We start from the raw sequence: 141,519 nt of genomic DNA, 5'->3' as shown, positions 1-141,519 counted from the left end.
TGATTTACTTTTAATAAATTCAAAAGTTCAATCAAGAACAAGAGGAGTAAAACTCAACTCACAATGAATAATTCATCAAATTAAAAAAAAAAAAACTTCTTAAAATGAGGCAACAAAGAGTATTTAAACCAAAACCTAATTAAAACCCTAGCTAATAAAGCTCCATCTTCCAAAAACACCCCTGAGTGAATAGTAAAACTCAAATTTAAAAAAAAAAAAAAAACTGGGCTAAAAAAAAAAATCAAGAACAAGAGGAATAAAACTCAACTCACAATGAATAATTCATCAAATTAAAAAAAAAAAAAAACTTCTTAAAATGAGACAACAAAGAGTATTTAAACTAAAACCTAATTAAAACCCTAGCTTAAATAAAACCCCATCTTCCAAAAACACCCCTGAGTAAATAGTGCCGCGGTTACAGTACAACGCTACAGTAACTCGGCTACAGTATTTTTGAAACCTTAGTTCACTATAGTACTTTTTGAAACTCTAATTCAAAGAAATAATAAATTTTTCGACATGCCCTTGAATAGGTGCCCCCCTTAAGTCCTTCTCATAATAAATCTAATTATTCTAAACTAATAAAATAAGTCCTTTAAATGAGTTAAACAAGATAAAAGCCTTCAAGTGTCAAAAACCTTTAAGTCATGTTGTTGCCCTCTTTCATAGCTTGTATAAAATGAATCAAATCTGGATCTTTATCCTTCAAGCACATCTTGAATGTTGGGCTCTTGCTAGACTCGTCCCAAGTGGATTGCATTGCCTCATTGATCTTATTGATCTTCTTGGCTCTTGATCTTGTAATTGACCCATCTGGAACTTCCAAAAGATCTTTAAGACTAGGCCCACTTTGGTTCCCATCATTTCCCCTCTCCTCAAAAGGATTCGATCTCAAATCTCCACCTAGATCAAAAGGAAAAATGTTAGTAATATTGAAAATAACATAAACATGATACATACCTGAAAGATCTATTTCATATGCATTATCATTAATTTGTTCAAGAATTTGAAAAAATCCATCCAAGCTACTCCCGTCGTCAACATGTAAAGGCATTAAATCTAAAGGAGTAAATGAATCAAGTCTATAAACAATTTCATAAGGTAAGGTGAAAATTTAGTAATAGCATGAACACTCCAATTATATGTAAACTTAATGAATGACAAACAATACTCCCACAAATGTTCATGAAACACATCTAAAGTCTTCCTCACCCCAAAATGATCACTCCAATTATATGCAAGCTCAATGAAAGGCAAATGATACTCCCGCAAACGTTCATACAACAAGTCAATGAATGACAAATAATACTCTCACAAACGTTCATGCAACACGGCTAAAATCTTATTTACACCAAAATGATTCCTCAAACCAAATCCATGCACAAACAACTCATGCATAAGACTAGTAGGCTCACAAAGTCTATTCTCTTTAAACAAATATCAATCTAGTCTATAGAACTGACCAAACGATGCTTTTTTACGTACTCCATACACACTAGCCAAGCTATCATTATTAATATACAATTTCTTATCATATTTAACTCTCAATAACTTTACATCTAAAATGATGACAATGACAAGGACATACATTCTTGCTAAGGCATCAATCACAAAATTTTCCTTACCTTGTGTGTACTTGATTATATGAGAAAAGGTCTCAATGAATTGCACTCACTTGGCATGCATTCTATTCAACTTACATTGTCCATTTAAGTGTGTCAATGACTCATTTTCTTTAAAGAAATATTAGTTAGGAATTATCGCACCTGGCACAAAATCAATGTAGTGCTTTATCTCCCTAATAGATGGTAATCCACTAAACACACCACTAGGAAACACGACCTCATATTCCTGCAATAAATAGACAACAATACTAGGCAAAAATACGTCAAGTTCGTTAGTATTAAGATTCGCCTTAGCATAAAAACTCAATTTTCTCTTTATTTTTCTCCCACTTTCTTCACTCTCTCATTTCTTTCCACTCTCTTTTTCTTTTTCTGTCTCTTTTTTCCTTTCATTCTCTTTTTTCTTTTCACTCTCTATTTTTCTGTCACTCTCTTTTTCTTTATCTTTTTTTGAACTCTCGGCCTCATAATTATTTTCCAACTCGTTCTTTTTTTCCTTGAGGTCTCAGCCTCAATCTCACATTCACTCTTACTTTTTAGCTCAATCTCATTCTCACTCTTGCTTTTTAGTTCAATCTCTTTTTCACTTTTTCTTTTTTGATCACTCTCATTCTCACTCTTTCTTTTTTTTATCACTCCCATTTTCACTTCTTTTTTTAGCAACCTCACTTTTCAGTTTCAGTTGTTCCCCATGGACCTGTGTTGGAGTTAAAGGAACAAGTTTGATTGTTTTTCCATCATTTTCAAAACTGTACATGTTCCTTAACCCATCATGGATCACCTTTCTATCATACTTCTACAGCTTCCCCAACAAAATATGGCTAGCATACATAGGCCCTACATCACAAAGCACCATATCTTGGTATTTCCCAATTAAAAAAGAAACTAGCATTTGCTTATTTACCCTAACATTCCCACAATCACTGCAACTTGTATGGTTTAGGGTGTTTCAAGGTAGGTAAATTCAATTTCTCAACTAAAGTAGTGCTAGCCAAATTAATACAACTCACTCAAACTGCTGTTGCATGGCTTGCAACACAAATGATGAGTTATCTACCATCCCCTTTGGTGATGAGTCACTCTTATGAGACATTGTAATGTGCTGTACAAAAAGAATGTTAGTGGAAAATCTCACACACTCCCTTACGTGTTTACACTCAAATAATGACACTCCACTCGTGTTTCACTCTTAATTGACTTTTTATCCGATAATAGTCTCACACTTTCTTGCATTTTACCTCAAAAGTTCTCCCACTCAAGTTCTTTAAGATCTATTTGAACTCAATCAAGACAATGCAACATTGTTTTATCCCAACTAGTAATTAAGTCCAATAAACAATAACAAAAAACGATGAAGTAATAAAATGAGACGAAACTCAAGAAATTTATACGAGGGAAAAAGTAATTATAAAACAAGATACCAACTTGAAAGATGTATTCAGCCCCTTTGATGATAAAATTCAATCAACAAATGTTTTTCTTTCTTTTTGTTGTAACTATGTAGCAACCTTTGAACATGCTAACTTTTTTTTTCTTCTTCTTTTTTTTTTTTTTTTTCAAATTTTTTTTTTCTTTTCATTTCCTTTCTTTTATTTTATTTTATTTTCTCTAATTCAATCACAAACAACAATATTCAATTGTGAAAATCAAGTAATTGAATTCAAGCACACAAGAATTGACAATGAAATAGAAGAGAATCAATAGAACGACACTCTAAGCAATTGACAAACTTAGAAATACAAGAAACTCTAAAATTTTGAAACCTTAGATACTGCAAATTTCAGCCAAACAAAAAATCCTAAGAATTTCATCAGCTTACTTTTTGTTTTTTTTTTCCAACCTTATAACAATGAAGTCCTAGAATTAAATTTAAAGATGCAAGAATTAAAAGATAGAATAAGACTTGATTGGAACCTTGCTCTGAATACAAAATGATATGAACCCGCGGGAATGGAATCCCTTGAACCCATAATCAATTTGAAAACTCACCCAAGAAAGTCAAAATCAAGTCAATGGATGGTGAATTTAAACCCGATAGAAATTTGTTTCAAGAACCTAGATTATATTAAAATCCAGACCCGTTGAAGAACCTGTCTCAAGAACCCATATTACAAGGAGGAACGCCACAAAGATTGTGATTTACTTTTGATAAGTTCAAAAGTTTAATCAAGAACAAGATAAGTAAAACTCAACTCACAATGAATAAATTCATCAAATTTAAAAAAAAAAAAAAACTTCTTAAAATGAGGCAACAAAGAGTATTTAAACTAAAACCTAATTAAAATCCTAGCCTAAATAAAACCCCATCTTCCAAAAACATCCTTGAGTGAATAGTGTCGCGGCTACAGTACAGCGCTACAGTACTTTTGAAACCCTAGTTCGCTACAGTATTTCTTGAAATCCTAATTCAACAAAATAATAAATTTTCTAATATGCCCTTGAATAGGTGTCCCTTAAGTCCTTCTCATAATAAATCTAATTATTCTAAACTAATAAAATAAGTCATTTCAATGAGTTAAACAAGTTGAAAGTCTTCAAGTGTCTAAAGCCTTTAAGTCATGTTGTTGCCCTCTTCTATAGCTTGTATCAAATGAATCAAATCTGGATCTTCATCCTTCAAGCTCATCTTGAATGTTGGGCTCTTGTTAGACTCGTCCCAAGTGGATTGCATCGCCTCATTGATTTTTTTGGTTTTTGATCTTGTGATTAACCCATATGGAACTTATAAAAGATCTTTAAGACTAGGCCCACTTTGTATGTACTTGAGAGAGTTGTATGTACTTGAGGCTTTGCCCGTTTCATACCATCGTTGTTCGATGAAAATGAAAGTAAAAAATATGCATAAGATTTAGATGCTCTGGCGATTTGTTTTTTCAATAAGCTAGTAAAATTCAGCTAACGTATTCGCTCGGGACAATTAAGAGCTTTTGATCTACAAGAAAGTACAACTAAAAAGGAATTTCTGACTTCAGCAATTGGCTTAGAGATAGACTGACACGAAATGTAGGTTTGAAATGCTAGTCAAGATAGGCTACACGCCTACACAGATGGCACAACAAGCCGTCATTTCCATCTACTTCAAGCTACATTATTTCACAAAGATTCGTTAAAGTAGTTGAACTCCAAAACTAACTTCTAGTTCACCGAAGTTCCCTCACTTCTGTTACTTGGCCTCCTCTATCTATAAATTCCCAAATCCTTCTCTCACACAAACATCAAAGTCCCAAAACCCAAGCTTTTTGGTTCTTTCTCAACACCTTAATTGTCTCGTTTCTCTAACTCCTACCCCCAAGCTCAAGTTAGAAATTTCATATGGAGCTCCTTATGCCCTGTTCACGCATTGTTTTGATAATGGCCATGGTGGTGGTCTTGATTATTCCTGTTCATGGCCAGATTAGTACCCCATGCAACGCTTCCATCATTTCTAGCTTCACCCCTTGCATGAACTTATTAACAAATAGCACTGCAAATGGTACCTCACCAAGTGCAGACTGCTGCAATTCCCTCAAGTCCCTCACAAGTGGTGGACTGGACTGTCTGTGCCTCATTGTAACTGGAAGCGTTCCCTTCCAAATACCCATCAATCGGTCCTTGGCCATCTCTCTCCCTCGTGCTTGTAATATGCCAGGCATTCCCGTCCAATGCAAAGGTAGAACATTTGAAGAAAATATCATCAGGAATTTAATTAGGTGGATTTTATGATATTCTTTTGATGAACCTTTTGAGATACTAATGCAAGCTTTTTGTACCATTTGCAGCCTCTGCTGCACCTATTCCTGCTCCAGGTACTTATCTACTTCCAACTATCACTGGTTCTGCTTATTGTTAATGGCGTTTTTGTATGCCACACTTCAGAGGCCATAGCTAGTCAATATAGCACTTCACTGAATGTTGATTCTCTTCTTATTTTCTAGTTTTGCTTCTAGCACTAACATGTTTCAAAATGATTGGCAGGTCCCTTCTCACTAGGGCCAACCCTGTCCCCCGGCCTCTCACCAACTCCTAGTCCTAAAGGTACTAAGCAAAATTATTAGTCACAGTTGCACATACACAATGCCTTTTAGCTTTGGTGCCAATGATGCTGATGTTAATGTCGAATAATTTGTTTTCTTGGGCAGCTTCTTCTGTCCCGGAACCCATATCACCTACTCGGGCACCAGAATCCGACACAACACCCCTCACTCCACTAGCTCCAACAGTGGATTCCGAAGCTCCAACTGCAACTACGGGAAGCCGCCCGGTTCTGACCCCGTCAGCTGCCATTCCCTCTTACAGTCTCTCACCATCCTTCCTTCTACTTGTGTTAGGAATATTTATTTGAGCAACTGTTTTAGCCTGTTGTCTTTCCAGTCTGTATGTATGCTTTTGATTTGGCATTGTTGACGAGTACTCTTTCGAGGGCATGACTATTATTTGGGCTCCTTCAGATCATCGAGAGCCACATAGGATGATTATATTTTATGGGAGAATGAATTCTTTGTAAAAACGCATACATCAGTGGAAATAAATATTTTATTATTCTACTTCAGAAAACATGTCTTCATTTTTTACCGAGAGGAGTTCGATGGCTGATATGGGAATATAAGACAGAAGTTGCTGAGATTTTCTCTAGAGTAGGACAAGTCTCGGAAACCATATGAACTGTTTCAATTGGTTCCAATTCACCCCTGCAGCCCAATACAGGCATATGCTTCTGATGCAAAACTTGATATTTAAAAATTAAAATATCAATGGCTACTGAACCAATGTTGTGATTCTTTTCCACCATGATTCCTAGAGAAACATGACCAGATAAGAAGAATATAGAAAAAGGCAGCATGGAAATGATGTGGATTTTCAGTGCCCAACACAACACAAAAAAAAAAAAAAAATTCACTTCCTTCGAACTTCCTTCCCATATTTGTTTTAACAAATCGTGAATTTGAATATTTTTCATGAAAATGAAGTTTTAACAAATCGAATCATCTAATATCATCAGTCTTGTTCAGTTGAATTCTTTCAAGGATGCTGCATGCACCCCCGAAAACTTGAAACCTGAACACTGAATTGCTTTATTAAAGCATGAAGAAATGGGAAACCAGGGAAAAAAAGACACGAAAATAAGAGGAGAGCAAACAAGGTGTAACGCATATGCCTCAGACCATTTCTTTTCTTTGCTGGCTCATACTGAACGTAAAGCTATAAAACAAATCACACTTCATGAATTGTGGGAAGTACCATGAGAACTGAATAATGGCATTGCAAAATGTCTCGCTTGAAGAAAGAGATCGACAAAAGAGTTGCATTAATTATCCAGTCGCAATACCACTATCAAACACTACGCATCCAAGTTTATGGAGAAATTTAAAACACCCAACAACAAGGAGGAAAAAAATAACGACCAAGTAAAGGATTTAAGCTGAAGCCACATCAGCATCCTTGACGGTTTCACGCCAGGCATACTCCCTTGCTCCATCCTTGTCAACAATTTTGATGACAAAATTCGGCGGTGCCACGACCAGCCTGGATCTTATCTCGATAATGCACTTATCAACCAAGTCAATTGCTTCTTCTACTGACATGCGGCTGTGGTAGTGTCTGTCCATTGTGGAGAGTGAAAAATAGGACCCATAACCAAATGCACCCTTGTCGACTTTGTGTAGTGTAGCAATATAATCAATGTAGTAAAGAGATGGGCCTGTCTCCTTATCGTAGCCAGCCAGAAGGATATTCACAGAGTATGGGTTCTGAAAAAACAAATTTCACAAGTATATCGTCATTTAGAATCTCAACCACCTAATGATGCTCATTAGATGTGTATATGACCGCATGTGGCAACAGAAGCATCTCAGATTAAAATAATGAAAATAAGTTCATCCATACTAAGCATAGATTTAGCCACGAGTAGGGCTACGTTTACCCAGAAGTCATAGCCCTTTTTAAAAATCAGTTCAATCTTCATATGAAACGTGTTACCTAGGAGGAAACAAAGAGATAATCTTCTCTAGAATAGCCAAATATAGAGGAAATTCAAAGCAAAGCCTAAGTGCTCTTAGACAGCAGCTGCCAAAGTCTGTTCTCATAAGAGGGTAAACTTTAAACCTCTACTAACATTCTAGCATAGCCCTTAGTTACCACAAACTAAACCTTCATACTGGAAAAATTAAAAAACTACTAAAAACAATACTGAAATCCCAATTTGAACTAATGTTGCTCCTACCACCGACATATTTTCCCTATACTGTATTATAAGCATTAAGTTCCTTATGAAAAGGAACGACCGGAACTTTGAAGACCTTGATTCAGAACTCTTAATCGAGCTGATGGCAGTACCGCTCTCTAGATGATCTTAAAAGTTTCTCTTTCAATACCTTATTTCTCCAGGTTAGAGTAATAGACTTCAATGAACTTATTATCATGACTTCCTTGTATCTATCTCCTAGTTCCTAATCAGGTGCATTCTCTCATATACGTCCCGTGTACCTAGGCTATGCCTATTTTTTATATTAATAAAAAAATAACTATAAAAGAAAAGCTCCTAATGCAAACTCCAACTCGTAATGTCAAACAGTGCAGTTCAGCACCTTATTATCTTCACCATAAAACTAGATCCCACATGTCTTATTTTATACCCTAAACTATCACACAAATGAGTGCTCCGTAAAAGAAAATGGCAATAATCTTCCTGATAGAGGCAATTCTCCACATTATAGATCATAATTAGCCTAACCTCTCTTAAGAATAGTGAAATGAGAAGGAAAAAAATCAGATAACACAAGGGGTTTGATCTTGGGTCAAATTTTAAAAATTATGATGAGAGGGGTTTTTTTTATAAGTAATAACAAGGCAAAATTGATAATCAAAACCTCTATTCATAGAAGAATCCTCAATTTGACTTTAATTTCGTTATGATTATCCAATGCAAAACACCACACGAGAGACATAACACAAGAAACGAGTTAGATTTTGCACAAATAACTAAGCACGAACAACCAGTTTCACAACTCATCTAGAAAGTAAATATTTTCTTCCATAAAAATTTTACTTTTGCCTCATTTAGCACAAACCCTTATCAATCATTGTAACATATGGGTCCTAAACTAGGATTTAGAATTAAGATTATTATCATTATTATTTTTAGTAATGTTCTTATTTTTTTTAAGAACTATTTTGAGATAGTGATTTTTTTTTTTTTTTTGTGGGATTCTTCCACCCTTCACGCCCATATGCCTCTCAGTGTTTGTTTCCTACTTGGAGTAGTTTCCTAATTTGTAGACAAATTCAAGCTTCAAAACCCTAGCCTAAATCTTCTCTTTTTATTCACATTATTCCTCCCTCACGCCAACAACAACCAGGGCTAGAACCCAGTAAAGTCAAAGTTTGCTATTCAGAAAACCAGCCCTCACAGCCCCACCATGACCTTCCTCACAGCCACTAAGCAACCACCTCACCGGAAACCACCACAGAGCACACCGACGGTAAGCCCTCCTTCCTCCACCGCGTGCATTGACCCATAAACCCCTCTGTCATTTTTTATTCTCTCCACCATGAATAATAAAAACACCCATGTGTTGTTGCTCAGCCCACCGTCGACCACAGAGGATGTTGGACCACCACTGGGTAACCCAGACACTGCCGGCCAGCCAAATCTCATCGGATCCCCACTATCCCGGTAAGCCCACCTCAGAATCCCTCCATTCTTTTTCTTCCATCCCGATTCTCAGTCTAACAGACCACAAAATCTCTCTCTCTCTCAGAAAGTTGTGCCGCTGTCGACCTCGACTCACCACCACTGTCGCATTCAGCCTCCTCTCTTGGTGAGTTTGTCGCAAGGTCCTTCCCTCTCTCATGAGCTCCCTGTTTCTCAGCCTTCGGCTCCTCTAGGGATGCCTATTCCTCTGAAATACAAAGTGGGCCTTGGGCCTTAAGCCCATTCGGCCAGGAGCCTTGTGAATCTTTAAGGGCTGATTTACCGCATGGGCCTTGTCATATGCTGGGCTCTATTTTGATGCTTTTCAGAAACTAGTATATTATTTAAGTGGACTGGTTCTTCATGTGGGCAGAAACTGTTTTAGTGATTTTAAATTAGACCAAACTTTTATTTGAACCTATAAGTAACCCCTGAACTTATTTTCCAGAAAATGTTAAGGTGAAACTTATATCGCTGGGTATTAAATATGGTTAGTCTATAGCATTCGTAAACCTATTTTATGAAATTATTATTTACATTGTTATTTTATAGAATAGATAAAATATATATTTCTCACTAAAGTGTATTTAAATGATTAAACATGATATTATTGTTTTAATAGCTATATAATATTAGTATTTATTGAATTCAGTATGCAGATGAATATTTTATTAGATTAAGGCCTCGTTTGTTTTCACAGTTTATCTCAACTCATCTCATCTAATCATTACAACTTTCCCAAATTTTCACACAAAATATAATAAACAATTTAACTTTTTCAAATCCCAAATCAAAAATAATATTGAAAAAATATATTCTAACAATCTTTTATTTAACTTTCAACTTTCATCTCATCTCATCTCAAAAAACAAACGAGGCTTTCAAATTCATGATATATATTCAATTGGTAAGAACGCTATGACACGTTTTCTAGAAAAGTAGTAACATCTAGTAGTAACGCGCTACGAAGTGAGAACCAGGACGCAGCGCTAAGAGGTAAGTAGCATGATCATAATTATATGTGTGCAGTAATTATTCTGACCGTGCATGAAAAATATTATGTTTACCCACACTACGCTAAGAGCCAATTCAATGTGAGGCCCCTTTTCACGAATCTCAATGAATTACGATGATATGTTTGTGATGCTATGCTGGTATGGATTGTTAGATGGATGAGATGTTATGAAAATTACATGTATGCCATGTAATGTTCATGTAATATTCAGGTCATGTATGCCATGTAATGTTCACGTAATGTTTAGACCATGTTATGCCATGCCTATGTTATGCCATGTGGTGTAAGACTCATATTAATATGCCATGTATAATGTTATGCCATGCACAAGAGTATGCCATGCCAGGTAAATTCATGAAGTCAAACATGTTCTCATGCATTACGAAAGTTAGTAAGAAAACACATGAATGTCGAGTAAACTTTAAAATTGGTTTTATGTTATGGGTGGATGTGTAAGCCACGGGCTCAAGCGTGGTCCACCACATGAAAGATATGATGTTTTGAGGTAACAAGGACCCAAGTGTGCTTCACCACAGGTTATAATATGCGGTGCCACGGACTCAAACATGGTTCACCATATGTTAAGTGATAATACGGACCCAAGCGTGTGTATCACTACATGATATGATACAATACATGGTGCCACGGACTCAAGCGTGGTTCACCATATGTTAAGTAATAAAACAAAACCAAGCGTGTATCACTACATGATATGATACGTTACACGGTGCCACGGACCCAAGTGTGGTTCACCTCATGTCATGATATGTATATGCAGTCAACGGCAACTGGACCAATTCACACATGTAATGATGGCCACTAAATAAGTAAAAGACAAGATGAACAATTTATGTATGATTGATAGGAAATGCATGGAGTCAGTCACTCTTGCGTCATGTTACATGAAATTCCACGATTTTGTTAATTCCACATATGTTACGATACATTAAAGTTTTTACTTATAAAAGAAAACATTAAAGTTTTATTAATCAAGCCTAATGTTAACCCAAGTTAAGTTTACATTATGATGTGCTATTACTGAGTCTTCAACTCATTTCTTTTTCTGTCTTTATGTTTTAATGTCCTAGATGTTGATTGCGAGGACGCAAAGCTGGAGAGCCAGGAGTAGATTAGTTCAAAGACTTAGACTGGAATAAGTGTTATTTCCACAAGGACTTAGTTTATGATTAAAATATTTGAATAAGTGATCACCATATAGAACTAGTTTATGCCTTTTTCATTATGTTTTCAGCTTTAAGTTATCAAAGACTTTTATGTTAAGTTAGTTTGAACATTCAATAAATGAGGTATTTTCATGACTTCAAATTTCTTTACCGGGCAATATGTTATGAATGTACGTAATATTACTTACCTACGGGAATGGGTGTTACAATCATACCTTCCAATAAACCAAGAACCGACTTGAATCCCAACCCTAGGCAAGATTTAACCCCTAAACACATGCATATCATTTGACATAAACTAAGACAACCTAAGAATTAAGCGAAAAATAAATAAAAGAAACAACGCATATACCTTGCGCAAGGCGGTGGCGAGCTCGCCTCGGGTGAAGTTAGCTGCAGCGGCGGTGGTCAAAGGAATCCCATTTCGGAACTGATACAGAGCCACGTTCTTCTGTATGTACTCCGTGAATTGAACTCTGAAAGAAGAGTTTAAAAAAGAAAACAAAAAAGTTGAAACAAAAAAAACGAAATTTTCTTAATTATTTATCGATCAGATATTGCAGAAATGGAAGCGAGACCTGTCGCCGGGCTCGCCGCTGGCGGCGATGAGTTTATGAGAGTCAAGGACCATGATCTTATCCTCGTTGGACTTGTGCACCAGTATGCTGTGAACCGCCGACGTATCCGCTACCACGACGGCGAACCCTTCGCCCACCAGGCCGAAAACGCACTCCATTCTTCTTATCGATCCGGATCTACCCTCTTCCAATCTATTTCTCACTTCCTTTCCTCGGTTTCTGTCTCCGACTCTCTCGCTCTCTTTCCCTAGCTTTGGTATACAGAAGCACCTTGAGGAACAAGTTTTGGAGGGGATTGTTGGGATTTCGTTGGATGATAAGGGTACTTTAGTAACTGATGATCATGCGCTGGCCGGTTTGGGTTATTTGGGCTTGTAGAATGGGCCTCGACTGTTGAGCCTCACTCACTAACAGTAACGGTCCTATTAAATCTCGGCCTAGAATCTTTTTATTTTGCAGGTTTAGGTTATGTGGGCTGGTAGGATGGGCCTCTACTGTTGAGCCTCACTAATTGATACCTGATAAATGTTAGTGATATATGAGATCTTAAATTATTTGAAAAGAATAAATTCTTACTCTTTATAATAGTTTTGACCATGCTCTATTATATATTAATCATATAGGCCCGATATGGCTTGGGCTTCCCTTAAGGTCCCGTTTGTATTTGAAAAATGTTTAATCTCATCTTATTATTATAATTTTTTCAAATTCTTACACAAAATATAATAAACAATTTAAAATTTTCAAATCTCAATTTAACTTTTTCAAATCCCAAAACAATAATAATATTAAAAAATAATATTATAACAATATTTTTTTCAACTTTTATCTTTTATATAAAACCATCTCATCTCTGAATCCAAACCAACCTAAGACATTATAACAAAAATGTTTTCTAATTAGAATGGATGCTAAATCGGGAAGTTTGGAAGGGTTGATCTTCAAAGTACAGAATTTTGCTGTCTGGAATGTTAATGTCTTAAGTTTTCTGAGGTTTGAGAGAATTGGTTGTGACTCTGTTTTGATTTAACAGCTTGGTAGTCATAATAGCAATAGCATCCTCTCCAATCTCCATTCCACTTGAAATGAACTCTATAGTCTGTATTCACCTAATGTAAAGCATACAATATTTTTGTCATTTCACTATGTTCCTTGCAGGCAAGCTCAATTACTCAGTAGTAGATAGCAAAGACCTCTGTTGGGATAGGTAAAGCTGAACATGGATGGGAGTTTTCCATGTCACAAATAATGGGTGGGGTACTAACACAGAGCTGAGGTAAAGGTTGTCCTTGATGGTTTGAATCCAGGCATTAGCTTAAACTGGTATTGTGTGGGATCTTGAGTCTGATTCTCATGTGGTTTTGAATTGGTTTAAAGGATTTTGGTGGTGTTCATTTAGAAGTGCTTGGGGTATGGAATGATATTCTTGCCAAGTGTTCTGAGCTTAAATGTCTGTTTTTGCCATGTATGTAGGGAGGGGAATCATATTGCTGATTGTTTGGTTTAAAACAAACTGCAAGGCCCTGAACTTTCTGAAGATTAAATGAAAAGAAAACCAGGATCCTAAAAAAAATATTCATTTCCCCCAAAAAATAGCAGCACATTCATAAAGTGCAATGATAAGCAACTGAGGAGGCAGAGAGTAGCAGGATCAATCCCTCGCCATGGTCTGCACTGCATAGACAAAACTGATGTGCTTTTACCTTGTTTAAAGAATATGCAGCCCACGTTGCCTGCCCTTCCCACTAACCTAAGGCTAAAGCTACTACCACAGAAAGTCAATCTCTATAATTGAAAAATATGCTATGCATCCACTTAGGCCCCATTAAGCTTCGAGAATATAGGATATGATGAGTTCTAATGCTCATAATTTAGTTCCATAGACATGAATTACTGAGTCAGAGAGTCATCATATTGAATCTGCAAGATATTAGATATAGAGGGGAACACCAATCTGTGCAAAAGGAAAAGCCTCTAAATTATGACTTTTCAATTTAACTGTCAGAACTGTAAGAGGCCTGTTCTGCTTTTAAGTTTGTTAATCGAGCTCACTGGAAAAAGTAGGATAAGAAAACTACTCTTTTCAGTTAAAACATTAGCTGAAAAAATGAAAAGCTTCAGGCTTCCATCATAAACTCCAAATTGATGTCATTGATTACTTCGGTGCTGAATACTTATTATCAAATCCCTACCTCCTCTTCTTTTGGATTGAAACATAAAGAAGCTGTACTCAAATGATTGTGTTTACCTGCATTTGGTCTTCCTTTCAGTCCATTGCATTTGTTTTCTCCTTTTTACTTGTTTATTTTTCTTCTGCACACACACACAAAGGAAACATACATCTTACAAAGCAAACCTCATCTACCCATTTGGAGCTGCTTGATTAGAGAGTTCATCCTTGCAAAGATGGAGGGAGATCTTTTCATATTTAAATATTGAGAGATTACTAATAAACTAGTTGCCTCACCAATTAAAACAGGAACATTACACAGTCATTATGCAGAACTGCAAATGTTTGGACATGCCTTTCTTTTCTTTTGCCTTTAAGATGCCATAAAACACTTCTTTTTCTTCTTTTTTTCCAACTTTGTTATCACTCAAACTTGTATTCTACAGGCATATTAGGATCATTTACATTAAGACAGATTCTGTGAAAGCGATGTCATCCAAAGTTCATGAATCATATAGAGGCTGTTCTTTTCCGGTTTGTGCACACGCTTCAGGGGGTGACCCTGCGAAGTGGTTCCCGTCTGCAAGGCTGCAACTGGGGACCCGTGACAGCATATTCAAAAAAAGCTAGAGAAATGCACAAATGCCATTCTCTACCAACTGCTAAGCATGTTCTTCATTGAGAAAGTGAAACTGCCGAAACCTGTTTTTGAAAAGTGTAGTGCTCGGTTCACAAAGAGAATTTACAAAAGTAAGTTTCCAAACTTATGCAGCTAGATACGACACGTTAGATCTACCTTATAATAAAAAGAGCTTCACAATTTGATATACCGCATCAAGCCATTGTCCTCTTTTGAATCGTTTGAACTACCCTTTCAAATTGCTTCCCAGTTCTTTTGTTCCCGACTTAGTATGTCTTTCTTTTCTCCCCTTTCTCTAATGTAAAAGATAATAAAAATGAGATTTGCATCTCTTTTATTCTTCCACTACCTCAAAACATCAATGGAGGATCTTACATGTACAAGTTCTGCTGCAGTAGGGCTTCACGTTTATTGCTATCATCACGCTAAATTCGTACGATAATTTGGTTACCATGCGCCACTCCAGTATCTCTACAACTTCGCCAGTACTAAGCATATAGGATCTTTGACATTCATCATAGATATTACAGGAAAAAGCAGTACGATGACCATAGCTTTGCATTGCAGGAATGTTATCTGGATAGTGCACATTTAGGTGATGCCCGTCTTTCCCTATCCCAGATATGAAGTAGAATTTACTCAAATATCTCGAAAGAATCAGCAAATGACATTTGAGGTAGGGAAAGCTAAGGAATTGTAAAGAAAATAATTGGGATCAGATCAGAACCCTTTTCAGTCCATGATTATGATTCTATGCTATCATCAACGCCCACGCCATGCGTGTAGAATCCTCAATGATGAACAAGAATAAAAGTAAAAACAAGCTTTTGTATCTTCAAAAGTAACAAACCTCGCCTACACAAAAAGTATAAAACCTAGGAAAAAAAATATATCAAAGGACTCTCCAACATTCATCATACTATTGTCAGGATACTGATTGGCTAGAGGTTTCTTTTTCCATATGGGATTTAATCCAAATTATATATAAAGACAGTTCAAGTATAGACTTGTAGCTGATTCTAAATATTAGGTATCTCGTTTGTTTTCACAGTTCATTTAAACTCATCTCATCTCATCTAATTATTACAATTTTTCTAAATTCTCATATAAAATAAAATTCAATTTTTTCAAATTTCAAAATAAAAATAATATTATAAAAATATATTCTAACAATATTTTATTCAATTTTTTAATTTTAATCTTTAACTTATCTCATTTCATCATTAAAAACAAACGATTAATTAACAAAAGAATGTTCGTTCTTTGAAGCTCTCAGATCCATGCAACTGCCCGGAATGGAATAAGAGAAGTAGGTACAGTAGAGAAATTCATAGGTTTTAGGGGTTCCTTTGAAGAGGATGATATCATCGAGATTCAACAGCGTCCAAATCGACAATAAGTTTATCACCACTTGTCTGCAGCAGACCCAATGGCGGAAAAAATACAGTAAAGTTAAGGGGGGGAAGAAAACTTGGAATCCACAAACGCCAAAATGCATAAAATGCATCCCATGCTCCTATGTGCTGACATGCAGGGAGAGGGCAGAGGCAGTCCGCATGCATTAACATATAGAGCAGAGTACTGCGGCACGTCCCAACATACTACAGTTTTTGAGGGTATAAACTAGTCCTGTTTCCAGTTATGTTGCCCCCTTGTTTGAAAAATATATCGACCATATTGTATTTACTGCTACGCTGTTTTGTGGGTATCTTAATTAATTATAGGAGTCTAATTTGGAGCCAACTGCAAAAGATGTTGAGTTTAGACAACTTTCTCAAAGAGCATTCTCCAAAACCATATCGTTTCCGATACAGCCAAAGCTATGAGTCTGTCTTGTGCTTTTCTGGTTTGTCATTGGCCTCGGCGTGAAAAGAAAAGCAAACAGCAGTGGAGATGGGAGACTATCAAGAACAAGATCTTTTTTCAGTAGAATCATTAACAATACAGAGAGCAAGAGGCTTCAGATTTCTATACTCAACTTCTTCCTTTTCTTTTCTTTACATTTTTCACATTACTTTCACAATGAGTATCCACCAAATCTTTCTTTACTTTTCTTAGCATTTAAAGTTAGTACACAGGATTATTTTGACTATCTTTCACCTCCATTCAGTCATCTATATATTTCCTGAACAAATTAAAAAATCACGAATAGAAAAAAATTGTCATCTCCCACATGGCACTTCTGTATACGTTGAGTTCATCCTGCAAAGCCAAAAAGTTTGACCATAAGAACATGCATAACATATTTTAGTTCAAGTATAGAAGTAAGCAGACATATAGTACCTGATCACTATATATAGGATTATACCCGTGCCCGACTCTGAGATGCCAGAAGGAGGGTGCTTGTTAATCAGGAAACAGAAATAATGCATCATACTGATACTGTTACGTTGTTAGCTAACGCTTATGATGTTTGAAGGTATATTGTGTTGGTGACAAAATTACAGAATCAACTCCTGCTAAGAGAAAGTAAAGGTAAAATTAGACAAAGAAACTGTGTACTTCAGCAAAACCAAGAAAAGTGAGAGAGAAAAAAAAAGGAGGGGGAGACCAACCTCTTTTGGTACGTGGGCAACGGAATGTCTCCATCACCCTTCAAGGATGAATTTCTTCAAAGTTATTCCCGCCTGCAACTGGGGACCAAATGTTAAATCAGAATGGGAACAACCAAGAGATCTACCACTACACAAAATTTTTAAAAAGATAAGGGAAAGAGAATGTAAATATTAAACCCTTTCAGATTATGCAAAGTGCACGTTCTGGGAAATAGGCATGATTCAGATCCAGGTGGGGGATATTGTACAAAGTATATCCTCCAGGCTTATTATAGAATGGCTTGCAGGAGGCTGGGAGCTACTGTCATTAATAAGACTTGCATACCGAGCCATTTTAGTACTTCCAGCCACCCAGGATGCACTAAGGGGAAATATAAATGAGAGAGAGAGTGTGAGAGAGAGAGAGAGAGAGAGAACTGAAAGAGGGGTATCCCCCTGAGTTCTCAGGATGCAAATCATAATTGATATGCAGAAAAACTTGTAATTCTTTAAATGGTTATTGGCCATGGTAGTCTCTCAGTCATGGGCAGCTTACATAATGTAAAAAAGGAAGACCAGGTACATTCCAACGCCTTATGTCTAGTTTTAAAACATGTAGAATGGTGCAGAGAGAGCATACTCAAGTGCAGACTAACGTGGATCGCAATTATTCTTCTTTCGTTTAGAAAAAGTTGAGTTCAGTATATCCATGCGAATACGGCAGAAGCTCCTCCACTTCAATCTTGGAACTGGAACAGCTCATGCTTTTCCTCAAACGGCTATGGCTTGATTCAACCTCAGCCCAAAATAGGCCATAAACGGGTCTATGATCTGAAAATCTAGATTCGCCCCGGACATAGGATGATTGCTGGAGACCTTCTCCATACCACAAAATTCTATCACACCTTCATACAAAAAATTATTAAAATCAGCACCACTTCCAGAACAAATAAAAATACCACTACAAGTTTTTGAATTAACGAATGTCCCATCGTGAAGGGTCCAGTACCCCACATCCTATGACAATCTACAATTCATAGATGAAAGATTTTTTTTTTAATTTATTCTTCATATCTCCCCTCCATATTGCTTTGGGCTATCATTTCACACATACTTCTTTTCCCATAAGGTTGAAGAAGTCATCTTACCAAGCAGGCGTTCTGCGTTTCTCCTTTGGATGCATATCGTCCCCTGCATATCTGTCTGAATTAGTTGAATACTTGTAAGTTGGTGGAAAATAAATCCTCCCCTCATTCCACCCCACAAAAACACGACCATGTCTCTGCTCTCTTCGTAACTGCCAAGAGAACCGTCAACAATTTAGATTGGATTCTTCTTCGTATAAGCAAAAACAATAAAACAATAAGTCATTTTGGAACTGAGAATGAAACAGACAGAAGCACTCTGGAAGAGAAACATGCCTGGTCATTCTCCAACAATGCCCTCCAGTTTTGCATCTCAACAAGCGCTTTGGCAGAGCGGTAAGAGAGAGCAATACGATAATTCAAATCCCCAAGCCAAATAACTCGACTGGATAAGGAGAAAAGAAGAAGAAGAAAGATACATAATTATAATACTGAAGACAAAACGTAGTTGAGCTATGATAATTATAAAAGATTGTGAGCTATGATAATTCCATATTGCTTTCCCTACTAGCCTGCATTTTCTCTTAACCCACTACAATTTCCGTTCACAAAAAGTTAATAGCCCTATTTAATCGATGATCGATAAGCAAGGGTCTTACTCATGCTCGAGGATAGTTTCGGGGGATTTCCCATCTCCAGAGCCATGAACGCGGGGAAACCTTGTCTTCCTAAGGATTTCCATGACATCAGAGTTCCTTCTTAGCTCGTCACCCTCCTTCTGCCCTGAGGTCAAATGGCTACAGACGAAGCAAAATGTTGTTTGGTGTAAAGACATGCTGACTGAAATTGATCCCTGCAAATACAACAATAATGCGTGTCATTTTCAGTTAATAGTATCCACAAAAACTCAAAGAACAAGCAGATGCATATGGTAACTGCCACAATTAACTAATGCTATACCTTATTTCCGAGGTAACCCATCAATCCTCGGCCAACGCAAGAAACTTTCATGTTCCGAACGGAATCCCTCAATCCACTTCTTACCCATATTGTGAGAAATATGCCGACCATCTGTTTGCTTGCAACCAAACAGTACCTCGAACGCCCTGGCATTCTATATCCATCTTCGCAAGATTGAAATCCGCCATAGGCCATTGGTGAATGCAACACAGTACTTGGGGAGTCCCCTGGCCCATTGTCATCATCTGATGAACCCCATCTGGAATAGTCACTTGGCCTGGAATAGTCGCTTGGTCTGGAATAGTCACTTGGCCGGGAATAGTCACTCGGCCGGTGACCCCATCTGAAATTGGGATCAAAATCACTTTGCCGGTGGCCAAATATTACTCTATCACAAACACTAAATCGACGATCAAGTCTTGGTTGTGGGATTGAAGGTTCACTGTCCATTCTCCAGCTGTGGGTTGTCTGGAAGGATCGACGATGGAAGAAAGATGAGTTCTTCTGCCTAGTAGACCCCTCAAAATCTGCATTTATTTCTACCATTGGTTCTGGAATGGGTGATGGTGTATAGCATCCACCAACCCCACTGGTCCCAGGAAGATTGTTCAGAGTCTTTCGAACGAGAGCCAGCCATTTTTTGGCAGGACCGTTGTCTTCTGCACCCAGAACATTACCGGCATTTAATGGAACAATTTCTTGAAATCTGAGAGGCAAGGAATAGAATGGGGGCATCCGTTAGTAATGGGTTGATTTCAGACTTCTCATCAAGCAAAACCATGGAAATATAAGCTACCCAAAGCATACCCAAGAACATAAATGTCAGCAGGTGCCGAGGCATGAAGCCAGTCATCCAGATTCAAATTACTGGGTGGGGATCTTCCAGCCACATTCCATGTAGCAACGAATATGCTGCCCCCAAGTAAAAAAGAGAAAAGCTCTCATAGTCAGTACAATAACATCCAATAAGATCGAAAAGAAGAAGACGAAAATGAAGGAAAACAATACCTATAGTTCTGCACGTCTATGATTCGGGGGTGGTCAAGATTCATTCTTCCTCGCCGGCCCTGCTCCGTGTTCCGGCAAAATTTTTCTGCGCATCGGAGAGAGGGGAAAAAGGAGAGATAAGGAAAAATAACATCTTGGGATATATTCTTAGTAAATGAAGTCTCAAATTGTGTTCTAATTATACTCAACCAGTTTTGCTTTTTTTGATTGTGCATGGCTCCCTCTCTGAGAAGCTAGTCCTGTATTCCGTATCACCTCCTGAAATAGGAATCATTGTTAATGCATCAGCTATCCCACTTCAAAACAAATTGGATACGAACTCGATCAAGAGAGTTAATGCTTTGTTAATGCATCATTGTTAATTCGGTATTAATGCTGCAAAAACAAACTCGATCAAGAGAGTTGATTCTTTGTTTGGTTGCCGAGAAAACTTGGAGACAGGATTAGAGAATTTGGAACTTTGAAATCATTGATTACTTGTGATGCGGGAGACAGAAGCCCCTACCCAATTGAGACTAGTTTGAATATTTGGCTAAGTTCTCGAGATCGTAGAATTTTGAAAACCATGACAACATTAACAACGATAAAACTCAAGGTACATATATATATTAATATGTTCCTTCTTCAGCTTTCTTGGCAACCAACCAGCAGGCGATAAATTAGGTAATAGATTCTTTATTGGGGGAGGACAAAGCATATTCTTTTCTAGCATTGAGGGAGTAATTCCCAAAGTCCTAAAAGTTGACATCAAAAAGGAGGAACCCAGAGAGAACAAAGACACCCACCACCGCAATTAACATCATCTGCCTGAAAATCCTCCGTCTTGCTCTTGATATTGAACCACTTCCTGACCATTTTCTTTGACCATGAGAGCTTCACCAAACAAGAAACAAAAAATCGGTAAACATCATCCAATAATAAATAAATAAATAAAGGAAACCGGAAACAAAAGCTTATAATTCTTCCACAAACAAATGTCTTTTCTAGCAGAAGAAAGTGAAAAACCTTGCTTTTCTTGGGATTTTCATCTCTCATTGTTTCACTACCACTTCATACAGCTCTCCTGGTATTCTCAGATAATTCTGGATATCTGGGATTTAGCAGAGATTTTCCTTACCCAGCTCCCGGGTTTTCAATATATCGAGCTTTGGAACAAGAACAAAATAAGCGTTAAAATGGGTTTTATGGCTTCCTTCTTCTCGCACTATTAAATGCACTATATGAAAGGGTGGGCAAAGAAGCAAAAGCAGAAGAACTACGAAACCGTAACGACTGGAAAGAGAGTGAACAAGGGACGATGCTTTAATGCGTGGAAGTGAGATGAGATTCCGAAGCAGAACAAGACAATGTGGCAGGGAGAGAAAGAGAAAGAAAGTGTAAGAGAGAGAAGGCTAGACTGAGCTTCTCTTTCTCTCTCTCCTTGAACAAAGGGCCTCGGTCTCAGTAACAACAGCAAAGTATCGAATTTGAACGGAATAAAGTGCAGGGGAGAGACAGAGATCAGAGAGAGATCAGTCTCAGGAACTTTTTTATTATTATTTTCGAATTATTTTTGTTTAGTATGTTAATTTTACTCCAAAGCACAAGACATGCCAAAGCATGAAGGGGGGGGCAACGGGCAGTTGTTTAGGCTTTTAACTCCCGTACATAAAATGACTCGGGCAGCTGGACAAAGACTGCCCTTGGTCAGCAAAGTGGAGGTAAGGATGGGATCTGTAGCAGACCCTATTGCTTTGTGCCTGTCCTTCCCGTTTTTAGTCTTCCTTTCAAAGTAAAAAAGCAGTTTAAAGAAGGGGAAAAAAAAGATAAAGGGAATGTATGTATGCGTTGTAGAATCAATATTGTACTGCTTCTTCTGTTCTCTATTTTGTTTTTTCTTCCTATTTTTATTTTTGTTTCTTCTTCCCTTGGACAAAGAATGTCTGCAACAGAATAAAATGGCGATTATTTTGTTCTTTAGGAGTCTACATTTCTTAATCTTTATATCTTTCCATCTTTACCAAATTTGGTACCGTGGAGCAATGAGCATGTTACTTGATCTACACAACGATCATTCGTGGAAGAATAATTATTATTCACCATCTCACACCTTATATTCTATAAAAAATATCATCGTATCTTATAAAAAATATCTCACGTCTTATAAAAAAGTTATAGATATGAGATGTGAAAGTAAATAATTACTGATGTACAATAAATCCTTGATGGGATGGTATAAAATGTGGGGAATGTTCTAAAGCAACTTTGAAGTTTATTTTTTTTATTTTTTGGGTTCATCTAAGCTTGTGGCTTTTGAAACAATGGTCGGTGTCTCGATTTCTAGACATTGGATGTTCTTTGGATTCAAGCAAGGAATTCAATCACTACTAATTTTAGATGAATTAGTTTTGAGTTTTTTGCATTAGGAGCTTTGACACTTAAAGTTTTTTTTGGCTCGAGGATAGTACTTGGTCACACAAAGCATATGCTGCCGCGCCGCCTGCAGCCCATCCTGGCTCCTTCTCCTCCTACTCCTTGGGCTCTCAACAAAACTTGGCTCCCTAGTAAACAACCATATTAAAGACATGAAAAGCTTGTGGGTTAAGGTCCCCAAGCTTTGAAGGCTGAATTGACCACTTTTAAATACATAAATAGATGAGGAATGGATCCAAGTGGACGGACGGACGTTTATATTTGGAGTTTTGCTAGTCCTCATGATTGTTGTGCCTTTCAAGCCATCGATTAGGGCAAACTTTTTCTATGTTTAATGAAAGACAAGAAATATATATATATTGAGCTGACGGCGGTGCAGTCCAAGTTGGGGTACCACAAAACAAAACAAAAGGCGTTAAATCAAGATATATTCACATTATAAATGGAAATCCTTCACGCCTTCATATATCAGACCCCACTAACCAAGTCTACATGACTATATTCTATGTGGGGTAGTGTTTAGAGAGAGAGAGAGAGAGAGAGAGAGAGAGATGGTCCCAGTTAGAGATGATTGAGGTTTCTCTTTGCTTATAGCTCTTTTGATTTCTCCTTGTAATGATTATTTAAAAAAAATAAAGAGAAAATCCCAGTGTCCATTATAATATGGTGTCTGGTGTTCCTTTTCCCTTTTGACAAAGAAGCCTAAAATTCTCTAGAATTCAGCTCCAAGCTGACTCTTGAAAAATACCACTAGGTGCATGGACATCCCATGTAGCACATGTACATTGAGATGAGTTTTGATAATAAGAGTTGGTCTGGATATTTAAAATATCTCAAATGAGTCCTGCTACAGCCCCCGCTCCCTCTCCCGCTCTCGGTCCCGCTCAATGTAAAATGTAGTGTTTTTTTATTTTATTTTTTTATACATGTATTTTTTAACACTATAAAATATTTTTAAAAAAAATAAAAAAAATTATAATATCATTAAAAAACACTTACTTAATCATTAAGTAAAAAATATATATATTAAAAAAATAATTTTACACTGAGCGGGATCAAGAGCGGGACCGAGAGTGGTGAGAGTAGCATTATTCATCTCAAATTATCTATAAATATCAGTTAAATGGTTTGAATCTTTCATGAATGATCTTTGAAATAACAAACTCACTCATTGATTTTTATTAAACATATATATATATATATGAGGGTTGCTAGAGACACAAAGACATTCCACAAAAGGATCTCACACGCTGATAGTGTGTCGCGTCTCCCCTCTCTCTCTCTCTCTCTCTCTCTCTCTCTCTCTCTCTCTCTCTCTCTCTCTCTCTCTCTCTCTCTCCCCTCCTCCTCCTTTCCCTCTCTCTTTCTCCCCCTTTTCCCTCCTCGTTGGTGTTGTCTGCCCTCCCAGGGTGGTTCCCCGATCAATCACCACAGACGGCCAAATGACAAGTCATTGACTCAAATCCTGCCACCCCAGCCACCTAGCGGCGCCCGGTTGACCACGCACACAGTGTGCGAAAATGTGGTCTCAGGCCACCAACGTGCACCGCGAGCTGCTGTGAGCTCCACGCAGGCTGTGCCATTTGGACCGTCAGTGTCTTCTGCCCACCCTGAGGTGGTCCCTAACCACCATGGTTGGCTCAGAGAGAGGGCACGTGGAGAGGGCAGAGGTGGCGGCACGGGGGGGAGGGGAGAAAGAAAGAGAAAAAAAAATAGGTGGAGACGTGACACATAGCTAGTGTACCACATCAATGTGTGAGATCTCTTTGTGGAATTTCTTTGTATCTATAGTGTTTTCTTATATATATTATAATAATATATATAATATAATATAATTTATTTATTTATTTATAATATGGAGGTTCTCCGTGGGAATTGGGGGCTTCCGAACTCTATAGGATAAAAGTTAAGATTATGGGAGACCGATTCAAATGCTTTTTTTACCTTTGTCATATTTTCTGTATATGCACAGTGAGTGGACTTCCATCTTCTTCATATCAAGGCTATCAAATCAGCATCAAATGACTTGCTTCATGAAAATGTTTGGTGACAATATGCTTTAAGTTTCCTTTTGGGTGAGTTTAAGAACAACATGGTCACGTTTTTGCTTCATCTAATGTGGGTCTTTGGGATGAATAATTTCAAGCAATAAGGAAAAAAAGTGAATGATTGTACCAAAAACTAAAGAGCATTAATGGCCATTATTGGTATATCTGCACATCTAAAGGGCACAAGAATTGGCCCTACAACTTGAAATATACTTCTTTTTCTTCCCCTCCTTTCACAATCAGCTTGATGCAGCATTTCATGGATGATATATTTGGGGAACCAGTTTGTTTGGATTCAAATGATAAAATGATGAAAAAAGAAGTTTGGATACGCATTTCTCGAAGAGTTATTCTATTCTCAAATCGGTATATGAAACACATCATCTGCATCACTTAAATGATTAGATTTGATTTGTGAAACTCAAATTTTAAGATATATTTTTCAAATCAAATTATGTCATGTATACAGTTTATTGGGTGTGCTATACACTCCAACTTGAAAATATAATTTTTCTTGTGGTTGAAGAGAGGCAAGAGAGTTTTTTTTTTTTTCCCCCTCAATTAATCTGGTTTGGCTGTGTGCATATAAATATAAATAAACAAGTCCAAGTGATGGGAAAATATTAATGGAAGAACAATTAAAATCTAATAAATAATTAATTTTTTAAATATATATTATTGAATAATAAAGACAAAATCTTGTGGAGAAGGAAAGTTCTTGCAAAATCAAAGGATATTGATGGGTCCATTTAAGTATTAATGAATTAGACATCAGAATTATACAAAAGCCACCTTGATAATTTTTATAATCATATATATATATATATATATATATATATTTTCCACAGAACAGTGCTAGTTGTCTGTTGTCCAATCTCAAAGTGGGTATCAAAGGGAACACCGGGTTCATGTATTCAGCGAATACATAATTAATTTTGGAATGATACTATTTTAACGTAAGAGAGAAAAATAGATAGGCCAGGTATCCAAATCTAGTACCGATCATCTGTCTTGCTAGTTGACTATGAGGCTCCACTCAATTAATAAAAAATCAGGATCATATCTCTTAGGATTTTCTTTAAAATCTTAATTACGACGTCTTGGATTAGGAAGAGATGGGCGCCAATATTATTTATTAAGATGAATAATGTTAAATACAGTCTTAATATATATTCAACTCATTTAAAAAAATGTATTTTTTTTACGTGAATTTCAGATATATCCATTTTATCAAAGAGAATGAGGTACCAAGGATTTTGATAAAAAGAACTTTATCCCAAGTGCTGTTCTCTACATTTATTTCCTCAAAATGATCATCATCTGGATTTATTATCTTTTATATATATATATATAAAAGATCCAAAACGGCTGTAACGTTCAAAACTGGATGAGATTGAGAGGTAGCTTAAGGTCAAGGAGCATGAATGAGGAGGATCTCTCACAAGAGAAGATAAGAAGATACACGAGATTGATTGAGAAGGTGAAGAACATAAAAAGAACTCCCAAGAAGATTTGGTTGCTGCTTTTACTTTTTGTTCCCCAAAACAGCTTCCTTTGGCTGAATCTAAACTGGGCGCATTGGCTAAGCTAAACCAGTTTTACGAGGCAGTCAAAGGGAACATCAAGCATTCTTTCTTTCTTTCTTTCTGGCTTTGAGAGAGACCCCATAATTGTTTCTTTTTCTTTACTGAAGTTTGTTTGTTTGTTTTTTTTTAAACCCATTTCAAAGGCATGGTTTTTGGGGGGTCCTTTGGTTTTCAAAATGCGACAAAGCTTTCCTCACTTGTCACTGTCTTTAGCAGCTACCTCATGAGTAAAGTAGATTATATATATATATATATATATATATATTTATATGTATTGTAATGTAAATCATGTATTGATGTAGACCTATCTCACTGCATGTACAAATACATCTGCTTATGATCATATCTTCCCAGATTGAAGGGATTATGTCTTCTTGATCTGTTGTATTTATTTATCCATCTTTTGTCTTTTGTTTTTGTTTTTCCTGATCTTCTTCTCTTGCATGCCCAGGACAAACCCTTAACTGAGACACCACAGAAAGATTTCGTATTTGAATGCTCTCTTGTCTCAATGACATGAGTAGTTCAAGATAAACATACATACTTATTTACGGAAACATACGCTTTTTTTTTTAAAAAAAAAAAAATAGAGTCTATTATTAAAAAAAATAATTTTTTTTGTATATTTTAAATTTATTCATTTTTTAAAATGAAGTGTACGGATCTTACATACCCTGTAATTACAAATATCATTCCTATGTATCATGGGTCCCAATAATTCACCACCAATGAGCAAGTCACACAAATTACAAAGGGTAGACATGCTTGTGTGTGATGATGACAATGTATATATATATATATAGGTTAATTTAGCCATGATGATGGTTTTGTAATTGAGCATGCCACCTTAGGGATCTCAAAGCCGAAGATGAAAAAGGTGGCTATAATTAGCAAAAATATGTCGTACTAATTGATGTTGTTTTCATGCTTGCTCCTAAATGAAAAAATACAAGGGAATTCTCATGATCATAGATGTCCCATTTTTATCTCCTCGGCATGTGAGATATCTAATGTTGCTATCATTGTAAATAATACCATGATCATGTTGGACCATTGATGCCCATATTTTCTTTCAAAAGAGTTTAACAATATGGCATCTATCATTAAAGTTATACGTACTTATTGAGTACTACTACTCGTAGCACTCACATTCTACAACATAATATTATTAAAAATTAGTTTTTATGCACCTAATTTTAATGACATGAGATTTTATAACATAATAAGAATATCATGCCATCTATACTATAAAAATACCTAATAATTCTTCATTTCATTGTCCATTCTTTTTTTCGATAAGTGATCTAGGGTACAGAGAAACTCAACTACTATTGATTGATTGTGATAATGGAGTATTCTGATAATACTCCATTACTATTTATTATTTTATCATTATTTTTTATTATATTTTATTACTATTCACTATTATTCAATATTTTATCATTACTTTTTCATTACTATTCACAGAATATTTAAGATCACCTCATTACCCAAACGCGAGCAATTACATGGGAATCAGCATAATAACTTGAGAATTTAATTTGTAAGGACCACACTATTTAATGAGGAATGGAAGAAAATAAGGTTTTGACCCTTATAATATGCTCTTTTTTTTAATTGAGAATTGAATTTCATGGAAAATGACTTTTTCGAGACAAAAAAAAAAAAAAAATGGTCTAGAAAAAGAAGTCTGCCATAGTGCTTAATTTTCAAAAATTGTGTTTGGTTATTGAACCAAATTCAACTCATCCTAACTTATCTCAAACTAATTATTAATGATATTTATTATTTTTTTAACTTTCTATAAAAAATTTAAACTCTTATTAACTTATTTCATACATTTTAACTTAAAAAGTTAAATTCATTTTATCTTAAAAAAATTAAACACATCTCAAAAAGATTCACAAAATATTATTATTTACAATTCAATTTAACTCATCTTAATATCCAAATGTAGTAATCTCTCTGTCGGTACATAAATCAAGAGCACAACAAAAGCTTCTTATCCAGCAAGTATGGTTGACTTCCTGTTTGGATAGCTCATGAAAGTCGATGAACCTGCTGGATGGATAGAAATGGAGGAATGTTAAGCCCAGAAAAGGCCGCCCACCATTCATTTCAAAGGGATTTTTATGGAGGCACGATATGATATCAGCTTCCATAATATTGCCTTTTTTTTCAAGTCATGAGGTGTTTTATCTGTTTTAGTGTCTTGTCCTCCATGACAGCTCCAGCTTTGGCATTAAGTATGGGTGGGCGGCCTAAGGTGAAGATAAACATGGAGGTTTTACTTTGTAACCAACCTGTCTCAAACTGAAAGTTTTGTGGCCCATTGTATTTTTTATTAAGCCTCTGTTTTGTAATCAGGATATCTTAATTATTTTGATGCATGGGTTTGGCCTTTCTTGATTTTAATGTAATCCATAGGTGTCTTGCTATAACCACGATTTTCCTTTGCTACAAGTGAGGGTTATCAATAAAATTAAATACCGTCATCTTCTTAAAATAAAAATAAAAACCAATATGTCTCAAAAACTTTGTCACTATCAAATTCTCTGCACAGACAACTGGTGCAGTTGCTACACATCCCATATAATCTCAGTTTCATACACCCCCATTGTAATTTTGGAGGCTGAATTGGTGCATTTTTTAAGATGTTGGTGTCACAATCATACACTGATGGCTTATAAATTTGGTGCACTCAAAGAGTACTATTGCTCATGGAATTTGGCTTGTTCTAGCAGAAAATGTGCATTCATGTGCAGGAAACTTTGATAAAACACAAACTGAAAGGATTTACACTGAAATAATAAAATTAGAACCATTTATTTAAAAAATTTATTAAATATTTTTAAATATTTCACTTTATAAATCCATTGTAAGGTAGCCAGGCCGCCTTCTATATTGGACCATGTTGTTTTAGTGGTTTTCAATTTTAGTGGGTTGGGCTCAACTGTGGCTTTTTTCCTTTGCTTCCGAAACGACTCGTCGAACAGTTCTTCCCGGTTTCGATCACCCACCCTCTTTCTCCTCCCAAAAGAGGTCGCTAGATGCAAGGCCGATGAACTTGAGTGAGTTGCCCGGTTTCGACTTTCGAGGAGCACCGTATCTTTGAAAGAATTACGTATCATTATGATAAAATGATAATAGTCTAATCTTTTTTTAATTTTTTATGTTACAATATTTTAAATTGAGAATATTTTTATAAAAAAAAAAAAATCTATTCCTAATCCGGTTTCCAGATCACACACCACATGAATCTGATCTGCAGTACCTAAACGAAGGTTTCGTTTGGTTTTAAAAATTTTCTCAACTCATCTTAACTCATCATTACAATTTTTTTAAATCTCAACATAAAATATAATAAACAATTCAATTTTTTCAAATCCCAAAATAATAATAATATTAAAAAATAATATTCTAACAATATTTTATCATCTCAACTCAACTCAACTCAACTCATTTCAACATCCAAACACAACCAAAATCTCTCCCTCGTGAATGCCTCTGGCCCTCTACCTCCCTCTGAATCTGAATCCCTCCACCCCCGTCAGAAATGAAAAAATTTGATTTAGTGAATGAGTAATGTTATATATAATCGTGAAGTGTGTAAACGTCGTATAGTTATTTTTAAAAAGAGTAAAATTTACTATAAAAAAATTAATTTTTTATATATAGATTTCGTATTTATTCATTTTTATTTAAAATGATTACGCAACGCTTGTATACTCACAACTATAACTATCATTTCTCGTTAAAATAATATCATGGTCTAATAGTATATTTTTCTTATTGGAAAACAATTTGCATCTTTTTCTTTATTCTCAAATTTTCATTAAATTGATTGTTGTTCAGGATAGCAGCTCTATATCTAATATATTTCCTTGCTTCCTAATGATCTCTCTCTCTTTGAATTACAAGGAAGATAGCATTCTCATTGAATTAGTCAAAGTTAAAGGACAATTTTGATGAATGTAAGATAAATTTAACTTTTAATTATTCCGTTCACATAAATCTTCACATTGGAATAACTATTTTTTCATTATATAATAATAAAATAATATTAGATAAATTTAATTTTAGTTATTCACATTAAATCTCCACATTAGATTATACATTTATTCATTATATGGTAATGAATAATTAATAATTTCAAAAATATTTAATTTTTTAAATTATTAATTTTTTAAATTTTATCATATTTTACTATTCTACTTATTATATGTTAATTAATAATCATATTCTTATTAAATTAATATTCCAATTAATATATTAATTAATTGTGATAAAATATGTGATAGAAAGTAAGGGAGAGATAAATAATTAATAAAATATGTATTTGATGTATGTACAGTAACCTTCAAATTTGGAAAAACTTTTGAAAGTCACTGTAGTTAAATTTTAAATATTTAGAATTTGACTAATCCAATGTGAACATATTTTACTCTTTAATAGCTAAATACTCATTGGATTTAGCTTTTAGCTAATCCACACCATCATTGGATTAGCTAAAGTTAAAGTATATTTTTGATGAATACAAGATAAATTTAGCATTTAGCTATTACATTCACATAAATTTCTACATTGGAATAACCATTTTTTCATTATATGATAATAAAATAATATAAGATAAATTTAACTTTGACTATTCACATCAAATCTTCAAATTGGATTATCCATTTATTCATTATATAGTAATGAGTAATTAATAATTTTGAAAATTTTTTAATTTTTTTAATTATGAATTTATTTTATTTTATCATATTTTACTATTCATAATATTATATATTAATTAGTAATTGTATTCTAATTATATTTTTTCAATTGTCATTTAAAATGGAGAGAGAAATAATTGATATTAAAAGGAGAGAGAAATAAATAATATAAAAAGAATTTGATGAATGAATAGTGTGTTCCAAATTTGGAAATTAGTTTGGATATTACTGTAGCTATTTGGAATATAGCTAATTCAATGTGAGCAATTTAATGACCTAATAACTCAATTCTCATTGGATTTAACTTTTAGCTAATCCAATGAGAATTAGTATTGGACTCATCAAATTAGTCTAATATTTAAATTTTGATGAATTTGACTTTAAAATTACTGTATTGGATTCACCATATACACAAATCTTAAACTTTGAGCTACAAGATTTTTATCTTTATCTTCAAATTTGAAGATCTACTGTTCATAACTATCCAAATTATTTTATACTTATTTGAATGACATTGGCGGCTGGACCACTTTAAATGAATGTATTGAGACTGGCTAAACATTGTCGTTTTCATACATGAAGCTAAAGACAAAACCAAATAGAAAATTGTGCGTTATACTGTTGCTCAAATCACATGAATTCTTATAAAAAAAATCACATGGATTCGTAGTTTTTCAAACAATTTTCTTTATAAACTTAATATTTTTCTACATCTCAAATAAATATATTAAGTCTAAATATGAATAAAAATTATAATATTATAAAAAAATTATGCATTAAAATTTGTATATATGATTGTTAGGTAGAAGAAGAGTTGGCAAAATGTATTTATTGGATAATTAGGTTAAGGAAAAAAAATTAATTGGAAAATAATAATTTAAGTATTAAATTAAATTATTAATTAACATATGGTTAGTTTAATTGTAAAATATGAAAGAAAAAATTAAAAATATTATTATTAAAAAAATAATATTATGTTATTATTTTGATGAATCTAATAATTAATTTAATATAGAATTATAGATATGGAAGTTTTAAATTTATGAAAAATATATACTTTTTACCAAATTTTAAAAATAAATTTCATAAAATTAATGCCAATGCTAAGTTAAACTATTTCCGGCATGTCCTTTTGTAATTGGCGCTCGAACTGTAGAAAGGTTAATTAATGAGGCGGTAATTTTAAGCTGACTTGTCTGACGTATGTTTCATTTATATCATCATCATTATCATCATAGTTTTCTATTTCAATGGAAGTAAAGCAGATATTATTGCCTCTATTCCGAGCATCGGAGTCTCTTACAAACGCCAAGCGGCTGTTAGCTAGCGTGCGCTATGGGCCTACTCGACCAGCTGTGGGACGACACAATCGCCGGTCCGCGGCCGGATGAAGGTCTCGGGAAGCTCCGGAAGCACTCTGCGTTTTCCTTCCGATCTGGATCCGGCAAGGGTATTCAGTGTTTTGCTATTCTTAGCCGGCGGCGTAATTTAGTGGAGGCTATATCGTCATCTTCCTTCCGTCCTAATAACGAACTAAACCAAAGTCATCGAAATGAATATAATTCTAATCGATTATCAGGAACTTATATGCTTTGAATTTGACTTTGCCAAAATTTAAAAAAAAAAAAAAAAAAAAAAAAGCAGATATTATTGAATCATAGAGGAACAATTACAAACTCAGCCGCCCGGGAATATATACAAACACAAACATCAACAGGGATTGAACATTTGTGGCTTGTAGAGACTCAAAATTGTGAAATCCACAAAACCCAAGATCGACAAAACAACCTCCCACCCTCCAACAAAATTTACATTCTTTAATAAAATGAAGACAATGAAAAACTATGGAGTAGCTTCGCGAGAGAAAACTTATGTGAGTTGAACATGGACGAGAGTTGAACGCGGTGAGTCGGTTGTGAGCAGATAAAGAAGCTCTGATCGATTCTCATCGATCGGTCATTCTCGTCAACAATCCCAAACTGTGGCAAACATGAAGGCTAGCGGAGGAAGAATGTGGGAGGGGGGGGAGGAATCCGAAATCCACCCACATCAGACTAATTTGGGGTATTTAGTGTCTCTAAACTAAAACACATGAGTTTTAAAAATAAAATAAAAGCCACATCACCGGCTTCGTGTGGTATATGTGGAAATAAGGTAGATGAGTAGAACTATTCTTTTATGAAATTTTTATTTTTATCTCTAGTTTAAAATAAAATTGTGCAAACGGTTGTATGTGGATCAATCTTATGAGAATATTAGTAGAATTCTAATAATTAATAGTAAAATGTCTTAGGATGTATAAGTCATACCTATTCATTTTAAGAAAAAGTGAGATCCACCATTAAAAAATAATTTTTTTCATGTTTGTCTTCATTTTTTCAGGAGTTTTGCGCATCCTAAAATTGCACAAATCATTTTTCAATAATTATTTTTGCTTTTTTTTGTTCAAATTCAATACCTTATACTAACAACCATTTTTGGCATTTTAGTTTAGATTGGAGTCCTTAAGAATCTCAGTTAGACAATTAACAAAAGTTCTGTAAAATTTTTATTTGAGAAAATTCAAAATTTTGTTAACAAAGTTATTAATTCAGTTAAATATGATTGTCAGTGTTAATCAGAAAAAATTCAAAAATATGCGTTTTTGTCACTCTGTACTGAAAAGATATTATAAATTCGTAATTAAAATAAGAAAAGGACTAAAAATCTATAGTAAAAGTATTGGTATTAGACTCATCAAATGAGTGTCATTTTCAAAATTTTTAAAATTTGTGTTTAAAATCACTACATTAGATTCAACATACACTATAAAATATTCAACTTTGTGTTACAGTACATTTAAGTTTATTTCTAAATTTGAAAATTAATTATTTACTCTATAACTATTATTTTATTTACTTAAATTATTATCTCTCATAAGTTATAATATATTTAAGTTGAAAAATAATAATTTAAATATCAAATTAAATTATTAATTAACATATAATTAATATAATTATAAAATATAAAAAAATTAAAAATATTATTATTAAAACAATAATATTATATTATTATTTTAACTAATTACTAGTTATAGTTACAGAGATTTTAAATTTATGAAATATTTTTCATCAAATTTATCTCTCGTGATGAAACCAATGCATAAAAACTAATGCCAATGCTTAGGGTCTTGACTGGCCGCCAGTTGGGGCAAACTGCACCAGTTCTATATATGGTCTACGCTTCCATAACAGTCACAGCAATCTCTCTCTCCCCAGTATCGTCATCTGCCTCCTACATCGTTAAATTGACAAAGTTTGCTAACCCATCCGAGAAAAATCAATTTCCTGTTCAAAGGTAAATCTCTCTCTGTCTCAATTTTCCTTCTTTGATACTTTTCTTTCCGTTTGTTAAAGTTATAACGGGGTCCTCGCCGAATTGTCCATTTAGATCAAGACCCAACAATGGAGAATTGGGGGTGGGGGTGGGGGTTAGCTTGTTGCATTATGGAGAAACGTATAAATTTTTAGTGGAAACAATGGTTCTGTGGTAGCTTTGTTTTTCTCATTGATCAAATGGTTATCTTTTGTGCATTATAGATAGTTTTATATAGTCATGCAAATTAGCATGCAAATGGGTCGTTGGATTTTCCAGTCACCTAGAGAGAAGGGGGGGAGAATAAATTTAATTAAGTAAAAAGGCTTTTTATTTGCTCAGATTTCGAAGATATGGTAGTAGGAGAGCCTATAATGGTTTTAGAGGAAGTGACTCGGTTTCATATTTTTTGCAGTAGACATCAGAAAGATCCCAGCTTTATTGTCAACGGTATGCACAATAAAGTTCAATTTAGAGTACTTGGATTTTATCCATTTCTATTGGTTTCCATTTTTTTTTTTTTTTGATAAAACATATTGCATTCATTACTAACGGCATTACAACTTTGACATGAAACATACATAACAAGCTAACTTCCACATTAATAGTTCCCCAATACACAACTGTGACTGACATAGTCTAGTCCCATGCTGCAAACCTCTGCAGACCACCGTTTGAGAGACAGCACAACTCTGTCCAAGACAGAGTTTACAAATCCCATACTCTGTCTAAGACGAAGTAGAGGACACACTCTATAGACAAAAATCTAAGAGACACACTCTATGGACGAAAGTCCAAGAGACTATGTGTTTTTTGTTTTTATTTTTCTAAAACAAAAAGACATAACAGAAATTAAAGATACATGAGAAAAAACTAATTACATCTTGGAAAGACATAGAACGGCATTTTCAACCTTGGAGGAAAAAAAGACAAACAAAGTGATTGTGATGGCGCGTGAGAGCCACGCGCCACCCTGGGAGTATGGCGGTTAGTTAGGTCTGAAGTAACCGATGGCCCTGGACCCAAAAAAGCCGCACGTGGCGGCAAAAGAGCACCCATGGCGGTGGCGCATGGATTTCACGCGCCCACTTTGGACTGCACTTGTGGCTCACACGCAGCGCCGTTCGGCGAAATTCTTTACCCGTCTGAAGGATCGGTTCCTTGGTAAACCTGCGGTAGGACATGTGGTGGTCGCCGGATGCCGAAGAGCAGCAGATTGGCCTTCCGCCATACTTAGCCCTAAAAAAACAACTAAAAAAAGAAAAGGAAAGAAAAAAACTAGAGAGGAGATGGTGGAGGGTGGTCCCTCCTCCCTCCTCCTATTGGTTTGTTTGTGCGCAATTTTTTTTTCTTATAAATAATTTTGTGCGTAATTACTTGCTGTTATACCCTTTCATTTTGTTGTCCGTAGTCTTTTTTATAAAGGTTTTATAATGGCTTGTTTGAGAGGTTTTGGGCTTAGTTTTGGCCATCAGAAGAGAAAATCAACGATACAAGGGTGTAGAACATCATTTTTAAGACTTGTATGGAAATAACTGCAGTCATGAAGCAAACAGAAAATTGTTCAGCATGGCAAAACCATGAAGTTTTTCATTTATAAAAAACATGATTTGGATCTGAACAGAAGGCATTGGCATGCATCTGAACCAATGGGAACGCTAATATATCTAAATCTACTGTTAGCAAAAGTAATTCATGGTGGTGTGAAATGCCTCTAAAAGCATTCACAGGCTTTGATTTCTTTCTCATTTTCTAATTTCATTGGGCCAAAGTTTCATGCATGCAGTTATTTATCTTCTTACTTCATTGCACATTTCTGTGTTTTTTTTTTTTTGCCTGCTCCTGAGCATACATTTATTGCTCTAAATCAAGTTACTTTGATCCTTCTCGGAGCGTGGAACTCTTTTGCTTCTTCTGTTTAAGCTTTCCGTTGTTGATTTTGATGTAAAGTCGATCATTTTTCTTCTTCAGGATAAATTCTATCTACCATGAAGAGGGCAATGTCATGGAAGGAGCAGGTTGATGTTATATCATCAGATGATTCTTCTTCCTCAGACTCAGAGATAGAAGTCAATGATGGGTGTGATCAAAATCTGCCAGTCAACCAGTGGTGCGATGGCAAGCAGCCAGACAATGATGAGAGTGATGGCAAGCAGCCAATGAATAACGTGGCATTAGCTCAACTTTCCAAAGAAATAACACCTGAAGGTATTGACTCACTTGGGATTAAGGCCTTGTCTTACTTTTGTTATAAAAAAAGAAAAAGAAAAAGAAATCCATGTGGCACTGCTTTGCCTTTACTCTATAGGATCGTCCTTATCCATCTATGTTTAAATGTCGGCAATTATAATCACCTAGTGGTACAATGCAGTGTGTTCCATTAAATGTGCTGGACGAGCAGTTTCAGCATGACTGCCTCAATTGATTAATACTAATTACTAACAAGTTTTGCTTGTCCATCAATGGCACAAGAGTATGAAAATCAAATCTAGCTCTCAATTCTGTAATATATGAGTCACTTGATTTGGGACAAATGTATAGATTTTTAACTTTGCCAACATTATCTCTAACTTTCCCACTCCCCCAACATTCAGATGTTGCTTTCCTTGTGAAAAAGCTGATTCTCCTCCTTACCTTTCTTCATGTTGGATGCATAACATTTCACTTCTAGATCATTTTGATATTCTGCAAGTTGCATCAAGCAAAAGGAAAATATTTTATACTAGATTCTTCTATGTTGACTAAGATGAAAAGAATCGTGTTTGTTTGAGTTTTGCTTGCACTTCGCTGACAGTCATGCTAATATGGGTCTCAGCAGGTAGGAACCTCTTAGAAACTTTCTTTGGCTCGTAAGTTACTGTGGATCCCATTTTTGACATTGCCATTTAAATTAATTTGTACAGCTTTCTATTTTATTCTACCTTTGGTTGCCTTATTAATTCTTAATGATGATCTCATTTTCAAAAGTGCCTTCTCTTTTATGGGCATACCTTTTATTCTGCAGATGCATTAGTCAGAAGGGCAGAAATGTATCAGGTGTACATGAAGCAAATTCCAATTCCAACACACCGTGGTTCTGTCATTCCATTTAATACATGGATGGGATTAGGCAAATCCATTAAGCAGTTATATGGTCAGCCCTTGCACTACCTCACCAATAGTCTCCTAAGACAGTGGGACCAACTGAGGATTGGCAGTGAGGATGAAAATAAGCCTTTGGATACTATAATTCACCCTTGTAAAGCTGAGGCTGCCATCTGGCTTATGGAAGAAGTCCATCGGTGCACCTCATCACATCTTCATCTAGCCAAAATCTGGCATTTTGACCCAATGCACCATACTTTTGTTGATAACATTTTCCCACAATTATGAACCACATATTGAAAGGCCAGCAGGCCCTAGAGTTTTCACCTGCCATGTGCTGGTTCTGTAAAATGTCATTTAGGTTCCTCAGATTTGTTCAGGATCTGTATCTCCTTAGTATGAAGATTAAGAAAACATTCTCTCTTCCTTTCCAATGCATGTAATCGTTTACTCTTGGCATAAACTGTCATTGGAAAGAATCAAGAATGAATGATATCGCTTTTATTCTTGGGGCATTTATCTTATCAAATTATTTTCTCTTGGATTTGAAGCCTTGAATGCAACTGCTCATTCTTCGTGCAATATGTAATCAAATTGACATATAGAGTTTGATGATAAAAATCTACATAAGCAGCGGGTTTCAGAAGGGGAAGTATTCGAGGGTGGACAAGCAAAACTAGTCAATTGAGGGTGGTAGAGAATCTAGGACCAGTTTTTAACTCTAGCCTTCTTGGAGTATTCGAGGGTGGTAGAGAATCTTAAGGGCTGATTTGGATTCAGAAATGGTTTTAGCTGAAGGTGAAAATTGAAAAAAAATACTATTAGAATATTATTTTTTAATATTATTATTATTTTAGAATTTAAAAAAATTAAATTGCTTATTATATTTTATGTAATAATTTAAAAAAATTGTAATAATGAGATGAAATATTTTTTAAATCCAAACAGAGCCTAAATGTAACGGATTGCCCAAGTTTTGTCATTATTTCTTCCAGTAGTATGATACAAAGAAAGTAGCAAATCTAAAAATCCCACTCCTAGTTTCTCATTCTTAGAGCATGTTTGGAATTGAGTTTGAAAGTTTAAAAAGTGCGTTTAACTATTTAAAAACTCTTTTAAGGAAAAAATAATATGTTTGATAAATTTATAAAAAGTGTTTTAATCACCTAAAAAAACTGAAAATCTACTTTTTTTAAGAAGCACAAAATTGAAGTTTTTATAGAAAAGTTCCTGCAGATAATTATATATTTTTAAAAAATCAATGCAACTAACTTTAAAAGTGTTTTAGATACATGTTTATCAAATAATAAACAGCTTTTGAACTATAGAGCTTATTATTTAAGTTATAAGCTATAAGCCCTAAAACTATAAGTTATATTTCCTACCACAATGCCAAACATGCCCTTAATACAATCCCAGCCTGCGAAGTTTGGGTTCATGCAAGTCTGATGCGCAAGCTCAGCGTTGAACTACTTTTGCCGGTCAAGGGATGGAGCATTGAATTTCCTTTCCAGTTTTCTAGTCAAGGCATAGTTCCTTGCAGTCTACCTTATTGCAGGAGGGAACTGGAAGGGAAGCCTGGTGGTATGATTTCAGACCATACTGCATTAGTTTTTATCAGAGAGCGCCTTGGATATGGCTCTAATGGTTTTTGGGGAGGTTCTGCAGCACCCACCAAAGAGAGACGCCCCGGCCTCCTGCCACTTAACTATGTACGCGACAAAATCTTCATCTACGTCCCCACTTGATTCCTGCGAAAAGAGAACATAAAAATTCAGATCTTCGAGGGAATACTAAACATTGTCAGAACCTACCATCTATGGAACTCAAGGTGAGTTTTGGACGAATGTAGCAGGCAGCGATTGATGTCCATGAAGGACTGGCATGAACTAATTATTTCAAACTATATGAACTGGATCCTTGCAGCACAGAGCGTTAGTGTAAAGTAGGAAACTCACCACCCATTGCTTGTTCTGAGCATCGTACATCTCACCACTGTTGGGATATATCAGTACTGGTTTACTTGTTATCTGCCAATTGAAAACATCAATTCAAAATTTTCTAATTTTGAGCAGGGTAAGTGCGAAATGCATCAGTAGTATCCTTCTACTTCATTTGACAGCTCATTTGAAGAGGAATTATATTAGCTGTGATAAATATGCTAAAGAATGATTGGTCCAACTATGTAATACATCGAATAAATTCACTGGACATCAAGGTGAGGATTGCCGGTATATACGATGTACTGCACCTATCCAATTCTATTACAAGTCACAGGACATAATGATTACTTGCGTGTAGGACAATAACAAAGAAATAAAACAATCTCAGGCGAGCACAGCACCTGAAGTTTTAAACACGCAGCTAAAGAATCTTTCTTAAGAGGTATGTAACAGTGCAAATTACAAAAACTTGAAATCACATGAATTCAACTTAAGGAATGTTGATTAGTGAATTGTTAGGGGCACCTAACCAAACTCCTCCACTAGTTCGAGAGAAAAAATTCAGATTTAGAACCCACCTTAGTATTTAATCTTATAAATAAGCATCATCCCAGAAAAAATATACCTTCCGTATAGATGCAACTAGTCCATGGATGAATCTAGGAGGGGTACAGTTGACTCCAACAGCAACAACTTTCTTGCATGAATCTGCAATGGAGGCACACTCTGCAATAGGATCTCCACTAACAACATTAATTCCATCCTTTGAATTGAAAGAGAACCATGCTGGAATTTCTATGCCTTCTTCCTCAAGAAGCGCAGCATATGCCTGCATGAAATAAGAGAAAATCAATGAATATGGCTCAGCCAGAGCCAGAGGCCACACTGAAAGTGTTGTCATCAAATATCAGAAGGCATAGTATCAAACCAACAAGATAAATTTTTCCATATTAAAGGAGTAAAAATATATTTAATGTACACTACGGTTCTGGCTTCTGACCATTGCCCAGACCTTTTTTCTGGATTGACAAGTTTTGATACCAAATGAGATGACTCTAGCTGAACCCCTGAAGGGAATTGACATCAGGTGGAACAATTTCTTTTTTTTTTATTCGCACCGGGTGTCTAGGTGCAGTATCCTGACTAATCCCGGGGGTGCATAGGCCATTGGCAAGGAGTTTCCCGCAAGTGCACAACAGGTGGAACAATTCAAGATGCCTGTGGGCTGTGTACCATGTTTTACACGTAAAAGGTCACTTAAAAAATCCGCTTTTCACGTCGTTTTTAATGAAAACTAGATATGCCTTGCACATGATACAGTTCAATAATTAACTTGACATGTTTCTAATTATCGCTCGAGCATGTAGGCACTTTGTTAAATAATTAGAGAAACAAAACTAAGCTGCATGAATTAAAGATGTAAAAATAAATTTGGAATTAAAAATGGAAGAACGTAACCAGGTTACCTTTAGCGTCTCCTGATATTCACTTAAGAGTACAACTAAATATATATCCCCATACATATCATATTCTCCTTTCAGATCAACATAATAACCACTAAATGACTTGATAAGGAGCTAGATAACTAATTAATGGATGTTGACGAGATGGCACTTGCATGAGAACCTCCTGCGGAACTACAAGATAAATAAGATGGTGCTAACACGTGTCAGAAAGTATAGTTGTACATTGTCAGCATGATACCTTCGCTTCTAGCTTATTTGGAATCGTTTCAAATGCAATTAAATCAGCCCCTGAGTTGGCTAGAATCTGAACCCTTCTCCTGTGAAAATCCTTTAACGTTTCTAAAGTAATTGTATCACCATAGATTCCACTGTGAAGAGGAAAAAAAAAACATAAAAAGGCATGTTGATAAATCATAATAAAAAATCATACTATCTAAGCCAAACTGGCAAAAAAAAAAGGAAAAAAACAAAGACCACAATCCAATGCCAACAAGCCTGGCCACGCTAGACATTATAGTTTCTTTGAGAACAAACTCTCCCCAAAATTAAGACAGGCATAACCATGACCAATTGACCACTTTGCGAAAGATAAATGTCCAATTTTCCATGGTGTGTCACATATGAAGGTTTCACAACGATCTTAAATTCAATCCTATACTTCAAGCCAAGCATTCGAATAACAAATGGCATGCATGCATCAGTCAAGTACAAAGTATAATATGCATGCATCCATAAGCTGCATGCTTTGACAAGCAATGAAGAATTAGAGATGAAAGTAAAAATATCAATACCAATGAAAACCAGGTTTAGAAATTATTCCATGGACACCATGTTCACACACCTATACTCAGAACCATCAGCTAAATAAGCTCCATAGCTTCCCACAGAAGCTACAACTAAAATTGGACGTCTTGATTTCTTTACATTTTCCATGATGCCCCAAGATTCCTTTGCGCACTGATCATAGTAAATTTCCCGTGCCTCACATGCAATCTCTACACTTTTCCTAAGCAAAGCTTCTGCTTCTTCTCTAGAAAAGCCTTTAGCCTCAAATCCCTGAATGGTGGCCTGTGTCAAATAGAAGCAACGTAAATTCTATTAACAATTAAAATTTCCAAAGGTGAAAACAGAGGATAATAGGTGGGTATCAAAAACTACCTGATAAGATGCTGTTAATATAATGTTTGCACCAGCATCAAGGTAATCTAGGTGAACCTATTCAACAAAACAAAAATATTCAAAAGAAATGTCATAGTCAGTTGTTTTTTTCCTTTTTTAGTTTAAATTGTAAAATAATAGAGACATTAAGGCTTGTGATGGTGGAAAAGGAAAGCTAAGAAGTAAGAACAAATATATGACGATAATAATGTTTTCCAAAGGCCTACTTCTAGTACAAGAGCTTTTTTTTTTTTTTTTATCAATAAACAAAAATTTTCACTAGGAGCACAAGAGCATTTTAGATCAGTTATTTAACAATTAGTCCAATAATTGATCAGAACACACAGTTACTTTGGCAGTTTAGCCTTTCTCGTTGAAGGGTTATTTTGCCAATAGGACAATAACCTTACAAGAGTCAGGTGAAAGAAGTTGAAAACGAGGCAAGCATCTAAATTTCAACTATCTTTCAAACTCAATTTGAATGATTGCAATTAGATTTGCCGATGGCCTGATGCGTGATTAATTTAGAATAATTTGATATTGACATCTCTATAACTATCCGTTTTTCTCTCTTGTATGCAACAAGCCACCTTGTGCCAAGCCCCGGTTTTTTATTTTAAAATGACTTATATTGCATGAAAGAGACTTGTGAGAATCCAACAAAGGACCACGAATACCCAGTCTTGGACAGAAAACCTGTACGCATACATCTATTACATATGCATGTATATGTATTTGTTTTCCACTGGGAATATGCTTGATTGTCCTATTAATATGAGATACCTGACACAGCTCTGCATTCTTCACTGAAGAACACTGTCTTCATAAGGCTTTACCTGTGAAGATACTCTTCACTAAGTAGAGCTCACGCGGACGATTCTAGATTTGTGTGAATCCCATTAAAATTTGAGGGTCAAATACAGTTTCACTCTTTAAATTATCAAGCTGCATCTAAACTGTCAAAATTGATATACTACACCCATGAACTTTAAAAACATGATAAATAGCATCATGTTCAAACATGACCGTTAAGATAGATTTACAATGGAAAAAGCTCATTGCAATCAAAACAACAACAAAAATACAGTGGAGGAAAATCTCACATATTAAAGGGATTTACTTTGAAATTTTGAATATCGCAAAATGAGAAGCAAAACTTATAAATGCTATAAAACCATTTGCTCCAACCAAAAATAGAGTTATAAATGTCAACAGAAGGAAAATATGCGAAAACTTCCTTAATTTCTCATCGAGCGTTTATAGTATTTATACAAGAATAAAAGGAATAATATTGTTACAATAACTTGAGAGAATAATAACAGAATTGTCTACTGTGCTATTCTAGAAGGAATATCATGTGTCTGCTGTAAATGGCGTGAACCACTACTCTGCCTCTCTGATATAGTTGACGTGCAGTGCATGCTCGTCTGCTGTTTGTTGGAATGCTCCAGTGTCGAGTCAGTTATGCTAATAATAAAAAAGCACTCTTTTTCTTCTGATAGATGAAGGGATATTATGACTTTGCTCACGTTTTCTTAAAAAAAATCTATATGTTTTTAGTATCTAAAACAGGAAACCATTTTATGGTACCTCCTGTCCCTTCATTTTTTACTCGTATTTTGTTGACTCAAAACGAAAAACAAAGACAGAGATATAAAGAGATTACCCTTCTGACAAGGTGAGGAGAATCGATAAGGCATTTGGCGCTCCAGAGAGGGTCGTTAAGGTCGGCCCCATGTCGTTCGAGTTCCGTAGCAAAGCCTCCATCAATGACAACGTATCCACCGCACTCGCGAATGAAACCGGACATAAACGAAGACGTCTCCTCCGCACATCCTAAATCCATGTCTTCTAAACCAAAAAGGTTTCGGCGAGATCTCACGGCGCCCGGGGGGAGAAGGCGGTGAGTTTCGTGGCGACTGGCGAGTTCACTTCCTACGGTTCTTTAAAAACTAAAAACAAAGAAATTTATAGAGGGAAGGCAATATTCTTGTTGAATTAATTTGTACGTCAGCCGGAAACTCAGCACACTCAACGCATTGAATTAATTTTTATTTCTGTCTATTTTTCATAATTATATATATAAAAAACAAGATAAATAAACAGAAAATAATTCTCTGTAATTTATGTAAAATTAAGGTTAGATTGAAATATTGAGTTGAAATAAAATAAGTTAAAATGAAAATTAAAAATTGAATAAGATATTATTATAATATTATTTTTTAATATTATTATTATTTAAAAATTTAAAAATATTAAAATATTTATTATATTTTATATATAAATTTTAAAAAATTATAATAATTAAAAGAGATGAAACGAATTAAATTGAGATGAATCCAAACGAAAAACTTATTTTGTTATCGTATTTTCCTATCTTTTGTAACGATAATTAAGGAAAAAACTGTTGAAATTTCTCATGAACCTGATTAACTATAGCGTCCACGTTTCTTATTTATTTATTTATTTTCTTTTTTCCCTTCTTTCCAACCTAAACAGTTTTATTTTCTATTTCTATTCTTTATTTTCTTTTTCTTTTTTTGGCCTTTTGTTTAATTTGTTGTCTGCCTCCTTTGTTTTCAAAAAATTTTTTAACTCATCTTATCTAATTATTACATATTTTTTAAATTTTTATATAAAATAAAATAAAAATTCAACTTTTTCAAATTTTAAAATAAAAATAATATTAAAAATATATATTCTAACAATATTTTATTTAATTTTTAACTTTAATTTCAAAAAATCTTATCTTATTTATGAAAATAAACGAGATTTTAGACTCTTACCTTAGCTTCTTTAAGATTTATCTACTTTAGGAATAAATCATGCTACAAATACATATGATTTTCACGAAGAAAACACATACCAACCATAAAAAAATTACTATTCATATCATTTATTCTTTGGATATCTATCTCTTATTCATGTGCTCTAAACTTCAGAGAACAACATTTTCGAGATAGATGAGGAAGTAGATATATATAGGTAAAGAAAATGACAGACAGTAATGGTGACACGAGGCCATCACTTCCAAGAGAGAGACAGAAATTCATTGGGGAAAATGAATAGAAGCCATCTGGGAGCCTGAGGATGAATTAGGATTGCCTAGCAAGCAACTTGTGCAAAGTCAAGATAAGAAAAAGGTGCAAAGTGATGATGATGATGATGATGGCGGCCAAGAAACATGGAAATACGATAAGGTTGGGTTGCCTGCCGGCTGTCACTACAATTATATGAAGGATAAGATTGAAACAGACAAGAGTGCCATCACTTGCACCTCACTTGTTATTTTATAGCACGTTTGAGGTCGGGTCTTTTGATTTTTTATATCTGAATTTTGAGTCTTTATATTTATTTGTAACTTCCTAGATGTCTGGTTATAATTATGATTTTTTTTCGTTAAAAATAAAGACTATCAATAAAATTAAAATATTATTTTTTTATTAAAATAATAATAATAATAATTTATTTATGTTTTAAGAATGCATGCTGTCCAACTTGGAATTTTTATATTAATTTCTTTCTGCCATATTACTCACAAAATTCAATCTCGATGTTGTTGATACTTAGAAATATGATCTGTTCAATCGTCACAACAGGCGATGTTTAGGATATCATCAATCTCTAAGAAATTATAAGGTTGGAGAAGCAAAAAGACAACTCTTATAGTTGTTTCGGAGAAATATATGTTACCTAGGTTTGTAAGAAAGAGTTCCCACTTAAAGATCGTCAATTCTATTTTATGTTAAAAATTAAATAATTTTCAAGCTCGTTTACTGAAAATCTCACCACAATATTGATATGAAAACCATCTGCATCAACTAACAAAAAAAAAAAACATATATTTACATGTTTTTATTTATTTTTAACTGTAATGAATCCTATAACAAGTCGCTACACAACCATTTGTAAGTAACAGAATTAGGGGTGGCAATATGTGACACGACCCGTTAACTCAATACGAACACGACACGATAAAAGCGGGTTAGGGTTTAGCCTTAAAGGGTTCGGGTCAAAACGGGTTGACCCGTTAAGACACGATTGCTTAACGGGTCACTAACGAGTCAACCCATTATGACCCGTTAAGGAATTTAAATTTACCTTTATACCCTTAGACCTAAAGGGCAAGGAGGACGCTCCACTTCCTTCTTCAAGTTCTAAATTTATTTAAATTTGTGTTTTTAATTTTTTATTATATTTGGGATTGTAACATTAATATATTTATATTGTATGTTTTGTTTATTATATTTGAAATGTAATTTTAATAATGAATATTATTATAAATTGTGTGGATCATATTTGTTTGGATTGTAATTTTAGACTTGTAGTTAGTTTTTCATTTTTTATAGATATTATTTATATTTATATATTTATATAAAATCAATTAAGTCAAACGGATTGTGTCGTGTCGTATCGTGTTTGTTCAACTCATTAACGTAAACGGGTTAAAACGGAACGGGTCGTATCGTGTCGCATCGTGTCAATTTATTTTTTATTCATTAACGGGTCATAACGGGTCGTGTCGTGTCAACCCGTTATCTTACCGTGTCGTGTTCGGGTTTAAAATTTTGACACGAAATCCTTAACGGGTCGTGTTCGTGTCGACCCATTAAGTGTAAGTACATACCTTGACACGACACGAACACGACCCGTTAACACGATTTGACACCCCTAAACAGAACTATATTTTATAGGAAAACATATGGACATGTTAACCCATATCTAATAAAGGTTGGGCTATTATAAATATGGTTAAAGATTGGGGCATGACACGATATCCTGTACAGCACATTCCCCACTATTAACAACAAAAACTGGGAGAGATGCTGCATGTCTCTCACTTCCTTCCTACCAAAATGGTCAGACTAGAAATCCACTTCTCGAAAATATTTGGAGAATAGGAATTTTGCAGTTATAAAGGAATTATATAAAAATAATATTATAAATTGATATAATTTTATGTAATTCATCAAATTTATTTTATAATATGATAAATCACATAAAATCACATTAATTTATAAGATTATTTTTATATAATCACTTTATGACTAAAATATTTATCTTTAGAGAAACTTACATAACAAAAGACACAGAATAGAAAATGCGATCTTAAAAGCTTATCTTGTTGAGGATATGCGTGGAGAGTTTGGTGCCAATTATCGTCAGATGGCATCCACTTTAGATATTCTCCTACCTGAACTTTCAGATGGCTAATGAAAACACGCATTATTACCTTATTAATTGTAAGAATGTACAGCGGAATACCTCAAACACAATTTATATAATTGATCCACAAGTCTATCCAGCTTGAATAAATAATCTAGTAAGTCTCAAGCGTTTTTTATTGATAGCGAAGTGTACTATGTAGAATAAACTATAATAACATTTAATACACCCATAATATAGATACTCTTTTGAGAGAGAATAAAAATATAAAGAGTTTCTGTATTTTTATTTTTTTTTATTTTAGAATTGTAAGGGAACCAAAAGGTTGTCAAATCTGATTTGGTAGACACTAGACATTACATAGGGTTTCTCCACTGAGAAAAATGGATCTCACTTTTTTAAAAAAAAAAAAAAAAAAAAAAAAAACTCTTATTTTTGTAGTAGAACCCACATTTTTTATAAAGGATTTACGCATAATTTTTCTATTTAAAATCTGTATATTACATTACTCTATAAATTGAAGAAGTTCCTCACAACTTTCGGAACACGACTCCACCGTGAAACAACATGTTTATGGTAACTATACCTCCTAAGGACTCGGCCGAACAAGGCCCATGACTCCATTAGCTGCAAGTGGCCCACGACACAACACTTACAAAACCAACATACCCAACAAAAATATACGGAGGGAAAATTAACACATGCAAAAAAATGTGACCATCAGATCTTGTGGAGGGTTGAGATTCACTGGGGCATTTTAGACACATAACAATTAGAAAAATCAGACTTTTTTTCAAAGAAGAGTACGTTGCCTTGGTTTTATTAATAAATTTTCATACTATGATAGATGAATTCCTTCTATAAGAGAGCTTGGGTTATAATTAGAAATCTCACGATCAACCTCTTAAGAAAACTACGTGAAAATTATGGAAAATGATAGGGTTACTACCCTCTTACTACTCATTTACTACTTTTTTTATATTTTATTTTTTTTATAATTTTTTATTTTACTTAATAGTTAAGGAAGTGATAATTAGTAAATTTATATATTTTTTTAATTTTTTCCTTAATGATTAAGGATGTTAAAAAAATACTTAAAATAAAATAATAAAAAAATAAAAATACTACAAATAGTAGATAGGTAGTAGATAGGTAGTAAGCCTATCACTACCCGAAAATTATTAATCATTAAACAAACCCTTCATGAATAAAAGAAAACTATATATATAAATATATATATATTAAAAAAAAAAACAATACCAATACTTGAGATTGGAGATACCTGCACAATTTAGAGTAAGGAGACAATAAATATAGGTTCCGTTTAGATAGTAAAAGTGTTTTATCTCATATTATTTTATTTTATCATTATAATTTTTTTAAATTATGACACAAAATATAATAAACAATTCAACATTTTTAAATCATAAAATAATAATAATATTAAAAAATAATATTTTATTTAATTTTTAAATTTCTTATAAAATTATCTCATTTCATCTCACTATCCAAACCGCACGTTATTGTATTGGCGAGCATACTAAAAAAAACAAGATTATCTTGCACCAAGGTATCATCTCCTATAAAAGTGATTGACTCCAAAGAATGAGTAGTTTTTAAGATGCAAAAGATCATCTCAAATAGCAAAATAGTGCCAAGAGGGTTGTGAATCAAAATTAAATGTGCTTAATGAGATGGTTAAGTTGTGCAAGGGGGTATTGCTCTAGTTTCTAAATGTGCTTACTTCCAGTGAACATGATTCTGTAAGACTGATGGACATTTATTTCATGAAAGCTCTATTATTCTCGGTGTCATGACTATAATGTCACGTTTTCATTAATCATTCTTTTGAGACTACTCCTAGAGTTTGTAAAATCAAAACAGTCTCATATGAAATAAAAAAATAAATAGAGTTTTTTTGGGAAATAAATAAATATATGAAGTATGTATAAAAATAAAAAAATATATATACAGATAATAATAAATATTATAGGATACACTTCATATGTTTATTTGAATATCACGTAAGACTCTCAAATTCAAACAAAAATTTAAATGAGTTATTTTTAACTAAATTAAACATACCTCAAATTACAACTACATGACCAGTTTAATCATGGTGCAGAGGTTATCTGGCCCTGATCTCTCTTTGCAATTGGATTTAAAAATGATAATAAACTTTGAAAATATATGGCATCCTTCCCTTTTGACAGGAAAAAAAGAAAAAGAAAAAGAAAATATATACCGTTTCTCCGATCACCAAGGCTCCGAATTCATGCATATTTTAGGACTCGAATACCTACTCATTGTGATTATAAAAAAGGAAGTCAGACGGCAACACATTTTTATTTCTTTCAAGAAAGATCCATTGAGAAACATAACATCGAGTCATGACAGAGAAAAACAAAAACCTTGGCAAACCCCAGAAGAAAGAACATTAATTATCAAGCCAAAAAATAAAATAAAATAAAATAAAATAACCCGGAAGAAACGTTTCTAACACTCACTGCAAAACATATGATCTAAAAAAACAAAAAAGCCGCCTATCAATGTAGTATCTACAGTCTACATGCTCTGGACTTTCTTTTTGGTGATTTAAGTTGCAAATGCTTGTCTCAATTATTTTATAATTTTGTTTTTTTAAATTTAAAAAATTTGTAACGATTAAATAAAAAAAATAAAAAGTATTTACACTTCAGTAATATTTAAAAAAAATATTTAAAAAAATTTTAACCCTCAATTTCTCCCTCAATCAATTATTTTCAATTAATATCTTTTTCAACTTATTGCTCGAATTAGATGGTCCGATCCGATATAGAAAAAGTATATATATATATAATATTAAATGTTCTTGTATTATTCATATTAAAAATTCTTTCATTATTCATCATTCTACATCTCATATATTATAAAAAATATCTCTATATTTTATGAAAAATATATTCATACTCTATGAAAAAATTTAAAATATAGAATATAAGAATAAATAATAGTTGATACATAATATTTATTTATTTAAAAATCTTATATAATGTATATTCAATATTATAAAATTCGTATATGTATCTATCATTCCTTTCATCTGATTTAATCGTGTAATTACTGCAAGAGAGGTGTGAGGTGGGTGTGTCACGTGACACTTGCCTTAGCTCTCACTTCAGCCAATTGGCCCCAGTACATGGTAAAATCTGGAAGAGTGGGAAACTTCAATGGTACTAATTTTTAGAGCAAACCCATTAACATCTTGATTGTTCTGTACCATACATGCAAGGGGGACATAAATGCTCATTCAAAAAATTACGTGCCTGCATCATAACCCTACACGTGTCCTGATAACTCATTAATGGATGCTGGTCCCTAGGTGGGTTCTAGCTAAGGGGATTGATAACTTTGATGTGAAGGGTACAATTAAAAGAAAACAATCTTTGATGTGATTGGCCAACAAACCCACGTAAAAATGTCTACCCCCAAATGACAGTTTGTGTCTGAGAAAATGGAAATAAAATCTGATCACTTGGGTTAAAATCCATGCTATGAATTGAGTGATGTGGTTTTAGCCAATCATATGTGATTGCATGGTAGTACCCATTGCCATTGATGGACCTCAAACGTAGCTTATATAACCTTCTTTTCAAAAGCTTCGCGCGCCAAAACCACCACGTAGTTTTTTTAAGGTACCGCACACCTAGTTAACTTTGTCATTACGTCACTGACATGAAAAATGTAACGTTAGGTGCTATTTAATACATTGGAACAAATTCATTACTGCCTAAAGTATTGCACGAGATATTTATTGTCCACAGTGCCCTTGCAACACAAATTTGGGAGTGAACATATTTATAATGAGCCAAAAAATTAAGTTAAAAAATAAAATAAAAGCAATCATCATAGCATTTTAACTGATACGACTTATCTTCAGTGATCTTATATTCTGATGACATTTGTCTCTCTCTCTTTAAAGATATCCAAAAGGAGATTTTATGGGCGTGATCATAGGCATGCTTTGCCTCATTTATCGTTGCCAAAATCTAGAATTCAACACTTTGGTAACGGTTTTAGCAAATCTGGTGACTTCCGTTTTGGATAATAGAAAGCTGCTATTTGATTGTATTTGTTGTTTCAAAACTTCACTTTGTAATGTTTGGTTTCGTAATTATCATTTTTGGAAGTTAATTGTACGTCATTGGATATCAAACTCATTACACGTAACTGGCCAGCTATGAAAGCTAAGAAATTTCCAATATTAGCAACTGGTTTAAGACGCAATCTTAGAAAATTAATAAAGATTCAATTTAATGGTCCCAAGATCAGCTGCAAGCGGTGGATTTAGCCGATGACATGCCCATTAAAGCTCCAAGATATCAACTTTTCATGCAGTGTGAGAATTTCATTGTTGCCTAATTTAGATTTGGAAGTCTCAACACTACCGCATTATCATATACAGGCTGACTTGAATTGAACGGAAGAAAAGATGGGTTTTTTTTTAGATGGCCGAATATGAAGGGGGTTGTTAGGGAGAAGGAAAAAAGTGTCGAGATTCAGAGCAGACAGAAGAAAGACAGGGGGTCAACACTGTAGGTTACTTTTGTAAAAGACTATAAAACTAAAACTAATGTGAACTATATGCTACACAAAAAGACATACTGAGCTGTGGGAGTGTGTTTTGTGTTTGTGTGTGGAGTGGGGAATTTCGCGGTGGTGGGGTCGGGGTTATCCCCACAAGAAAATGTACTCCCACTCTCGCCTTCCCGCTTCTTCTTGAATCTCGTCTGCTAAAAAGTCAGAGAGATAGAGAGAGAAAGAAGGAGAGTGAAAGAAAGTAGAGAGAGAGAGAGAGAGAGAGAGAAGGGGAGGAATGCGAAAGAGCTTCTTCTCCGGACATGGACACCCCAGAGAAGAACCAGATCGGGACACCCATATCTAAATTCGAGGTGAGATGCAGTGACCCATTTGGTTTATGTTTCTGGTTATTTGAGTGGTTTGTGTAATTGGGTTTTGTTTTTTTTCATGGTGATGACAAGCTTGTGCATTTTCGAGAAGGTTGATCTGGTTTCTGTATTTGGTTCGTCTGATTGGGTTGGTCTTTGATTTTGCTGGTGGGGTTAGGAATTTTGTTTGTTGAATTGGGTGTTTTTCTTTTACTTTGGAGTTGATGAATTAGATATTGTTGTTTCGACAGTTAATTATTAACCCTTTTTTAAGAATATGGTTTTTGGAAAAAAATGTTTTGAATTTTGTTTTACCCGGCTTAGATCTCCAAGTTCAGTTCAGTTTCTGCAATTCTAGTGGTTATTTGCCTGATTTCTGGTTTCTGGGTTATATATTATATACACTAACCAAAAAAAATTAGTTTTTTGTATATACAGTGAACATCTGCATTGTGCTATAGTTGATGCAGTCTTCTTCTTCTGCAAGTTTCTTGAAAGATGATTTACTTGTTATTTTTTGGGGGAGATAAGTTGTTAATATTTGTTTATAACAAAATCCCCCCCTTTATATTATATGTAATGTTTATCTGGTGTATTTAGGTTAAAAAAATGAGCTGTTTTGGTTCTTTTTAATTCTCTCTCCCCTAAAAAATAAAAAATCTTTCGGTGCTCTGCAGTTCTGCTTAAGCCATCGACAGAACTTCCTCATGTTTTTGTTGCAGAATTCATGGAAACTCCTCTAATTTGGATTAAATCTTAATCTTTATGACCCCGATTTATTGTTAGCGTTAATTTTCCCTAATAGTTGACTACTCGTTGGTTTTGTACAATATTTTGATCTCCATCGGCAAGCTTTGTTTGATATAGAAAGTTGATGTATTTGTTTCTTTTTCTGACACTTCTTTTACCTTCAGATGGGACAGTTTCTGATGTTTGTACGAAGTTTGATTTACATAAAAAAAAAATATTTTCTAGTAATAATAATGGACGGTTGAGGATATTTGAATGTCTATTTAAAAATGTAATTGATTGTCTTTCTATGCTTACCTCGTTTTCATGCTGAAGTTTTCCTTTTCACTGCATGCAGGATTCCCCTGTCTTCAACTATATCAACAGTCTTTCTCCTATCAAGCCAGTGAAGTCCATTCATATTACTCAGACGTTCAACCCACTTAATTTTGCATCTCTTCCATCTGTTTTCACTTCACCCCATGTCAATTCTCACAAGGAATCTAGGTTCCTGAAAAGGTAAGAGTTTTTCTTACATCTTTCACATTCCATCTGCATTTGCACTTTATTCAGCAATTTCTTTATTTTAAAAATTCTTTTTTTTTTTCCAGGAAAACCTGTTTAGATGGATCTAAACCTGAGTTTTCTTCTGGAAATGGGAATAAAATCTGTACAAATGAAGGAATCGGTATGGATGGGGCTCAGTTGTTTGTTAACTCAGCTGAGCTACAGGAAACCTTTGATCCAGAGGTTTCACTTGGAGAAAATTCTGTTCAGGCGTCTACTGAACATTCAAAGTTTGTGATTGAGCTTCCTTGTACTTTAAAGTATGATTGTGGTAGTCCTGACTGTGACCCACCACCTCTTTGTGGCACCGAGACAGGCTGTGTGTCGGATTTGGTTGGCAAGTCGGCATTACTTGTTCAAAATGATCAAGAGGCCTCCAAAAAGGTTTCGTCTGAAGATGAAATGCATCTATCTGAGATGTGCCGAACTGGCCAAAAGATAGAAGGGATGGAAGGTGATTGGGAGAGTTTGATTTCTGATGTCAGTGATCTATTGATCTTTACTTCTCCTACTGACTCGGAAGCTTTTAAGGAGCTGATTGAGAAATCAATGGATCCCATGACAAGATTTTCCACTTCTCTTATGTCACAACTCCAGCAAATTGACATCAATGATGAGCAGATGCAAATTGTTGATCCAACTGGTTCTGGCAAACAGCATGAAATCAACAATCCTTCTGCTGAAACTGGAGAAGCCAGCGAGCTTCAGGAAATAGAGCAGACTAAGGATGCCACAGCTGATAATTTGAATAAGGGTATGTCTAGCAATACAAGTGAGCAAATGAATAGTGGGGTGGCAACATGCATTCCATATGCTTCTAAGGTAAATGACACGAGTAGGATCAATTGCCAACTTCTGCAGCATTAGTTGCATGGCTGCAAAACTTATTTCTACCCTAAATTTGGATATAAATATGTGTATGCATTATTTCCTCAACTTTACCTTCCATGCTGAAAATCGACAGTTTTTGTAGCATAAGTGATATACACAACGTATTTAGTTTACAAAACAATAATTTATGTGGTTTACTTAACCATCTGCCCACACATAGTTCTCCAGAATGGTGAAATTTTGAATTCTGTCTGCTATAGCTTTTAAGAATTTGATTTTATTTTCATTTTTATTTGGATAAGTACAATTACATAACTTCCGTACATTAAATCTACAGTTTTGCTGCACATGCAATTATTAAGTGCTGTGCTAAATTGGTAACCTATTTACATAAATGTAAACTAGGTTTCTCCACATATTGATCCCTTTGTAATTCTATACATTATTTTTCATAACATACATATTTGTTGTCTTTGTATAGGCTGTCTCTAATTTGTACCGTGGTATGCGAAGGCGCTGCCTTGATTTTGAGATGGTGGGAGCTCATAGGAAGAACTTAGGTGACGCTTCGAATCTTAGTTCTTCTATGCTATTGCAATCTGATGAGAAGATTGCCTGTTATGATAAGCAGCTGGTCCCAATTAAACCTAGTGGGGATTCCTCTCGGTGCATTCTACCTGGAATTGGTTTGCACTTAAATGCTCTTGCAACAAATTCAAAGGATCACAAAAATGTAAAGCATGAAAGTTTGTCCTCTGGAAAACAATTGTATCTACCCAGCTCAACTGCTTCCCTTAACTCCCCTACAAACAGTCAAGAACCTCTTCGTATATCCTTGACTTCAGTCTCTTCTTCTGAGAGAGACACAGAACTTGCTGAAAATGGGATTTCTCATGTAGAAGATGTGTCTCAGGGATCAGCATATTTAGTTAGTGATGAGTTTAATCAGAATAGCCCCAAAAAGAAGAGGTATGCCCAACTATTTACATATTATTCATTCTCGTTTCATATCTTATTTCATAGATTTTTCTTTTCTACTTTTTTGGTTTCTTTGTCACCTGACAATTTTGGATTGGATTTGCAGGCGCAGGTTGGAACATGCTGGAGAAAGTGAGTCCTGCAAGCGTTGCAACTGTAAGAAATCAAAGTGTTTGAAACTGTAAGTTTTAACATTTCTTTCATACATAAGTCAAACCTCGAGCTTAGGATTTACCATGCCTGATTATCAGTTTTTAACTGAAGTAGATTTTCATTTTGAAGCCCAGGTTTGTGTTAGGTTGACTAATCTTGTTTGCTCTATGAGTGTCAAGGTGAGAGTTATTGTCTAAAATTATCTTCTTCTTTGTTTTTATTGTCTTAAATTATCATATTTCAACATAGACAAGCCCTTGGTGGTGGTATGATTTACACTTAAAACCTAAAACACAGTGTGCCTGGACCTTTGAGGGGCTTCAAGTAATGGCCTTAACATATTCTCATATGGCCAGCTTCAAAATTGGCCTACAAAGGCCACAGGTGATCACCAGAAGGGCATGCTATGGTTACAAGAGCTTGATAGAGGGTTTAGTGGGTGTAAAATCGAAAGAAAAGAAGTATTGCTTCTATTTTTCTATTATCAATAAATTTCCACTTACCTAAAAAAAAAAGATAGAAAAGAAAGGAGTTGAGTATGAGGCCAACTGATGGAGACAAATGATTCTTTTTCACGAGTATTTCCCAACTAACCAACATGTCATGGGAGTATTTACTTGTAACTGTGTCCATAACTTTTCCAAAAAAAAGAAAGGCCTCCATGAAAGTATCTGGAATCAAAGGAGCCAGTTAGCTTGTGGACCAAAATGGTTTTTTTCTCATTCTCGCCTCTATTTGGGCGGGGAGGAGGGGGCAGTGGAAGAGGGGGGAATTATGGGGAAGCTGATGGCCAACCCACCTACCCATGAAGCAAGCCTTCAAAAACTAGAGTTGTTTACCGTTTGCATATTTTTTTCTTCACCGTATTTCAAGATACTGTACTATACTTTAATCTCATAAGGTGAGTAATATTTCTGTCTTGGCATCTGCTACCCTACTTTTCCTCAAGTCCTTGTAGTTGTTTCCTCTCACTTTTTTTTTTTTTTTCCCCCGTTTCCAGTGCATTGCTTATATATTGCATTAGTGGTAATGGATATGTGTCATAAAGGTTTGGGTTGTAACTTATAGTGGCCTTTTCATTTTAGTACTTTCATGCTTATTATTTTGCTCCATACTTTTTCCATTCAGTTACTGTGAATGCTTTGCTGCTGGTGTTTACTGCATAGAGCCATGTTCATGTCAAGAATGCTTCAACAAGCCTATTCATGAAGACACCGTTCTTGCAACTCGTAAACAGATCGAGTCCCGCAATCCTCTAGCGTTTGCTCCAAAAGTGATTAGGAGCTCTGAATCTGTAACCGAAATTGGGGTTAGATAATAAGACTGGCTTTACTCTTTACTTGACAAGAAAGTTGGAGTGCAATTAAACCTGATTTGTTTATTTTTCTTGCAGGATGAATCCAGCAAAACCCCTGCTTCGGCACGACATAAAAGGGGATGCAACTGCAAGAAATCAAATTGCCTCAAGAAATACTGTGAATGCTATCAGGTTTTCCCCTCAGTAGTCAGCAGAGTCTGTGCTTATACTTTCCTTATATAATCTAATTCAGAAATGTTGGTGTTCTTTTGAAGGGTGGAGTTGGATGCTCCATTGGCTGCAGATGTGAAGGGTGCAAGAATGCGTTTGGTAGAAAGGATGGTGAGTCTGTACCCTGAATCCTGGTGCATATTGCTGCTGAAACCATCAAGTTATCCCTTTTCCTTTATTTATTTTATTTATCTTTTCTATCAGTGTTCCATCAAAATGCTGTAATTGTCTTGCTGATGTTGTCTGAACTTTATACGTCAATGTTCTTAGTATTTTTTTTTTTTAATGCAGAGTCTGCTCCAATGGGTGTAGAAGCTGACCAAGAAGAAGAAACAGATGCATGTGAAAATAGCGTCATGGACAAGGCTTTACAGAAATCAGACAATCAGAACAATGAAGAGCAGAATCCAGCTTCAACTCTTCCTACAACTCCATTACGGCTTAGCAGGTTCAATTTTCAAACTTTTTTGTTGGCTAATGATGTTCACATGCAATTTAATGGATTTTTAAATAGTAATTTTATGTGCCAGACCGGCGCTTCCACTTCCGTTTTCTTCAAATTGCAAACCGCCAAGATCTTCATTTCTTACTGTGGGGTCTTCTTCTGGATTATATACCAGCCAAAAATTTGGAAAGCCAAATATTCTCCGATCCCTACCCAAGTTTGAGAGGCATTCCAAAACGGTCCCTGAAGATGAAATGCCAGAGATTCTGCGTGGCAACACCTCTCCTAATACTGGCATCAAGTCTGCTTCTCCTAATAGAAAGAGGGTCTCTCCCCCTCATAGTGGTTTTGGGTCATCTCCTAGTCGCCGGAGTGGCCGGAAGCTAATATTACAATCAATTCCTTCGTTTCCTTCTCTCACTCCCAAGCACTAAATTGTTTAATTCCGTATAAAATTCAAATTATATTGTTCCAATCTTTTTTTTTTTTTCTGTTGAAATATATCTTTGTCAAGTTCATGTCCCATCTTAGCCCGCCTTGCTTACCTGTGTAATAATGTAATCTTGACCTCATAACGCATACTATTGTAAAATATGTTATTGTAGTTCATTGCTTTTCTTTTTCGAAGTTTGACCCGGTAGGTTCTGTAAAAAATAAAGCTACATACGGCGCTCTCATTCCATCATGCAAAATGTGACACTTTTATCATTCTTGGATCATTTTTTTTTTTATTTTTCTAGAAGAAATTTCAAAACTATGTAAAAATTTCCTTCTATAAATGCTTCTATCACCATCTTTATGAGATCTTATGAGCATTGCTTGATTTGGGTATGTGCCTGTCTAAAAGTTGAGTAGTTGCTCATGCTGGAATTGCCCTTCAAGTCTTGTAGAGGATGGCGTGGATTAGTGGAGCATGTTGGAGGGCACCTTTACATTTGAAATGGGTTGAAGGAATACGAACTGGACTTTAGCTGGTTTCCGTTCATAGGACTCGGATCTTCTGACTCTTGCAAGTACTTGAAACCAAAGCCGACTGACTAAGCTAAGCCCCAAAACGTAGTAAACTAAAACGAGACGAAGTGAGGTAAGAGCCAAAAGGCCCAAGACATAACAAAAGAGGGAAATCAAAACTTGGAAGTGTGAGCATAAAACCAAGGAGTGGTGCTATTCTGTGGCATGCATGTGTCCACTTTCTATTCTGTCTAATGTAAATTGTATTTTTTTTCGAATATGTTTAAATATATTTTTAAAAAAATATAAATACACTAATAGTCACTTCTTTAACTATTAAAAAAAATTAAATGCATGAGCGGTCAAAATGAGGGGACAAATTAAGAAGGCGTGGTACTATTATTCAAAACCAAGAGATGCCAATGTTGTACAAAATATGTTTAGTTTAGAGACTTTAGAGATGTCTTGTTGCTTGTTCTAAATGGCGTTCTTTAGCAAAGGCTAGGATTTTGAAGCCTATGAAAGCTTAAAGTCGATCATAGATCCACCCAATGCTTAATACGTCTCATTAAACTAGGCATTCTCAAGTCTCAACCTCATTAATTTTCATGCAAATTCTCGAACAATTCTTGCAAGTAATGTACCTTTGCCAAAACCTCGCACCACTAATCCCTGCAGCCATGTGGAATAAAGTTACTAAACAACCTGTACATGATGTGGGTGGTGAGATATGGAGAGCCATGGCTTTTTCTTTTCAGCTTGGCAGTTTATGGGGCAAAACATATTACCATTTTAATTCTTCACTTTTTTACTTTGTGGCAGAAAACCCAGCAAAATCTATGATGGTGTTATTAACTTTTCAATACCTTTCACTGTAACAAGGTGGTGGCATAGCTGGCTAAGACATTAAAAACCAAAATACACTGTGAATTCTCTCTCTTGGGTCGAATCCAAGCTCTCTCTCTTTTTTTTTTTTTAAGAGGACGGTATCTCAATTTTATTGATTATCCTCGCTTATGGTAGAAGAATACCATGATAACAAACATGACATTTAAGATTTACTGATATTAAAAAAAAACCATCTCAGGCATCAAAATCAACTTAAATAAAACAACCTATACAATAAGCTAAACAAATAAACCAATGAATTAAATAACAAGGATAAAACAAGTCTAAACATGCCCTAATCTAAGCAAACCTCTCTCTCTCTCTCCCCATTACTTTTTGTAATATGAAGATAAATAATGGTTGTTGGGAGGTAGATATAATTAGTTTCCGAATAAGTGTGAATGAAGGGAGCTAGGTAGATATGGGGCTAGCTAAGGTTTTATACCACATTCACTCACATATGGCTCTCATCCATCAATCTCTTCCCATTCAATTACTTTATAAAGATGCCACCCAAAAAAAAAAATACTTTATGAAGTGAGAGTGAGAGATCACATCATATGGGTTCGTGATTTACAGCTCTAGTACCGTCTTCAAAGCAATAAGGTTTTGGTGGGTAGTATATATCATCAAATCATCGCAAGTACTTGGTATAAAAGACAAAAAAAAGGTCGATAAAATTTACCGCAAAGCTAGGGTTTTGCTTTGTCGTCTTTGATATGGAGGGCTAAGCGACTTCAAACCATTAACAATACTGTTTCTGTAATGCAAAACCAGATTCCATGAGGATGATCAATAGGTGGATTGCCTTTTAAGAATAAAGTTTTCACGGGTTATTGTCCAAACTTGAGAGTATCAAGTGGGACAGACATAGAGATAGATACATGAAATAGATCTTATAGTATTTATTGCTATTTAATGACGTTGCTTGAAATATTTATACAAAAAACAATAAATATTGTAGGGTTTACTTTATATATTTATCGCTCTCATTTGAGAGGATCTTCTTCTACATTTCAATAGAGTTTTGCCATGATTCCTTTGAACTAGCGGCGTTAATGATAATAAGCGTGTTGTGGATTTACATTAAATTTAGGATGAAAACTAATTGACAGCAATGATTAATATACCTAAACAATTACTGAAATTCACGTAATTCCTTGTTACTCTGGCAACTCATGAGTAGGCCAGGAAGCAACTATATATAACACAACCCTGATGATCTTGGTCAGCCTTTGTTAATACAACCTAACCCATCAAATGATGCTATAGATGCTTCTAACATTGCTCATGATTAACAAATTCTCCCATTTCTTTTCAAGATAACAACATGATCTCTATGATTATTATCTACAGTTCTCTCGACTGATCTCCCCCTTTTAGTTTCATACATTCCCCCTTGACAAAATCTGCTTACCACACCAATAAAAAAATAAAATAAAATAAAAGAAAACGATATATACCTACAAAATCTAAATGTAGGATGTTGATGATACATTTTTTAGGTGAGGAAAAAACAGATGATCAGTACTAGATCATATTTCCTTCTCACTCCCACCAATCCACCATTTCCTCCAGCAACTTAAATTGCATATTTAATCATGATTTTTGAATTCTGTTACGTACAGTCACTTTTATGTATTCTTTATACACTCCACTGATATGATTGGCCAAATGAATTATTTTATATTAAAAAAAATAATGCAGTCAATCATATTAATAGAGTACATAATGAATATATAAAAGCGATTGCACATAAAATTTTTGTATATGTATATATATATATTCAGTTATTGTATCACCCACAAACCTTAGGTTGAGCCATGGTGGTCCATGACCGGCTGGCATATATGCATGGACACACTATGCATGTTTATGCTGACGGCCATTCACATTCATATATATATATATAAAATCAATTTGTAGACTTGCTTATTAATACACCCCACATGTTATTAAAATGAAAACTGATCTTATACAAGTTTGTATTAAATAAATGGTAGTTTTGCAAAAGCTAAAATTTATTTTTAATAAAGTGGCATTCTTGTATTGGTTAATTGTTTAAAAGTAATGTGAGATACAATCATGAGTTGTGCAAGTACTGTGTATTCATTTTGAAAAATAGTAGAGTTTTTTATTAAAAAATTAATTTTTTTTTCATATAAATCTTATTTTTATTTTAAATTATGCGACGTTTACGTACTTTATAATTATAAATATTATTTCTCATAATTTAATAATTATAAAAGAATTATAGAAATCATTTCTCATTATTTAATAATTATAAAAGAATTGCAGGTATATCATAATTACCGTGTTAAGTGCATGGGACCTATAATGCTTTTTAACTTTTTAAAAAAACTCCATGTGCGCACAGATCATTATATAAGCTGCGACCAACAGGATCATGTGATGTTTCTAAGCCAAAATAAAAGACAACTCTAAATAAATAACCAAAGTATTAATAGGACAATTAAGAACAATAATTATCATTAAATTGTTTTATGAATTATCGCTAAAGGTACTTTACAATGGTGATTTTGCTGTACGTAGCCGCTAAAAGGTGGTGATCAAAAGGTGATTCATACAACATTATTCCACTCTTTCCTCAAGATAATATATATATATATATATATATAATATGTGTGTGCGCTGATGTAATTAATTAGATTCTAAAATTGAATAATGATCTTTTGTGCTATTTCCAATAGGAAAACTAACATATTTATGGATGTGTTCTAAATCATTTAATTTCAAGCCATGTGATTAGAAAATAAAATTTCTCGAAATTATGACAAATCTTGATAAGTTATCACATAAATCATGTGATTAAGATGTCACCAAGTTGAGACAAACTATGTAGCATAAAAATACCAATATGCACGACTATACAATATGAATGTGTTGCGTTGATAACGTATAGAGGTTGAATTGCATGCGGCTGATCATTTTCTTAAAAAATTAAGATATATATATATATATATATATATGAGTAATGATATAATTATAAGATTCGTATATTTATATTTAAAAATATTAGAACAATCACTAAAAAATTAAATATTTTTATAATAATTTTTTTAAAAGAAGTACGAGAGCTTTCCGCAAGACTCACTTTTTCTTTTTAAAATCACCAAACTCTACGCTCGAAGTAACGACAAGAAGACAGCAAAACACCAATAGAATACGACTGTTTACTAAATAAATCCCATGTAGTTAGTTAGAACGTATCGCTCAACAACGATATCAACAGCAAAGGAAGTCTTTATCTTTAAGATTTTTTGAGCGCATACGCATACTCAAAATACATATAATTATGTCCTCTATTCTAAATTTCGAAAAAAATAATTAAATATTTCGTCGTACCTTTTTTGTTTTTCAGTCCGTCCTCCTTTACAGCTGATGAGGCGTTAAACAGTGAGTGCCAAATCTCTTAATATAATGCAAAGGACCCATTCGGGAGAGAGAGAGAGAATGGGGTCAGAAGAATGATAGGCAGCAGTAGTTCTGGTATTTCAGCTGCTGGCCAAAAGCCCATCGTCAGTTTCCATTCTTCTCGTGTGTACTGGATCGAAGTGGGTTCATAAATAACAATTTTTTTACAGAGTTGGTTGCTGCCCTCTTTTTGAAGTTTGTGATTTTGTGTTCCTTGGGATGGTAGCTCTGCTTGCTGCATCCGATACTCATAACCCATCACTGGATTTCAGACATTTGGTAAGTTGACGATGATACTATCACACTAAAGTTCATAAAGGTTTAGTTTTTGGTTTCTTTTTTTTGTATGCAGTTTTGAGACCCATCTGTTCATAATTACTACCCTTACGTTCTTTTGAATGGTAGTTTCGCTTGCTGGCCATGCATATATTATGACTAGAAAGCGTTGGAAAGGCGTATATTACATCTTTATCGAAAACCGTTTGTATGTATGTGCTTCTTTTAAGTTCTGGATTCACTTGGTCACGAGTTCTCCCTCTCTGTCTCTCTCTCTATCGTATCGATCCCTCAATGTACCTTTATATGACAGTGCTTGCTGATTTTGGTGATGCTTTTAACTGAGTTGTGGCGGATAGTGTCATGCATTCCTGGTGTTCGTGTTTTTGGTTCCAGCATTTCCGTGACAATTTACTTAATTACTTCATGATGTTCTAAAATTTATTTTATCTTTTTTCCTCGTGGTCCTGTCCTGTGGATCGGTTAATTTGGAAGTTTGAAGGCTATTGAAGCAAGGAGTAGCACGAACTTAAGTGAAGATGTATTTTTCTAAGGAGTTTTAATCGTTTATATTGAAGATGCTAATTATGTGAACTTTCTAGGATTTTGAAGATCAAACTCCAATTTACTTACATTGATATTTTCCATTGTTGATCTTGGTGTTTAGGTGCTAGCAGTGAGAAATATAGAGCCGTAACCGTCATCTGGAATATAATTGGGCGGTGCGATATATTAATTTGATATTCTAGCCTGGATCCGTTACTTAATACTGGTATAAGCGCCAGGCTTTTTCCAAGTCAAAATCAGTTGTGCTGTTGTTCCTTGCTGGTGTCATGGCAACCTCATTACATTCTGAGTCCAGACGCTTATACTCTTGGTGGTGGGACAGCCACATTAGCCCGAAGAATTCCAAATGGCTTCAAGAAAATCTTACAGGTGTTAATTTTTCTCGGAGAATTAATTTCCTATCACTGTGGTCTCACAATTTTGTTTCTTGCTCATATATGCTCTTTTACATGTATCATTGATGGTGTTTGATTCCTATTAATTACTACTGGTTACTGCTCTAGGGCCTGAAATCAACTTAAAGAGGGCGTATTAGACTCTAGTAAATATAAGGACCTCACTTTAGTCTGGAATCTTTCAACTGAGTGTGTCCCCAAACTGAAACCATATGATGAGCATTGCGGGATCCTCGTTGAACAATTCTTTATGAGAACATACTGCCTTCAATTTGTTGCAATTTTGGCAAGATATTTTACTTCTGTTTGTATGTTCTTATATATTGCCATTTCATTTTTGTTGCTTTCCTCATAACCTCGTCACCAGTTGAAACCAACTCAGATGGCTGTGCATCTATGTTCCTGAATTTGCCATTTACTTCACCTCTTGTATATTCATTTGTTTAGTCTTGTATTGGTATTTTTGAGAGGCTGTAATATAACACATCTTTCTATTCCATTGCCACATGATTGCACCTGTTATACATGCAAAATAGATTTGCATAACCCAATAAATAATCACCTTTGTTGTAAACGATAGACATTGTAGGCAGTAAATTCACTTTTATAGTTTAAAGGTGTAGTTATGATGATTCTCCATGGGTCATGATCCATGAAGGTTGGATGGCATTATTGATCACTTAAAAATTTTAAGACAGGATAACAACTGGATGTGCTGCTCTATGCCTGTTTGTGAACATTCGTGTGCCTGTTTGTAATGTGCACATGTTATCTTCATGCTACTTCATATGACATTCTCAACTGACTCTGAATCTGTTGCTACAGAGATGGATGCCAAAGTCAAAGCAATGATCAAGCTCATTGAAGAAGATGCAGATTCTTTTGCAAGGAGGGCAGAAATGTACTACAAGAAACGCCCAGAGCTTATGAAATTGGTAGAGGAGTTCTACCGAGCTTACCGTGCTTTAGCTGAGAGATACAATAATGCAACAGTGGAGCTTTGCCAGGCCCATCAAACCATGGAAGAAGCATTTCCCAACCACATGCCTTATGTGCTGGCTGATGATTCAACCTCAGGTTCTTCAGGTCCTGAGGCTGAACCTCATACATCAGAAATGTTGCATCCAATTCGTGCATTAGTAGACCCAGATGGCTTGCTCAAGGATGCACTAGGGTTCTCTTCAACCATCTTACATAAAACAGGTGGAGAGAATTCAGAAGAATGTGATGCTATAATAAGCAAAAGGGATCTTAAACAGCTCAATGAGATGTTTGGGTCTAGAGAAGTGATGCCCCAAAACTCAAATGTTACAGAAGGAAGGATAAGAAAAGGCCTGAATGTATATGAAGCAGAAGAGAGCGAACAAGATTTGCAAGATGGGTTCTCTCATAAATCATGTGAAAACAAGTGCCAGGTCCTTTCCGATTCTCAGCATTCAGGGAAAGCTGAAACTGAAGTTCAGACATTAAAGAAAGCCCTAGCAGAGATACAAGTTGAAAAGGAAGCTGTTCTTCTTCGATACAGGCAGAGTTTGGAGAAGCTATCTTATCTGGAGAGGGAGCTTGATCTTGCACAAAAGGATGCTGTTGGCCTTGATGAACGAGCAAGCAAAGCCGAAATTGAAATTAACATACTGAAAGAAGCCCTAATTGAGTTAGAAGCTGAGAGGGATGCTGGTCTTCTTCAATACAATCAGTGTTTGGAAAGGATATCTTGCCTGGAGAAAATGTTATCTGTTGCCCAAGAGGATGCAAAAGGGCTTGATGAGCAAGCTATTAAAGCAGAAAATGAAAACCAATATCTCAAGCAAGAAATTTCTAGATTAGAGGCTGAAAAGGAGGTGGGCCATCTCCAGTACAAGCAATATGTTGAGAAGATATCTGTTTTGGAGACTAAAATCTCACTTGCTGAGGAAAATGCTCGAATTTTAAATGAGCAAATTGAAGGAACAGAAACTGAAGTTAAAACACTGAAGCAAGCTCTTTCGGAACTAATTGAAAAGAAAGAAGCTGCAGCACTTCAGTACAAGCAGTGCTTGGAGATAATAGCTAAGATGGAAAGTGAACTGTTTAATGCCGAAGAAGATGCCAAACGTATGAATGGCGAAATTCTGCTGGGAGCTGTAAAATTGAAGACTGCAGAAGAACAGTGTCTTCTATTGGAGAGATCAAATCAATCTCTGCAATTAGAAGCTAACAATCTGGTACAGAAGATTGCGGTGAAGGATCAAGAACTTTCGGAAAAGCATTATGAGTTGGAAAAATTACAAAATCTAATGCAAGAGGAGCACTCACGGTTTGAGCAAGTTGAAGCCACTCTCCAGGCTTTGAAGAAGTCACACTCTCAATCTCAAGAGGAGCAGAGAGCTCTGACTTTGGAGCTCAAAAATGGGCTTCAGATGTTGAAAGACTTGGAGATCTGCAAACATGGAATGGAAGAAAAACTTCTAAGGGTTAAGGAAGAAAACAGGAGCCTGGATGAACTGAAGTTTTCTTCCTCTATTTCAATAAACAATATACTAAATGAAGTCTTTAGCTTGAAGACGATGAAAGAGAAACTTGAAGGTGAGGTTGCACTAAAATCAGACAAGAGCAATACCCTTCAGCAGGAGGTTTACCATTTGAAGGAGGAAATCAAGGGCTTGAAAGGAAGATACCAGGCCATTATGGAGCAAGTGGAGTCAGTAGGTCTGAATCCTGAATTCCTTGAGTCACAAGTGGAGGACTTGCGAAATGAGAACACAATGCTGAAAGAGGTATGCAAAAGGGAAAGAGACGAGAGAGAGGCTCTTCATGCGAAGTTGAAGCCTATGGATGAGTTTTTGAAAGACAATGCTGTTCTGGAGAATTCCTTGACAGGATTAAATCATGAGTTGGAAGGATTGAGAGAGAAAGTCATGAATTTGCAGCAGTCCTGTCAGTTTCTCCATGGAGATAAATCCACGCTTGTTGCTGAAAAAGCCGCTCTGCTTTTGCAGTTGCAAATTATCACTGAGAACATGCAGAAGCTCTGGGAGAAGAACACCATGCTAGAGAATTCTCTCTCTGGTGCAAATATGGAGCTTGAAGGTTTGAGGGAAAAATCTAAGAGCTTAGAAGAATTATACCAGTTGCTCAGTGATGAAAAGTCAAATCTTCTAAATGAGAGACACGCCCTTGTATCTCAGTTGGAAAATGTTGAACAGAGACTTGGGAACCTGGAAAAGAGGTTTACAAAACTAGAAGAAAAATATTCAGATCTTGAGAAGGAGAAAGAATTGACCCTTTGCCAATTAGTAGAATTTCAGGGTTCGCTCTTTTTGGAAAAACAAGAGCGTGTTAGTTTTGTGCAGTCAAGTCAGGCTCATTTGGCAGGTTTGGAAAACCGAGTCCTTACCGTGCAAGAAGAAAGTAGGTTGGGGAAGAAGGGATTTGAAGAAGAGATAGATAGAACAGTTGTTGCCCAGGTTGATATTTTCATCCTGCAGAAGTTTATAGAAGATTTAGAAGAAAAGAATGCAGCTCAAGTGATTGAATGTCAAAAACATATTGAAGCATCCAAATTTTCTGATAAACTGATTACAGAGTTGGAGTGTGAGAATCTTGAGCAACAAGTAGAAGCAGAGTTCTTATTAGACGAAATCCAAAAGTTGAGGATGGTAATTCATCAGGTGTTCAGGGCGATTCAAATTGATCCACATCATAGGCATGTTGATAAGATTTCTCTGGAGCATATACCTGTGTCAGATGTTTTGGATAGTATTGAAGATTTAAAAGGTTCTCTGTTGAGAATTGGGGATGAGAAGCAGGAGCTGCTGGTTGAGAATTCAGTGCTCTTAACTTTACTTGGGCAACTGAGACTAGAGAGTGGAGAGCTAGAGTTGGAGAAAAATTTCATTGAACATGAGTTTGAGGTCATGACAGAGCAGAGTGCTATGCTGCAAAATAACAAGCAGGAGCTTCTAGAGATGAACATGCAGTTGAGATTGGAAATTGGCGAGAGCAAACATCAGGAGGATGCTTTAAAGGTTGAATTGGAAACCCAACATGTGAAGCTGAAAATTTTGGACGGTGCTTACTTGGTATTGCAGGAAGAGAATTCCCTGTTGCTTGAAGAGAAGAAATCTTTGCTCAGGAAAATCTCAGACCTAAGTGAGGAAAAAAGCATCCTTGAAGAGGAAAACAGTTTTATTCTCCATGAAACAGTAGCTCTCAGCAACCTCTCTTTGGTTTTTGAGAGCTTTGCTACTGAGAATTTTGTGAAACTAAAAGCACTTACTGAAAATATCAGCAGTCTCCATGTGGTCAACAGTGATCTAAAGGAGGAGGTTGGAATGTTGGGGAAGAAGCTGGGAATGAAAGAAGCAGAAAATCAATATCTGAACGAGTCAGTAGAAAGTCTGGCAAGGGAGCTGAATGAAGCCAAAGACTTGAATGACCAACTATGCAATCAAATTTTTGTTGGAGAGGAATTTCTGAGACAGAAGTCAACAGAGCTCTCAGAAGCAGAACAGAAGCTAAAGGCTAAAGAGAAGTCAAACGTTGAATTGTGCAGGACTGTTGAGAAATTGAAGATGGAATGTGAGGAATCAAAACTGATAAAAGAAAATCTAGAGAAACAGATTAGTGAAGTGTTTGAAGATAGCAAAATGCAGGAAAAAGATATTGAACACCTCCGTGAAGTGAATGCAAATATGGATTCTGAATTAGAAATACTACATTTAAAAATTGAAGAACACAGAATTAGAGAAGAGAATTTGAGTTTGGAAATGCAAGAGAAGAGAGATGAATTTGAACTTTGGGAGGCTGAGGCTACTTCGTTTTGTTTTGATCTCCAGATTTCTGCCATTTGTGAAGTCTTACTAGAAAATAAGGTTCAAGAGCTTGTTGGAGTTTGTGAGGTTCTTGAAGATGAAACTGCTGCAAAAAGTATGGAGATTGAAAGGATGAAGGAAAGAGTAAACTTCTTAGAAAGTGAACTTGGGGGAGTGAAGGCTCAGTTGTCTGCATATGTTCCTGCCATAGCTTCATTGGGAAATGATATAGCCTCTCTTGAGCATAACGCCCTCATTCACTATAAGCCTTTTGCAGCAGGAAATCAAGAAAAGGTAGTATTCTTTCCTCTTTCTGAAAACATCTAGTATGAACTACATTCTGTTATAGTTAAAAACATATGGTTGTTGTGCATAACAATCTTTGTTTTTTGAATTCTTTCCTTCCAAAATTAAAAAATAAAAACAGCCAGCAAAGTTTATGGCTCATATTACTTGGTTGTTTTTCATTGAAGCAATTGATTTTTGTCAAAGACCCAACCATTGATCTAGAACTGTTGTATACTAATTTGGTTAAAACCTTTAACCCTCAGGATCATAACAATTTTAGACAGCATAAAAGTTATTGTCTCATTTGATTAGATTTAAAATTTACATTTTTTGTTAATAATTTTCTCTCTTTTAATAACTTTGAGTTCATTGGTATTTGAAAACCCTTAGGGGTTGGCTCAAGTGGTAAAGGCCTCAATGGTATGCTCCCTTCAAGTCTAAGGTTCTAATCCTTTTGGGTGCAAACAATTTTTAGGAGCCATCGAACTAGGGGAACTTCCCCTTGAATTACCTAAGGTGCACTTGTGAGAAACTCCTTGCCATGGGCCTGTGCACCCTTGGGATTAGTCGGGACTTTGTTTCTCGGACACCCGGAGCCAATAAAAAAAATCGTATTTGAACTCGTTTTGCTGTCCCAATGTTACTCCATATTTTGTACTCTTTATTAGTTATAGAGACCTATTTGGGAGTCTCGCATATATCTTGGCACGTCTTAACAGTTTCCAATGTTCAATTAATTTGTTTATTAAGGATTACAGAGAACAAATAATTCTTGCTGCAAGATTGCCAGTCTCGAGCACTTACCATTCTTTCTATCTCTAGTGTCCATAGTCATCAACTTATCATATATTTACACTTTCTGCTTGTATTTTTCTTTTCGACTGTTGGGCTATTCAAGTTTGTAGGAATTGGTCATTGCACATAAACACTACAAAAGATCTTTGTATCTCTTTGAAAGGATACCAGCAAACCTGGTGCAGAAAGGATGATTATTTTCCAGGGACAGTGCTTTTTTTTGCATCCCTTGATCAATATTTTCAATGCTAATCGAAACCCACTTTTCATGCTAATCTATCTTGTGCCTTCATAAATTGCTACTTGTATTTATTTATAAGTAGTTCTACCATATTAGTACTAGTATGGTACTAATCTATCTCATGCCTCGATCAATCTAGTATTTCTATATTAATACTGGCAATTGGTACTGATGAATTTTATCTATATCTATTCCATGTTTGTATTAATATAGGACATTCTCAAGTCAGTGTCTCAAGATATTTAAGATGCAAAAGTTTAAATTTATTACAAGTTAATTGTTTTAAATATAATAAAATTAGAATAAGTTTGTAATGTTCATGCCAGTGGACTGACAGTACTGCAGTAGTGCAGAATCCCAATATACTCAAAATGTTTGTAGAGTTATCTCTTTATGATATTTTCAGACTGATTTGAGCATCACATTCTTTGCAGTAAGAATTTAATTATGACTACGAGATGTTCAGGTTGAATGATCGATATAAATTTAAAGTCATTTTAATCTTTTCATAATGGTGATAGATTTGCTGTTTCTTTCTATAATCTTGAGCCCTTCAACATCGCTATCTTGATATTGTCTGTATAAATGGCTCTAAATCCCATAGTTTTTTTTTTCAAACCTAATCTTGTGCTCTTATCTGACATGCATGCGTCTCAGGACAAAGAAGTGGCAATTCATCTTCATGAAAAGAGCTGTCAAGAGCTTAAAGAAGATAAAAAATTTGTGATACCCGACAGAATCTCAGATTTGCAGAAGATGCAGGCTAAGATTAAAGCAGTAGAAAAGGCAGTGGTGGAAGAAATGGAAAAGCTTGCAACACAAGAAAGCATAAATACCGTCATCAAAGTTGAAGATGTAGTGAAAGACACTGAAGGGTTGGAATCGAAAGACATGTTACATCAAGAGAAAGACATAAGAAAGAAAGAGATGGAACTTGGGAATTATCTCACCAGTGACCTCGAGTCACAGAAGACTAAACCTGAAAATGGGAGTTTGATGAAAGATATTCTGCTTGATCAAGTCTCAGATGGTTCATTATATGGGAGAAGCAGGAGAGATAATGGTGGAGCTGATGATCAGATGCTCGAGTTATGGGAAACTGCGGAGCAGGAGTGCGGCCATGATCCAATGGTCTATGAGACACAAAATCAGGCATCTCCACCAGTGGAAGATGTTATTGCATGCCACAAGTTTGCAGATGGGGAAGGGAAGAATCAGGATCTCTCTTCAGAATTACAGATCGAGAAGGAGTTGAGCGTTGACAAGGTAGAGGTATCAACAAGTGTTAGAGAGCCAAATCAAGATGGCACCAAGAGGAAGATCCTGGAGAGTCTTGCTTCTGATGCCCAGAAATTGACGAGCGTTCTGATGACTTTGCAAAGTCTGACAAAGAGGATGGAAATGAACAAGAGCACCAAGAAGGCCAATGACACTGAACATGAAACAGTCCAAAGACGTTTAGAAGAAGTTGAGAAGGCTGTTTTGCAGCTAGTGGATATCAATGATAAATTGACCAAGGAGGTTGAAGATAGCCCCTCATCTTTGGGTGGGAGAACTTCAGAAGAGTTGGAGGCTGGAAATGTCTCCACAAAGAAAGAAACGGAACAGGCACAAAAAGGGTCCAAAAATATTGGACATTTGCAGTTGGAGTTGCAGAACATCGAATATATTCTGCTGAAATTGGAGGATGAAAAGAAAAGCAAAGCAAAATATAGATTTCAAAAAAACAGAACAGGCATTCTTCTGGGAGACTTTATTTACAGCAATGGGAGAAGTAGTGCAAGCAAGAAGAAGGCTTGTTTTTGTTGCTGTACTAGACCTTCAACTAATGGAGACTGAAGCGATCATGTAGAGGAAAGCATGTTTTCGTTGGCCACAAGTTCCACTCCTTGAGATGTTCCTAATATTATGCTGATCGTTTCTTGGATTAATCAGTGAACATCTTGCACTTTCTGCTTACAGAAACTGTGGGAACTTAGGGCTGATCTAATTATCATATGCTGCTTCTTCCAGCATTTTCAAGTCTTTTAATTTCGCTAGACTATCAATATTAGTTAAGCACGCACTCTTATTCATACCTTGTGATTAGCAACATCTTGATGAAAAATGTTTTAATCACAAAGAGATCTCATTAAAATAATCTCGACTTGATATGATATATTAAATTGTAAAATTACTTTATTATAAAATAGATCTAACATATCATATGAAATCATGTCAATTTGTAGACTTACTTTTGTGCAATCTTTTTGTGACTATAATACTACTCAATTCTGATAGCTTTAATATTTATCCTCTACATTTTTGTATCCATCTTGCTTAAATTTAAGGGAATGGAAAACATTTGCCTTCCATCACACCAAACTGAAAATAGTGTTTGTGAAAACATTGCCGGATGGCCTTATCGTCTTCCGAAACATCCCTGCATAACAATTTTAACCATGCAATGGACAGGAGTCCAACCTACAATTTTGTTCGTAACTCGTCATTATCAAAACGATGAATTATGGAAAAACCCAGAAAACGAAGATATATATATCGAGAAATAGAGTAATAAATATCGACAAATCATTGTATAAGAGTGAGATAAAAGGTGGTAATATATAGCATTTCGGATGAAAACAACAAGTTGTCCACTTCGATTGAACGGATCAAAATTGTTTGTTGACGACAAATACGCAGAACTGCGCGTTCATAATAAAAAAGAATCGAGCAACACAATTCTCATGCCAAAAAAAGAAAAATAGCAAAAGCTAGAAGGCAACTTCATAATCCTACATTCAGGCTCCAACTGGTTCAGCAGGCACCTCCACCATAGCTTCATCGGCGGGCCTCTCCACCTTGACACCAACATCATCTGAATAGTCACCATGAACCTACTCATACGATCATAACAGGCAAGTTAACATACTAGCTTCCATATGTAGGATTCGGAGCTCAAAAGTTTTGGAAAAACACGTTAACAAATAAGTGTAAGCTTTCTGAAATTATTGATTGGAAATGAGTCACCTTTATGAACTCTTCGATAATTCTATTGTGCGCATACAAAAACAAATAGATAGATAGATAGATAGACTCACCTCCATCAACTTTCCAAGATCAAATTTTGGAGCCTTCAAAATCTTGACTTTCCGAATAAACACATTTTGTAGAGGGTAGATACCCGAGGTGGCCTTCTCAATCTCTTTGCCAATTGACTCTGGGATGAACTTGCGAACCAACTCCTTCAGATCACAGGACGATGCTTGGTTGATCATTATCTCCCTCATCTTACGACGGATCTGACATAACCAAAGCAACATTATATGTACTGTTCGGGTAGAATATACATTTAAAAATGGCATTCAGTCGACAAGAAGATCAAAATACCAACCACATGGAGTTAGCAACCAATCTTAATGAATAGAAACAGACATCCAGAAAAAGAGAGTGAACTTCATCTTTTATATTATCTGTTATTGCATGTATCATGCACTTCAACAACAAATCAAATCATTTATGCCAGTACGTTAGATAATTTTTCCCCAGTAAATTATGCTAAACACAAACAGAATACAGAACAAAGCAGAAGTCTTCCAAGATACAACCTTTGCTGTCTGATAATAAATAGTTATATAGGTATCTAGTTAACCAGATAATCTAGTTAGCATCACCTGTCTAATTTGGCTGGACTGAGCATAACAGGTCCTCTTGACTTGGTTTTGCCGCCTCTTAGTAAATCCAATGCAGAACATCCTCAAACTGTAACTGTCAGTAGTCTTCACATCCACATGAGCCTCAATCATTGTCTGCCATTTCCTTACCAAAGACCTCAACTTGTCTGTGGTAAAATCCATTCCCTGAAATGTTTGAAAACAATTCAAAATAAAAACATATGTTTGTTTTTTCATTAAAAAATAGCATTAACAATGTTGGATGCAGATGAAACTATATTACATAAGCATACCCAGAAATTGGTCAGGACATTCCTCCCTTGAACATCCTCAGCTCTCAATCTGATCTTTCTGTATGCATGATCCTCATCATCCTGAAGATCAGCCATTGATATCTCAAAGACTCTATGTTTGAGCCCTTCAGAGGCAATCTGTGAGAGAGACAATAGAGGCATAAGTAGGTACACAGATAACATATATTGGCAATTGGCATTAGGGAGAAAAAGCACATCATCAACAGACACAGTAAAGATAACAAAAGAATCACATCAAATTCACATTAGGGAGGAAAAGCACATAAAGGCAAGAATGCCACAACCAGAATCAGAGTCATAAACTGAAAACTTTTATGTTCTACGGCATAAAAAGAACAACAATATACTTAATATAAACTATGAGGAACCTAGTTTTAAAAATATCAATACTTCCATAAATATCAATACCTTGTAATATCAATACTTCCATAATTTTAAAAATATCATAATTTTGTTACTTAATAAACGAAAAAGGAGGTATTATAATTTCTAAAAGGACAGAGGAAGGTGCATAAAAACTTGAAACCTTAATTCAGATTTAAATAGCTAAAGAAAAAATATAGGTGTTACCCTACTTAAAATATTACTCAGTACAAGGACTCGCATGAGAAATGCACGTCCAAAACTACTTAATATAAACTATGAGGAACCTAGGTTGTTAAAAAAACAGGTAAAGTTATCTTATGAAGTTAATATAAAAGTCTCATTCTAGAAGCAAATAAATCAAACGCCTCTATTGAGCAAATATATGAAATTGGAAACGGGATAGCAAGTAGAATTAGAAACCTGGTTTTCTCCATAACCAAACAATATGTTCCAGAGACTTTGATAAGAAAGCGAACAACTGAATTAAATAGAATATAGCACCATTAAATCACATCAAGTCATATATCAATGAAAAAAGGTTGCTTAACCATCAACCCAATTCGCCAACTAGTTAAGCTAAAAAAACGCATATAAATTGATTGGACAAGCCACAGCCAAAAACATTAAAAGAAATATTGCATCTTTACAGCAGATGTAGCCTACGATATAAAGTGAAGAACTCAGAAATCCAGGCCAAAATTTTAACTCAATTTCTTATCCAATATTTTCTCGCCAACCAAACAGCACAAAACGTATGGAGAAATTAAATGACTAAAAAATATACCTTGGTACCCTGAGTGCGAGTAACAAGGGTTTTGCCCACATTTTTTACTGCGAACACTGAAGGTGCCTTGATATCGTACCAATCCTTCTTCGCAAATGGATCGGCCCTAATCATATATACAACTATATATCACAACAAAGCTCGAGAAAGAAAAGAAAAGCGCAAAAAAGAAGAAGAAGAGTTAACATCAAATAGGAAGATGACACTCACGCCTTCTTCTTTCCTCCCTTCTTTCCCTTGGAAATTCTCTTATTCTTTCTGTTCCATACAAATACCAAAACTATTAGTGCTTAACAAATACAAGGATCTTATTTCAGATGGAGAGAGAATGACAGGAACATTGAGAGTACAGTACCCGACGGCCATATTAGGAGAGGGGATGAGCTTAGTGGGGAAGCGAGCAAGAGCAAGCGACGACGGCTACGCAGCGAACCCGGAGACACAAAACCCTAATCTTGTATGTGAGAATTATATAGGTCGAGTTTGCACTTAGAGGGTGGGTACGTCATTTTGGTGGGAATGAATATTTCGTCACAAAACAAAAGTATGCGACGTCGTTCTCTTCGTTATGATTTTTTTTTCTTTTAATTAGCACAGAGCGTCTTGCATTGGTGTGTGTGGTATAAATTATAAAATTTTATTTATAAGACTAAAATTTAAATTTTATTTTTTAAATTAAATTATATCATGTAGCATGGTGTAGATATTTTAAAATAGAGAAAATATATTTACAATCGTGAATTGTGTAACTGCCGCGTAATCATTTTTAAAAAAGTGAATAAAACATGAGATCTACATAAAAAAAATTATTTTTTTAATAATAAATCCTATTATTTTTTAAAACGATTGTACTGTGTTTATGCACTTTACGATTATATATATAATTATACCTTAAAATAACAGTACCCCCTCCTGTAAAGTCCTAGAACTTAGAAGTGGAATGGTAATTTTGTATATGAAATTAATTAACTTTGCAAATAAGTGGGAGGATCCTTGAATATTTTCTATCTTTTTTCAGCTATTATTTTTTTAAATCGTACCATTTACAAATTGGTGAGTAAAACTTTTTACTTGTTGTTACAATTATAAAAATATAAAAGTACAGTGTTTTTTATAATAATTCCGGCCGTAATAGATTTTCGTATCAATAATGTGTATGAGGTATCAACAAACAAACTCATAAATAATTTTTATTTTTTAATAAATAATTAAATGAAATATTTGGTTTGAACTCGGCACTCTAAATTTGTATGGAATACAAATCTTTTATTGAAAAGTTTAATTCCAATACAAGCTAAGAGCGCTGGTATTGGCTTGTATATGCATTGAGCACTTGTATTGGCTTAGCTAAATGCCAGTAAATCTCCAAAGTTTGGCTAAGACTCTATTTAGATGTTGATATGAGTTAGATTCGTTCTTTATGAATATTAGTGAGTTGAAATGATGGAGTGAGTTTTGTGGAGCTCGCCTAAAATGAATTTAGATGTATTTGAATATTAAGATGAGTTTAGACGTATTTATGAGAAGTTACAAAAATATTATGGATCCTGTGTGTAAAGAGGTGTTGAGTTAAAAAAAGGTTATAGATTTCACGTGTAAAGAAGTTTTAAGTTGAGATGAGTTTTGTCATTTTAGAATTGGGTTTATGTATATAATTAAGCAGTTTTCAACAAAAAAGATCCAAACTTACAAATTAGGTGTTTAATTTTCTTTGCACTCGTCACAAATTTGCGAGCATCAAATAATCCAACATTCTATTTTTTAATAGTTATATTTATTTTCTGAAAATGTATACACGATTGTTTTTAACAGTAGTCTTTCAGAGAACAATTGATTTGGCTAATTATTTTTAAACTAAAAATAATTCCAAGAGACAGTAAACAAGAATTTGGATTGTCATGATCCATCAAAAACTCCTCTGCTGGACAATTAAAATCTTTATGAATGGCGAAATTAATGAAGTTTCTCTAATCGGAGATTTTATTAATGGCTTCTTAATCTATGTGGATCCAAATATTGGATTTGATGTGTTTGGAAAACTTTCAAAGCCGAAAGAGCTGCAACTATTGCTAACATGGAACAATTCTTTTCCACCTTTTGTATGTTTTAAATGGATGTGTATTGCTTTCTTTTGTTTGTAGCCATTAGATGAAAACTTTCAAAGCTGAAAGAGTTGTAAGTGTTGCTAACATGACACAATTTGTCTATCTTTTTTTACCTTGATCTGTTTTTAAATGGATATTAAAATGTTTTATGGAGTTTTAGAAAATAAGAGAGAGAAAATTGAATAAAAATATTATAAAATTAAAATAATGTTATAATATTATTTTTATTTTAGAATTTGAAAAAGTTGAGTTATTTTTTGTATTTTTTTTGGAAGTTTGAAAAATTTGTAAAATGAGATAATGATTAGATGAAAAAGTTAAAGATCTGAAAGTGAAAAGTGTTTATATTTATGGTGTTTGGATATTAAGATGAGATGAGAGACTCTGGCTGTCCAAACCAGGCCTTAAAATCTCGGGGCAAAGTATAGATCAAATTTTTACTATTATTTTGAATTTTATATATATATATATATATATATATCACGTTTAATTAAGTAGTACATATTAAGATTAATTATTCAAAATGTGACATATATATGATCAAGAGAGAATAAGAATTCCTTTAAAGGAATATATCATTTTAGACAAATACCTTTTGTTCTAATGGCACCGGCCCCATTGACTCAATAAAATTAGAACATGATCCTTTTGATTCAGATTGAGTTTCACCTTTTTTAGTTCTTTAATTCCCTAGCTTGTGTCTCAATGGCGCGCGCGATTTGTTCTTCTATATGCACCCACTGTAATGCCATGATGGACATGTTAATGTAGTGCTACTTTTCTAGTATCAAAAGCTGAATATAACATATATACATATATATATATATATATATATATATTATATCAGTGTTGATGCATCAGCACATACGACACATGTATGCACACGTGTGGCCAACAATTTAAACTTTGATTGAATGGAGATCAAACTGAGAAATCACAAAGACCCCAATCAGACCATGCACTTGCCTGATCAGGAATTTTATTCAGATTACATTCACATTACATTTTGATTTAGAATACACATGAAAGTTATAAGAACCCAAAAATAATCCTTTGTGAACTTAGGTAATATGCTTCCTCATTAGCGGATAACTTGCATAGCTTATTAATTACGTATGATAATACTATACACTACACTTACATTTCACTTGTATTCTATTATGTAATATGTATGTGACACATTTATCACTATTAGATGATAAAATAAATGATCATTCAATAGTAATAATGTGTCATATCTTACATAATAGGATGAAAGTGAAATGATATTGTGATGTATAGAATTTTTCATTACCTATTATATATGTCTATATATATATGTGGCTAGCTGCATCCACTAATATTTACGTATTAACATGATTTTTGATCAATTATAAGTTGATCATGATGGCCGGCCGGGGATTGCTTAGACATTGTTCTCCGGAATAGTCTGGCCGGCATCGGCCGGATTTGGCTTGCATGTATGTAACATGAAATTACATGCCGCCACAGCCTCTCTTACTGTAAGATAAATCCGTTCTTGACCAATGTTTTCGATGAATTTGGACTTGTCTAGCTTCTTAATCACCTCGCTTCTTGGGTTGGCAAGCAAGAGCTAAATTGAAAACAACATAACGCAATTAATAATAATTAATAACCAAATAAAGATTATTTTCGGACTATGATAGCAATTTATTATAAAGTACTATGAAATACAAAAACAAAATATAAGAATAATGCCAAAAAAGTTTTATCATTTGATCTACCTCGAGGCCCTTTCTATCGGCAATCCTCTTGATCTCTTCAAGCATGCTGATCCCACTCGTATCAATGCTGCCCACAGCTGTGATATTGTGGAGGCATATTATAATTTCTTGATCAGCAATCAGGATTTTAATCTTATCTTCATTAGTTTAAGACTGACAATTTAATTTCGATTTAATTACTTACCGCCAAGGTCCAATATAACATAATGTAAGCTGGTAATTTCGCTCGAAGATTTTATTCTGTCTTCCTCTTCGAAGATCCGCCTTGATATCCTGATCAGATCAAGTTTTGCAATCAAGATAAGTATCTTGTCATGCATGCATGTATGTTCACCATTTACACGTACGTTCACATTTACATCTTAATTAATGTGTGTAGATGTGTGTGTGTGTGTGTGTATACCTTTCTCTCAAGTAATTTGCATTGGCAAAGTATACTGGCACGTCAATTTGGAGAATGAGAACTCCAGGAACATTGTTAGCGATTGGGTATTGATCAGTACTTCTGTAAACCATGGAGTACTTGGGAATATTGCCCAAGACAGAAGTCCGTGGCCTTGCTACAAATAGTAGAACCCTTAGCAAAGATAGGGTAACCTGCAATTAATAATATTTGCACATTACAAATTAAAACCCTAAATATAAACAAAAAAAATAAAAATAAAAAGAAAAAATTCTTTGTATTTTAGGATACGGATCGAGATTATATGCTAGCTCCTAATGAATCCACGTACACATACCGCGATGACTAAGCCAATCTCAACACTGCCAAAGACCACGCCAAGATAAGCTCCCATGCACACCGTGAAATCAAATTTGTCGATGTTCCAGAGGTGGATGGCAGCTTGATAGTCAATAAGGCCAAGCATGGCAGCGATGATTATGGAGGAGAGAACAACAAGAGGTGTATAGTAAAACAACGGTGTCAGGAATAGCAACGTGATCATCACTGCTGTTGCCATGACTATGTTCGACACTGCTGTCTTGCATCCTGCATTGAAATTCACTGCAGTTCTCGAAAATGGTCCTGCGATCACATTGCATATGGGCATGCATGTGTATATTAGCAGCTGATGAAAATATTGCTAGCCCAACTCGTGAGATGCAACGACCCAGGCTTAGGTTTGGACTTTGAGAATTAGATGTATGGATCAGGTAAGTACCTGCTGTCAAGTAACATGAAGTGCAAGAGCCAGCAATATTCATCATCCCAAAAGCGATCATCTCTTTGTTTCCATCGATATGGTAGTTCTTGAAAATGGCGAAGCTTCTACCAACTGCTACTCCTTCCTGTTTCACAGTCACCAGTAAAGTGTTAGCTTTGTTCTTCGGAAATAGACACAGATTAATATAACCTATTCAGCAGGTTTTAGTAAGGCAGTCCTATAATACTACTTTTATTCGGATACCGTACGTTGAGATATAGTTACATGAGGTTTTTTTAATGTTTTTTTGCCATTTTTTTGGCGGTTTCAGTTGCACTAAAATGCCCTAATTGTAAATATGATATTCTTCCGCCAAAACGATCGAGAGTTATTAATTTCTTATAAACATAAGATGGTAGGAAAGGTACCATCCTATGCAAAATCTGGCGTCCGTGATTACAATTAAAGAGCAATTCAAGCTAGCACTAGAATTACTAGTTGTATTTCGTTTGTCCTGTGTGATGGATGACGCAAGGAATGAGGCCGTAGCAAGGGCGGAGGACTTACAGCAAGGCCTATGACGCCAGTGATGATCCCAGTTTTGATGGCTGTCGACAGATAAGGCGACCCAAAAGCCAACTCAGATACGGAAAGTGGATTCAAGCCTTTCTTCAGATGCCCAATCTGGAATTAGAACAAACAAATTAAAGACGTCATCACAAATATCATATATAATATAGATCATGCTTAGTCTAGCTACGTACATCCAGTCAAATATATATATATCCCGGCCCTCTCAACAGTAATTAAAAACATATATGTACTAATCAATATACGTACAACTGGAATTAATCATGCATGTTTTGATTTGTGTAGAGTGTACTCCAAGAATATATATGATCTGTATGATTCTTACGTTTAGCTAGCTAGATAGGCACGTAGAATTAATCATATTTTGCGACGAATTAGGAGATGTCAGAATATTTTGTGCGCTATTAATTCAGAGCTACTTTTATTACGCATATGAAGCAACCACGACATAGAAAATTGCAGTACTCATAGTGGAGGTTTACTATGCCGGACAGCGCATATATACTAGTGCGGGTAGCAATGTAGATCAGAGATCAGAGAGAGAGAGAGAGAGAGGTTACCACTTGTATACCGTGCTTTTCAGCGTGGGTCAGAAAGACGAGGATGCTTCCGAAGATGACAGACGTCAGAGGTGCCATTGCATTTATCCAAAAGAAGACTGGCCTTTTCTTGCTCTAGTACATGACGATCAATGGCATAAAAGTAGATAGATAATTAGTAAATCGAAGTACGTAGCAAACATAAATTTGATTTCAATAGAGGAAAGAGATCATGATGAGACAACGCCATACAAAGACGTGGACTAAAATGGGATTTTTTTTTTATAGTTATTCTTTTAGAGGTTTCTTACTATTTATACTCATCAAAACAACCTAAATCAAGTGCCTAATTTTCTTAGGCAAAATAATTAATTGATTGATTGCAGGTTTGACAAATTGTATCGGCCCATAATTAATTTTTGCACTTATAGAGAACAACGAGACCTTCAGTGCTAGCTATATAGCTATTGAGGAGGATAGTAGCACGAGCCGATATACTAATAGTTACTTTTTTTAATTATTAAAAAAATTAAAAAATAAATAAATATAAGAACGATAAAAATATAAAAATAAATTGAGAATACGTGATAGCATTATTCATACGTACATGATATATGGTGTACGCGTTTATTTTGGATAGGTTCAGACAGTTCTATTAAAGAACATCATTTTTCATCAGTTGCCTAATTATTGTTTGTTGGCGGTGTTATATATTGAGGTGGGTAACTAATCACATGCATGAAAAAGGCTTTCCTTAATTATAACTAATATGTTCAATTCTTTCTCACAAACTTGGATTAATACGTTATTAAAAGCTTAAAAAAGAACGTACGTACATGATCAGCTTAAAGTCATGCGACTAGCTAGCTAGGAATACTTACAAAGTATCTTGTGAGCAGAAGGTAGAAGAGAAAACAGCAACCCAGTACACCACTTTCCCATCTCCACTGTAATTATAATCACCAGCATAAAGTTAATTTCAACAAAAGAAAAGCACTGGAAATATATATATATATATATATATATATATATTAGGCCGTATATATATATATATATATAAATATATATATATTGTGAAAAAGAAAGTTAAGAATTACCTGGTGTGTTTGGGAAAATACAGAGCGAATGACCGATACAAGATCAGTTTCATGAGTGAAGTGAATCAGCCCAAGAATCCCCTTAAGTTGCTGAAGACAAACAACCGTGGCTGCTCCACTCATGAACCCCACTATCGTTGAATGTGACAGGAAGTCCACGATAAATCCAAGTCTGCAGTTTAAATGAACATTTTAAAAAGAACAAAAAAAATCTAGTATTTAGTTATGCCCTAAAACCGGAACGCAACCAACAGGAAGCCCTAGTGATCAGAGCATGCAGCAGACCTTAAGAATCCGAGAGAAGCTTGAAAGACTCCAGCAAAGAACGTAGCAGTGAGAGCCAGTTGAATATAAAGTTTTGGGTTATCATGAGGGTTAACTTCCTTCACCAGCATGGAAGATATGAGAAGGGACCCAACAGCCACAGTGCCCACGGCCAAATCTCTTGAGCTCCCCAACATGGCATACACCAATGGCGGGACAAAGCTGGAATCTGCCATTTTCAGTGGAGATTTTCTCATAATTTCTATCGAAATATATTCTTAACATGCATATACGCGTTTTGATATAAAAATCCGAGATACTTACATAACCCGAGAATCGGTGGTAAGTTGGCCAAACTTGCATAGCTTATGCCTTGAGGCACCGCTAGACTGGCAATAGTGATTCCAGCAATAACATCGGATTTGAAGAAGTCAAACGTGTATCTAGGAGCCCATTCGAGGATTGGTATCAAGTATTGCAGGCCAAGTACAAGCTTCCTAGATAGAGGCTGGTTCTTGAACTGCCGGAAGGGATCATCGGGAAAGAAAGTCTCTTTAATAGACGATTGTAAGGACTTGGATAGCGGTTTGGATGGAGGAATTGCAACAGGGTGCGGGCATTGATAGTCGCCGTTACCCATTGAAAATCCTATATCAGATTTGGAGACACTGCTGCAGATTATGTAGAAACTTATAAGGATGTTTTAGCTAGCTAGCAAGACGCTGGCCTTATATCTCTCGTAATATGCTCTATATATATAATCGCTGCAATGACGGTACGTGGCCTTAATTGCAGTAAACGACGATGAGGCTATGTTTCTTCGAGGGAAAGGCTGCTAGTTGGCTAGGCTTGGTGACATTTGTGAGAGAGAGAGAGAGAGAGAGATTGCTAAATCTGGGTTGGAGGCAATTAAGAGGTAAGCTAGTGTGCAATGACAACAATGGGGAGCGGATGGGTGTTATTTAAAGTTGGCGATAAGAGCGTAGTGGATTATCTTCGAGTAGTGCTATAGGGGTCCCACAAATGGGATTAACACGTGGCAAGTCGTCAACTTTTGACCTCCGACCTTGCAGTAGTACTGTTTAATTTGCTACGCGACCAGAGGCCGACTAGTTGGGTAAGCAAAGTTAGGTTCGTTGATAATATTATCTTCCCAATAATAATGATAAAGAGGTACTGTTTTACATACTTTTATAGAAATTTTAAATAATTTTATATAATTATTAAAAAACTGCTACAAACACGTAAAGATTTCACAAATTGATATAGAATAGAGCCGATAGTTGAGTGAATTTGAATATTTTATGTGAAAATTTAAAAAAATTATTTTGAGATTTAAAAATTTTGAATTTTTTATTATATTTTATATAAAAATTTAAAAAATTTATAATGATAAAATGAAATGAATTGAAGTAAATTTTGAATTCAAACGTTAAGGGGTTAGGGATGGGAATGGCGGCAACGATGTTGCCCACAAAGTACTCATGCTCACTCCGATGAGAATGAAGGGGGACGTAGGTTGGTGGGACAAGGAAGGCTTCTACGCGGGGAGTTTATGGGCGAGGGATAGCAAGATATGGGGCTGGCGGTGAGGGACAAGATCAACTACAAAGACGATATAGGAGACGGAAACGGTGGCAACGTGATCACCTACAAACTCACGTTGGCTCCGAAGGAATGCATGCAGGGGGATGGGGAAGGCTTCTGTGCGGGGAGAAAATCAAACACAATAACATGAAAAAGAGTGGGTTATAGGTTATACAATCGTTACACAATTATTTAAAAAAAATGAAATTTATTATTAAATTGTTAATTTTATATTTAATCGTATTTTTTTTTTAGAAGAAATGCGCGAGGGTGCGACACACTTAATTTATTTCTCAACGTACATATAAAGTAGTTGATCTACTCGGATAATACCGACTATCACTGCCTTCGTTGCACGTAGACGTATGACAATCTGTGTACTAAACGTGGTCGTGGTGAACTTCTAATATTGGATTGGGGGAGGGGGATGGAGACCACACCTTTATACAAGTGACGTTTTAGGCCGGACCAATTAAGATGGGCAGGGATTTGGCATTTGGATAATCGGAACGGAAGATATCCCCGGCCGGCCAGTTTACAATTGTAATTATCACTTTATATATAGGTGTTTTTTATTTTATTTTAAATGTCATAACAAGTGGCAAATTCAAAACTGGTTCTTACCGATACGTTTAATTCATTTTTTATACGCAAACTTTTGGCCAAACGGCACATGCACCTACGTACAGGCCGATCGATGTTGATATGTCGTGTGACGATTGTGACAGTGCATGGGAATTACCCAAGTCTCTACATGAGTATTCTTCACATTCATTACACCGCTATATATATAAATATATATATATATATATATTAATACTCCTAAGTACTCCTAAGTCCTAAGTCCTACGTCCTACCAATATATATCTATGGGTATTAATTATTAATTTAGTTAAATATATTTTATATTTCGTGTGTTAGAGGGGAACACTAAGAAAGGAAGTTGGAGATCTTATGTTTATTAAGTTCATTGTAAATAGAATATAAAATAATAATAAATCCATTAATTTAAACGAAAACGATACACTTACAACCATTTTTTATAACATGCACATTTATACAATCTGCACGTTTTAGACGAGAGATATTTTTATAAAATAACTTATAAAAGTAACATTATTTTATATAAATATTTTCATTTTAACACATGATTGTATAAAAGTTGTAAAAAAATTATACATGTATCATTATTGGGAATGTGGCAAATATTAGTCCTATTTGGATATTGAGCTGAGTTAAGATGAGTTGAGTTTTTTATGAATAGTAATGACTTAAGATGGTGAAGTGAGTTTTATGGGATCTACCTAAGATGAGTAAGATATATTTGAATGCTAAGATAAGTTTAAATGTATTTATGGGAAGTTGAAAAAGGTTGTGGGTCCAGCATGTAAAGAGGTGTTGAGTTAAAAAAAATTATGAGTCCTACATGTAAAGAGTTTTGAGTTGAGCTGAGTCTAATGATTTAAGAGTTAGGTATTTAGATGTCAGACTTAACTTAAAATCAGATTGAATTGAGTTAATGTCAATTCAATCTAAGTTCTGAATGGGCCTAAGTTAGATCAAAGGAAGTTGGAGATCAAGTTTAAGCTTTGACCAATATTGTTGATGGAAAAGTTGACCAAATGATCATGTATTTTGTAGGGACACGGACACTAGTCGACAGTACAAATTAGTGTGAACCGAGTATAAGCTTAATTTCCTAATTTGTACAGTAGTACTCTGATTAATTGAATGGATCTTATACACTGTTCATTGTAATTTTCTTTAAAATGGTTGGTGTGTTTCTTCGCATTAATCTTAATTAATCATGGTAGATCTACAAATTAGTACGGACAACAACAGAAAAATTATTATTAAAGAAATCAAATAATTATTAAATAAGAAGCATGCATGCATTGTCAAGTATATTAGGTTATAAATTGCTTCCTTAAATTTTGCCTTCAAAGGGAATGATGAGAGGAATATAATATATATATATATATATGTATATATATAAATAGGATTTTTCTATTCAAAAGAGATTATTGGTCACATATTTTTATGTAAACCAAAAATTTTCCTAGATAAATTTAAGACAAAACTGAAGTTCATTTTCAGTTTATTTCACGTTAAATTAAAATTACCACATATTTTAATGAAAATAATTTTATATTCATGTTTTTTATGCAGAATAAGAGCATTGGCATTGGCTTCATAAAAAACTTAGCTAAATGTAAAATATGATGAATTTCATCAAAAGAGAGATGCGTTGGATTAGCCAAAGAGATAAATGTGATACTTTAAGCTACAATAAATGTATAGGTTTCTTCAAATTTAAAGAGTTACTGTTCATTCATCAAATCTATTTTTTATTCACTTTTAATCTCCAATGGTCCTTTTTATTCACGTTTAATCTCTAATTGTCTTGTAATAATAATGTAAGAATCAAATTAAATTATTAATTAAAATATGATTAGTGTAATTATAAAATATGAAAAAAAAAATATTATTATTAAAAAAAATAATATTATATTATTATTTTGATGAATTCAATAGCTAATTCAATGTGGAGTTATGAATAAGGAAGTTTTAGATATATAGAAAATATGTACTTTTCATCAAAATTTGAAGATAAATTTGATGAATTCAATGCTAATGCTCTAATGGCGCCATTAATACAATTATTTTATGGTTCCATTTTACAACGTCTAACTAATACAATTCTAGATCAAAATCTCTCATAATTATTTCAAAAAAAAAAAACAAAAAGTGCTATGGGATATTTACATGAATAACAAGATTCTAAATTGATTATGATCAGGTCGATCGATCAGTATTCAATGGTCAAGCCCCGCGCGGCCTAGCTCATGAGTAGTACTACCAATAATGATCGATCCACTAAAATCGAAAATGAGAGCAAAAAACACGCATACACGTTGTACACGTTTATGCAGATCTAGTAGATCATCATGGATATTTTGTGAAATGCATGGCGAAGCTTCTTCCATCCATATTCCATCAGACAATATTAATTCATAATATATATATAGATATAATATTCCATGGAAGCTGAAAATGTTGCTTTATGTGTTTCATGCCAGGCTAGGAAGGAGGGTGGGAATCACATATATGATCATGCATGCATTTCCTTTCTTTAATTTGCTAATTTCTTTCCCTCTATAATTATAATTAGTACTACACCAAATTAAGGGATGATGATAGTGATAGCCAATATTCTAGCTCCCCCTTAATTGATCTAGAGCACTAGTACTGATCATCGCTTTTTCTACCTGCTAGCTCGAAATTAAACCTCACAATCATTGGTAACACGAACTGTTTTTTTATTATTTAATTAAGTTTTTGGGACGACTCAACTTGCTGATATTTTTTGAGATATTTTTTCTAGTTCTCATGGCCAGCTATATATGTGACACCTCCAATAATCGACTGATCCACTATATTTGTGATAATTAATTAAGAATCGACATGGTGTAGACCAAAAGTTCATGATAAATTAACCATGCATGTAGTCAAATATATAGTATCACTTTAATATATAATAATGTAAAAGTGGCTTGACCAAACTGTCAAACCTCCAAATTTGGGGCGTGACTAGGAAAATTAATTATTGGAATGATACCATTTAGGGCTTAGGGGACAATATTATGTGCATGTCGCCTTAATTCTTTAAGCATATAATTAAGATAAAATTGTGATCATAAACGTTCAATTGGCCACGTAAAAAACTAACAAGAAGAAGAATTATAACAGCAAAGACAATTACGTACGATGATGATGCGCGGGCTGCAGCATCGATCGATCCTATCCTTAAGTACTACGACATGATCTATATTCTGAAATCCTCTATCTGATCATTTGGATTCAAACAACAAAATATATAATAGTACTTTCATATTTCCTAAGATGATCATGACATGATATGGTTGACATTAATTAATGTTCATTAAGTCGATCCAACCTGCATGTGTCATGTTTTATGATAGTCTTTTCTAATGCATGCCTAAAGTTGCTGCATCTAAATTTGTAATTAATAAAGTCAGTGAATTGCAGCATTATTGATCAAGACATGCTCATGACATGCTTGAAATATATGAGCTTCAAAGTAAGATGCAAAGGAGAATCTGGACCAGCTTTCTTGAATTTCTTGTTGAAACTGAATGCAGCAGGAATTGGAAAATTGGTATATGGTAATGATGAAAGTTATCCAGATCGAAAATTATGGCTTCCAGCTGCATGTTGAGCCCTAACAGTCCGGCCAGTTAATTTTAACCTCCCCAAGTATAACCTCCTAATATTTCCACTGATCTATGACATGATTGCTGTACTCTTTTCAAGGATTGAGAAACTTCTCCATAACCATTTTGAAGTAGTACTGGATCTGATTTAATTATTACCTGCTGCATTCATTTTCCAGTTTTTAAACTAGGAAACCTGAAAACTAAGTTATAAAATTATAAGGAGTCCAACAGTGACCAGTTTTTAATTCTGAGGTACGTACATATCGCAGATGTGGAGATCAATATATATATACTTCCCAGTTAGTTAGTGGGTTGCATGTGATGGCCCGCGTGCATTTGCATTTGATTGTGTACGTAACAGGCCGTACTGTAATAGCATGGTTATATAAGAGATCAGAGCCTTATATATCAATAAGTACCATATATATATATATATATATATATATATATATATATGTTGACATGCACCCATGCATGCTGCATGCATATGGAAGAAAAATCGCATTAATTAATTGTGGGAAGCACTGTTATGATCATCACCACGATATTATTCGATTATAAGATGATAACCAGGGACCCTATAACATTATGAGCCTTTGAAACTTGTTGTCTAAAGGAATTCTCGATCTGTCCTAGTATTGATCGTCGATCATCCGCGCCTTTGATCGATTTAGAACCCTGAATTAAAGAGAGCCGTCCATGGGTATGATTGAGGTGGCCGTGATCGATTTATTGACCTTGTTAATTGGTATATAACGACATATATATATATATATATACTTAGAGAAAGATCGAAATATTAATGTCATGAGATGAGAGGACTCTACATATTTCTCACAAGTACTATAATTCACAATATGTTTATAATCACTTTAATCCCAAATCTAGGTAGTAGAATTCGAACATGAATTTCAAGGAATTCCGATCCGATCATGGTATGCTAAATGCTTCGACTTTGAAGAAAAGAGTTATAAACAGGGTATCCTTCAAAGGGACTCAAATAATAAATTAAAAGGTTGAATTATCCATAGGACTGAGCTGATACGAGGCGTTTCGGCTTGATCATTTGCATCTGTGCATGTGTGGTACCGAGAAAGAAATTGGCATGGCCTCAGGTACGTACGTACGTAGTGTGTGTACGTATATGTATATGTATATGTATATGTGTGTGTGTGTGTGTGTGTATATATATATATATAAGTGTTAGGTTTGATTAATAAAGATTCTCCATACCCATTTTGAAGTACTGCAGGGTGATCTGATTAATTAATAAAGTACATTATTATTGCCTAGCTACATATTTTGTAAATACTTTGCGACTGATTAATAAATTAAGGGAATTGCTCACTTGGAAAAATGATTAATGTTTCTTTATGATGGTTATGATCTGTGAAGGTCTGGTAATTGTGACCATAAATTGAGTATTAAATGATACTTGTAGCTAGCTAGTGATCACTGTAAATTTGAAACAACATTAACAGAGAGTAATGCCCCGCGTGTAAGTTTGAGGGAAGCCTCCACACTCGATCCACAGCTTCAGCTAGCTCATGTGGTGTTAATTATAAACTTAAAATTCCATGCATGCAGCATGCAATCAACAAGTGCATGCAAAATCTCTGGCCTGCATTCATCAGTATTAGCAAGAAAAATAAGTATTTCATGTGATGAGTAATTAGTTGTAACAAGAGTGAACTCATTCGAGTAAGAAATGATATTTTCGCAACAATTATAACTGATCACAATTGATCATAAGCTATGTTGTATTATATATTCTGAAAAGAATATCATCATGTGTAAGCGAATAAAGTCATAAAAGAGCAAAAGCATGCTAAAGAAAAGGGAAGACAAAAGAATTAAAGTGAAGGACAGCAATCGGGCAGGCCAATATAATCACATACATGCTGCTGCAAATGCAATATATATATATACCTTCCGGCCAGTTCCTGATCTCACCATTGTCAACGTACTCATGCGCCTGCCGACCATGTATCCACTACTGAAATCTTCACAGCTTGCCTAGCTAATTTCCTGTCGTACACTTCGAAATTGTATTAATGCTCATAAGTAGTACTAGGATCGAAGCTAGCTTTACCTCGTAACTCAGCACTCTCATGTGTAAGATTCCCTTCAATTGCCAGAAAGCAGTGATCCTGAAAAATTAAAGCTACTTCACTTTTTAAAATGGGGTATATAGATCAGATATCGATCGATCGCAATCATGATCATCCTAGCTTGACCGCCTACTGCATTGGTACGTGAGAGCTATATTCCTAGCTAGTTCCTTTTTTTCTTCTTTTTGAGAAAGAGATCTTCTATTGTACGTTAGAAATTAAAAGAACAGTACTAAAGTCGGATACTAATTAATGATCTTCCTCCAGCACCTTTTGTTTATGAGTCATGACCCTAACTTCTAATAGTATATCTCTGCAAGCATGCAGGTCGATGCAGACGATTATTATTAAAAATGCATGTAGTAGATCAACGTCATAGGCGCTATATATCATGTATATATAGTACCTCTTAATTAACTCTTTAGCATTCCGTTTATGTCAAACCCTAATCGTGATCTACGTACGTACTTTATCACTCTTTATAAATAATAGAATGCTATTATCCTCATCCGTGGATATAGATCAGACAATCTGGCCTAAGTTTGTACGTACACGCGCGTTCGATCATGTCTTTATCTGATCTTGTGTTAATAATTTTTTTTTGTATATATAGCTCTTTTGCGTTGATTGTCATCATGTCTATGTGTTGATCATCGTCTTGATGATCATTGGTTTTGAATGATTTTTGCACAACGCACTTCTCTAGTTCATTTATAAGACTTTGTCAACCTTTTCGATCGGCCTCTATATCAATGAACTTTATATATAATAAAAGAAAAATTCTATGGATCATATCACCATCTCACTTTCATTTCACTATATAAAATGTGACACATTTATTATTATTAGATAATCTTTTATTGAATAATTATGAGTAATGCTATACACCACACCACCATCCTACTTTTATCTCACTGTGTAAGATGTAACATATTTATCACCATTAGATGATAAAAAATCATTTAATAAATTATCATTCAATAGTAATAAATGTGCCACATCATGTATAGTGAGATGGTGGTGTAGTGTATAGAATTTTTCGATGATTATTTATCATCCAATGGTAATAAATATGTCACATCTTATATAGTGAGATAAAAATGTGATGACCATCTTGGTATGGTGTATAACATTACTTATAATATATAAAAACAAAGTTACCCTTCAGCCCAATGTATGGAACCGTTCACTTTACTTATACGTGTGTATACACACAAGAAATGCATGGTATATACAAGAAGAATAAGGCTTGTTTGGATACTTAGGGATTGTCTGGGAATAGAGATGGTTTCATTTCATTTCAAAAAATTTCATCTCATTTCCTTCCCAAACAAACATCACTAAAACATAAACGCTTTTTAATTTCAAATCTTCAACCTTTTTTAATCTAATCATTATTTAAATATTATTACAATTTTTCTAAACTTTAAAAAAAATACAAAAAATAATTCAATTTTTTCAAATCTCAAAATGAAAATGATATTAAAAAATTATACTCTAACAAAACTTTAAACTTTATAATATTTTTATTCAATTTTTTTTCTTCTCATTTCTCAAAACTCAATAAAATATCTTAACTCAAATCATTTAACTATTATTCACAAATCATGTCACTACTATTTACATATTTCTCTTCTCATCTCATTTATCAAGCATCGACCTCTAGAATATATGTGATGTTTGAGAAGAAAATATTTGAAAATATCTGAAAATATATTAGACATGTGTTCCCAAACGCACCCTAAATCTATTTGCAAATATTTTTATTGGCACACCAATCCACAATAACTGGTCATGTGGAAGTCTGTCACAATATCAACTAATCTAATATGCATTTTACACATCAAATTTATAGATAGCATAACTCATACGAGAATATTATATATAGTCATCACTAAAACCCGAGAGAAAATGAATGCATGGAAGATATACTTGAATGTATTACATGAATTTATAAGGACATTCATATTGGAAAAAAGGCAGATCTAGAGCAATCATCAAAAAGAGCAATAATGAAAGAAAATGGAGATGCAAAAGGAAAGTTGGCAATATTGCTGGCCAGGTGACCATATATTGGTGGACTTTGTTTAATTATTGAAGGGCAAGTGGGACTTCCTAATGAGATCGTGAATCTCACTATATCTCAAAGGCGACCTAATTGCATGCCCCGGCCCTATTCCTTTTGATAAGCGTCACTTTTTTATATGGAGAAAATATATTTGTAATCGTAAATTATACGACTGTCGTATAATTGTTTTGTGAAAAATTAATAAAATATAGAATTTATTTAAAAAAAAATTAATTCTTTTAATAATAAATCATAATATTATTTTTTAAAATAATTACACGACATTTACACAGATTACAATTTTACGTAAAATTACTCTTTTGTATGTTTCTTATTATATATGTTTTGGAATATCTGCTGCACTCTCAGACCCGTGAATAGCTACCTCCTCTTACATTATATATCAAGAATGCAGTGCTGTCTTTTTCTCTTTCATCCATTCATGATTCCATACATTAATGCCTCAGGTCCAATATCATGCTGGAATTAATGTGCCTCATGTACTCGCTTGAAATGAGAGGTTCCATTATCGTACTGATCAATAAATACATGCATGGCACCAGTTTTTCTAGGAAAATCAATAAATATCTTGCTAAACTGACTTTTTTTTTTTTTTTTTTTTTTAAGAAAGATCTGGACGTTATTTTGTAATTAACGTTGTCGAGAAATGCTCAGACATTTTATGTTTTTTTTTTTTTTTGTTTTTTCTAGATCATGTCCCATATTTATATATAATGATGCCAGAAAATTTAAAATTAAAAAAGTGTTTAATGTTTAAAAATAAAGTTATGAGAAATTTTGAAAATTTTCATATTTGCCAAACATGCCCTTAGGCAATAATTCAACCGAATAAGTTTAGGAATATTAATTTTTAGACTGTAGTTTTTCGACATTATGATCTTTTCACTGGATATATATTTTAATCCTAAGTTTAAAAAGCAAAACGTGTAATATCTCTAAGAAGAACCTTTAATATTTAATCTAAATTCAGATGAAGTAATATATTATATCAACGACTTATTCACACAGTAATTATTTTGGGATCTAGGATTTGGATTGCGTGTAAAGCTTCAAGTATCAATTCATGGGCCTACATGTTACTATTTCAATTATTATCTAGATATTAGGTGTTTTTCATGTGGTCGTAACTGGGCTGGACGTTACGGGCCGTCCCTCAAAACGCCCATAACAGAAAGCCAGGGCCTTCCTTAATGGGCTAATTGAAAAAGAAAAGGCAGGACTAGATTCTTAAACAACGTTTGGACAATGCTCGTTGAAACGATTGACTTTAATATTAGCACACTTCTTAATATGGGCTAATTGACTTCATAAGAAATTTGAGAATGTTTGGATTGACTTGAGTTTTAATTAGAGAAGATAAGAGTTGTAATATTATCATTGATTACACAGTGATACCTGTTCGAGTGATTCACTTGTCATTATGGGTTAAGGCCTTCTCAAGTTTTTATTTGAACTTGGAAGGCCAAGATAAATATATAAAAAGAGTTCTACAACATTCATTGATGTCTCTATAAATATTTTCGAACAGCATTGAATGAACAATTAAGATAGTAGGATCAATTTTATGTATTTACCTCTCTCCCACTTAAAGCCTTCAAGTTTAAGCAAGAAATTGAGGGATATTTTTTCGCCTTTAATGGCCTCGTCTTTGTGAATTATATCATGTTTGCATCTAGACACCCAAATTCTCCTTGCCAAATCTACTTTTCCAAATGCCATCCTTCTCAATGTCATGCAAGCAATATATTAAAGCATATTCAGCAAATAAGATATGGTCAGGTTCTTATAAGTTATAAGTTGGTTGATGAAAGCGAATGTTTCATCCCATCTCATCATACAATACCCGTGACAAGCAATTGACCAACAATAGACCATTCAACACACACTACAGCAAAGCTAGGGTATAGACCGTGGGAAGCACAGAAAAACCTGCAATAGATTCACCAACCATGCTGCAAGAAAACAAGCACACAGCAATTCCACAAGATCATGGCCAAGATAGCAAAAGCCCAAAAGACAGAGGAGAAGAGCAGCACCATGTAACCTGCACAAAACTAACTTAGCCAGCATCTATAAAACTTCAGCTAGATGCCAGTTTCCAATTGGAGTTGAGAGCCTTGGAATATGGATTAACCGACTGAAGTATTCCTTATGAGGTTGTTTTTACACTTTTCCCGCAGCAACATTCAGCCAAAGTACAAATAAAAGCACTACTAAAAGATGACTTTCACTCTTGCAACAACTCTCGAATTCAGAAACTAGGAGGGGGAATGAGAAATCTATGTAGCTTCTATATCAAATAGTTTCACCATTTTTCACCATTCCCTCTTGGAGCTTCCAATGTCTATTTGACATCTGCATGTTTCCTTGGGTCGGGACATATACAGGTTTCATGTCTGCATTATGGTGGGAGATACACTCCTAGTACCTATTTCCCTGAGCCTGCAGTCACAGAAGAGAAGAAATCATGAAACAACTGGGTCTGATGTTGATTAAGATTAGCTAACAATGTTGATCTTCTTTTAGTGAATTTATAAGTTTTCCTCCTCCAAGTGGCATTTACTTCATTTTTTGTGGTTCATAAACAAGTTTTGCGACTTCTGGGTTGTTAATACTCACAGTCACATCATACGCTACAAAAGATCTGCCATAGTTTGGATTTGTGAGTATTGTACTGGTGGATCCACACTCACTGTCTTTAAGTGAAACTGCAGATCTGTCAAGCTTGATTGGCCACGGGTATTGGTAGTTGTGAGCAGTTAAACCCAAGTGTGAAGATGATCTCTGCATCCGCACGACCCTTGGGACATTCCTTCCTTCCGTCGATGCCCTACGCCGGCTTGGTTGCCTCTCAAATGAATCTGGCCTTTGCTTTGGTGCACTCTGGGACCGGACTTTGGCTCTTGAAGATTCCGTGTTGGCCATATAATTTGGGAATAATGGGTAGTCATAGGACATAGGTTCTCCATAATTAGGCCTGGGGAAAGAGAAAGGAACTCTTGAAGGATCGGGTTTGGACGCAGCGGAGTAGTATTGGGGGCTGCTTTGCCCTGTGTCAAAGGAATAGTCCTCATAATGCCCACTGCATGCTCTTGGACTCATGTCAGTCAGAGCTGATGGAGCTGGTGAGGCCCGGCAGTTGTCTTGCTTAGAGCATGCACATTGTGCTGCATAATGCATGGAAAATCTAGGCTCTGCTCCAAATTGTGGGTGGCTAGAGTAGCTATTCCTGCTCTTTAAACTTCCTTTTGATGCACCAAGATCCATCTCCACAATCTTAATGTCCTCCTCCAAGCCTTCATCCATTTCCTAGATACACAATAACCAGATTGCGGATCATTGTTGTAGAAAGTACCTATTTTCATCAGTATTTGACTTCTTTGTCAGCCCTGGTAATTCGAAAATCTCTACACCTTCCCATTTTTATAATGTTGGAGAAGAGCGAAAGAGAAAAATAGCAATCTTCTTAGTACTAATAAAGCTGTTTCATTTCTCAAAGACAAGGTCAACGGTGTATAAATGACACTTCAAACCATCTTGGAAAATGTGAACCATAGTTCTTGTTCAACATATCTGAAATGCTACAACAAAAGAAGACATATATTCCCAATTGTGGAAACAAATAGAATGTCCGTTTCTAAAATACTTTGGCTGAAATGCACGAAATTTTTTTTTTTATAGAAAATAAGATCATGAATGCCAAAAGTATTGCAAGAAAACAAAGAAACTAACGTGATAGGTGTGTCTGAACCGATTATCTTTTGTCGATTTTCTGTGGGTAGAATGCCAATAATTAGCAGGCTTTTCTTCTTCCGCTATCCGGATCCTCTCTACAAGAGCTCTAGCTTGTGCCGTCACCAGTGCCTGCATGCACCGAAGTGTAGCCGTGGCCTGTTTCCTCACCAGGTGTCCTCTCACTAATGCCTGCAACTTCACTAGTCCTTTTAAAGCAGACAGTGCTTTCCTTGCCTGTCACAACACCAATGAAATTGTTACAATTCTCACTTTCATTTCTGCGATATTATCACCATATGTTACCTCTGTAATTTGTATTTAAGATAGATATATCGGCTACCCAAGTAAAGATATGGAGTTCCAGAGTTTCTTACCAAATAAGAACGGAAAATGGATTGAATCTTTATGGCAGCAGCCTCTTCAACTGCGTGGGTTTTACCATTGGCAGCTGCAGCATGTGCAGCAGCCACGGCTGCATCTGCTGCTGCTGGAGTAGCGGCGCCCATTGCTATGGCATGATTTTTCTGCTCATTCTTAATGTCCAGAGTGGCCGTTACCGCTGGCGGCGACGTTGCAACGGTTTCGGTAGAATTCAAGTCCTTTGGAGCTGCTTCTGTAGCTGAGGATCTTCGAAAACTCCATCTTCTTTTCTCTTTAGATGTTGTTTGTGGGATGGAAATTGTAGTTGTCGGATTGTTCTCAATGGTAATGGAAGAATTCTGATTACTTGGAAGCTTTTCCTTCTCTTTCTCCTGGTCCTTCTCCTTGTCTTTCTTCCCTGTCAAGAAGCTTCTAAACCATTTGCCCATCTTCCCCATACCCGTCAAATCTTTCTAAGCTGTTCTTATATCACAGCAATAGCACAAGTAGAAGAATGCAACTACTCATACTCTAAGATCCCTCGTTCTATATTTGATATGTAGCTTTTCAACACTATAATGCCCCTCATTCGAACTGAGCATAAATGCTCTTCTTATGATAGTCTAATTTTACTGTTATATTATCTCGTCTCATTTATTGATATAAAATCCCTTCATCTATTACAACTACCACCTACAGTTGGCGATCAGGTGTTTGTGTCACTTTCATAAGGGGAAGAAAAAGAGAGGAAGCTCCCAAATAAGCCACTTGCCACCCTCCTAAAAGTAAAATGGTACGAAATCCTTACCTTTTTTTTAGCTTTCTCCTCTACCCATTTTGTCCTTGCAGGCGTTCCTTATTGTGATATGTTTAGCTAGGATGTTTTGGTCACTATGTGATTTTGGTTTATGTGGGATGGAGAGGATCAGAAACCATGTGAAAATGGTTCATGAACATCCAGAATCAGAGTAAAATACTCACATCTGGGCAGGGAAGCTGTCCACTTGGGGTCCATTTCGGGTCATGGATATAAGAAATTGGAAGACCTTGTCGGTTTGTGGGGTTCATGCAGAATTGTATTAAGGGGACATTGAGTTCCACACTACAAGTATTGCATCAGAAATTAATGATTTGGGGCATGGGTGTTTGCACGTGCTCCTTCTATCCTAGCTCAAGGAGTCAAGTCTAAGCTTTCCAAGTTCCATGATCCAAGCAAGGTCACCCTGATACCAAGAACAAGGAGGAAGTTATTCTCCCTATAACCTGAGCTAAAAACCTTTTTTACCTCTTTACTAGAGACAATGTTAAAAGAGAATATGCGCACTTGTTTTGCAGACGAGCTAATTAAGGAGATTTTGTACCTGCCTTGGCTTGTTGGAGAGGACAACCAGTCCAGCACTGCACATCTGAATAGTTAGGTGGTATTAGATGTAGGGCTGAGAGAAGGGAGAAACTCTTACAGATAGGCAAAAGTGGTAGAAGAAATCATTAAAGCTGCAGAAGAACAAGGGAACTTAATTAGAATATGGTCATGATGATAAAAATACACCCACCCCCATCCCAACAAAGGGAACTTAATTAAGTCCTAACTTGCACATTTTTATTTTCTTGGATCATTGAATTAAAAGGACTGCACTTGATGATATATCTTTTTCAATCTGCAAAACATAGGAACAGATTGTATACAAGACAAATGCTTTTGCATATAGTATTTCTGGATTTATGTTTAGAGGGAATAAAGCAGAAGAGTTAGGCCTCAAGAGCCGGTGGTGGTTAATGCATGAACATTGAATTGATGTTATGTGGGACCATCTTACCCATGTACTATTATCTTCTATTATTTTCTTCAATGAGACAATTAGGTGGCAGTCACATGGTATGCTCATTTGACGTGGTGTTTGGTTCTCGGAAACACTGTTTTGGGATTTTCCCTTTTTTCCACTCCAGTCATCTTAATCAATCCTTAACCATCTTTTAATGGACATTATCAGCATGCAACTCTCTCTTAACTTTTATCAATTATAATCAATCTGCAGTATAGTATGTAGACTGACTGGGAGTTTTGGGTTTCTTTTGAGAGTTTGAGGAATTGGATCCAAGTGGTTCATGAGGCAACATGCATGCTTGGCTGATCAATTATTTGTGCTTTATAAGAATTGAAGTCTCTACTCCAACCTAGGTCTACAAAAGACAAAAAGAACTGCAGTTGTGGCAAACGGTTGAAACCAGTGAAAGAAAAAATGAGACCAGACAAATGAAATCCTCATTTTGGGGAAGTTCAGCTGAGGCCAAAAGAGTAAATCATGACTGACCCCCCCGCTCAAACCCTCCCCCCCCCAAAAAAAAAAAAAAAAAAAAAAAAACTGCAGCTGTAATAATTAGATGTGTAATGTATTCAACAACAACCTTGAGCAATGAAAGAGGTAGCTTTGCAGAGTTCAATGGATGGTGGTTTCAATTAATTCAATCTCTGATCCAGAAGATCAGCTGGGGAGACAGAAGAGATATTTGTGTGTTCTCACCCATTTGATTGTCGGTCATGTGCAAAACAGTAGATATCTCTTCAAGGACATTCTGTTCTTGAGCAATAATATAATCATAGCATATGGAGAGGTTACTATATATATTCATTACATAGTTAAGAGTATATGATAGAAAATATAAGGCAAAGGAGATGTTGTAAAAAGAAACACTAAATAAATGATAAATTACTATATAATTACAGAGTGTGTTTCAAGTAATCACATGGGCCAAAAAAGATAATACATATATATATATATATATATATATATGCATGTGAAAGATTGCTTTATTGAACGTATACATGGATCCTCCTTTCTTTTTGTTAGTACGTGCATCTCTTTCTTTCTTGTTTCAAAGCACATGCTAGATTTGTTGGCTCCATATGGCATATGATTCTTCTTTTTGCTTGTTTCCTAGCGCAACACTTGCTCAGATTCAGAGTTAGGTTTTGCTAGCTTGTGTTTCTAAATGGAGTCAGTCTCTTCTAGGGAGAAAAGAATATAAAAGGCCAAGCTGCAAATTGGTACAACAAACTGCAGATAGACTAGCTAGCCAAACAAAGATCCAAACCAATTAACTTGGTCATCTCTCCTTGCCACACCACTTTTTTGTTGTTCCCTTACCAATCCCACAAATTTCACTCAAGTAATTTGACATTTCAAACATTAATGATGAAGCAGGAGAAGGGAAAAGTACTTCAGGAAACGCCACACACTCTATATATATATTTACTTGAAAACTTGTCCACAGTGATATAGATTCTCATACCTACTGTAAACTATGTTTTCTAGAAAAGAGAAAATGAATTACTTTGTTAAGTGAGAAGGGGAAACAGGTGGAGATCTTCCAACCCTTTGCATCACCGATGCTCTTGGATCATGTCGGATTGGCTCTATACTGGTACCGTCGTACGTGGATCTTTTATAAGCACAGCTCCCAAAGTTCGCAAGTACTGCCACTGTTTCTTCCCCCCCCCCCAAGTTAAGCGTTAATGATAGGCTTGGGCTAGAACTAGTCCAGGCCCACATAAGCATAGAAAAGCCCAGTGAATAGAAGCGCCGAAGGGCCAGGCTCAGGCTCAGGCTCTAAGATTCGAACGATGAGGATTGGACAGCCCGGATATCTCATTAGTCATTTGTTATGAGGTCTGATAGTTTAGTAGTCATCTTGATTGGCCAGTTTGTAGACTTTTTGTGAACGTCCTTGATTTCGCAAGTTTCGTCTAACATTCATTTTGAAGAGTTGCAAAGTGATGATACCCACAGCTTTATTCACCCATATGCATCATCTGATGTTGACCAAAACCTGTCTCTGCAGTCTGCGGTGCCAATGAGATCAACAAACCGAGATTACAGCCGGTTTGAACGCGTAGATCAACCGAAGAGACAGAGATCGATCCCTTCATTCTTCAACGCCTTAAATTATGAGAATATTTCCACACGTTAAATTAAACACTCTCATTAAAGGTTATACGGACTACGGAGTAATAATAATATACTGAAGAAGAGGATTCAAACCCCCAAAACTTCCAACTACTCACTGTAGACATGTAAGCTTTTATGTCTCAGCCACGATGCTTCATTGCTTCCCACTGCATTTAAAGAGTACACACTACACACCCTATTTTCTTCTCTTGCGGCTCTTCCATTAATACACAACACCTCACGGGGGCGCTTTCCATATCTCTCTCTTTTTTCTGCCTCTCTCTCTCTCTCTCTCTCTCTCTCTCTCTGTTGTTTGGCCGTGATTGCAAGAGATGGCTAATTCCGCCAGGGTCATTGCCTTTCTTGCAGTTGTGCTTGTTCTCCTCCCTCGGATTGCTCTGGGAGACTTTTTATCCCCTCTTCTGTCTCCTGTCTTTGGTTTGTCATCGACCTTGTACACTTTGTTTACCACGTCTGGAGTCATGATCATTAAGCTCATATATTTTTTGATTGCCGCGCTCTCTGTTTGTTTTGGGATGTCATTGCATTATTATTATTATTATTACTGTTGGTTTTCTTCTTGACCACAGATGATGTGTGCAAAGAAGTGGAATGTGCAAAAGGAACTTGCAAGCCATCTACTAATAGCACTTTCTTCTATGAATGTGAATGCGATCCCGGGTGGAGTCAGACTAGTTCTGACCTTGATGATCACCTCAAGTTTCTTCCTTGCGTGGTTCCCAATTGTAAGATATGTCTCTCTATCTCTATCTCTGTCTCTGTTTTTCTTGTAAATCCAAGTGGCCACGCTATTTTCTTTCAATGATTACAGCATTGCTTCCACTGAAAAAAATTTGCAGCCCGGTCCGATATTGTTTCTGCTGAACTTGTAGCTATAGCTTGGTCACTTGTGGTTTGGTGGTGTGTTATTGCCATATGAGATCAATACTTTTGGTGTTCAAAATAACTTGGGAATAACAACAGAGCATAACCAAGCATATCAGATTGAATGTAATATATATAAGTAATTAAGTGAATGAAATTTGATATAAGTTGGTGATGCATATCAATTACACCCTAATCTTTTCTTCTAGAATCGTGTCATGCCGAGATGTGCCCAACTTACTCGGAAAGGAAGAAACTTGTATGGATGTATAATATGAGATGTCCATATCGTACCTAAGCAATGCCTTATTATTTCTTTGACATCTTTGGACAGTAGCCCTTAAGAATTTATATTCAAAAGGTATTATCTGTTTTAATCATTGTCAAACAATTCGATGATTCTGCTGATGCTGATAGCTTGGGAATTTTCCAGGTACCCTTAGTTACTCATGCGCAAAAGCCCCCTCACCCGTCCAAGAGAAAGCACGCAAAGCTAATGAATCCATCTTTGATCGTAATGCACTATAGTTTTAACCTTAAATATTGTAGTCAGTTCGACATTTTTCTAATGGTAATGATGGATCTATTTTGTTGTTTTGATCATATAGCCTGCTACTGGACTGACTGTGGAGGTGGTTTCTGCAACAAGACATCGGTTTTCACATACTCTTGTATGTGTGCGGAGGGTTATCGTAATCTTCTCAATGCTACTGTCTTCCCATGTTTTGAAGAATGTAAGAGAGCACAGACCTATTTTGCTGTCATGGAGAAAAATGGAAATAGTACATAAAGAAGGGAACTCCTGACCTGAGTTTGTTTGTTTGTATGTATTTTAGGTGCAATTGGGATGAATTGTGCGAACCTTGGAATTCCACTTGGAAACAAATCTACTGCTCCCCCTGAAGCAGTGGCTGATGAAGGAACGAGCCCAGGTGAGACATATATTACTGATTATTCGAGTCTGTTAATTCTCCATAAACACCAATTATTTGGGTTATTATCAATGATGTTTGGCCTGTTTTCTCTTTTACAGCTACTTCAATTCTACAAGGAATTTCGCTGTGGTTGATGATCATGATGATTATTGGGGCTATGTTTCCGTAGAAATAGGATGATTATATATTATAAGCATATGCTGCACCTGGTTTCTGGCCCTGAACTCTGCTTTATTCAGGTCTTGTACACATAAATTGCCACACTAATTCCGGGAAAGAGTCTATTGATCGATACATATTACAAGGCATATTTATATGTATATATATTCAGGTCTTATAAATCATTTCTATGCATTCTATAATCGCTACTACTTGTTATTTTGTTAGGCATTTTGTAACTTAAGAGCACTTGCTATATATATATATATATTTTTTTTTTTTTATATATGTATAAGGACAAGTTACTCTTCCCAAGTAAAAAGCCTTAAAAACCCATAAACAAATATAAAAATCAATCATTTAACCAATATTCCATCATTTTGGACATGTGAGCAGCAATGTGCCAAACTTGGTCAAGAATTTTGAGCAAGTGGAGGAGTGGGTGAACAGGAAATAAGATCCTTTACAATTTTTTGACCAAACAAACACCTTTTCAAATCTAAGAAAACCAGGAACAGTCGATGGATTTCTTGAACATGATTTTGGAAGGGATGGCATAATTATAAAAGAGAGTCCGAGTCTGGGCAAGGAATAAAATGCTCGATCAGTTCAGGATGAGGCCAGAGACAGTACCAGACTATAAATGTAGCCCATGTATCCTAGTTGAGGCTTTTGGGTCGATCTTGGCGCAGCCTTACCCTGAAAGGAGTTCTGGATTTCTGGCTGAATAACAATTAAGGGTTTTTAGAAGTTAATTCATTTCAATTCATCTTTAAATTTTTTAATGAGTTATTCTATATAGAATCCACTGTAGAGGGTGCACTCATTGCACACCTTACGTGGCTGCTGTCTAGACAAAACCTGCGTTTTGATTTCTTTTCTTCTGCATTCAAATTTTAGAGCTCCATTCGTCCATTCAAATTTCAGAGCCCCGCGAAATACCTCCTCCCTCGCCCGCGTCGCGTCACCTTCCTCTGCCCAACGCCCCCTGGCGATGCTATTTTTCTGTCCAGCGAACGATCTACGCTCCTCCGTCTGCCCAGTGCCACCACTCCCCGAGAGGCTTGGTTCTTTCTCTCTCCTAGGGCTAGCATTTCACACTCTCTTTATCTCTCTCTGAGGCTTGGTTCATATTTTCTGTCCCTCAGAGATTCAAAGCCGTAGCTGGTTGTGGAGGCTCCCAAGGCGAGCGATGCCATTCAGTTCTACAAAGCTGCGTTCGGCACTGAAGAGCTCGGCCACACCATGCAACCCGAGCACAAAGCCGATCAAGAGCTCCCTCTCATTCTCTCTACTCAGCTGAAGTGATGGCTCCACCTTTCTCGTCTCTGACCTCACTGATGACCCTACTGCTCTGTAAGCCTCCCTCTCTCTCTCTCTCTCTCTCTCTCTCTCTCTCTCTGTATATACTTGTTCCGAACATTCTTTGTAATTTACTGGAGTTTTTTTCTAGATTCTCGCCTCTGATCAAGTTTTGATCTCTGTTGTCTTTTTAATGTTTTTGTCCTTTAGTCATGTGTGTTGTCCATTTTCGATCCTCCATGTATGTTTAAGTCCGTTTGCTTTCTTTTTGAATCTTTTAGACCTTTCATTTTGAAGTTTTTGCTCCTGTATGGTCTATCTATGATCTAGCTTTGGCGTGGTTTCAGCTAGTTAATGGGCTTTTTTTTTTTTATAATTTGTTGTTTATGGCTTTTGATTTTGTTCTTGTCGCTACTTTTTCATGCTGGAATAAGCAAAAGATATCAACCGCAAAAGATTTTGTTCTTGTTGCTGTTTTCATCCTTGTTTTCTTGCATTCAAGATTGATTTCTCATTATTTTCTATCCAATACTTCATCAATTAATTGATTGTGACTACTGTTTCTATTTCTTTTTGTTTCTGGGTTTTCATTTGTTATGAAAAGTGTTGATGCTGTCTAAATATCTAGTGTTTGGTCGATGAGAGTTTTGAAAAATAACAGAGAATTTATTGGTTGAATGATCTAAATATGTATAAGCTTGATCTATCATGCAATTTGCTTTTCTTGGTTGTGTTAGAAATTTTCACCTGTAGAAAATGGAATTCCTTTATTTTTCGAATGAATTGTTTTCAACCATGAAAAAACCAATATGCCGCAAAGAAATGGAAATGTTGGTTTGAAATGGTAGGGTTCAAATAGCCATGACATGAGATAGCATATGTATTACAGAATTGTTGGTGAAATGATTGTTCGAAATTTCAAATATTAACAATATCCATTGCATAATGAGTGGATCTCGAATTATTCACAAATTTGTTAAGTTTATCTGGACCTCTTATTTCGGCCCAAAACTAACTTCAAATGTATTTGGTTTGTGTTTTTTGTTTTGAAGTCAATATTTGAACCATACTGTTATATCCTCATTGAAAATACAAACTTTCCAACTTCTGCGCTAATGTTTGAGAAAACGACGGGAAAATTTTAGAAATTTGTATTCTGAGCTAATGTTTTAGCTCTAATGAGGACCTGAGGTTAAAAACTCTATTGAGTTTAGGCTTTCTTGGTCCTAGTCTCAAATTATAGAAGCATCATAGTGAAAATTTTTATTCTTGGGTTTCCCCACCCTTTTTTTACTTGTTCTGACTGACCCAATTCAGATTTGAGCTTAATTTGTTTTGAATTGTGCACATTACTTTTTAGCTATGTATACTCTGTAGCCATAGGATCTTCTTATTTGGCTGGTTTATGCTCTCACTTCAACTCTTATCTCTGATTTCTTATCTTATTCATTTTCACCAAGTATTTATATGTATGATGATATTTATAATTCCCAACAGCTTATTTCTGTTATTGAGAGGTGAGCAGATCAACTTGATTATGTTCTAGTGGATACTCCTAATCAGATTGAAATATTCATTTGGTCTGCTTCTGGTGCTGTTATTACAGAAGCTTTTACTTCAACCTTCCCTACTGTTATTGCTGGATGAGTTCTATAAGAATTTATGTACTGTTGAATTGCTTGATGTTTCTGGTGCTGGAATGGAGGAATTCTTTAAGGCCATTGATGCATGTGCATAGAAATACAAGGAAAACTATAAGCTTCAATTTTAAAAATATTTTCCTGTCTCTGTCTTTCTCTCTCTCATAGTAAATAGTCAAATTTCTATTAATTGTGCTGCTCATTCTTGTTTGTGTAGGGCTAATTTTGACAAGAGACGGGTTGAAAAGCAATGCTTGGAGGAAGAATGCAGGAAGGCAAACATGGAAAACCAAAAAAAAAAAAATTAATTTCTAGCCTACTGTCACGGTTCAGGTTTTTTTTTAAAAAATTATGTAGAAAATGAGTAAATAATTTTGGCTATATGAGTTTGATGATCTGGGCGAACATTTGAATTGTTTATAAATGTGTATACCATAATTGTTTATAAATGTCTATAAATGCATATTGTTTTTTTTTTTTTTTATGCTGTTAGTATAGAGAATTGGAGATTAAACTGTTTGTGAAATGTCGGTCTTGACATTGCAATTTACTTATTGAATTAGACTTTATTTGAATTGAATTGAGTTAAATTAATATTCTTGTATAAACAAAAAGGTTGTAGAGGTGCGCATAAACCAGTGTTTGCACACAAAAAGTTGTGGGATGGTTTTAATGGTTTGCTGTTGTTCAGACTCCATAGCACAAACAAAAAGAGGAAGATCAGATGTAAATGGTGTTCGGCTGGCAGAGAGTGAATTGAGTAACATAACAGGGAATCTTATATATGCATATATTTTGAGTGAATGAAATATGAAAGTACAGCACGAGCCTTCATGTGGACACCATTTAGGCATCGTTCTTCTGTCCTAATTTCTGTGCAATTTTGCAAGCATAAATCCAATATACAATAAACATAATGTTACCAAAATTGACTATACAAATTTCATTGAAAAGTAAGGAAACCAGTCTGGAGCTAAGCTGTTTTCAATACACAACTTTTCATTGAAAGGTCATTACAAAGGTCACAACTTGAGAAGTACCATTACAATTGGTGCATTCAAAAAATTTCATATACTCCATACAACGTGCTATTTACATACTATTTATTTGAATCAAGCCAAAACTATTACAAATGTGACAATTCAGTATAAATACAATAATTTTCGCTTTTCCTTCTGAAGAGTTGTCTCTCTCTCTCTCTCTCTCTCTCTCTCTCTCTCTCTCGTACTTTATCTTCCATTTCTCGAACTTCATACTCGCACAACAATACATCATCCCACATCTTCCAAACTTTATTCTCTCTTGTACAAATGCTCTCTTCTAGTTTGTGAAGTATATCCGGCCAAACAAAAAATTCGCATTTCGCTTCTCCCTACACACAATATGAACATTTAATTAAAATAATAAAATAACCAATAACAACATTGGTTATTTGCCAAGTTAAATTATCCATGATTATGAAATCTTGCTCAACCATCGTATCATGCTTTTAGTTGAATCATAGACATTAAAAATCCAAACCAAGGTTCAGGCCTTAAAATACAAATCCTTAAAAAAAAGTTTTTGGTAATAAAAAATGAATTTTTCCTACACTTAGCATAATAAAATAAGTCTTGTATCATCCAGTGTATGGGATCCTATTTTGTCATCCTTTGAACTACCTAGGTAACATATGTTATTGGGAGTACTTCATTTGGGCTCAACAATTTCCTGATCATCACCAAGCTTTTCTCCTCGAAACCAATTGAGTGCTTCTATATATGCAGAAGATGTTGATATTCAGGGAGGTCACGTCTGGTCTCCTCCTAATTGATCATCTCCTACAAACAAACTTTCTAAACTAACAGACTCCACAAACCAATCGACAATGAGAGACTACAAGCACCTATAACCCATACAAATTTCATCCAAACTACAATCACCAGGTATTTTTCCGAGTAAGGAAACAGAAAAAATTTTCATCCAGACTACAAAACGTAATACGCAGAGATCTGGGTAAGTATTCCTTAGATCCATTAGGTCAATGGATGAAAAAACAGGTAATAGTTTTATTAAGGGAACCCAAGTAAGGAAACACAAAGAAAAATACCTTACCATGGCAAGAAACAAGCACGCAGATCTCTGCGACGAGAGAAAAACCATCTTTACAGTGGCGCAAATGAAGCACGCTGATCCCTTCCGCATATCTCTGCGACGAGAGCAAAACCCAGTTAGGGCAAGCTTGAAAACTCGACCAGATTTCATGTATATATATGACAAAACCCTAGAGGAAAAAAGAGATGATGTAAATACAGAGAAAAAAATAAATGTATGACTAAACCCTAGAATCACAGAGAAAAAAGGAGTAATACATGGAAAAACTTGAAGAAGATTATTTACAATAAACTATACATTACCCCTCTCGCAGATCTGAGGGCTTCGCGTCGGTGGATTGAGGGCTTCAATCTGTGTGTTCGAACTCGCAGAGAAGAAGAAGAAGAAGAAACCTTAGAGAAGAAGAAAAAATCTTAGAGAAGAAGAACAACAAGAAGAAGAAGAAGTCTCAAAGAAGAAGAAATCATTTGCGAACTCGAAATTGCACAACAGATGAGCTCGGGGCTTCGGGGGAGAAACTCAAAATCTCAGTGCAGGGCTTCTTGGGAAATGCTTAGGGCAGAGGAGTACGGGGGGTGGGGGAAGAAAAAGGAAAGAAACAGGGAGGGAGGAAATGCGGGGGGTTGGGGGAGAGGAACGAAACGCACGAAAATGATGAAAATTCAAAATGAAAGTAGCTTCTTCAGTTTGGAGTGGGGAGGGGGTGGAAATTGGATGACACGTGTGTGTGCAAATTGGATGCAGCAAACAGTGGCTACTACGTAGAGTTTTCCTTTTTTAATTCACCCGAAATTAATCAAGTATCACTTCAACGCAGGTGGTCCAGGTTAGGCTGTCCCATCTATTTGATAATAAATAAATAAATAATAAATCTAACCTCTATTCTCTCACAACCACATCTCTCATAAGGTACGGCGCCACTCTATCAGCGGCGTACGGCCCACTTTGATAGATGGAATTAATACACATTTGATTGATTTGAACCTCTGGACCTCCTAATTATATCATTCTCTTTCCTTTTTCTGCTATTTGTAGGCTCCGTAGTTTGATTTATGAATAATAATAAAATATATTTAAATATAAATAATTTAAAATATATATTTAAATAATAAGTTTTTTATAAAAGAAGTTAAAATATAATTTAAATATTTAAAAAAATTATATTTTTTATATTTAATATAAAATTTTTAAAAAATTATAATAATAAATTAAATTAAACCGCAAACTTATGCTCACAACTGCCCCCTGCTTTCTCGCTCGCGCTCTCTCTCTCTCTCTCTCTCTTTATATTTTTTTGAATTTCGTGTGTGAATTATATGTTGCTTTTCCACAGTCTCGAACTTCGTTTCCCTCAAAAGCTTTCCCTTCTGGTTTCATGGATCTCTGGCAAACTACTATTGATCACTTTGTTCATCTTCATTTTCTTTTACTTTTCCTTTTCTCTTTCTCTAAAATAATTTATTTTGATAAAATTACAGTACAAAAATTATCACTCCTCGTTTATTTTTTCGTGTTTACATCTGTCCATGACCTCTCAATTATTGTATTAATTCTTGAATTTTGATATCCGTGAAATAAAATAAATTTTTGTTTGAATTATTGTATTCATTTTCTATTTTTCTTTATTATTTTTCTGTTTTGGTTTTTTTAATTCGTCCTTTAAGTTTATACTTTTGAGCATGATGTGCCACTTTTGTCTTTAGATCGCAGTAAATTTTGGAACATGACAGGATTCATGTCTTTGGAAATTGGAGCTACAGGTCTATGTTTCTAGTCTGTTAGGTATGCTCTTTTCTCAAATAAATAAACATGGTTAATTATTGAGAGGCCCCTATTTTATTTTCCCTAAAAGATTAATTAAAATGGAGAAATAATAATCGAGATGGTGCATTCTTAGGTGAGGTGAGGCCCACGGTGCACTTCATTAATATGTTAATAATCATCATGATCAATCTTATACCATGATTGCAAAAAATGCAAGGTTTATGAATTGGGAATTGCTATTGTTTAAGGTTATCATCATTGCCAAGCTTGTGTACCTCAACTTAATCTTTGGTACGCACATCCTAGCTAGTTGCATATTTAGTATGTGCTCGTGTGGGGCTGTCGTCATCCACTAAATACAAGGAATATCTTTTGATTACCTGAATAAGGACACTCATTATATAATGTACTTAAGAAAAAATTTAATTATAAGCGATTTTACGTATTAATACATGCATTCATTTAATATGATTGATCAGAAATAAGATTTTATTAAAAATAGTACTAATTTAAATTTAAAATATGAAAATTAATATACAGATTAGTACGTAAACTTATTTGTACATAACAAAATTCATATACTTAAGGTATATTCTTATATTTATCCGGCCGATTTAACTCTCACGCATTACACACAAAAATCATAAAAAACAAATTTTAAAAAAAACCCATAAGAGGCAAAGATTAGAAAATGTCTGCACTACTTTTTTGAAGAGTAATATTACATGTATAATTCTCAATAAATTTTGCATAGTTTTTTTATTTTTCTTTTTTAAGTTAATCGAACCTTAGAGTGTAAAATATATATATATTTACTTTTAATGAGATCCATTTTTTTTATAAATTATTTGTGCAGAAGTTATTTATTTATACTTAATATTATTCTTTTAATTTTCTTTGATACATAAACCAAACATCATTCTTCAAATGAATAATGGTACGTATAAATCCTAAATAAATAAATAACGCCCAAGCCCTTTTTATCAAAAGGTAAGGTTTGGTCTATGTATAAGAGAAAAATTAAAAGCTGAAAGGATGGGGGAAGAGAGGGACAGATGTTGCGACCTCTTCAAAGATTCCACTTAAATTCACGTTGAAAGTAAGGATTGGGATGTCTGCGCGCGACAGTGGATCGAGTGGATATGGTTTTTTTTTGTTTGAAGTCATGATCTCCTTCCTATCTCCAATATAACTCAGTCCTCCTATTAGATTTGATTATTTAGCGACTGTGGTGGGTGCCTTCAGCGCTGAATTAAATAGCAATATATGCAGCACTGCAGGGCTGGGACACAGAGAGTCCTCGGTCTTTTATGGGGGGTGGGACATGAATCAGGATAGGATAGATTGCCTGTGGTTGCAAGTGCAAACTAGGCTAGCTCTTTGAATAATTAAGATCGCTTATGAGCGTCTCTCCAGTTACACCGTACACGTAGCATCTGAGTCTTAATGATGAAAATGAGATCCTTCTGTCCACCAGCCCATCCACCACCACACTGCTCTCTTGTTCTTGCCACTCCAACTAATTTCTTTAGTGATCACCATTGCGTGCAGAAAAGGGTACTAAACAAAGTCTTTGACCAACTTGGAATTAAACTTAAATCAAATCAAATTTTCTTAATCACAAGTTGATACACTAAAGAATAAGAATGATTGTTTTTTTTTTTTCTTTTTTCCGGCGAAAACAACGCCATCACCTCAAACCTTTTTTAAGAAGAAAAATGATAAACACATCATATTTTATAATATATAATATATAAAATATTATATAAAATGTTGTATGTTTATCACTGCTTTTCGAAGAAATATAAGACCCAAGAGTATTCACATCCGATTTTTTAAATTTTTTTTTAAATTTTAGTTAAAAATGACACTTCTTATAATTTTATCTTAAATTTTACTTATTTTTAAAAAACTTTCTACATTTCATTTCCTATCATTTCTCTATTCTATTAAAATAATATTCTTCTATTATTTATTTATTACTTTTTTCTCTCACTTTCATTTTCAAACTTAACTACTTAAGGCTTCGTTTGGAATCACAACTTCTCTCAACTCATCTCAACTCATCATTACAACTTTTTTAAATCTCAACACAAAATATAATAAACAATTCAACTTTTTCAAATCCTAAAATAATAATAATAATATTCTAATAATATTTTATTATCTCAACTCAACTCAACTCAACTCACTTCAACATCCAAACGTAATCTTAATGTTTTTTCTTATGTTTTGAACTATTATTATAGTGAATATTTTAAACAAAAATTTAAATTATTTTTTAAGGGTTTAATAATATTTTTAAAATTATTATTTTTATATTTTAGTAATTATTTAAATTATTTTTAAAAATATTATTTAAAAGTATAATAAATATAAGTATAAGAGAAAATGTAGTTGATTGAAAAAAGAATTTATTTTATTTATTTGAATAAAATATTAATAAAAAATGATTTAAGAGATGAATAGTAATTTCTTATATTTAGGGAACTACTGTTTATTTTTTAGATCAGAATTCTAAAATAAAGAATGGGATGAGAGGAAGTTTTTGAATTTTTTTCTAAATTTTTTTTTATAATTTAGAGATAATAGTAGTATGAGAAATGAGATGAGAATGCTCTAAAAGCGACAAAAATGCCGGCGGGCCATTATATTTGGAAGTGAGAGTTAGAAACTATGAATGGGGGAGAATGTACGTCCCATTACATTAATGCTTTCCCTATCCAATCTAGTCTGAGCAGTGAGCTGCAACATCAAGTTAGCAGCCCATATTGATAGATAGACAAGATCGATAACAGCAGCATCTGGACTTAATGGAGAGCTTCGTCCAAATGCATTTACATCACAATCAATGTGCTTACCAAAACTGAAACCAACGCAAGTGGCATCGGTCTAATATGCATTGCCATTTATTCCACGCATGCATTGATGCATATAGGATATTGGACGGGACGGGATGGGACGGGACGGGACGGAACCCCGAGCAAGGTCAAGGATTTAATGCCACTGCATGGCCTGTGCGCGTGGTACTGGTGTCATCGGGGACAATTTCTGTGATAGATCAGAAGATGTAGATGGTCATGGTTCTCCTTGGCTTCACGTGATGATTCCCGTACACATTATAATTTTAATACTCTCCCGATACACACATGATGATTTCGCGTACAACACAAAGCTCTATAAACTTGTCTGAATCTGGGACAGATTTTCCTACACACACACACATATATATATATATTAAATTGTTTGATAACGTACAAAGTGTTGACATTTTTATAAAAAAAAAAAAAACGTACAAACATTCTCTTGGATTTCAAGATTTCAAGCAGACTGCAGTCCCAGTACAGTATAAGCACACAGCTCCATACCTTTGACCATAGTGACACCCCTGTGTTGTCCACATTAGAGACATGCTCCATGGACAACGTATACACACTATATTCTGCTCTCTCTAGCTAATACGAGTTTATATTACGTTCTAAATTTGTTATTTATCCGTGCAATTCGTGCAGAACCAAAGAAAATGCTAATATTAAAAAGGAGGGGGGCAAATAAAAAGGCCAGTCGTGGTTTAAAGCTTTTGGTCCAATCGAGGGAAGAATGTACCAAATCGAGAGAAGTGTTTGTGGCAGACGTCCTTTACCTCAGGGCAACAAATTATTGAAACAGAGAGACACCACCAAGAACGAAAACAGTATACCACATAGTACCGCTGAAGAGAACAGAAGGGGAGCTGGACTCAGAGTAGTCAGGACTTCTCTTGTAGTGTCGGGCTGAAACGTGGCCGATACCCCTGAGGGCTTCGCCTGATGAACAGTTGTTAGTGTTTGTAAGATGAAAAATTATAAAATTACTCTCCATTTATTATTAATTTATGTCTCTTTTTATATTTTATTTTTTTTAATTTTATTTAATAATTAAGAAAATAACTATTAATAAAATTATATATTTTTTTAATTTTTTCTTAATGATGAAAGATATTAAAAGAATACTTAAAAATAATAATAAAAAATTTAAAAATTTAAAATATAGCATGAGTGATAAAGGAGGAGTAAACCGGTTGGAAGGGTATCATTACCCAAGTAACAATCGCATCTTTCTTAATAAATATTATGGTAAATATTCTTAATTTTATGTAATTGGTTGAATTCATAAATGAATTGAGATGGGTTGAGATAGTTTGTGAATAGTAGAATAAAAATTGAATTATTTATTATATTTTGTGTGAAATTTTAAAAAATTTATTTTGAGATTGGAAAAAGTTGAATTGTTTATTATATTTTTGTGTGAGAATTTGAAAAGGTTGTAATGATAAAATGAGATGAGTTGAAATAAATTTTGAATGCAAACAAAACCTCGTATTATCTTAATATGATTAGAAAATATGATACAAGGGTGAGGTTCCTCAACAAATATCTCAGAATAATAACAATACAAAGCGGTAGATAAAAAAGAAAAAAGAAAGACTTTTACAACCAATTTATTGGTTATCATTCATGTCTTATAAAGAAGACGTCGTCTTAAAAAATAGAAATAAGTTGTTCATAAAAAATTACAAACAATGGAACCACAATTAAAAGTGGTGAGAGTGACAAATACACTATTACATGTTATCTTAATATGATTTTTAGAGAGATCCTTAGATCTTTCTTCGATATCACGACTTAGGAAAATCGATAACATAATATTCTAATCTAATATATATATATATAGTCAGTTACAAGTGGAATACAAATAATACGTACGTATGTTCTAGCTAGCATATATAGTAGCTAGGTCTTGTCTTACGTGCATGAAGATGTAGATAACTAATGCTAGATGAATTTTGATCCACTTTTAATAAAATTCGCTAGTTTTCGTGAATTTATATTTTTCAAAAGGATTTGTAGAAGACATACATCCGTATACAAGCTAAGGCATGCACCTGACTAGTCGGAGTTGAACATTCATGCATGTTTTAACGTGGCATGTCCAAGTTGCTCCTTCCAAATGTTGCAACAATTAATGTTTCATCTTGAAAAATTCTATCATCAAGTCGGTATATATAACATATATATACCATGGCTAATAAAATTCTTAAATTACATGATAATCTATTTTAAAAGATAAATTTTAAAATTTGAATCTTACAAATCAAATCTTATTATTTAATTTATGTATATTATATATACTATATATACAAATGATCAGTTTGAAAATAGAATAACTTTATCTGTTATATTTTCTTCTCTTTTAAGTACTGTAAATAGTAAAATACGAAATTAATGGGTCGGTATCTCTAATAAGAATTAATCAAAATTAGCATAGTGTCCAGCCATAACGAAGAGGTTTATGCTTCTAATTAATTCCTTGGGAGAGGACCAGACTATTGTCAATAGAGAGAGTATGGTGGGACTAAAAACACTCTACGCCATAGATGCGAGAATTGACATAAATGGGACTGCATATCTTACAATAATAAACTCCAATTTATAATTGGACCACGACGTACGGACCTGCAAGGTCAAGTGGCTTGCCTTGCCTGCCTTCCCAGGCTATTAATTCATTCGATCGGTAGCATGATTTACGTTGAAAAACAAGCATACATATATATAGATTACATCTCCATTTCTATTTATAATTAATATACATATATATATATATATATATATTTGCAGGTAGGCTCCATTGAATTAATAGAGATATATATATCTCATCTACACGATATTTGCATGTCTCCACACGGCCCACACTTTGAAAATCTTTGAAGTACTCGATCGTTGCCTTTTGCATAGTCAGAACTTGCAAATATATATATAGCTTCTAAGTGCATTGGATTGGAATTAATTGCTAGTAGTTGCACGTGGGGACCAATAACCAATTAAAAAAAGTGATACACATGACGATTTTAACAGGTAGGTACTACATCAATCTCACGTAAAAATAAAATAAATAAATAAAAATATTTAAAATAAATAAAAATTATTCAATCGTTTTCTATTTATAAGTTATTTTGAAAAATAATAATGTATAAATGATAAGCTTTGACTCAGATTAGTTCATATCCCATTTATTTATTAATAAACTGCAATATCAACCACGAGGCCACTGGGTCACAGTCATGAAGGTTATTTAGGCTAGGGGAGGTAATTTGTGTTCATGGGTAGTGTTTGTGTTGTGTCAAACTATCATTTGATAATGAGTCAATTCGAATACAACCTATTAAATTAAACGGATCAGACCTTTAAATCTAACACGATCCGTTTAAATAACGGATTATATCGTGTCATTCGTTATGATCCGTTTAGTAATTAATTATAAATATGTCAATTAATTTTAATATATTTCATGTAAATGGGTTGAACTAACCCGCATAAGTACTCATTTGACATTATTAACATAATTTCACATAAAAATTCAAATCTATATTTATTAATTGCCACATTATCCAAAAAAATCCAATAAAACTGCATGTTAACAAAAAATATCAATACTTTCCAAATTTTAACCTATAATGATTCAATGAAACTAATATTATAAACCCAACAATAACAAATATGAGCATATGACTAGAATATAATCCCAACAATAGAAATAAAAACATATAGAGAAACACCAACATTGCAATCAAACAATAATAAAACTTTAATTTTAAAGTAATTAATTAGAAATATGTCAACGAATTTTAATCTATTTCATGTAAATGGATTGAACTAACCCGCATAATTCATTTGACATAATTAACATAATTCCACATAAAAATTCAAATCTATATTTATTAATTGCCACATTATCCTAAAAAAACCAATAAAACTGCATGTTAACAAAAAATATCAATATTTCAGATTTTAACCTAAAATAAAATCAATATTACAAACCTAATAATAACAAATATGAGTATAGGACTAGAATTACAACTCCAACAATAGAAATAAAAGCATAATAAGAAACATCAATATTACAACCAAACAATTAAAAAACTATAATTTTGAAATAAAATCGAAAGGTGTTATTGAGGCTTGACTTTGGATTAAGCAGGCTAACATGTTATTTATCCGTTTATTAATTATGTTTTATTGGGTCAACTTATTTTAACATAAATCCATTTATATCAAAGCTAAATCAATTTGCTAATTTTATATTACGTTTGTATTTGATTCACATATCATATCATATATTAGCGCCTCTAATTTAGGTTTGACAAAAAATTGAATGCCTATTTATAATCTTCTATTACAGTCATCGAATGAGTTACACTAATTTTGAACTCATGAGTTATTGCACTTGAAAAATATATCTCGCTCCATGATCTTCAACAAGAGAATTACTCAAAGAGACAATATACATGATCATGTAATACAATAGAATTATTTTACTCATCATTCATACGTTACATAATTATTTTTATCTTTATTTTTTATTTTCTTAATAAATATGTAGTGTATAGGAATAATGAGAATAAAAAGTCATAAATACAAGCGATGCATATGCAGGAATATTGATGTGTAAAATCTTTCATTAATGCTGTATCACCAAATGTTTAGATTCCTTCTGAGGAGATTCATGCCGAGTGATTAGCACGTGATGGAGGATAAGAACGAATGTATGCATGCATCAAATAGATAAGAACGAATCTGATCGACTTATATGATTTATTGAATGATCAGTGCATGGCTCCCTCAGAATGAAGACAGAATACTGAGGTTCTTGTCGTACGGGCTATCTAGGGATTTTTCTATCCCCTCCATTATCTTTGACTCCCACACCACCCCCAATAAACTTGATAAGGGATTATCCAATTTTAAGGTGGGTGAAGAGTACAAGTGATCGAGATGTCTCGAATTTAAAATTATCAATTATAAAATATGTAAATATTATAGAATCGTTTTAAAAAAAAAAAGATTTCTTATTAAAAATTAATTTTTTTATATGAGTCTCATGTTTATTAATTTTTTTCAAATTAATTACACAACACTTACATATCCACAATTACAACTATAATTTTTCCCAAACTAAACAACTCAAAATTAGTCAAATTTTTGTTTGTAGATACTCGATTTCAATCAAAATAAATAGGATAAAAATACTAAATTTTAAACATCCAAAAGTTTATTATTTAAAATGGGTAATTATTTTCTAACTGATCATAGGAGTACAAGTAAGATCTGCATGTCTCGAATGAGCCTAATAATTTAAAGAAAATGATTTATATATAATATTTTTCACAATACTCTACATAATTATATTTTAAATAAAAAATATTTTTATAAAACATCTCATAAAAATAATATTATTTTATTGTGTAAATATATTGTATAATGTATTGTGTGTATATTTTTTTATAATATTTTATATAATTATTTTTAAATAAAAAGTATTTTTATAAAATATCTCATAAAAATAATATTATTTTATAAAAATATCTTATTTATATATTATGAATATATTATGGAATGTATTGCGTAAATGATTTAAGTGGAGGGTCATGCATGTTGAAATGGTGGCTACCAATCATTTAGCTACACGCAATTACATGATGGCTTACCTTCCTTCGCAGGTTATCCACGGCCATACGTACAGCTGGCCCATCTCATTTAATGCCCCTCGTTGATCCGGTTTCCACCCTTCGTTTTTTCAGGTCCGTGTGGGTCCAATTGCCAGCTATAATTCCCTTCCACACCCATTCCAATAAGAGTGCTGTTAGGGGTAGGCAAAATTTATTTATTTTATTTATATTTTTTTAATATTTTTAAAAGATATAAAAAAATTAATATATTATTCACTTTCCTAATTAATATATAAAAAAATAAATATACGAGCGATTAAATTAAAATAAAATGACAAAATGAAAGGGTATAATAGCATCATTCTTCCAATAATGTCGATATTTTTGAATTTTCACTTTTTTTCCTTTAATTTCTTTAAGATTTATATGGTGAATTATAAACATGTCGCGTAATTGTTTTAAAAAAATAAAAAATAAAAAATTTAAATAAAAAAATTAATTTATTAATAATAATTTTTATTTTTTTAAAACGATTATACGAAGTTCGCTTACTTTACGATTATATATAAATATATTCTTTGTAAAATAACTATAATTTGATTTGATCAAATTGATAGAATAGAATAAAATAATTTTAGAATTTTTTTTAATGATAATATTTTTAAATTTTGTGAATTTAATTTTACTTTTAGTTTGTTACAAAATAATTATTAAAGTAATTCTGGTGTAAAGAATGAGAAAAGATACTTATAACCGTGAAGTGCGTAACCGCCGCGTAATCGTTTTGAAAAAAATAAATAAAATATGAGACCCACATGAAAAAAATTAATTTTTTAATAGTGAACCCCACTATTTTTCAAAGCGATTACGCACTTCACTGTTGTATGTAGAATTACTCGTAAAGAATATATACATGAAATTTTAAATTTTAAATAGGAAAATTTAACAAATATTTTTTTCCCTAAATAACCTTGCAAAGAAGGTGCAAACTCCCATACTTTTCCATATTATTGTCTTTTCGAGGCTGCGGGGTAAGTACTATTTTGTTTGTCACTGGAATAAGTCCAGAATATTTGGTACCGACTATGGCTTGATGTGTCCAGCCCACTTTATCTTTCCTTCAAAATGTCGACTATTCGGATATTTTAAAATCGTACGTCATATATTCTCAAAAAAAATCATACGTCATATATATATATATATATATTAAGATTTTTGGTCTCGACACGATACGGTCACTATTAAGTTCAAAGGATTAGATTTCCTATAATTTTTTTTTTTATCGTAAGCACTTGTTATAATTAAGGTAAAAATAGATATATTATGTGAATTCCATGGTATTTAATATTAAGATTTACAAATAATATTATAAAACCTACATATTATGTTTATTTCTTAAAATATTATAAAAGTGTTTAAAATATAAAATTATAAAAATTCTTAGTCCTGATTTAAGAAATTGATCCATAAATACATTAAAAGATTGACACAATAGTATGGAAATTATCTCTCATTTTAATCCATGAGAATCAAACAAAATAATGTTGGCTTATTACATTAGGATCAAGCGCTTATAAAACATCATTTGTAGAGATCTAAACAATTGAATACTTCTAATGACAAATGAACAGTTCTTTATTTTATAGTTAACACATTTTTTAAAAAGGTACTGCTAGGGCTACTGAGAGTGGCCTTGAGGATTCTTACTGAGAAGTGTAATGTATTTTTTTTTCAAGTATTTTTTAAATCCTTTTAAATATTAAAAAAAAATCACAAATTAATTTAAAAAGACTTTCTTAACACTTAAGTAAAAAAATATTAAAAAATAAAATAGGAATCAATAGTTTTTTTGGGGATGCATCCTCAGTGAATGTAGCATTTTCTAAAAACAAATATGTGTGTATATATATATATATATATATATATATATATAAAACAAATGTTGTCACATAAGAAATGGGTGGATAACCTCAACAAACATTGCATTACAATTAACGCAACACAAAAAGAGTAATAAAAATCCGTATCAGATCGTTAGGTGCGACGCATGAGCTACACACATTGATCATTTGACTACGACTCTCTAGACTTTTAAGATCTCGTTTGGATGGCAAAATCCTCTAATCTCATATTCTCTCATTTCATCACGTCTCAATATTCAAACATCATAAATATAAATACTTTTCAATTTTAAATATTCAATTTTTTCATCTAATTATTACAAATTTTTCAAAAATTCAAACAAAACACATGAAATAAATTTACTTTTTTAAATCTCAAAACGAAAATCATATAAAAAAAATTATATTCTAACAATATTTTAATTTTAAAATATTTTGATTTAATTTTTTTTTTAAATCATATAAAATATCTTAATTAAAATTATTTTATTACTATTCACATATTATCTCAATTTACAAATGAGACATGAAACATTGAGGACCAATGAGTCCATAAGAGTGAAGCTAGTAGAGGCTTGAGCACCGGAAGACGGTAGATGGACAATGGAGGAAAAGTATAAAAAACTTGGGTGCAATATGGACAAGGGAGAGTGGAGATGAAGCTCTTCCCTCCGTCTGGTCAATGGCGAACGGTTGGCTCAAACCATCTTTTATTTTTTAAAATAGATATTTATTACGAAAGAGAAGCTATCAAGGGGTGAGAGAATAATAACAGTACAGACAAACACAAAACTAAGTAAATGAATTTGTTTATTTGTGAGAGTATATTAATCTTTAATTTCCTTAGTATATTTTACATTTAAGAGTTGTATACGATATATTTTATATTTTATTGTCGAACTATTTAAATATTTAAATGTTTTATTTTCAGTCATTCATTATTGAATAAATCGTGAATAAATATTCTAAGCACTCATCGCGTGAGAGAGAAGGTCATCCCATCCAATCATAATATTGAGGCCAAAATATGTCAGGATATTACATCTAAGGACGCCTCTACAGCCCCGCTGGCTGTCCCGCTCCCGGTCCCGCTCAATGTAAAATATAATGTTTTTTTATTTTATTTTTTTATATATATATTTTTTTAACACTATAAAATATTTTTAAAAAAAATAAAAAAATTATAATATTATTAAAAAATATTTACTTAATCATTAAGTAAAAAAAAATATATTAAAAAAATTAAAAAAAATATAACAGGACCGGGAGCGGGACCAAAAGTGATGAGAGTAGCATTATTCTACATCTAATCAATCCTTCAATTTCTATAACATTTATGTGAAATGATAGATGTCCCGCTTGTGGCTACCGCTGTAGCTTCCGCTCCCGCTCTTAATTTTTAATTTATTTTATAATTATAAATATATTTTTTTAATAATATTATAATTTATTATTATTTTTTTAAATATTTAAAATACGTATATAAAAAAAAAAACCATTAACAATGGCTCGCAGTGGAAACTAGAAAAGGTGGCTGTAGAGCCATCCAAGATTTATAGTCATTTGCAAAAAAAATTTTTATAAACAAATTCGTGTATTAAATTATATATTGATATTAATATATAAACTATCTATTTATAAATGGTTTGAATTTAAAGATAAGTTAAAATGAATTGAGATGATTTGTAAATAGTAAAATAAAAATTAAATTATTTATTATATTTTATGTAAAAATTTAAGAAATTTTTTTTAAAATTTGAAAAAGTTGAATTGTTTATTATATTTTGTGTATAAATTTAAAAAAATTATAATTATAAAATAAAATAAGTTGAAATGAATTGAAATGAATTAAGAATATAAACGAGGTCTTAATAAAAAAACTATATAAATTAAATATAAAATTATTTTTATGGGTTAAAAGATTTATTTATTTAATTTATTTAATAAAAAAATCATAACAGCGTGCGGTTTTGATGCAACAGCTTGTAATTTTACAGTTTTTCGTAACATAATTTGATTAATAAAAAGATAATAATCTGAAATTAGATATCTTTACATCAACAATATAGAAGGCCGTATTCAGCTATAAAATATACTTTATTTTTTAGTTAAATCCTCGAGAGCTTTCAATTAGACTGACATCTCCGCCGCTTTGTCTCTTTCTCTCAGATGCACACGTAGCCACTCGCGTCTATAAAGCGACGACAGTCATCTCCTCCCTCGGAATTTCCCTTGACCCACGCACTCTTTCAAACACACAAACAGTCACGGAGTCGGAGAAACGCTGACATGGAGAAGGCCGTTCAGGATCCATGGCGACCCAACCTGCTCCATTCCTCGTTGCTCCCGCCACCAGAGACCCCTCGGGAGCCCATGGAGTTTCTCTCCCGGTCGTGGAGCGTCTCGGCGCTGGAGGTCTCAAAAGTTCTGGCCCCACCACAAATGGTGGCATTGTCGAAGACCTCCAGTGGTGTTGGTGCTGGTGTTAATGGCGAAACTATACTGGAGGACTTGGCCGGGGAGTTGGAGGAGAGTGCTACCGTCTCCGGGAACCCCTTTTCTTTTGCTTCGTCCGAGACCTCTCAGATGGTCATGGACAGGATTATGTCTCAGTCGGTGAGTGTTTGCGGCGACTGGAAAACCAACACCGAGCGTGTGCGGACAACTTATGAGATTTTTGGGTTGTTGGGGCTGATCGAAACTTTTGTTTTAGCTTGGTCTTTTATTTTTATTTTTAATTTTTGATTTTTGTTCTCTCTCTCTTATAGGTTATATCTTATTCCGGCTTCTCCTCTTCTTTTGACTGGTCTCTTATTTTGTTTGCTCTGCCGTTGTTTTATCCTGGTGTTTGTTTCTGAATTTGGCTTATGTTCTAAACCTTTGCGTAGTTCATAGTTGCCCATTCCTGCCTTTCTCGTTCTTTAATTTCTGTTGCTTTCTTGTCTACATTAGACTTCTGGTATATAACGAACTATATGTTTTACCCCAACAGAGCTTTCATAGATTTATGTTCCGCCTCTGGCCCTTTATTTGAGTTGAGAGTTTCTCATACATGCTCTGTTATCAATATGTCTATTTTTGGGTCCTAAATTCAGATCTCTCTATCACTAATCTTATAGCTCACGCCCACATTTGAAATTCAACGATTCCTCTCACTTTCTCAATCATTCTCATGCAATTAATTACCGCTAATCCAAATACACATCCTGATCTTCCTTTCTCTGTTTGCAGCAGGAAGTATCACCACGCACCTCAGGCAGGCTCTCACATAGTAGTGGCCCTCTCAACGGCTCCTTAACCGATAGCCCACCTGTCTCCCCCTCCGAAATGGACGACGTAAAGGTTTCTTTCTTACTCTTATCACCGGCGAAAACCGTTTACGGTCACCGGAAACTAGTAAAACATAAACCACACCCAGAGAGACAGGCATACAAGTGGATCGTACTTGTTTCACTTTTGTTTTCCTCGTTTTCGATACAAAGCACGAATACTATTTGTTACAGGATTGACCACTCTCAGATCGAGCGTAGTCCAGGCTTTCTCTGTAACCAACGTCAGAATTTCTCAGAGAGACCAAATTCTGATTCTCTAGAACTTGTAGCAATTCAATCTTAAAATAAGTTTTGTTGTCGTTTGTAAAACTCTCGTTCAAATCTATGAAATATTAAAAATTGCATCGCATATGAACAAAAGTAAAAATTTTAAAAATTTGTGGTATTTTGTTTTATTGACGTTTATGAGGGGAGGCGTACATAGACACGCATGATGCCAATTTGTAGTGACCCACACAACACGCACTTCATCTCACGAATTCCTCTGAATCTCTGAAGCAGTTTTGCCGCTCAACCAATCCTCTTAACACCCAATACCGAACCGCCACCACTACTGGCGGAGCTGGTGGCGGAGGGAAGACTGTGGGGAGGTGGCTGAAGGACAGGAAAGAGAAGAAAAAGGAAGAGACCAGGGCCTACAATGCCCAGGTTCATGCTGCTGTTTCGGTGGCTGGGGTGGCTGCCGCCATGGCTGCTATAGCTGCTGCCACCGCAGCATCCTCAGGGGCAGGGAAGGACGATCAGTTGGCAAAGACGGACATGGCAGTGGCGTCGGCTGCAACGTTGGTTGCCGCCCAATGCGTCGAGGCAGCGGAGGCCATGGGAGCCGAGCGTGAGCACCTTGCTTCGGTGGTAAGCTCCGCCGTGAACGTCAGGTCGCCTGGGGATATAATGACATTAACCGCCGCGGCTGCGACAGGTAAATTGTTTCTAAAATCATCTGGGGGCATTGGTGGAATGTGTAATTTCAATATTTACTGACTTAACCATCCCTCAGCTTTACGTGGGGCGGCCACACTGAAGGCAAGGGCATTGAAGGAAGTTTGGAATATAGCAGCTGTTATACCGGTGGACAAGGGAATTGGAGCTGGGGGTAACGGTAACAACGGTAGTAACGGTAATTCCAATAGTAGCTTCAGTGGTGAGCTTGTTCCTGAAGAAAATTTTCTGGGAATCTGCAGTAGAGAATTACTTGCTCGAGGAGGTGAGCTGCTCAAGCGCACCCGCAAAGGTAAAAAGTTCTCATGCCGACTCTCTACCGAGAAATATCTTAAATTTGATTTTTTTGTATTTTTGTTCATATTGAAACGTCTCGATTCTTATGCAATGTGAAACTGAGTCAATTATGGAAAGGGAATTTGATTGCGCCAGTGATGTGATGAACGCAGGTGATCTTCACGGGAAAATAGTGTCTGTTTACATCAACAAAATGAATCAGGTAGCCTTTCTGTGCTTGGAAATGTTTGATTTTCCTCAGAAATTGGAATTTCAAGTATCAATTGGACTTTTTGGTCATATGGGTGATGGGTAAAAGTTAAGAAAACTGAGCATGATGAAATAAATGAAGATCTACTTTCTTTTTTGTCTTGCTTTTTCATCTTTGAGACTTCTTTTTGTGCAGGTTATGCTGAAAATGAAGAGCAGGCATATTGCTGGGACCATCACAAAGAAGAAAAAGAGTAAGTAATTGCCTTTGTCTTTCTCTAATAATTTGAACAGAATTGGAGGTGGGTCTTCTCGTATATATGGGGATTTGTGAAAGCAATTGGCACTAAAGGGGATAAAGATCAAAAGGCTTCTTCTTTAACACCATTTGTCCTTTTGAATTTACAGATGTGGTGTTGGAAGTGATTAAAGATATGCCAGCATGGCCCGGCCGCCACTTGCTGGAAGGTGGTGAGCACCGCCGATACTTTGGATTGAAGACAATGTTGCGCGGTGTGGTTGAATTTGAGTGCAGGAACCAGAGAGAGTATGATATCTGGACTCAAGGAGTCTCAAGGCTCCTCGCCATTTCTGCTGAAAAGAATAACAGGCAGAGGATGTAAAGAAATGTGCAATTTACGCATGAAGGAGAAATTCTGGGGAAATGGCCAAGTTGTGAGACTCTTGGTTTTTTGACTCCCTCTGAACATAATAGGGGTATTTTGCAGTTTGGTGGGTCTGTTTCTTGGGTTCCCTATTGTAAGAAAGGAGTGGATTAAAATTAAGTGGTTTATCAAAATGGGTCACTAAGATATTGGGGGAATGTGGAGCTTTCCTTTTTGTTTCTGAATGGAAAAGTAAAGTGATTTATTAAGTCGAAGTTAACACCATGTGGTCCGAGTCTGTTCTGCTGTTCATGAAAAAGAAAAGGAGTATATTGGACTGTCGCAGTCCAAGTCTAAAAAGCTAAGGAAAGGATCTCATTTTGTGTAAAGCACAATATTTAGTAGAGAAGACATGCTTTTGTTTTATTTTATGAATGTGGGTTTGGTTCTGTCTCTTCATTGTTTCTGGCACCCAGTTTAGTTAAGTACTTTGGTGTTAAAACAAACATATTTCTGCCGAAAGTTTCTGTTCTGGTGGAAAATGATTGTCTTCTATAAATTAACTTTTTTTATTGGATTAAGAAACCAAGCTGTGTCATAATATACTCTAATTCTATTCAGTGTGAAGCAGATAACAGCCAAATTGTCAGACAATGCGTGAATTACTTCTTCTAACTTTCAATACATGCACCAGTTTCCAGACGGTATCTCACAACCTGGACAGCATCGCAAGGTAGCATCTTCAGTACTTGGTTGTCGGTTCGATGAAATGTACGTGCACTGCTGTCATCCTTCCCTCAATAGCAGTCGTACCAAACAACAAATTTTACACAGTACATGTGTGTTTTTTTTTATAGTAAAAATTAGTGATTAAAGAATTATTTTTTAATAATATTATAATTATTTTTTAAATATTTAAAAATTTAAAAATATATATATATAAATAAATAATAATTATGTCTAACGGTAGTTCCTAACCGGAACTGGAAACAGTGAGCGTAACACGGTCCTTTTTTACAATGGGATGTTTTTGTAAAATAATCTTATTTTTATAAAATATATTCTTTATTTTGTGTAATGAAGTTTATAATTTTTTTTAATTTGAATTATCACCATCCTATTAAATCCTTGGAAAATATTACTCCTAGTAGACTTGAAACTATTTTTGCAACACTATTATAAAGTGTTTCTCTTATATTATTTCTAAATTGAAAAAAATAATTCATGTATTTATTAACAACTTGCTTTGAATTTCTCTTAGGGAGTATTTAGGACAATTATATCATTATGTAAATTCTATAGAGAGAAATAAAGAGCAATTGTGGAGTATATGAAAGCAAAACATATCTTATTTCTCTTTCTATAGGTTGGGATTTAAAGGAAAGTTGCTGTGAGTAATGAGTACTCCAGAACAAAGATCACGTGTCTTTGATTCACTCTCCCATTTTTTATCAAAAAAGAAAAAAAAAATAAAAGCTAAAGACAAAAAAAATTACAAAAAAAAATTATATAAAAAATTTATATTATATAAAATTTGTTAAATCTATTTTATAATAAAAATAATTTTACAATCTGACATACTACATCAAATCATATCACTTTATAATAAAAAAAAAAAAATACCCTTTTAATTGGATTTACATACTTACTGTACTCCCTTCTTAAGTACTAGTGAACAAAGGCTTAAGGTTTCTGTGACGACTTTTTGACAATCTGAAGACGGAAAGACACGAGACTGAGAGAGGAGAAACTGAAGACTTTTTTAGTTGTCCACAATGTTGAGTATAGTGAGGAGGCTAAGAAAGAGGTTGACAATATCTAGATAAAGGGAGACTGAAGCCCAGACATAATCATCGTAGCTGAAGCGCTTGATCAGATTATTCGTGTCATATACAATGTAACCACAGAATATGAGCGCTGCCAATCCACTATAGATTGCCACTGTTATTTTCCCCAGAGGGAAGAATATCTGTTCATTCATAAAATTAGTCCCTTGATTAGTCCAAATCTATATGTGGAGAGAGAGAGAGAGAGAGAGAGAGAGAGAAAGAGGAAGTTGGATAATTCCCATGTACCTGAATGAGGCCAAAAGCCATAAGCACCAGGAGAGAAGCAAAAAGAAAGGGTCCTAGAAAACTGAAATCACTACCTCTCTTGACTGCCCAGAATGTATAGAGTGTTAGGCTAACAACCACAACAGAAGTGAGAATAGCAGCCTCCAAGATGATCTTCCCTGTTGTCCACAGAATACAAACATCAGTTCAAATCAGGTAAGAAAGAAACTAGCATCTTTCCTGCAATATTCGACCTGCATCTTTCCTGCACATGTAAAGGCGTACTCAAAATAACTACATCATGCATCATGATTATGTGAGTATCATCGTAAACGTTTTGAGGATCCCTAAGGAAGCTCAATTCTCTAAGCAGTGGCAATCCAGTGATAATGAGTTATGCAGTGGTGCATTGGGGTTCATTGCACCCGATTTTATTACTTTGATTCATCTATGGCTAGCTATAAGGGGAAGCAATTTGGTCGATTCAGTTTAAAGAGTGTCCATCTTGTCATTAGTGAACAACAAATAGGCCAGGAATTTAGTCCCAACGCTTTCCTTTCTGACCAGATGTCTTATTCATGCCAGAAGGCTAATCAAAATAATAGTAATACTAAAAGGACTGATTAAGTCTCAACTGATTCAGTCTCAACTAATATCAGGAAGGAAATGCGGCGGCGGATTTTCTTGCCAGGATGGAGAGTAGTGGTTGTGCTAATGTATGGTATTCGCAGATAGGTATTTCAGTTCTTCCTAAAAGTATTTTACGCACTGATAAAATTGGTTTGCCGTACTTATGAAAGGCATAAGTTCCTGGGCTATCTTCGGGCTATAGAGAAGCTTTTTTTTGCTATTTGAGAGTTACACGAGTTGGGTTTCTTGGGTATATAGAGGAGTTTTTTTGCTATTTGATTGTAATAAGGTTGCTTTGCATGTGTTTTTATATAAGGTATTCCTCTGTGAAAAGTTAGGATTTCGTTTATAATATTAGAGATTTTTCCTCCTTATAAAAAAAAAAATGAAGAAGAAAAGAAGTCTGAACTAATGCCCGCTTTAACATTTGCATGTCTGCTGATGAGTGAATCATATATGCTATGACTGCATTGACTGGGAACAGAATCTCTGGAGAAAAAAACTGAGGCTTCCTTAAAATCCAAGAAAGCAAAATGGTCAAATGGGTGAATCAGTAGGCTTTAAGAGCATGTTAATAAAATTTGGTCTGGAAATTCCTTAATAATCGTCTGTTTCACTATGTTTCACAGCTGAAATCTGTGAAGAATCCAGACAACTATTTGGGCTTCCATCACGGATCAATTCAGGGGTTTCTTCAATGGTAACTAAGGGAACACAATCGAATCTCTTGAGAATTTCAAGGCAAACCAGGATTAAGCTTTGTCACTTTCAACAAAATTTTCCTAAAACTTTGTGTTTTGTCGTCAATATATATATCATCACATCTGTCAAATCTCACAGACGAACAAGAATGTTGGAGTGTGTAAATTCCATTACAAATAATGGCCATATGGGTAGGAAAGTTATTTGTTGACTCTCCATCGCTATCATAATTTTAGAGAAGTTATTTAATTTCTACAAATTTAAAAAAGTTAATTAACTTCTAAGAGTAAAGATTTTTTAATTAAGAGTACGTAGGTTAAGTGAAAAAGAGTCTTAAAAAAGATAAAAACTCTTATCTCTCTCTCTTCATTTTTCTAGAGAAACTATCTAGATTTCTTGATCTTGAAGTATGAAATTTTCTAAGAGACTCTAATAGCCTCCTAAACGACATAGAAGTGTAAATAACAAAGTGACGTGACTGCAAGATGAGCAAAGACCCGACCTTATGAGAATTCCACTCTTTAAGATAATTTGATTTAACCTTATTTAACAAGAAAAAATCTCTCCAATGGCAAAAATTTTATCCGTCTTGAAAAGCATTATACTGTGATTTTGTTTTGGGGGACAATACAAAAATAGGCCTAGGTTAGTTTGGTTAGGTCTGTTTGGTTGATGGGAAATTATTGTAACTTTTTCCTGTTTCTCCAAAACGAACAGAGATTAACAGTTTCGTTCAAGATTCATACGTCCAATTCCAAATCTTAGAAACAATCTGAGTTGATTCCATTATAAACAATTATTGCCACCCAAATTAAATAATTAAATTCTTATCTATTCATCCGCTTAAACTTTTACAGCAACTTTTTTTGAGAAGTGAAATTTTAGAACAACTATTTATACGTTTTTCGTTCATTGCATGAAACAAAATAAAGAATTATAGATAACAAGAAAAAGGAAAAGAAATGAGAAGAAAATTTTAATTAATGGAATCCCGACCAAAACCGTTCGTTGGGAAAAAAAAAAAACTGAAGTAAACGATTGATACTCAAAACCAATATATATCGAGAGAGAGACAGAATGAGAGGAAAAGGAGATACCTTTGGTAAAAGCACAAGCAAGTCCCACGGTTAATGCAATCGAGATCGTGAACAGTATGAGAAGGAACATGTTCAGCGGGTGACGGTTGTGGTAACAATACAAGGGGCATAAAACTACATGCAATAGAAAGCATTTCAAAGAAAACTTTCAAGAATGCACCAGTTTAAACCGACAAAGAATTTAATTGAAAAAAGAGGGTAGGATTAGAGAATTGAGAAAGTTACGTACGTATGAAAGGAAGAACGCAGATGACGATGTAGACGGCAAAGCCAGCGGAAGTGTGGGCGATGAAGTCGGGTATGGGGCGGAAGAAGACAACGACGGCGGCGACGGCAGTGGTGAGAAGCATTTGAAAGCACAAGATAGCGTAGACTTTGCGGATGAAAGCCCAGCGGAGCTGGGGGCTCTCAAGCAACATGGGGTAGAGTTGGTCGGCGTTGTTCTTTCCCCAAGCAGACTCAATGTCACCTTTGTTCGTCATGTTTGTGATCAAAAAATGGGAGATGTCGGAGGATATGAAGCAATATGACCAGGTTCTGGGTTTTGTTTGGGAGGACACGAAGTGCGGGAAGGGGAGGGAAAATGTATAGAAGATGGGCGGAGCGTTTGATCGAAATGTCTTGGTTTTGGGGTTTTAGAGGCGTGAAAGTGGAAATGAGTTGGAAGGTGGTTGTATATATAATGGGCGTAGCGAGTTTCATGGCGCCTCTCTTCCATTGCTCTGCGTTTCTCCTTCAGCAGATGGAGAGAGAGAGAGATCTCTGTTTTTGGAGTTTGTTATGATTTTCAAATAAAATAAAATAAAAAAAACTACCCAACCTCTTATTCATACGACCTCCACACATCACAATAAACTTAAAAGAAAATTAAAAAAAATTAAAAAAATGTGGTGCAAACAAATTGGGAAGGTTATATAATTTACTCTGAAATAAACGGCCAAAATACGAATTATAGTATACAAGAACTTGGGCTATCAAGCCCAAACAAAAACCAGCTTGTAGATAAGATACATGCACGATCCACTACCTATATTGGGCCAAACTCGAACCGCCAACCAACAGGATTTTTGGGTTAAGGTTAATTGGCCTAATTTATTTTTAAAAAATATCTCATCTCATCTCATTTTATTTTATCATTATAACTTTATTAAATTTTTACATAAAATAAAATTCAAAATTTAAAATTTTCAAATCTTAAAATAAAATTAAAATTAAAAAATATATTTTAATAATATTTTATTCAAATTTTAATTTTAATCTTAATCCATATCATTTTTAAAAATAAACAAACCTGAAAATCTCAGTTCCGGTAACAAAAAAAAATATCTTTTTGCCTCATGAGCCGAGGCGACAAATGCCACACAAAATTTACTTATCTCAAAAGACATGATGAAACTGTTTCAATAGCCGAGCACCACCTTCATCACAGAGTCATGCCGCCTTCTTCTGCTGCTGCTGCTGCTTCTGCTTCTGCTTCTGCTTCTGCTTCTGCTACAGCTACAAATGTTTTTGAAATTGGGAAGTACAGGACGATGCTGCAAACAGTGGAAGCTGATATTTGCACGGCAAAGTCAAAGCTTCCAATCCCACCACCGAAACCGCTGTTGGTTGGGATGCCCTGTGAAGCTGGAGAATTCCCACTACTCGTCTTCCTCCATGGTTACCTTCTCTATAACTCTTTTTACTCTCAGCTTCTCCAACACATCGCTTCCCATGGATTCATCGTCGTCGCCCCTCAGGCTCGTCTCTCTCATTACCTGCTATTTCAGTACAATGGTTTTGATTTTGGTCCGGATACGAATCAATCAATCTATGATTCTCTTTTCTAGGCAATTAGATTATGATTCACGCTGCGTAGTGAGTTATCCTGATTGCATCTTTGATAACCTTTGATATTTATTTTTTTTTTAAACCAACTTCTCATTTTTATTTCAATGAAACAAGGGAGAAATACATGTTGGAATGTCCTCCGATATTACAGTATGGTCAGGAAATGAAAGAGAGTTTTTTGCTAGCAAGTGAGCTATAGAATTACCTTTGATATTTATGGTTTGCAAATGAAGCAATTGGATTTGTATGGCTTACAATTGAGGCAATCGGATTGGACGATGGCGGCTCCTAATTCTAAGAACTGACTTCACATTCATGACCAAAAATAGCGCATCATGCTCACATTCTTAAGAGCCTTTATCTTGTCAAATATGTCAAATTTACTGTGTAAATTCGGTCTAAATATTTTTATTTGTTTTTTTATTTCTCTAAAATAATGTTTTAACTAGTCATTTGACTATATTTATGCAGAAAAATAAAAGAAAAATCATAATAATTTTTCACAAAAATTAAAAGGAATTCTTTAAAAATATTTTATTAATAACTTTAAAAATCTACTTATCTATTTCCACAAATTTCAATACAAACAAATTTATTTTTGCAACTTCTCATGTTTTTATTTTATTTTATATATTTTTGCAAAATTTAATGAAAACTACGCCTCAGTTTTTCTTTATTTCCAAATATAATAATAAGATGAAAGATTTCTTATCCTATCTCTTTGATTGCCTTAAAATATTCCGGATGTTCATATCCTTTGTAGAGGCTTCCGCCCCTTTGTTGGGCACTTGCAAAACCTGTGAGTATGGAGCTTTCATTTTCCCTACAGGAATATATTATTAAGCTCCATGATATCTATTTGATGGCGTGTTTTTGATTGGTCGTGATCGAATTTCAAATGCCTGGTCGCTCCATATTTCGGAGCTGAAAAATTCTATTTATCATCTTCACACACTATACACTACACACTATATTTTATTTTTATTTTTTTCTTTATCAAATGTGTGGTATATGAATGATGAATAGAAGAATTCAATAAATTTAAAAAGAATAAAACCAAAACAAAAATTTTAAAAAAAAAGAAAAGAAAAAAAGTGTGGTGTGTAGTGTATGAGAATGATGAGTAGTAAAACTCGATAGAGCTACATACTCTGTTTTCTTCCCCTTTCTCCTTGAAATCCATGTTGCGGATGATTCTTCTTTTTTTACCTGCTAGAAACGTTACATTGTCATATATCACATGATGCACCTTCTCCCTCTCCTATAACGTTTTTTTCTACTTGGAGGCGAATATTTTTTAAAAGCCTGAAGCACCTTGAATTTCAAGAGGCCTTCTCTCTGCATTCGAAGCATTTGAATCATACATATCTCATATTCCTAAAAAAATTTCTTTGCAATTTGAATTCAATAGTTATACACCGTGGCTGGAGCAGATGCAACAGGTGACATCAAATCCACAGCAGCAACAACAAAATGGTTATCGGAAGGACTCCAAAACGTGCTTCCACCAAATGTTCGACCAAATTTAAGAAAGCTAGGACTTGCTGGTCATAGCCGTGGAGGCAAGGCCGCTTTTGCACTTGCCCTTGAAAAAGCAGAGACTTCTCTAAACTTCTCTGCCTTGATAGGCATCGACCCAGTTGATGGAATGGACAAAGGAAAGCAAACCCATCCACCAGTACTCACCTATGTTCCTCGTTCATTCGAGCTCGATATGGCTGTGATGGTTATCGGTACGGGCTTGGGTGAAATGAAAAAGAATCCTCTATTGCCTGCTTGTGCTCCCAAGGGTGTTAATCATGAGGACTTCTTTAACGAGTGTCGAGCACCAGCTTGTTATTTTGTTGCCAAGGACTATGGTCACTTGGATATGCTGGATGATGACACCCCCGGTATTAGAGGGAAAACTACGTACTGTTTGTGTAAGAATGGGGAGTCTAGGGAACCCATGAGAAGGTTTGTTGCAGGAAATGTGGTTGCATTCATGAAAGCTTATCTGCTGGATGATAATAGTGACTTGATGGCTATAATAGATAGGCGTGAGACTGCACCGGTGGAGCTCAGAAATATTGAATTTCTTGGGTCGAATTTAAAGAGAGAATGAGAAGTGTCCGGGGCCATTCTTAGAGGAAAATGGGGCTGCCTGACATTCCACTGGGGCTTGAGATTGAGTAGCTTGGTTTGGTGCCATACCAGATCTAGTTTCGATGGAATGCTCCAGATCAATCGGTATGCGTTTTTCATACAAGTTAAAAGATCTAGTCGGTTTGTTGGATAATGGACAAATTGTTTTTGGTAAAATCCTAGCACGTGGCTAAGATGTTGAAAAGTTTAAGTGATTTTTGTTTAGTCTCAATTCAACAGTTGAATGAATGCAAAATTATACCTTTAACGTTACATTGAGAATTAGTGAAAGCTTCCAGGGTCGAGAATACAACAGATCAGAAGGTGATCTTATGAAAAGAATTTGATGATAGATCTTATTAACAAATTTCAATCAATTAAACTTACAACATATGTAAAGCTGACCTTGTCTATATATCCAACTCCATGAAACACAGAATCGAGCAAATCCAAGCACTGCAATATGTTGGGTACAAAATTTTGCCCCGGTAGGAGGAATCCAAAATGCTCCTCAGTTCGTAGAGATAATAAAGCAGAGAGTCGGTGATTGAAAACAAATAAACATATAAATAATTTATCTCCTGCTTAACAATTTCTGCACAAGCCATCATGGATATGATCACAATGCCATGCCTGAAAACAAAACACCAAAGGCCAAGCAAAAGAGTTTAATTTACAGCTTCTAAGAAGAACCTAGTGGAATTGTTGTGGTAAGGTGAAAAGGGTTTAGATCTTCTAGAATTACTGTATGAACTCACCCTGGCCTCTAGATATCTCTCTTTTTGGTAACCAGCCCTTTCATGAGTGGACCAGAATAATATTGAACCCCAAAATCCTAAACCTCCATAAAGATGAGACTCATAACTTCTGACTATTTGCTATCACAGCAATGGACTCTCCATGGTTCCTTCGAAACTAGGTTATTCACAAACCAAGTCAAACTCCCATAATGTTCTCAAACTCTGTGATAAAAATCTTCAAAGAACACCAATTGATGTAGACCACCAAAAATAATCCACCATCCAAAACTCCAAAGTGGATACCCCTTCTTGAAGGTTTTATTTCTTTATCTTATGATGTGACTGTTAGGAACAAATTTTCCACTGCAGCAGTTATATGCAGATCGAACAATGGAGAAATCATATTTGCGACTACTCAAAAAATCGAATTTGTCAATCCTACCTCAGATATGAGCTCCGCTAATTCTATCATCGAGTATGGCGATGTTCACCGGACAAGTATGGTGGGAATCCTACCTAAATACAATACCCGACCCTAGGATTGAATTTGTCAATCCCACCTCAGATCCAATGAACCTCAGATAAATGAGCCCCCGATGAGTCTCATCCTCTGCTGCACCATCCCTCCCGCAGGCTATGCATAGGGAATTCTCTTAGTGGGCCACATTGGTGACCTTTCGTCTTGGGTCGGACTTGGCTAGGTCTTCCGGGGAGGGGGGGCGGGGGAATCCCCTTATAGTTACCCCGCTAATTCTTACTAGACGAGTACGGTGGAAATTTTATCATGACTTACTCTACCCTCTTCCTAGGGTCGGGTACTGTATTTAGGTTTTTTGCTGTCTGAGAAGCTCCTGTGGGCTGGCTACTTCTGACAGTGTCTCCTCATGATGGACTCATCTTTTCATCATATCTTTTCAAATTCATTAATGAATAGGTGTCAGGCGGCTCTTCGCGTTGATATCACTTTGTGAACTGCATTTTTGGAAACCGAAGCGGCATGTACCCTGGTTGTCACAACTTACGGAAGTCCAACCGTCACATTCTTTTATAAATCGTGGGAGTGGGCCCTAGCTTGCTCTCATTGCTTTACGATTGTCCCATCATTCTTGTTCTTTCCATTCTGTTCTTTCCAACCTCTCACTTTGTTACTTCGCATTTTGGAAGTGATGGCTTCTATAAATCTATTCAACCCAGCATTTTTACCAATGTCGGGCCAATGTTTTTGGGCAGTGGGTGGTGCTCGTCCATCAATAAGTCCACATTGGATTCCTTAGCTTTCACCTATCAAGTGCCAAAATCCGTCGCCTTTGAAGTTCTGGGTCTTGACGAAGGTGTCGTTGACTCAAAGGGCCGCTCCGACAAGGTAGCCCTATACCCTTCTATGTTTTCGTGCGGCTTGAGGTTGTCATTTCCTCACCCCATCTGCGATCTTCTGGACCGCCTATCTTGGTCCCTTTTCAATTGCATCCAAACACCTGATAGTTATTGATCTATTGCAACATTCCAAAGGCATTGATGACCTTCCAATGGATCACGTTTGATGAAAGTACGCCGTCGACGTGAAGTAGATGCTCCTTCGGTTGCCCTTCACTCTCGTTTTTGTGTCATTACTACAATCATATGAAATTTTTTATCAGAATAATCATCATATACAATATGATCATCACTCCAAAAGGGATCCATAGAAAACTGAGTGGTGTATTGTGCAAGGATTGGAAGAATAAAGACTAGAAATCTCAATGGGCTTGGTTTGTGATGAGTGGGAAGTAGTTAGGGATTGATCTATTTATAGGATTTCCGCAAAACTATTAGTTACAACAAAATATTTTGGCAAAATAATATAATTGGTTATTTGAATTGTAAATATGATTGTTAGATAGAAGAAAGTTTGGCAAAAAAAGATGGTTGGATGAAAAATGTGGTTGATATGATTGTTAGATAGAAGATAGTTTGGCAAAAGAAGATGATTGTATGAAAATTTTTATAAATATAATTGTTGGATAGAAAAAAGTTTGGCAAAAACATATAGTTGGATGAGAAATATAGAAATTTGATTTGTAATTAAGATATTTATATAGAATTTTATATAGGTTTAATTAGACATCGTTTGTGGTTATTAGCATTAAATGACTATTAAAAATACAATTCTTCTAGGTACAGGCAATTTCGTGTACCCATTGCGAATCGAAAGTGACATGGCAGGCAGGGGTATTTGTGTAATTATAAAAAGTTAAAAAAGAAAAGAAACTCTAAAACGAGATACAAAGAAAAAGAATAAAGAACAACCCGCTTCCCTCTTCCGTTTCCCCAATATACAGTATTAGGATCGAGACGGTTTAGAGTGTGTTTGGATGTTGAAGTGAGTTGAGTTGAGATTGAGATAATAAAATATTATAAGAATATTATTTTTTAATATTATTATTATTTTGAGATTTGAAAATTTTGAATTGTTTATTATATTTTGTATTGAGATTTAAAAAAATTGTAATGATGAATTGAGATGAGTTTAGGATCAAAACTCACCCGGAGACGTTTGGATTCGAAGATGATTTAAGATGACTTGAGATGAGCTGAGATGAGTTGAGATAGATTATGAATAGTAATGAGATGAGTTGTGAATAGTAGTGAGATTTGTGAGTTAAAGTTGTTGAATAGTAATGAATAGTAGTGAGATGAGTTGAGATGAGCTGAGATGACTTGTAATGTATTATATATGAAAGACAGCTTCTTGGAGGCCTTGTCGAACTCTGTGTGTTTATATATATATATATATGCTAATTATTGTTCTTAATTTCTCAACAATATTTGTTGATCGAAAAGGTCCCCATGGGTTCGGAGAAGAATCATGAGACCCCTGAAGTGAGCAATATGGAGTCCTCAGAGAAGACAAAGGGTCCAGATCAAGTGGCTCCTAATCATTCACAGCATGACGGCCAGGGAGAAATCTCAACCCCGTCCGGCCTAAAGGTTCATGGGTTCGAAAATGAAATGATTTCACTGGAAAAACTGCTTAAACGACGACAAAGTGAGGAAGAATTCAAGTCAATGGGATCATTAACGAGCTAGGTGTCAGAAAATCAACTCTTTGTCGAGCGCTTCTCAACAAGAATGAGGTCAAAACTAGCTTCCTTCCTAGGATTTTGTTACGCATGCCAAGAAAAGTGAATCAGAGAACTATAGAACTTTACTAGAAGAGAGATTGGGTGGATAAAAGATTTTCATTCAAGATAATCTAAAGTGTACATAACGTATAATATTTATATACAAACTCTCCATAACTTCCTCCTATATGTAAGCAAAAATAAAAAAACACTATCACAACGTAACAAAGTTGTTGGCCTGAAATATCAGTTGCAATATCCTCTGTTTTGATTGGGCAGTCTTGTTCCCTTGGTTGTAGTTGTGTCGTTAGGATTAGTTTCAATTTAATCTCCAATAAGAACTCATAGGAAGCAGTCGTTAAAAGAATGTTGGAGTGTCTTGGAGTTGACAAGGAGATCATTCAGAGCATCTGCGTGGATAATGGACGCCCCCTCGATAATAAGGAACACCTCAACACTTTACTCTATGCTATGCATCTCCAACAATATGGTAAGAAGTATCTCATCGTACTTGATGATGTTTGGGAAAAAGATGAATGGTACTGAGATTTTAGTGTTGTAATAAATCGTAGCTATGATTGGAATGAATGTCTTGCATATGGATTGCCAAAAGGAAACGGGGGAACGGTGAAAGGAGGTAACGAAGATGATGGTCGGGAAGGAAGAAAATATAAATGACCTTCTGCCCTTTTGGAACCAAGAGAGCTACTGGTCAATATTCAGAGGCACGGTTGAGAGAGAGAAACAGGTGTTGAACTTAAAGGGTCAAGAAGATTTAGAAAAAGCAAATAAGGATCTTTTCGAAAAGTGTGGTGGCATTCCACTTGCAGCAAAGATGATGGGGGAAAACTATGGCGGAAAAGCTGAAAGACGAACCCCAAGTTCCTGTTGTCGAAAGATTTGAGACCGATGATGATAAAGTGTCCGAAGAAGGCACAAATCATGTTGGTGATCTCCAAAGAAGCGAGGCCAACGACTACAAAGCATCCGGAAAAAGCCAAGATGTTGGCCATGTTGGACCAAACAATGGAGGTTAAACGAAAAATAAGAGCTTTTAGGTGGAAGAGAGAAAGAGAATCGACGGCCTAAAGAGAACTGGAGAAGTTGTGCGGAGAAGAGAAGAAGAAAATGGCCAGAGAAGAGAGAGGGCACGCGGGGAAGAACTGAAAGAGACTTTTCGTTTAACTTCAGATCCCGCCTAAAGCTTCAGCGCATTTAAGTAATATAAAAAACAGTTTGTTTCATTAAATCCATGTCAGCATTTTGATACATTTTGATATGCAATAACGCCTGAGTTAAGAGTTTTTCTTAAAAAAAAACTGTTCTTAAGAGGTTGCAAGAGTTGTATTCAAGAGTTTCTTTTTTGCTCTGCTAGGGCTTCGGTGTAGGGTTTCTACGTTTGCTTGCATGGCGGCCGTCGAGCCTGCCAATGCAGGCCAGCCAAGGTCATTTGCTGATCTTGTTTCAGCGCCTCAGCCACTACCAGAAATGGAAGTCGCGCCTAGGCCCCCGAAATTGATTGATGGTGAAATTTGCTTCATGTTTTCGGTAGAGGAAATCGAAAGAACTGCCTTACCTTTCCGTTACTCTTTGGTTCTCAAATTCCTTAGACAGAGGCCCTCCCTTGATGCCATTAGAGCCTTTATTCATCAGAGATGGGGGTTGGTTTCTTCTCCAGTGGTTTCGGCTATGCAAAGGGCACGGAATGTTTTCATTAGGCTGTCGAACGAGGGGGATTTCAATAAAGCCTTGTCTAGGGAATCTTGTGATATAGCAGGAGTCCCTTATCGACCGTTTGCTTGGACACCGGAGTTTAATGAAGATTTCGAACCTGCATGTGTGCCGGTATGGGTTTTTTTACCGGGTCTTCCCCCAAATTTTTTTCATGCTTCGGTTCTCAGATTGTTGACGGCTCCTATTGGACGGTTTATCCGTCGTGATAATCCTACCATTTGTGCTACAAGAACTGATGGAGCCCGTGTTTGCCTTGAGGTTGATGCATCCAAAGAAACCATATCACACTTCTGGATCGGTAAACCAGGGTTGCCAAAGAGCAGACGCCAAGTGGTGGTGTATGAGACTCTACCGGCTTATTGCAGAAACTGTAAACAGCAGGGGCATAATTTGCATATCTGCAGATTTGGTACCGAAATGCAGAAAAAAAAGGGAAAGGCAGGACAGATTTGGATGAAAAAAGGGGAGAAAAAGGGGGAGGAATTGAAGCCGAATCATATGGATATGGGTGAAGGTCATTATAGGGTGGAAGAGCCTTCGAACTTAGAGCACTTGGATGAAATTGAGGGTGACAAAATAAATCATTCAGGATCGGTGAAGTTAGATGAGGGTGCTGCGATGGATGGTGAGGATTTACAAATGGTGCTTATCAATGATAAAATGGATGCAGGTGCGACCAGTGGTTACTTGATGACTATGAAAGACTCGACTGATGAGGATGCGCAGCAGCAGGAGTTGGCGCCGCAGCAGAAACTGTCGGAGAGTGAGACAATGCAGGGGCGGCAGGAGGCTGTGAAGCAGCAGAAGGAAGTTGTGCAGCAGCAGGAACTAAAGGGGCTCGTGCAGCAGCAGTTATTGTTAGAGGAGACACAGCAGCAGAGTAGCGACCGGCAACATATAGGAATACAGTTTTTGCAGCAACAGCAGGAACATGTACGTGTGAACTCGCATGATGGGAAGGAAAGCCGCGCGCTGTGGCTAGGTAATGACATGCACGAGAATGAGTGGTCGCATGCAGGTATGAGGATATTAGATGAACCAGTGAAAAATCAAAAGCAGAAAAAGGGGCTTCCAGACGTGTAATTTCCTTCGGGACCACCTATGTCTGCTGGTCGGCTGGAGGAGCATCAAAATCCTGAAATAGTGGGATTAGTTAATACGAAAGTGCAGGGGGATAGTGGGATGAAGGTGTCGGGTCAGGGGGTGCAGTTTGTTCCCGTGGAATGTTGTGGTGCAGGAGACGTTTCGACACTCATTGGGGTGGATGGGCTAGTGAGTGAGACATTGATGAATATTCACTTGGAAGAATGTCAGTCTGACTATGAAGTGGAAAGCGAAAATCTGAAGGAGGACTTACAAAAAGAATATAGTTCTGAGTCGGAGATTAAAAAAAATAATAAAGATCGGAAGTCAGTGCAGAAAAGGTGTTCCACTAGGGCGGTGACACGTCCCTCTAAACTTAATTTATGATTAGTTCAATTTTATTCTGGAACCTAAGGGGTGTTGGTACTTCTCAGCTGAGACTGAAAAACATCATTAAAAGGTTTAAGCCGAAGATATTAGCTCTAGCAGAGCCTTTCCTATTGGAGGGTCGTATTCCGGGTTTTTTGAGAAAATTTAACTGCGATTATTTCATGACTAATGAAGACAATGAAGGTAAAATTTGGTTATTGTGGACTTCGGATATTTCAGTGCAGAAGCTGTCTAGCTCTAGTCAACTTTTGACTGTCAAAGTTGAAGAAAAGGGTTATGAGTTTATTCTCACTATTGTGTATGCTAAGTGTAATCATATTGAAAGGAAAACCCTTTGGGCGAACTTGGAAGCTTCTGGAAATTCTCCTCTTCCTTGGCTTATTTGTGGTGACTTTAATATTATTAAAGATGACTCAGAGAGAAGAGGCGGGCACCCCCGTCAGTTCACGGCAATGGCGGACTTTAATCTTTGCATTCAAAATTGTGGTTTGTTGGATATGAGATATCAAGGCCCAAGTATGACTTGGTGTAATGGCCAAGGCGGAATGGCAAGAAGTTGGGCAAGGTTAGATCGTTGTTTTCTTAATTCTAATTTTCTGAACTGTTTTCCTAATGTTTTTTATCAGGTCTTGGCTCGCACCACCTCAGA

General features: G+C 34.9%; 14 protein-coding genes and 1 long non-coding RNA gene across 29 annotated transcripts; 7 read left to right on the top strand and 8 right to left on the bottom strand.

The window, feature by feature from the left end:
* Positions 1–4,818: 4,818 nt before the first annotated feature.
* On the top strand, positions 4,819–6,153 carry LOC109004947 (non-specific lipid-transfer protein-like protein At2g13820). The gene is made up of 4 exons (XM_018983648.2): positions 4,819–5,274; positions 5,384–5,410; positions 5,580–5,639; positions 5,744–6,153. The coding sequence occupies exons 1-4, from the start codon at positions 4,938–4,940 to the stop codon at positions 5,944–5,946; spliced, it is 627 nt and encodes a 208-aa protein (XP_018839193.1). The 5' UTR covers positions 4,819–4,937; the 3' UTR covers positions 5,947–6,153.
* A 676-nt stretch (positions 6,154–6,829) lies between these two features.
* Positions 6,830–12,383, bottom strand: LOC109005062 (proteasome subunit beta type-2-A). The gene is made up of 3 exons (XM_018983829.2): positions 12,072–12,383; positions 11,846–11,969; positions 6,830–7,351 (listed from the first exon to the last, which is right to left on the bottom strand). The coding sequence occupies exons 1-3, from the start codon at positions 12,227–12,229 to the stop codon at positions 7,019–7,021; spliced, it is 615 nt and encodes a 204-aa protein (XP_018839374.1). The 5' UTR covers positions 12,230–12,383; the 3' UTR covers positions 6,830–7,018.
* A 4,416-nt stretch (positions 12,384–16,799) lies between these two features.
* LOC109005063 (type IV inositol polyphosphate 5-phosphatase 7-like) lies at positions 16,800–21,921 on the bottom strand. 4 transcript variants are annotated; one of them, XM_018983832.2, is made up of 14 exons: positions 21,474–21,921; positions 21,254–21,341; positions 20,658–20,726; positions 20,469–20,553; positions 20,268–20,372; positions 19,461–20,166; positions 19,160–19,353; positions 18,837–18,945; positions 18,564–18,712; positions 18,056–18,320; positions 17,614–17,797; positions 17,437–17,514; positions 17,165–17,337; positions 16,800–17,083 (listed from the first exon to the last, which is right to left on the bottom strand). In XM_018983832.2, exons 1-10 carry the CDS (start codon positions 21,501–21,503, stop codon positions 18,098–18,100), a joined length of 1,758 nt encoding a protein of 585 aa, XP_018839377.1. In that variant the 5' UTR covers positions 21,504–21,921; the 3' UTR covers positions 16,800–17,083; positions 17,165–17,337; positions 17,437–17,514; positions 17,614–17,797; positions 18,056–18,097. The 4 variants fall into 4 exon arrangements, with proteins under 4 accessions (XP_018839377.1, XP_018839378.1, XP_018839379.1 ...); XM_018983833.2 differs by lacking the exon at positions 17,614–17,797 and having other exon boundaries at positions 18,072–18,320; XM_018983834.2 differs by lacking the exon at positions 17,614–17,797 and having other exon boundaries at positions 17,165–17,340; positions 21,474–21,920.
* Positions 21,922–34,338: 12,417 nt separating this feature from the next.
* Positions 34,339–38,181, top strand: LOC109005064 (protein RDM1). 3 transcript variants are annotated; one of them, XM_018983835.2, is made up of 4 exons: positions 34,339–34,565; positions 34,999–35,033; positions 36,555–36,791; positions 37,588–38,181. In XM_018983835.2, the coding sequence occupies exons 3-4, from the start codon at positions 36,572–36,574 to the stop codon at positions 37,953–37,955; spliced, it is 588 nt and encodes a 195-aa protein (XP_018839380.1). In that variant the 5' UTR covers positions 34,339–34,565; positions 34,999–35,033; positions 36,555–36,571; the 3' UTR covers positions 37,956–38,181. The 3 variants fall into 3 exon arrangements, with proteins under 3 accessions (XP_018839380.1, XP_018839382.1, XP_018839381.1); XM_018983837.2 differs by having other exon boundaries at positions 34,385–34,565; positions 35,002–35,033; XM_018983836.2 differs by lacking the exon at positions 34,999–35,033 and having other exon boundaries at positions 34,385–34,565.
* A 731-nt stretch (positions 38,182–38,912) lies between these two features.
* LOC109005065 (homocysteine S-methyltransferase 3) lies at positions 38,913–44,199 on the bottom strand. The gene is made up of 7 exons (XM_018983838.2): positions 43,901–44,199; positions 42,235–42,291; positions 41,918–42,144; positions 41,315–41,444; positions 40,236–40,439; positions 39,626–39,697; positions 38,913–39,418 (listed from the first exon to the last, which is right to left on the bottom strand). The coding sequence occupies exons 1-7, from the start codon at positions 44,078–44,080 to the stop codon at positions 39,275–39,277; spliced, it is 1,014 nt and encodes a 337-aa protein (XP_018839383.1). The 5' UTR covers positions 44,081–44,199; the 3' UTR covers positions 38,913–39,274.
* Positions 44,200–52,066: 7,867 nt separating this feature from the next.
* LOC109005066 (protein tesmin/TSO1-like CXC 3) lies at positions 52,067–58,182 on the top strand. 2 transcript variants are annotated; one of them, XM_035683832.1, is made up of 10 exons: positions 52,067–52,331; positions 53,416–53,576; positions 53,669–54,446; positions 54,937–55,424; positions 55,540–55,614; positions 56,715–56,895; positions 56,980–57,075; positions 57,159–57,225; positions 57,406–57,562; positions 57,690–58,182. In XM_035683832.1, the coding sequence occupies exons 1-10, from the start codon at positions 52,281–52,283 to the stop codon at positions 57,991–57,993; spliced, it is 2,358 nt and encodes a 785-aa protein (XP_035539725.1). In that variant the 5' UTR covers positions 52,067–52,280; the 3' UTR covers positions 57,994–58,182. The 2 variants fall into 2 exon arrangements, with proteins under 2 accessions (XP_035539725.1, XP_018839385.1); XM_018983840.2 differs by having other exon boundaries at positions 52,069–52,331; positions 57,645–58,182.
* A 4,640-nt stretch (positions 58,183–62,822) lies between these two features.
* LOC109005068 (protein NETWORKED 1A-like) lies at positions 62,823–72,327 on the top strand. Its single transcript, XM_018983841.2, has 4 exons — positions 62,823–63,112; positions 63,777–64,045; positions 64,897–69,158; positions 70,846–72,327. The coding sequence occupies exons 2-4, from the start codon at positions 63,943–63,945 to the stop codon at positions 72,025–72,027; spliced, it is 5,547 nt and encodes a 1,848-aa protein (XP_018839386.1). The 5' UTR covers positions 62,823–63,112; positions 63,777–63,942; the 3' UTR covers positions 72,028–72,327.
* A 436-nt stretch (positions 72,328–72,763) lies between these two features.
* Positions 72,764–75,817, bottom strand: LOC109005069 (40S ribosomal protein S3a-like). Its single transcript, XM_018983843.2, has 7 exons — positions 75,661–75,817; positions 75,516–75,563; positions 75,306–75,411; positions 74,135–74,272; positions 73,842–74,027; positions 73,269–73,469; positions 72,764–73,064 (listed from the first exon to the last, which is right to left on the bottom strand). Exons 1-7 carry the CDS (start codon positions 75,669–75,671, stop codon positions 72,969–72,971), a joined length of 786 nt encoding a protein of 261 aa, XP_018839388.1. The 5' UTR covers positions 75,672–75,817; the 3' UTR covers positions 72,764–72,968.
* Positions 75,818–78,337: 2,520 nt separating this feature from the next.
* LOC109005070 (sulfate transporter 3.1-like) lies at positions 78,338–83,699 on the bottom strand. The gene is made up of 12 exons (XM_018983845.2): positions 83,116–83,699; positions 82,813–83,020; positions 82,528–82,699; positions 82,312–82,377; positions 81,452–81,565; positions 80,868–80,984; positions 80,319–80,445; positions 79,896–80,182; positions 79,559–79,752; positions 79,340–79,428; positions 79,156–79,232; positions 78,338–79,004 (listed from the first exon to the last, which is right to left on the bottom strand). The coding sequence occupies exons 1-12, from the start codon at positions 83,429–83,431 to the stop codon at positions 78,816–78,818; spliced, it is 1,956 nt and encodes a 651-aa protein (XP_018839390.1). The 5' UTR covers positions 83,432–83,699; the 3' UTR covers positions 78,338–78,815.
* A 10,874-nt stretch (positions 83,700–94,573) lies between these two features.
* On the bottom strand, positions 94,574–100,351 carry LOC109005072 (protein IQ-DOMAIN 14-like). Of its 4 annotated transcripts, none has more exons than XM_018983850.2 (6): positions 100,203–100,351; positions 98,273–98,405; positions 96,926–98,134; positions 96,549–96,785; positions 95,436–96,125; positions 94,574–95,258 (listed from the first exon to the last, which is right to left on the bottom strand). In XM_018983850.2, the coding sequence occupies exons 3-6, from the start codon at positions 97,367–97,369 to the stop codon at positions 95,238–95,240; spliced, it is 1,392 nt and encodes a 463-aa protein (XP_018839395.1). In that variant the 5' UTR covers positions 97,370–98,134; positions 98,273–98,405; positions 100,203–100,351; the 3' UTR covers positions 94,574–95,237. The 4 variants fall into 4 exon arrangements, with proteins under 4 accessions (XP_018839395.1, XP_018839394.1, XP_018839397.1 ...); XM_018983849.2 differs by having other exon boundaries at positions 100,245–100,351; XM_018983852.2 differs by having other exon boundaries at positions 95,510–96,125; positions 100,245–100,351.
* Positions 100,352–101,112: 761 nt separating this feature from the next.
* On the top strand, positions 101,113–103,076 carry LOC109005073 (neurogenic locus notch homolog protein 1-like). Its single transcript, XM_018983855.2, has 6 exons — positions 101,113–101,296; positions 101,449–101,604; positions 102,177–102,257; positions 102,352–102,477; positions 102,580–102,675; positions 102,777–103,076. Exons 1-6 carry the CDS (start codon positions 101,191–101,193, stop codon positions 102,845–102,847), a joined length of 636 nt encoding a protein of 211 aa, XP_018839400.1. The 5' UTR covers positions 101,113–101,190; the 3' UTR covers positions 102,848–103,076.
* Positions 103,077–106,758: 3,682 nt separating this feature from the next.
* LOC109005074 lies at positions 106,759–108,614 on the bottom strand. 3 transcript variants are annotated; one of them, XR_001998401.2, is made up of 3 exons: positions 108,176–108,614; positions 107,874–108,042; positions 106,759–107,151 (listed from the first exon to the last, which is right to left on the bottom strand). It is a non-coding gene; the product is annotated as an uncharacterized LOC109005074 (long non-coding RNA). The 3 variants fall into 3 exon arrangements; XR_001998402.2 differs by having other exon boundaries at positions 107,869–107,967; XR_001998400.2 differs by having other exon boundaries at positions 107,874–107,967.
* A 13,537-nt stretch (positions 108,615–122,151) lies between these two features.
* On the top strand, positions 122,152–125,839 carry LOC109005071 (VAN3-binding protein-like). 4 transcript variants are annotated; one of them, XM_018983848.2, is made up of 7 exons: positions 122,152–122,639; positions 123,258–123,365; positions 123,854–124,274; positions 124,353–124,586; positions 124,744–124,793; positions 124,977–125,034; positions 125,189–125,839. In XM_018983848.2, exons 1-7 carry the CDS (start codon positions 122,313–122,315, stop codon positions 125,401–125,403), a joined length of 1,413 nt encoding a protein of 470 aa, XP_018839393.1. In that variant the 5' UTR covers positions 122,152–122,312; the 3' UTR covers positions 125,404–125,839. The 4 variants fall into 4 exon arrangements, with proteins under 4 accessions (XP_018839393.1, XP_035539489.1, XP_018839391.1 ...); XM_035683596.1 differs by having other exon boundaries at positions 122,153–122,639; positions 123,857–124,274; XM_018983846.2 differs by having other exon boundaries at positions 122,153–122,639; positions 123,255–123,365.
* A 1,150-nt stretch (positions 125,840–126,989) lies between these two features.
* On the bottom strand, positions 126,990–130,513 carry LOC109004948 (protein LIFEGUARD 4-like). The gene is made up of 4 exons (XM_018983649.2): positions 130,098–130,513; positions 129,869–129,982; positions 127,461–127,618; positions 126,990–127,354 (listed from the first exon to the last, which is right to left on the bottom strand). The coding sequence occupies exons 1-4, from the start codon at positions 130,348–130,350 to the stop codon at positions 127,148–127,150; spliced, it is 732 nt and encodes a 243-aa protein (XP_018839194.1). The 5' UTR covers positions 130,351–130,513; the 3' UTR covers positions 126,990–127,147.
* Positions 130,514–131,216: 703 nt separating this feature from the next.
* On the top strand, positions 131,217–134,095 carry LOC109005075 (chlorophyllase-2). Its single transcript, XM_018983856.2, has 2 exons — positions 131,217–131,607; positions 133,110–134,095. Exons 1-2 carry the CDS (start codon positions 131,302–131,304, stop codon positions 133,800–133,802), a joined length of 999 nt encoding a protein of 332 aa, XP_018839401.1. The 5' UTR covers positions 131,217–131,301; the 3' UTR covers positions 133,803–134,095.
* The last annotated feature ends 7,424 nt before the right edge of the window (positions 134,096–141,519 follow it).

This window comes from Juglans regia, chromosome 12, assembly GCF_001411555.2.
Source record: "Juglans regia cultivar Chandler chromosome 12, Walnut 2.0, whole genome shotgun sequence".
NCBI lineage: Eukaryota > Viridiplantae > Streptophyta > Magnoliopsida > Fagales > Juglandaceae > Juglans > Juglans regia.
This window is presented reverse-complemented; position numbering and strand designations above follow the sequence as displayed.

Coding starts and splice junctions, on each gene's coding strand:
- LOC109005069 (XM_018983843.2), bottom strand. Junction 74,028..74,134: donor ATGTCCTGACCAATTTCTGG/GTATGCTTATGT, acceptor CAAACATTTCAG/GGAATGGATTTTACCACAGA. Junction 73,470..73,841: donor AGTCCAGCCAAATTAGACAG/GTGATGCTAACT, acceptor TGGTTATGTCAG/ATCCGTCGTAAGATGAGGGA.
- LOC109005075 (XM_018983856.2), top strand. CDS start 131,302: ATGCCGCCTTCTTCTGCTGCTGCTGCTGCTTCTGCTTCTGCTTCTGCT. Junction 131,608..133,109: donor TCATCGTCGTCGCCCCTCAG/GCTCGTCTCTCT, acceptor TGAATTCAATAG/TTATACACCGTGGCTGGAGC.
- LOC109005066 (XM_018983840.2), top strand. CDS start 52,281: ATGGACACCCCAGAGAAGAACCAGATCGGGACACCCATATCTAAATTC. Junction 57,226..57,405: donor TGCGTTTGGTAGAAAGGATG/GTGAGTCTGTAC, acceptor TTTTTAATGCAG/AGTCTGCTCCAATGGGTGTA. Junction 57,563..57,644: donor ACTCCATTACGGCTTAGCAG/GTTCAATTTTCA, acceptor TTTATGTGCCAG/ACCGGCGCTTCCACTTCCGT.
- LOC109005071 (XM_018983846.2), top strand. CDS start 122,313: ATGGAGAAGGCCGTTCAGGATCCATGGCGACCCAACCTGCTCCATTCC. Junction 122,640..123,254: donor ACAGGATTATGTCTCAGTCG/GTGAGTGTTTGC, acceptor CTCTGTTTGCAG/CAGGAAGTATCACCACGCAC. Junction 124,587..124,743: donor GCTCAAGCGCACCCGCAAAG/GTAAAAAGTTCT, acceptor TGATGAACGCAG/GTGATCTTCACGGGAAAATA.
- LOC109005070 (XM_018983845.2), bottom strand. CDS start 83,431: ATGGGTAACGGCGACTATCAATGCCCGCACCCTGTTGCAATTCCTCCA. Junction 79,429..79,558: donor GCAAATTACTTGAGAGAAAG/GTATACACACAC, acceptor TGATCTGATCAG/GATATCAAGGCGGATCTTCG. Junction 79,233..79,339: donor TGTTATATTGGACCTTGGCG/GTAAGTAATTAA, acceptor ACAATATCACAG/CTGTGGGCAGCATTGATACG.
- LOC109005064 (XM_018983835.2), top strand. CDS start 36,572: ATGAAGAGGGCAATGTCATGGAAGGAGCAGGTTGATGTTATATCATCA. Junction 36,792..37,587: donor CAAAGAAATAACACCTGAAG/GTATTGACTCAC, acceptor TTTATTCTGCAG/ATGCATTAGTCAGAAGGGCA.
- LOC109005062 (XM_018983829.2), bottom strand. CDS start 12,229: ATGGAGTGCGTTTTCGGCCTGGTGGGCGAAGGGTTCGCCGTCGTGGTA. Junction 11,970..12,071: donor AGCGGCGAGCCCGGCGACAG/GTCTCGCTTCCA, acceptor CTCTTCTTTCAG/AGTTCAATTCACGGAGTACA. Junction 7,352..11,845: donor TCGCCACCGCCTTGCGCAAG/GTATATGCGTTG, acceptor TTGTTTTTTCAG/AACCCATACTCTGTGAATAT.
- LOC109004948 (XM_018983649.2), bottom strand. CDS start 130,350: ATGACGAACAAAGGTGACATTGAGTCTGCTTGGGGAAAGAACAACGCC. Junction 127,619..129,868: donor TGCTTGTGCTTTTACCAAAG/GTATCTCCTTTT, acceptor TGTGGACAACAG/GGAAGATCATCTTGGAGGCT. Junction 127,355..127,460: donor TGGCTTTTGGCCTCATTCAG/GTACATGGGAAT, acceptor ATGAATGAACAG/ATATTCTTCCCTCTGGGGAA.
- LOC109004947 (XM_018983648.2), top strand. CDS start 4,938: ATGGAGCTCCTTATGCCCTGTTCACGCATTGTTTTGATAATGGCCATG. Junction 5,275..5,383: donor CATTCCCGTCCAATGCAAAG/GTAGAACATTTG, acceptor TACCATTTGCAG/CCTCTGCTGCACCTATTCCT. Junction 5,411..5,579: donor TGCACCTATTCCTGCTCCAG/GTACTTATCTAC, acceptor AATGATTGGCAG/GTCCCTTCTCACTAGGGCCA.
- LOC109005068 (XM_018983841.2), top strand. CDS start 63,943: ATGGCAACCTCATTACATTCTGAGTCCAGACGCTTATACTCTTGGTGG. Junction 64,046..64,896: donor GCTTCAAGAAAATCTTACAG/GTGTTAATTTTT, acceptor CTGTTGCTACAG/AGATGGATGCCAAAGTCAAA. Junction 69,159..70,845: donor CAGCAGGAAATCAAGAAAAG/GTAGTATTCTTT, acceptor CATGCGTCTCAG/GACAAAGAAGTGGCAATTCA.
- LOC109005073 (XM_018983855.2), top strand. CDS start 101,191: ATGGCTAATTCCGCCAGGGTCATTGCCTTTCTTGCAGTTGTGCTTGTT. Junction 102,258..102,351: donor TAATGAATCCATCTTTGATC/GTAATGCACTAT, acceptor TTGATCATATAG/CCTGCTACTGGACTGACTGT. Junction 102,478..102,579: donor CTTCCCATGTTTTGAAGAAT/GTAAGAGAGCAC, acceptor TATGTATTTTAG/GTGCAATTGGGATGAATTGT.
- LOC109005072 (XM_018983850.2), bottom strand. CDS start 97,369: ATGGGGAAGATGGGCAAATGGTTTAGAAGCTTCTTGACAGGGAAGAAA. Junction 96,786..96,925: donor CCATTTTCCGTTCTTATTTG/GTAAGAAACTCT, acceptor GTGTTGTGACAG/GCAAGGAAAGCACTGTCTGC. Junction 96,126..96,548: donor GGTTCAGACACACCTATCAC/GTTAGTTTCTTT, acceptor TTGTGTATCTAG/GAAATGGATGAAGGCTTGGA.
- LOC109005065 (XM_018983838.2), bottom strand. CDS start 44,080: ATGGATTTAGGATGTGCGGAGGAGACGTCTTCGTTTATGTCCGGTTTC. Junction 42,145..42,234: donor TATTAACAGCATCTTATCAG/GTAGTTTTTGAT, acceptor TATTTGACACAG/GCCACCATTCAGGGATTTGA. Junction 39,419..39,625: donor CTCAGAACAAGCAATGGGTG/GTGAGTTTCCTA, acceptor CTCTTTTCGCAG/GAATCAAGTGGGGACGTAGA.
- LOC109005063 (XM_018983832.2), bottom strand. CDS start 21,503: ATGAGAGATGAAAATCCCAAGAAAAGCAAG. Junction 19,354..19,460: donor TGGGTTACCTCGGAAATAAG/GTATAGCATTAG, acceptor TTGTATTTGCAG/GGATCAATTTCAGTCAGCAT. Junction 18,946..19,159: donor GAAACTATCCTCGAGCATGA/GTAAGACCCTTG, acceptor CTCCTTATCCAG/TCGAGTTATTTGGCTTGGGG.